The sequence below is a fragment of the Chroicocephalus ridibundus genome, chromosome 2 (genome assembly GCF_963924245.1).
Source record: "Chroicocephalus ridibundus chromosome 2, bChrRid1.1, whole genome shotgun sequence".
Taxonomy (NCBI): Eukaryota; Metazoa; Chordata; class Aves; order Charadriiformes; family Laridae; genus Chroicocephalus; species Chroicocephalus ridibundus.
This window is the reverse complement of record NC_086285.1, coordinates 133476675-133620853: the sequence shown is the minus strand read 5'-3', so window position 1 is coordinate 133620853 and position 144179 is coordinate 133476675. Positions and strand designations below refer to the sequence as shown.

The 144179-nt window shown below is 39.7% G+C and overlaps 1 protein-coding gene across 2 annotated transcripts; it reads left to right on the top strand.

The window, feature by feature from the left end:
- The first annotated feature begins 45814 nt into the window (after positions 1–45814).
- On the top strand, positions 45815–138028 carry EYA1 (EYA transcriptional coactivator and phosphatase 1). Of its 2 annotated transcripts, none has more exons than XM_063327044.1 (19): positions 45815–46100; positions 51727–51776; positions 53253–53380; positions 55228–55290; positions 66380–66460; positions 68371–68440; positions 68820–68965; positions 73165–73302; positions 79534–79616; positions 80039–80225; positions 91929–92071; positions 93238–93321; positions 99306–99395; positions 124312–124370; positions 124568–124728; positions 124932–125046; positions 125334–125455; positions 127450–127550; positions 135853–138028. In XM_063327044.1, the coding sequence occupies exons 3-19, from the start codon at positions 53257–53259 to the stop codon at positions 135931–135933; spliced, it is 1848 nt and encodes a 615-aa protein (XP_063183114.1). In that variant the 5' UTR covers positions 45815–46100; positions 51727–51776; positions 53253–53256; the 3' UTR covers positions 135934–138028. The 2 variants fall into 2 exon arrangements, with proteins under 2 accessions (XP_063183114.1, XP_063183113.1); XM_063327043.1 differs by having other exon boundaries at positions 46032–46100; positions 73180–73302.
- The last annotated feature ends 6151 nt before the right edge of the window (positions 138029–144179 follow it).

Here is a 144179-nt window from a genome sequence, read left to right as displayed (position 1 = left end):
GCTGAGAGATTGTGAGAGTGACTTTTATAAGTCAGAGAGCGTTGGCAGAAACAAGTGGTGCTGACAAACCCGATGTATTTTGTACTTTAACATTTGTTTTCTGTGAGTCATTTGTAGGTGTAAAAGTAACCTTTGAGTGAATTAAGTGCTAAGAAGTGTTACACAGGACCTGTGTAAGTCTGCCAACAAAAATAAACATGGGTGCAATGAAGTGTGTGACGGTGGTGTCAGCAGAGCTGTAGAGGCTCTTGGAAGAACCCTAAACAAGTACCATTGGGATCCCAAACGGGCTGCCCATGGGGAGTGTAGGTGCTGGGCTTCGGAGCCGGGGCTCATCTTCATTCAGCACAGCCTTTCAGCTTGATGTTCATAAAGGCGTTTTAAAACTTTGTTATTTTTAACAGTCCTGAATCCGTGAAAACTGAAGGACTAGCTTAACTGGCTGTAACATCCGATGTGTTCAATCCAAAATCTTTGTGTTAGCCCAGTGTGCCCGAACTGTCACTAGAGGTTTCACGATTGCTCTGCTGACACTTTTTAAAGATCTAAGGCTTCAGTGAGGAAGAAATTAATTTTCTTTGCTTTGAGATGTCCTTGTACAATTGGGTGTAATGTTTACGTGTCAAGGAGGGTTTTGTCATTAAGACACTGACCTGACATTGGGATATACGAATCGTCTCCGTGGCTGTCCTGCAAACTGCTTGCATGACTGTAGTGATGCCATGTAGTCACTCTCTGCCTCTTCTTTGTCTGCAAAATGGGATAGTAATGCTTTCCCTCTCATCATATTGGTCTAATTAATTTGAGCTAGTTGTAGTAAACTTGTGTTATGTATAGAAGTTGTAGTAAGCACTGTGTCTTGCAGTCCTGAGTATTAGATTCGTGTTTCCTTTTGAAAGTCGAGTGAGAGGGTGCCAGACATGAAAGATGAATGTACTCCAGGCTTTTGCTTTCAGTAATGAAAATGATGAAGCTCAAAATATTATTCCTATGAAAATCTCTGTGTGGATGCTTATAGCAATTATATTCCAGTGGACAAATCTGAAACACACAGGGAGTGACTGTATGGTTTTGCAGTGATAAAGATCTGAAGTCAAGATTTGAACGCTGTATAATCTGTCCCTGTGGGGGGATTGGGAGTTACGTGTGCACAGCTAAAGCCATGAATTTGATCCATAATTTTCTCCTACAATCTACAAATGCAGTAATTTCTCTTCAAGCATATTCTTGTGTATGGTTTCTTCCTTTTTGTGAGGGCACACACATATTGTCATAAGGCTGTTATACCATCTCTGAAAAATTGTATGCTTTTGAACTATTTAAATTCTAGAGCAATTATTTTCTATAGCAGACTTTGACATTTTAAAATACTGAGCACAAATTTAAATGGCACACTGCAATGCTTTCACATTTCTTTGTTCTCATCTGGTCAGAATATAGTGTGGGAATATTTTGTGATAACCCAACATTGTAGAATATGTTCAGTAGTTTTTTAGTCTATTGAGTAGTTTAAGTAATTAATGCGAAGTTGTACTGAAGGAAATGCCAGGATAAATAAAGCAAATTTTAAGCTTGTTCTTTATCTCTTTCCAAAATAGGACAAAGTTAGTAGACTTACTTTTAGACATCTGCTGTTGCTACTGTGCACAAATGATACTACAAGAACAGAGGGCTACGTGATGCAATTTTAATAGTAGCAGGAATTTATTATCTTGTAACTTGATGGGCTTTTAAACAATGCAAATTTTAGAACAAATATTTTTAAATGAAAAATAAAAAGGTAGTTGCCACATCTATCTCTCCTATTTATTTTATATTTAGCTGTGGTTCCTCTATTAATCTTTGTTTCAAACATTAAATGCCTTCCTCATGGCAGCTGTCTATTCACTCGTACCATGACTACTGGCATGTTAAGTTCAAAGTGGAATGTCATGGAGAATGCAGATAATATATTTAGTTCCTGTCACCAGACAGCACAAGGCACCAGTGCGTCTCGTTCTCAGAGGGGGAAGCCAGCTACTTTCACTTCAGTGTTCCCCTTCAGTTAATATAATTTGGGTTTTTTTTTTTAGAGGGAGCGTTAATCAGGTCTATCATCAGAGTGATTTTTACTGTAATCTTCAGTGTTGTGAGTATCTGAAAGAAATGTTTTAAATAAAATAATTTTAAAAGCAGTGTCAGAGGGAATATGTAGAAGAATATATGCTTGTTTTTCAATGCTTTGATATGTGCATTCCAAAAACATAAGCTGTAGCTGGAGCGGATGCAGGATAACTCTGGGTCTGAATGATCAGAAGCAAGCCATTTTAAAACAAATTATAGAAGCCTATAGAAGAGAAAACTTTCCCAAGAACATGGTGAAAGGCTTAATCCATATTTCTAGAAAATTGCAGCTGTCAGGCTTTCTTTTATTACCCTAGCAAAATGCTGTGTCAGGTGTTACGAAGAAGTTTGGCCACGCATTTAGAAAATTAATAGCTTCCTTACATCAGACGTGTTAAATAGAAACATGTCTGGTTGTGTAGCCAGTTGTCATATTTTGATGTTCCTATTGGAAGTTATTTCTTTTACTGTATAATTTATGTTCAGTAATTAAGCTATGAAGAAAGAGACATTTTGTTGGAACAGTGATCTTCATGCACATAAAAACATTTATAGGATGAGACCAATGTTTGCTATGCCAGTCTTGCAGTATAAAATGATGTCAGGTGCTCCTGAGAGCAGTTGCCATTCAGTCATAGCAAATTCCACTGTGAAACAAAAAAGAATGGCAAATTTGCCAAAAAGAAACAAACTGGTATTGACAAATTATTTTTTATCCTTGATAAATTGTCAGTTTGTCAAAAGAAGAAAGTGACAGTAGACGTATCTTACACTGTTGCTCTGAGTTTCAGTAATGGGCTTTCCAGCTTTCCAGTGCTTTCATCTGACCATAGATTACTACTTGCATTAACAGCTTAAACCTCAGGTTTTATGGGGTTGGTTTCTTCATTCTATGTTATGATTAGCGTACTGAGAACTGGTGCTGTACTACTCTTATGCTGAGTTTTTTTCCTCTTGTGTGTAATTTCCCATGTTGAACCTGGTGTTTGTTGTCTCTCATCCTGTCACTGCACACCTCCAAGAAGAATCAGGTGTCATCTTCTCCTTATCTTCCTACTAGGTAGTTGTAAGGAGCAATAGATTTCCTATTAGTCTTCTTTCCTTCTGGCTGATCAAACACAGTTCCCTCCGCCTCTCTTCTCGTATGGCATGTGCCCTCTAATCTTCTTCATATCCTTCTGTTGGGCTTATTGCAGTACAGCAACGTCTCTGTTATACTGGGAAATCCAAAACTAGATACAGTACTCCAGAAGCAGTCTCTCAAGTGCCAAATAGAGGGGAAAAGTAACTTTCTCTGGTCTGCTGCTTGCACTTTTGCTAATATGGTTCCATATGCTTTGGCCTTCTTCACTTCTGCTAGCTCATGTTCAAATGCTCCACCAGATACCCCCCTGCTTTTCTGTAAATCTGCTTTCTGCTCAGTCAGCCCACAGCCTGCACTGTTGCATGGAACTATTCTGTCTAGGCATGGGTCTTGGCATGTCCCTTCGTTGAACTCCATGAGTTTCCTGTAGGCCCATATCTCCAGCCTGTCAAGGCCCTTCTGATGAACAGCAGCCCTGCCCTACCAGTTTGGGAGGGCAGTGTTGCAAACTTTCAAACTTTGCAATCTGCAAACTTGTTGATAGTACACACCTTCCAGTTCCCTGCTTGTTAGTAAAGATACTAAACAGTACTGGCCTTATAATCAGTGCCTGAGAGATGACACTGGCAACTAGCTGCCAGCTGGCCTTTGTATGGGTGATCACGAACCTTTGAGCCCAAAGGTTCAGCCAATTTTCCACCCTCCTTGTCTTCTACTTACTTGTCTGAATGGGTAATATGGGACATTTGTGTACTCTTGTCCACAGAGCCAGTCATTTCATCATGAAGGCAACCAGGTCAGTTAAGCACAGGTTGCCCTTGCTAAATCCGTGCTTGCTGTTCTCAGTTATATTCTTGTCCGTCATGTGCCTGGAAATGGCTTCTGAGAGGATTTCTTCCATAATCTTCCTGCAGACTGAGATTAGGCTGATTGGCCTGTATTTTCCCGCAATCTCCTTGATCTTCTTGAAGATGGTGCAACATTTTACCTTTTCTAGTCTTCAGGAACCTTCTCTGATCATTATGACCTCTCAAAGATGGTCAGTGGTGCTGCTTTCCTAACTCTATCGCTGCACACTCAGGCCATGTGTCTATGGTTCCTCGTGAGTAGCCTGTGCCTGCCTTCACTCTCAATGTACTTAATTTTTGTGTTTGAGCTCAATCAAGAGCGTTTTGTTCAGCCATACTGGCCTTCTGCCCTTCCTGCTCAGATTCCTACACTTTGGAAAGGACAATGCTTTGAGGAGGTTGTTGTTGAGGGTCAGTCAGCTTTCCTGATTTTCCCTCTACCCCTATGGGATCCCACCAAGCAGGTCCCATCTGCTCTTCTGAATTATAAGTTTTGGATAGATGAGAGGGTGGGTCTCAGTCATAGTGTGTAGGATGAGAGTGTTCCTGGTAATGTGGGGGTGGCTTCTCCCTGAGGGATAGGTCAGAAGAGAAGGGAGAGGATGTAGGTCTGGTCTTCAAGTGGGCAGCATTGTGAGGGAATGTGGAGAGGAAGAAACAGAGGTACGCCACTTCCATTGAGGACTACTATTGGTGATAACAGAGCTGCTGATGATACTAGCTAATGGTGTTAGCAAGATAAATTTTAGAGATGTGATTTAGACAATCCAAACATGGAGAAGATGGTTGCTACGAAGAGCAAATGGCATTTGTAATGTTTTGGAAAAGTCCTTTAGCACTGGAATCCCCAGGCTTATAGATCAAATCTAAAAAAAGTAATAATGAAAGATTGGCCAAAAATGTACCCCCCCATCCCCCTTCTCTCTTTTCTTCAGAGTAACTTATTTTGTAATACACTGCAAATACACAAGTGTATAGAGTCGTTACTAAACTTCATATAACCAAGAGGTAATTGCGTATTATATAACAGTAACTTACGTTATCACTGTTAATTTCCTTACAGAATGATGGCATACTAGATCCCAACACCAATTAATATTTCTTATGTATCAGTACTCCATTGATGTTACAAAGCCCCTTAAAAAAAAAAAGAACAAACTACAGAAGAGCGTGTAGATACTGTTATGCTTGTTCTATCAATGTTTCTGCAATAATACGCATGGGATTTGTCCTCACTTAGAATGTGATGCTAAATCCAAATACATGGGCCCGTTTTCCATAGAGGCAAGGTAGGATGGAAAGCTCTGCGTCTTCCGAAGAAACAGGACCTCACATCAGCTTTAATTTACTGCTTGAGTTGGGAGACATTCTAAGCCTTAGAAAGTAATTGATTTGTTTCTGTCAGTTTTTCATGGAAATCAGTTTGTTTATATGAGTGCAGACTGGCCAGGAAAACATCGCACAGGAGACTTGATGACAAGAAAAGAAGAAACAGTGGAGTCTGTGTTTTAGTTACTGCTCTTGAATTATTAAATCAGAAGAAACAAGAAAAAAGTATTTACAAGCACTATTTATGTTTTGACTATAATATTAGGCATTATGAAAAATTCTCCATATTCAGCTTTTACACACTCCCTAATTTGCTGGTTTACCCCACGCATCAGCCTTGATTCTGGCAGCGCTTCTGAATGTGCAGCTCTCTAAGCAGCTCTTCCTTCAGTCGCCCAAGGTCCTTGCATCGCTAGCTGAGGAATGAAAAGGCAGTCTACAAGTAATACTTGTAATAAGCAATCAAACCTTCTCAGTGTTAGGATAAATGCGGGTTTATTGGAACCTGTAAGATTTTATTAGAGAATAAAGTAATTGGGGTGCTGTTTGAGGTGGCAAAACAAATGGGAGAGAGCAGCCTGCGCCGATGGGCCAGAGAGGGCTGGGGCGTCCCTGAGAAGTTGGAATCAGAGCAGTGAGACACAGATCATCTCAACAGTCGTAGTAGCAGCGTTGCGGCTTTGCTGTGTTTCTCATCTCGCCCGTAACTATGCGGTGCCCGTTGCTAACTCTGCCAAGGCTGCGCTGCATTCGAAGCAGGAGGACGCTCCCTACGGCAGCCTTGTCCCTGCACCGCTAATGGGTTTGGGGCACGCTCTTTTCTCTCAAGATGAGGACAATTTTTCAAGGCCATTTTTATCCGTAAGCTTCAAAGGAAATAGCTTTAAATGAGCGGGCATTTGCCTAGCAATAGGCAATATTTAAAGCTGGCTGAATGCCCATTTAAATAAAAAAGAAATCAAATAGTAAAACATGAGTGCAGACTGTGGATGTAAAGCGTGCCTGGTTAGGTTGAAAGAGGAAATTGATTTAAGTGTGCTTTTTTTTCTCTTCCCCCTTACAGAAGCATGCGAAGTAATTATTATATTTTGAATGACTATTGTTTCTGTGTAATGCTTATGGCATAAACACAGCCCTTGACTTCTGAGAGCCTGATATAATTTTATCAATTCCTGGGGGAAGTTCTTGCTTTTGAATGACCAGCAATTTTATGTCAGTTTATCTAATTGATAATGTTGGTGCCTGTGCAGCGTACAAAACAGAAAACCGCTTTTGTGGCAACTTTTAAAAGCTGAAGCTAAGCTACAAAATTTGATAACCACAAAAACTATTTAATGCAGCAAAACTCCAGGGCCCAAATATTTTCCCATTATGTAATGCACAAGCCAAATTCAATAGCCGCAACATTAAAACAATGCTTTTCCCTACTTCCTGGGATGCTTACAGTTCTCTGCCTTTTATTTTGAAGATTTTTATAAGTACTCCCTTTGTTGTCCTTGTCTGAAGAGAAGGACAATAGTCACTAAATGAGTAAATTTACTGATAAATTGACAAGAAGCAGTAACTCTTCAGTAACTGTCAGTGGACTTATGTATGCACACATTGCGAGATAAACTATGATGAGGAATACAGGATTGAGTTTATGACTGAGACATGAAGAGGTTGAATGTTGGAGAGATTGGGTTATATAGATACAGATTTTAGAATGTTAGCATTTCCTCTGCCTTTTCCACCTTAGCCAGAGTTTGTTATTGAATGCTAAAGGCCACACAGTTAATTTTGAAATTGCTAAGGAGACTTCAAGAACAATTACCAAAACCAAGTTTAACTTCTGTAGTCCCTTCCAACTTGCAGTCAGGTTTCCGGCAAGTAAACTGCTGCCCTGCTGACCTTAAGCCTGGGGATATCCTTAACACAAAATGCTATTTGTACTAAATTATGAAATCTTAGTTTTATAATGTAGCTTGGGTTATCTAGGGACTAAACTGGGACCATCACGGATACTTCCCTTGAGGTCCCGTATTTGTTGAACCTAGATGTCAAGTATCAAAATAACCTTTTTCCTTATTTTCTAAAATGTACGGAAAACCGCAACAACAATAACAAAACCACCACCACCAGTAACAGCAACAACGACAACAATGATAATAAAACAACAACAAAAATAATAATATTAAAAAAGGCCTGAAGTTTCATCTTGTCTTGATCCTTTAGGGGTAAGAATGAGACTTCCTCAGTGGTTTCTGGAATAGTCACGGTAGGTGAAACTCCATCAAGCAAAGACCTTAATAAAGGTTTTAAAAGACTACTTAAGATACAAAAGGGTGTTACTGAGGGTATTTTAATTAAATATCTTTATGCCCAAACCATTTTTTCATCCCTTACAGCTGTGAGTGTCTTATTAATGAGATTTATTCAAGTATTCAAAAAGGGGAAAGTGAAGCACGTGAGTGTATATTAGTGCAGTTGTTTTCAGCTGTGATGGAAACAGTTCAGCAGTATCTGTGATGAAACGGTTAATTTTAAAACTTTTCATGCCAGTGGTATGTCTTTTTCTGTAACACACCTGAGTAAAACTTACATATTGTGTGAATACATATATTATTATGTTACATGAATAAATATGTAAGTATGCTATATATGTGTTAAGTGAACTGGGAAGACGTGTAGAAAGCTTCTCAGTACTACTGTAAGTGTAACTATCATCAGTTGTGAATGGATCTCAAGTCTACACGCATGAAAAATGATCTATTAAAGTTAATTTTGTTCTAAATGCTAATTGAACTTTTGAGATATTAATACCGAGTCCCTTGCTTTCATTCCTTCTGTATTATCATTTAATCTCTGCAGAAGCAAAGTATTGCAATCACAAAACATCTCAGAGTCTTGATTTAGTAAATCGTGTCTCCCAGAAGGGGACTAGTAAGAGGGAATTTTATACTTAACTTTTCTAGGTATCTGATTAAAAGAAAATTATTGAGAAAACTCTGCTAGTGCCAAGATTCATTTTTATGGTAACTGACATTTCTGAACCCTGGCCAAGGTGATGATTAGGCCGGTCGTTTGTCACGCTGTTTGATTTTCCATTGTTGGTTGATTTTTGATTGTGAGCTTTCAAGTTTACAGGGAAGATCTTCAATATGAACCAAGTGTAAGTGGAACATTTCGGTGTTACTATAATTGGTCCTACCAACAAACAGTGCTTTTGCAGATCTTCTGTTTCTATATTTATGAACGGTTATTAGTTTGTCGTAATACAAACAACATGTAAATAGTTCATTGTTGTGTCTAGGGGCCTAATCACAGACTATGTATTCCTAGGTGAATGATGAAATACGTAATTATTTTTAATGATTGGACCTAACGCAAAGATTGTGAGAGAAACTATGACCATGTTGAAGTCAGTGAGAGGATTACCAGTGATTTCAGAGAGACTAGCCTCCCAATTTTTTTGCAAGTGTCATTTTTTCTTACTTGAGATAATTCCATGTCCCAAATTCCTCCCTTTTTATAATGCCAGTTTCTACCAGTTGATAATTAGTCTAGTGGATTAGTCTATTAGTCTATCATGCATTTCAAAGCTATTATCTTGAATTATATCAGATTAAAAGTAAACCTTTGGTGAAATTTACGAAGCTCAGTTTTCAGTAGCTGTCTCCTGTGTGGATTTTCTATTATCTAAAATCTGACTGAGGTTATGAGGCAGCCTTTCCCTTTATGAGGAAGAGCTAATCAGGATCTCTCTTCTAGTTAGGCTTCTCTGTCCCTTAGCGCTGTAGAAGCTGCCCTCTGTCTGCCGGGTTCAAATGTTACCAAGCAAAGACTGAGAGACACGTGGCCTGCACGACAGTAAAATACTTCGTGGTTTTTTCTGTTTATGTGAAATTGGATTTCTGGTTTTTGTGGAATTAAAAAAAAAGGCAAAATGAAAAAAAGAAAAAGAAGGAATTTTTAAACATATCTTCACCTTTCTCTAATGTAAACATAAAATATAAATAATAGGTATGTCATTGTGCAAGGTAAACCCTTAAGCATCATCCTGTGTTGAAAATATGCTTTCTAGTAAATGAAATCAGATGCCAAATAGCATTCCACAGGATCTTTTTAAAAGTTAGATCATATGTTAAAATAAAATTTCAGATCTTATGCACAGTCTGGTTATAAAATTGGCAACTTGGATAGCACATCTTGGGAAAGTAAATGGAAGTTATTGAAGATTCTGGAAGATGTGAGACAGGGAGCGTGGAGAAGCTGCTGTGTCCTGCATGGTTTAGTAGGAGCTCATGTAGTTCTCATATGGGTACCACACCATCCCCTGGAAGTGAATTACCTATGTAATAGTTAGCATTAATAGTGGATGAAATATTTGATGTTTACTGGCTGAAAAGTGACTAGGAGGAGGGTTACTCACAATTAAGGAAAAAAAAAAAAAAGAACAGTTCCTTGGCAACACAAAACCGGTACAGAACCATAAAACTTTTGATATGTCTTTTAATATTTATTTCCCTTTTTGTTATACTAAACAGTGCTAATAGACCAACAGACTTTTAAAATTCATCTGCAACAATCTGTAACTCTCAGATAATTAAAACTGATCACATCTTATCCAGATATTTGTGGGCCCAGTTCTCATTTGCCAGGTGCCGTGTTTCATCACGTAAATCCCTGAAAAGGCGTATGCAATAGGATTGATTTTATTTGATAGGATTTGATATTCCTTTATAAACACTCTGTACGTATGTAAATGACAATGCAAAGTGCAGGGGACTTAGATGAATGTGCCTGGAAGATAGATAACTATCCTATTTCAAATGAACCAGAGGGGACAGGCTGACTGTCTTGAGGACCAGAAAAAGTTTCTGTGTCTAGTCAAGACATAGAAATTTAGAGGGATCAGTGACCTAATTAAAGAACATGAATTCTTCTAGTGTTGACGCCTAAAGTTCAAATGTTCTTTTTATACAGGAAACTCGCCTGCCTGGCTGCTACACAAATATTAAAACAACTCTGTGTGAGACAATTTTTTTCAGCATCTGGTCTGCAGCACCATGAGACAGTAGCTAAATCTTTGCTATGCAAGACCTTCTTGTCAATCTTGAGCCTAAACATAGTAGCCAGTGTAATAGGATGTTTATTAGGGGAAACAAATAATTCACGTCTTGAGATAAGCTCCTAACAGAGACCACATTCCTCTTGCAAGTTACTGTAAAATGACGACTGTGTTTTCTTCCTAACTATATTCCTTTCAGGAAGAGACTCGGCATGCCTGCTAAAGTCATTTGTAGCCTCGTCCTCCATATAAATGAATGTCAAGGTTGAATAAGATAACTAATGAGTTGGACGACTTCATACTTGAACACCAGAAGAGAGGTAGCTCCAAGTTTCCTTCCTTTAATCCTTGGTGGGTCGCTCTTATTCTCATAACTTTTTCTCCCGACAAACTTCTTACTGTGTGTTTCTGGAAAAAAATACCTTATCTAGGGCTTATCCGAATCACATTTACTTCGTTACCACATTCACCTTGGGACAAAAGCCCTTAATGCAAGACAGGGGTGAAATATGAAAACAATGGTTTCCAACTGTTCTAAATCTTTACATTTTTATAACTAAATATTTTAGTGTCAGAAATGTAACTAATAAATTGAAAGCTTTCAAAATCACAACCAGGAGGTATGCTGTACCCTATAGCCCATGTTTTAAAAAGGAAATGACTGAATAAATTAAAACATGGGAAGACAATCTGAGTTACATAATAGCTATATGTATTAAATCATTCAGGAGAAGTTGCAGCTGAACTAACACTCTGTAAAAATGAACTCTCTGTGGTAGACTCTTCACTCACTGAACTTATTTAAAATGTAACGGAGAGGAGTGAATGGTTGTACAAAATGGAAAATTGCTGCCATGGAAGAGATATGTTCAGATTTATTCCTTCCAGAGGAGATGATGATGATTCAGTTACATACAAGGGAGAAGCAATTAACTGTATCTTTCAGTTTAAATCTGATGCTTATTTGAAATTATGTTTAACCCCAAACCAATTCTGTTCCTCTTATCTAAATGCTCATCTATAAAAGGAAGAAAGCATGATCTATTCATAGAGAAGACATCGTGGATATAGTTAGAAATTGTTTACAGTCTGCATAAACACCAGGTCTAAATGCTTTCCCCATGAATGCTCATGTAAGCACCCCATTGACCATTTTTTTCTCAAAATGTTCAATGATGTTTTCAAGTACATGACATAACTACAGCCCAGCTAAAATTTAAGTCTTAATAGCCTAATATATAGCCCCTTGCAGGGGGCCCCTTACAGACCAACCAGCCTTATGAATTCAGATCTTACTGTTTTATCTAAATTAGGAGCCAATGAGCTGGAACACATAATTTAATTTTATGATGCACTGAAAGTATTTCAGTAAGTAGTCATATCAGACCGCTACAACACTCAGTCTCAGAAGGGTCCATATAATAAATTTTAAAGAACAAAAATTATCTGTTATCAGGAAATATGGAAACATTTCTCATTTGTCGGAAGGGTACCTTTATTGGTTTTTAAATAACTGAGTTTGAAAAATACTTTGCCATGTATAGGACAAAAATACTGCAGTTAGCACGTGGAGAATGAGCCCTTTTCCTATCTTCTGTTCCTTTTTCAAGAAGATTACTTGCCAGAGCTGCCTTCTAACGATCTTCCTATTTTAGCTGCTATGAAAACATTAACTTTTACTTTGTCAGAGAAGGAAGCATAAACATATAGCCAATCCCCTATATTCATATGCTAAAAGCATTAGTATTTCATTGTTGCACCTAGAATTTACCAGTTCAAGGGATTATCCACTCCTGCATCCTGGAAAAAAAATTAATTCCCTCATGAAGATGCACACAACCGGTAATTGTGTAATGTATAAAACTTTTGCTGCAAAAATTATTTTAACAAAATTTACTTATTTAGGAGAAATGCACAGAAAACAGCAATATTAATTGGAAGGGCTCCATTGTATTTCCTGGCATGCTTTCTAATCAGTGGTTTAAATAAAATCAGAGATACTGTGCTGAGATTTCAGGGAAGAACTTTACTGTGTGAGAGCAGTTGCTCCATCTTTTCTCAGCGGTACGCCACAGCAGCTGGGGCAATTCCAGTGAGGGAAGACAGCACAAATTCAGTGTGTCCTGTACTTCCTGATGCCTTTGAGGAAGCAGCCGAGTTGAATCCCTTGTAGTTAGGCTGGTGAGGACTTGGAAGGAGGGACACTGTGAATATTTAAGTTCATTTCATTCAACAGGGCTGCAAATTTTAAACCAGAGGTGGAAAAACCTCTCCACTGCAGGAGCCCCATCCTAAAATCCCGGTGGATAAAGAGCTGCGTGGGGTCCATTGCATACTTAGGAGACTCAAGGATAGAAGGAGTGGGATTTCCCAATAAGAAGTGACAGAAGAGTCCCTCTGCTCCACAGGGCTGACCTGTGCTGCTTCTCAGTCCCAAAGCAGCTGACGGATGTCATCTTCAGCAAGCTGAACCTTGCTGGCAATACAGATTAGCTGGCAGAATGACTGAAAACTTGCTGCTGGCCAGCTTTGCTGTAGGGAAATCCCTTTGAACATCCACTTCTGTCTAGCACCACATTTTGGCCAGCCTTATTTGATTGCTTTAAGAATCTGAATCAGCTTAAGCATTAACCTCAGGAGTAAATGGTCTCATTATAATCAGTGCAGCTACCAACAGGCTAAACTTATGGTTCATGATTTAGGACCCTCCAATAATAGAATGAATAGAGTGGATTCTAGTGGTTCCATATGTCCACTCATTTTTCATTTATTGAAAGGTACTGCACCAGCCACAGTTCAGACCAAGCTGCTTTACAATGTGTTATAATGTATTGGAGGTGGGAATATATACAGTGTGTAGTGAGGTTAGACACAAGCCATGATCATTTGAAAAGATACAATCCCTGTAATGGTGAAGTGAAAACATTTATTTCGATTGAAACTTCTGTGTGTTCCATTCAAGGATCACAGCTTATATCTTTTGCTATTTTTCTGGGAGTTTATTCTATTAAAAACAGTGCTTGAAGCCAGGAGATACTATTTTTAGGGGAATAGAAGAGCATTTTTCAGAGACACTTATCAGGAGTGGGACTACTCTATTTTGTAGAAATCCAAGGAGGATAAAGTACATTTTTGGCGGATAGAGTAGTCTAAGTGGTCATACTAAAAATGAGAGGACATAACAACTCCTATTCTTGCTATCAATAGTTGCTTTACCATTTATCTATAAAGGACATTTCTTATGTGTATTTGAGGCCCATTTGAGACTAACTTTTGTTCATCTATAAATAAGAATAAAGTCAGCCTTTTAAAACTTCTAATGACCATAAATGAGGGAGAACTTACTTCACAGGGGGTAATTCACTGCCCTCTTTGTGAGAGACTTTTAGGAATTGGTGGGGATTTATCACACCTCTTCTCAATTTTCTTGTTTCTAGATCCACCAAGCTCAGTTCTTTAAGTCATTCCTGGTAACTCTTGTTTCCTCAAGTTGATTGTCTCTGTGACTCCTTGCAAGGTCACCTACTGCTTCACATTTGGATTGGGGTGTGTTACCTAAAAGAAGTGGAGCCTGTGTTGGCGTAGAGGTGGGTGGGAGGATTACTTTGCTCGTCTTGCATTTGACATCGCAGTTTATCTGTTACAATAGGATGAACACTTTTTTTTTTCTCACACAGATTGCTTAGACTTGATTTGTGATCCGCTCCAAAGCCATTTCTCCAGAGCTGCTACTTATCCAGTAGCTGCTTTCTCATATCTATGCAGCTGCCTGTTTAGATGTTGCAGTTGTTTTACATATTGAGTATAATTTTAGTTCAGGCTAATTAAAAGAAACTAAAAATACAGGCTCAATTTTCTGACCTGACAGTGAAGGGAATTCTAGAAACTTTCAGTGAGACTCTTTCATTCCAACTTTTGCTTTTATTTCACCAATTTTTATATTTTATCCTAGCCGTTCTTGAAATAAATGTTCAGTACACGTCAAATTAGAGCTATACCACAGTTAGAGTGAAATCACTCGCTCTGCATTTTAAATGGTTAAAACTCTTATGTATTTATTTATTGTCAGGGTCCTGAAACTATAAAATTATTTGTCCCCTTTTCTTGAATTTTTAGTGGAAGTCTTGGAAAGACATTTGGTTTTACTGGTAACTTCTGTAAATTCGTTATTGATTTTTTTGTCAGATGCTGAGACATAAACTGTTGGCTTTGCTTACGTCCTGTAGCACTGCTTTCCCAGACCATATTCTTACAGACATGCATTTGCATGTAACTAATGTGGTTAAAGTTGAGGAGACGACTTGCAGGGTGTACATTTAAACATGTGGTTACATCTTTTGAGGACCGAGTCTTTACTTTGAGTTCTTCAGGCAAGCAACTCTGCTTTCCTCCCTGGAGACTGTCTCATGCATTATAATAACAACAAATAATATGAAGAATGGGTATATTTTCTTATTCCAGCATACTACTTACTAATACACAAAGAAAACCGGGTTCTTCCAAATTTTCAAGTGCCTGCAGATTTCTTTAGCAAATACTTTTGTTGTCTGTTGACCTTTTCTTCATTAGTATGAATTTCCCTTCGAGGCAGGCATTTTTCAATCAGCAGTAATTTGCATATAATTTATCAAGAGAAAAGAAAAGCAAAATAATTTTATTTAAAGATTTCCCTTTGTTTTAAGTGTCATTAGCAGTTCTGACTAATCAGATTTTTACAATCTCATCAGGCGCTTTTAGAAAATCTCTATGAACTCATCTAGAGGATGCATTTATTCCTAAGTGTCCTGTATTGCATTACAGCACAGTAACGAGTCACCGACTGCTACAGATGTTTATGTGAAATGCAATTAACACTCTGCCAATTTAGTTTTTATAGGGACACAATCAATTTTTATTCATTTTAAAGCTAGAATGCTTTCTTTTATTGTGTGCTGCCTCTCTGCTGATTATATAGCTAAACAAATTATTCTTCTGTTTGTAGTAAATGGGAGTGTTTAGGCAGACAGTGCCGTGGCATGCTACATGGATCACATATAAGACAGGAATTAAACACTGGGATTATGTAGAATTTGTAGGAACTGAAAGATAATTTTAAAATATACTAAAGTTTGATTTATTGAAAAAATCACATAGAAATGTGAATGATGGTATTTAGACACGTTTGTTTAATCACAGGCTTGGTCCTGTGATGTGCTTAGTGTCCACAGCGGCCGTGGCTTTCATTATTAGGAGAACAGAAAACTCAGCTTGTTCAGCATCTCCTTTAATAATGACATTTTCTTGGGTACTTGACTTAGTTAAAGTAATTGCAGTGAACAGCACTAGATTATTATACGCTAATCTTTGCTGCATAAAGAGACCCTAAGTACCTTCAACAAACATAGGGATATTGGTGTAGGTAAGGGCTGTCAAAGACTTGAGAAGAATGGAGATTTCTGGACGGTCCTTGCTGGGTAACATTTTTTGGATATTAAGGGTGATGTTAATTCAACAAAACAGTAAGAAGGCAGAAGGAAGACTGGAGGTGGCATGAATGTGAACTATTAGGAAAGATTTTGCTTATAATGAACCACCTTCTGCACGTAGCAAAACTGTTGATAAAGTTGGCTTGCACTCATGCAGAAGCTATTTTTTTCTAGGAATTGGTTCCACCTTAACCAAATACCTGTCATCCTGACCTCAGTGATTACATGCTGCAGAATCTGTAAATAGGACTCATTATTCTTTCTTCCTCTAGAAACATGCCCATATCATTTCCTATCCCTTCCTTATGCATTTGTTTGTTTGCTTTTCTTCCTTGACTGTTGGGTTATGTTTATCCACTTCAGTAAAAGCTTATTAGAGGCTTGCTCCATGCCTGTCCTTGGTGTATATAACTGTATCATGGGACTGGCCAGGGAAACACTTGAATGTGACTGCATATATGTCATCTGCTGGCATCTTCTGTTTGGGAAGGCTCTGGTTGACCCCCAGACTGTTCCCCTGGGTACCCCCTGTGTTTCATCCTCCAGCAAGCAGTCTCAGCACTGTCCTTCTGCCAATACTGGTGTTTCTTTCTTGGTGGCTCCTCCTGGTCACTTTTCTTTCTCATGGCCAGTTCGAGCATTCATTCCTGGGATGTTCCCACCTCATGTTCTTTCCATCCTCCAGCCCCAGGCCCTGCACTGTCCCTTATGTCCCTGCATCCCCAGCTCCTGCCTCACCAGTCCTAGTTTACTTCTTCCTCCTTCTGCTGACCTCTGCCTATTCTTCATGCTTTTCTCAGCCCCAGAGCTCATTTTCTCTCTCGTCTGCTCTTCTTTCCCTGCATTTCAATCAACTCCTTTCTCTGTCCTTCCTGGACACAATGCAGAGAATGAAGGGAACGAAAAGATCATTAAAAAAAAAGATAAAAACCCATTTCTGCCCTTATTTTATGAGACAGCCCACTTGGAGTTCCCCAAAGTATGCCAAGTGTGGGCAAATTGGTCCATAGGACTGACCTGCTAAAATGTAATATGTTATCAAGTCTCTACCATAAGCTGCAGTTTTCCAAGTTTAATATTTTTATCAAATTCACAGGGAAGTTAATAATTGCTGTCTTGAAATAAATTTCATGTTCCTGATGCATAGTCCATCTTAAAAAAAAATTAATTCATTATTTTGAATGTGGGCAGAATTGTTTTCTTTCTTATTCTTAGGAACAGCTGAAAAATTTTGATCGACATTTCGTGTCAATCAGCTTGATAAGGGGAAGCTGTACATTTGCTGGGGAGTTTGTTCCCCTGGTTGTTAAAGCATGTGTACATTTAAGTTTTCTAGGCCTCCGCCGGCCAAGCTGGAGGGTAAGTTGAAAAGCCATTTCTTCTGCAACTGCCTTGCTACCCTCTTGCCGTCAGGCTGCAAGGCTTCTAAGTGTGTTTATAGTCCCGGTCACTCGGAGAATGCTTAGGTTACACCTACTGACTATCAGAACCACCTCTGTATAACCTGTGCAACTATTAAAATGCTTTTCATTTCACAGAACGCAGTAAGAATGTGCATCCTGGGTGTGTTTACAGCCCACATTTACATCCTCTGAATTTTTTTCTGCGCATTTCAGAGAGGTTTTGGTCCAGCTCCAGGTGTGTGAGTGCTTAAAGGCAGTCTTGTCTTTATACTTGCCTGTCAAGTGTTGTGAATGCTTTTTGTTTTCTTATCTGTACCAACGTTAATTTACTTAGCATGCAGTTACAGCACACTGCTGAGTTTTCCTGACCTCAAGCACTGAGACACAAACGTAAGTGCAGAAGTAGCTTCCTTAAATTTAAACTGTGAATATAAATAATGCGCACACTTTGTTTAATGAAATCGTTATTACTTTTCCAAAAATGTAGTTGTAAGCTACTAAAACAGTTAATATTTGTTTTTTTAAAAAAAACTTCAGTTTTCTTTAAAATGCATCTAGTAGCTTTATAGAGCACTACAACACAAATCTAAAGAAAATGTTTACAGACTATAATGAATGCTGGAAATGGAAATGTGAGGATGACCATGTATTCAGAGAAAACCTATAAAGGTTTTGTTTTCTTTTTCAGATGTTTTTTACCTGGTCTAGCCTGCTGTAGCAAGTAACAAAGTATTAGCACCTTTGGTGCTAATACTAATAACTCACAAGCTAATGCTGGGTTTTCCGAGGCCTCCCTGCAGACAGTATGAAGGCTTCTTGTTTCACTTCTTAAAATTTATTAGTATTCAAGTTCAGTGAAGCCTAGATGAATAATTGCAGAAAATAAACACCCCTAGGAAGTATGAACAAGGTGAACTATAGAAGCTGCTCTTACACCGAAATCAGATGAGATCCACATTTCGTTCTCTTTCATGTTTCTTTTGCTGTTTTTCAAAGGAAATGGTACAATGACAATGGCCATTTTTAGTAACACACTGTAATTGCGACAGTGTTAGGAGACAAACCATTGTGAAGCAGGGAAAAAAAAAGGCTGAAAATGACCAGCAAGGACACTTTAATGAACACTTGAATGCACCTCAAATGAAAACCAGATGTTCTTTGTTAACTTCAGCAGTAAGCCTTCTGTTCCGATTGAGGAAACTGTACCTTCATCAAGGTCAGAGAACAAGGAGAGCTCTTTCCAACAACGCGTATTTTTTGTATGTTTAATAGATAATACTGCAGACATACGTTTCTGTACCTTTCTGAACCTTTACGGCGTATTTAACATCACCAATATAAATAACAACCCATGGCGCCGTAATTTTATGTTTTGAACAGTACAGTTCTTTATTTAAGAAAGCTCTGTAACACAATTTGCTTAGCAAATGGAAAATATTTCTGCGAAATAACTGCCGAAAAACTACAAAAAAGAACTATTTCCTTACCATTTCACTGCACCAGAAGGAATACTGCAAATAAAGTGATGCTGTAAATACAGTTTGATTTTCAGCATAGTTTTGATTTAATAGATCGTAAATACCATTTTTTTAGCTATCCGTTTTCCAAGTTCTATTGGGGCTCCCTAGGTTTGGCAAATCAACTGCTGACAGGAAACTAAAAATTCCTGGGAGAATTAGTCACAGTATTTATGTGCATATGTGTATCTATATCAGTACGTACCTAGACATTCAGAGATATATAGCATTGTATATAAACCCTAGACCCTTAAAAACATATTGGCTTGTAGAACACCTACAGCAGCTAAGCCAGGTATTAGATGCTCCAGTTACCCCTGTAGACCCGCAGTCCTGCTGCAAGTACAACTTCATGGATGGACACTGCTGGAGCGTAACAGCAGTAAATCGTCTCTTCAGGCTTTAAGGAAAGGGTTTACTCAGAGATGTTTAGAACTGGTTCTGGAAACCTATAGCATTTTGCTTTAGCACTGATTTCTCCAGGTCATCAGATTGTTCTGCAGCCCATGGTGTGTGGCCAACTGGATCCTTGGTGTGGATTCAGTCAGAATCCCAGCACTGCCTGGAAAGGATACTGGTAATTTTCCTGTACCATCAGTCCCCTTTCCTGTTAGGAGAAGGGGAAATGAGGCAGACACACGTCACGGTGGAGCTCAGCTGCTCTGTGCTTTATCATTGGACTGTGTTAGTGGAAGTACAGGTGGGCTCCTGGTTGTTTTAGCTGGAGGTGAGGAATGGGGAGGAATAGCCAGCTTCTGGTACCTGCCCCTCTCCGTTATGCCTGAACATAGTTTTAGAACTATGTATATTGCATTATTTCATGAATCACTAATGTAATATGTATCATTCCAATCTACTACATCAAAGCCTACTGAATGGAAATGTGATGTATCTTGCCAAGATCTACTTGGAGACAATTTAATTTATGGCTTATTGACTAAAATTTGTGACTGTTTTCTTCTGAGCTTTTAATATATGCTGCATAAGGGTTTATCACGGCACTTGCTCTATAATAACTGATATAGGAGATCTGAAAGGCTAGCGTGCAGTGGCTAGTGCTAAGCAATATACTACAGCTACGAGTTCTTCTTTCTTTGTGCATTAATTCTTCTGTAATTAATATTTAATTATTTAGCCATATCTGTTTAGGTAGTTAACAACTCAGGAAAATTCAGTTTGGAAAGCATCCCAGGAGGTCCCTAGTCCAACTTCCTGCTCAAAACTGGATCACCTGTAAGGTCAGACACGGTTGCTCAGAGCTTTATCTAGTCCAGTCTTGAAAAACCTCCCAAGTTTTTCACCTCAGGGTGAAAAAGGTTTCCCTATTATTCACTCTGAAACTTACGGCCATTGTCCCTCATGCCCCCAGCATGCATCACTGTAAAGAGCCTGGCTCTTCTCTTCTTGATAACCTCCTTGCAGGTACTGGAAGGCTGCTACTCCGTTCCCCTTCAGCCTGCTAAACTCGGTAGAGTTTGCCTGATTTAATCCACTGGCCAAACCACATGTTATTTTGAGGAATAAAAGCCAGGGTTTAACCTTTAAAAAACTCCCAGCAGATCACTGTTAGCATATGCTTAGGTCCTTCAGACTTTTTGCCCTCTTTTTTTTTAGTGACATGCCTCTCTGTCCTATCCGAGTGTTGGTCTGATATCAGCAAGCGGTTGTGAGTGTTGTGCCTGGAGGTTCAGTGTGGGGAGCACTAAAATGTTGCGGGGGGATGTTTAGGTTGTGGATACTCAGTGTTCCGTCTGGGCTGCAAAAGGGTTTTGGTTTCAAGTGCCTCTTCACATAATAGGAGTAATCTGTTATTTAAGTTAGTCACGCAAGGTTCCTCCAAAGGTCAGTGGATCTCTCCTCTCCCGCGTTGCTTCCACTTAATCTGTTCAGGAGGACGTACCCTCTTTGCATCCTTCTTGCTTTCTGCCCTTTTGTGGGGATTTTAAACTCTAAAATGAAAGTCAGATCCACAAAGCTACTGGAAACACCAGTTCATCTTCAGAGAACTGTTTAGCTCTTCACCAGATACCATTTACCTAAGTATTTCATAAAACTCTTAGGGCATCTGTTCATTTTCTTCAATTGTTACCTGGTTTGCTCTACATTTCTTTAGCACATTTAATTTTCAACACGAGACGTCTGAAAAGGTTCATGCTATGGGAAGTGGTTCATCTGTTTTTATGAATAATTTCTTTTTTACAAATGAATGAATCTCAACTTCCTGAGAATATGTTTCAAAGTTGCCATTAGCTGTCTTCATTACTTTGCATTCAAAATTGTTTTGTTCCTGTGGCTGGATTGAGACTGGACTGGAGGGAGTAGGTGGGGACATTCCCATAAGTCCTCAAAGGGAATTCAAGGGCGTGTCTTATATTTGTTTCAAAGTAAAATGCCAAAATTGACCAAAAATCCTCTTTTTTACATTTTCTGTTTGAAAGAAGAGATTTTACATATGCCTAGAGATAAAAGTGAAAATCTGTTAGTTACCAGCCGGTAGTTCAAAGATACAAAACTAACTTGTACAGCTGTATTAACAAGTGTGCGTACAGCAGTTACAACACAGCAGAAATTACTGCATGTAAGATGTTGGAAAGACCAGATTCATAGATATTTTTGGAGCCTTGCTCATCTGTCACAACTTTGTGTTTGGCTCCAGGGTTTCTGTCCTTATAGGGGAGCTGCGGACTTGTAGCTGGGTTGCGTGAAGCTGAAGCTTTCATAAAGCCGTAGTGAAGTATATCCAATAGATCACTTTGAGCACAAACTGTTGGCAGGAAACACGATAAATTCCTTGAGATTCTCTGATAGTTTTGTACTGGTATGTGGAGACTTTTTTCCCCACAATATGTAGTATTTCTAGATTCAATTTACTTTGGCTAGAGGAAGAGATGGAAAGGTTTTCACAGAATCACAGGGTGGTAGGGGTTGGAAGGGACCCCTAGAGATCATCTAGTCCAACCCCCCTGCCAGAGCAGGGTCACCCAGAGCGGGTTGCACAGGAACGCGTCCAGGTGGGTTTTGAATGTCTCCAGAGTTGGAGACTCCACCACCTCTCTGGGCAGACTGTTCCAGTGCTCTGCCACCCTTTTCTTTTTGATTTCTGCATTTATGGTAAAGTGTGTCAGTTTAGCATTTTGTTCTCATCCTCAGAAGACTCGTAGAAGATTTAGTGCCATGTGAGACTGTGGACAGACGTATTAGATAGATGGATAGAAAAGCATGAGAAGGGAAGGGAGCAGATCACCAAATCCTTTTGAATATCAGAAATTGTGGTCATTTAGATTTGGTGATAGCTACTGATGAACAGTATCTTCATATAGATAGATGGACAGTTTGCTCTTTGAGCTGATTTGCTGACTTCTGTTTGATAGCATCCCTGCAGTGCCGTGGGAAGGCTTTAGTTAGTGACAAGTACCCAGTCCACGTTCTACAGATTTTGACTGGTTCTATCAGAGCATCCCTCCCGTGCTGCAAGCAGGAAAAATATTAGTGTTTTGGTTTCTTTCTATTTTAAGTAGACTTTTTTCTCCAATGTAACTGAAGTAACTGAAGTTTTGTTGTTCATTATGCCAACTAGTATGTCTCATGGAGAACTGAGGTCATGGAAATCGTCTGGGGAAGGGCTTCACGGCAGGAGGAAGGAGTCCAGAAATGGCAGTAAAACTGTGGTTTTTCATTTGGTTATTGAGGCCTATTAAATTTATGTTTAAGTGAGCAAACTTATGAGATATCAATTGGTACACAGAGAAAAAATAATTTTGGGTCATTCCTCTGTTTCAGACTTTAGCAATTAAAAGTGTAAATTCATGTGCTATTGCTTGTTGATTTTTATAAAAGTCAGGCTGTGATTTGTGGAAATAGTAAAATATACACTTATTTGGGAAGTCATTCTCAGGTTTAATGTATTTATTTTGAATAGGTCTTGCAAAGTTTATCCGAATGTCATCATAAAATAGATTCACTCCTGCTTTAAGTGATAGTACCACAAAGTTATGTTTACAGAGGTAGATTTCAAAAGAAATATCAGATAAACCAAATAAGTCCCAAATGCGCAATAACTTAGGTACAAATGCAGTTTTAAAATTGAGTTTTGGGATACATTTAACAGGGCAAATATGACATGTATTTCTTCTGTTTCTTCCTAGTTCCTGTGCGTTGAGATTCAGTAACACATACGTGCGAAAAGCAGAACTTCATGAAAGCATTAACTTGTGTATTCATTAGTGCCAGATACCAGCTCTTTACTGGAAGATGTTGATGTCTAGAATCTCTAGTTAGAAAAAAACCCATGATTTGCAAGCTGAAGTTACAATATTTCCATACTGTACTGAGGTGATTTTACAGTTTTAGAATACATGGAGCCACCATTCAGCCACGCAGCAGTGTTAAATTTTGCATACGCTGGAGTATTGGATGAAAAATCTGACTGCCAGTTTGGAGTTTAAGGTGGCTGACGGGAATTTTCATAAAGAAAAGAGACCGTGAAAAAGGGAATCATACTGCTTAGATATACTTTCAACTCCCACCAAAATATCTGCATGTTATTTTCTCATTTGAATCTTTTTTCCCTTTTATGACTTATTGGAATTTTGTCTTATGGTCTGGGAAAGCGTTGTAACAGGGAGTAGAAATCACAGATTATAATTTAAATCTGTGGTATGATTGCTATTGCAACGTTGGATATAGCTGTCTGCTGAGGTTTTGGTGTTAGAATACTAGTTCCTGGGGCGCGGGGGGGGGGGAATGGAGTTTGTAACTTAATAGGAAAAATAAATAGAAGGTCCCACTCTTAAACAAACAAAATACCTCTGCCCCTAACCCCTTAAAGTTTGGACACCATTCAAAGTAATTTAGAATTAAAGTTGTGTTCCAACAAGCCGTAGTGGAAATGCAACCTGAAAAGGGAAGAAATAAGTGTCTTTTATATTTGTCCTGTATTTTATATAAGGCAGGGAAAGTCTTCATTTTATAATGCCTCATGTATATTTTAGCTGGGTTTACTGGAGGTCTCCTTAGAGAAGCAGAGTAGTGGATGGAGAACTTCATTAGTTCTTGAAGGACAGAACAGATTATTGAATAATCAGCAGAGATTTTACCTCCCAGCTGTTTGAATTAAATAAGCTGTAATAAAATGTACACAAATCCTCCCAGAGATTTAAGTAGATGACTGTGCCTGAGGAAGTTGAGTTATAGAAAAGAACATCTTAATTTCAGTCCACTGTCTCTGAAACTCATTTCATAGGCATTGATAATATTCAACTCTCATAGAAATTAGGCCACTGAATTCTGGGCACCCAAGTGAGAATGTATAGCCCCTTGTATTTTCCCAAGACAAGTATATTTTTGTTTGTTTGTTTGTTTGTTTGTTTGTTTGTTTGTCTGTAGAGAAATAGATGGAAGAAGTTATCTTATAAATAAGAAAAAATATTTTGTGATAATTTTTCTTAGAATCCTTTTGCTAATCCCCACCAGAATTAAAAAAATCCAATTATTCATTTAGTGAAATCCAAAACATTAATCAGTCAGGCTATTAATCTGTAAGAAATTAAATATAATAGTGGAGAAGGGAAGAGGCAGTACATCTCTATAATGAGCCATGAGCAATTCATTTGTTAGTTAAACACCTACATTTTGTACAAAGTTGAGGAACTGTTTGTGTTTACAGCGCCCAAGGAGGTGCTAAACCAAATAACAGGAGAGCAGCAAGAAAGCCAAATGGCGTTGTAGTTGTTCAGCTTAAAAAGGGGTTGGTTAAAAAAGTGCGTAATAATACGGGACAGTGCTGAAACATAATTTTGTATGAGGTAACCAGTGAGTGTGGAGGTGTAAATCCCTCAGAGAACTTATGTGAGACACAATGAGGCTTCTGCAGTCTTCATGTCGTCACTAAGGTGAACAAAAACCAGACAGATATCGTATATTTGGATTTTCAAAAAAGCTTTAGATTCTCACAAGAAATAATTCAAGAAACAAGTTACTGCTACACTTCCGTGTGGAGTGAGAAGTGGCTGGGACAGTAAAGAACAAATAGAAGTAAGAGATTGATATTCATCATGCAAAACCTTCAGCATCTAAACTACAAGTTCTGCAAGTACTTTGTAAATAAACACACTTATTAATCACGTAAAAATAGGATGGGGGGAGAGGTGGCAAATTTAAGACAAGATAATTTAGGCGAAGAAGATTAAGAAAGACTGAAGAGCTCCTGTGGGGCCTGATATAACTGGCAAATATGCAAACTGTTTGGAAGAACTGTGTGAGCTGCTGTAGCCAGAGGTGCTAGAGAGATTTGAGCAGCCTTTTGTGTAGCTCATTGGCACTTCTGCTCAGGGCACTGCACCAATCAAAAATTTAAATGTTTTCATTGATACTAGAAAATGTTTTCTTTGTACAAGTAGTAAGCCTGTGTTGCCCATAGGAGAAAAATTGCTTTTAAAGTTCAGAAAGATTTAAAAGGATATTAACAGGGATAATAGGATAGCAAGACCAATCATAAAAAGATTTATTTTTTTTAATGTTACGTAATTCTTACGCTTCAGAAGGCAAAACCATGGGCAATTCTATCCCTCTGTTGTTGTTCTAGAAGGGCGATCAGCATCTCTGTGATAAACGTGTCTGGTACCATCAGATGGGTGAGACCCTCTGGAAGGGACAAACCCCAAGGCTGCGGCCGTACAGCACTCATTGTGTGCAGAGTTCACCAGTAAAGAGAAAAGTTTCTAAATGAGAAAATGCTAAATGAAAAACATGTACAGGTCATTAGAAAGCAGATGTTCAGCTTGCAAACCCCTGCCACTTAGCTTTTGGGTCTTGCACCTTTACCACGTGCAAGAGGACACTTTTGTCTTATCTGAAAAGATATAACCTTCACTATTCATATTAATTCATAACTGATCACCTGCAAATGAGCTAGCTACTTAGACTTGTATGGTTTTAGTATCCTAGCCTAGCTAAGTGCTTCTGGAGACTTAAAGCTCAAAACTCAGCCCACTCAAAAAGCTTGTTAATGGGTCCCACATGACACAGCTATCAATTTTTTAGTATCAGATATACATGCTGTATCCATTATAACTTTCACTTAGGGGCAGGCTTGCCCTAACTGTACCGGAGCTTGTACGGCTTTGCTCTTATTTTTGGTCTGAAAGAAGGAAAAAAAAAGACCAATGTTAGATGAGAGCGAAACCGTGTATTGCAGACGACAATGCTCACCGTGCGTCTGGCAGAGAGAGGCCTGATGCATTGCAAAGGGTTGCAAGATTCTCTCTCTGTTTTTAACATTTCCCAGGTTGTTTAAATGTGCATTGTAAGCAATGATAAAATGACAAGTTATCATTGATCTGTCCTTTCCTCCATCTCGGAGGGATTCATTAAATAATGCATGCACCCATGTGAATTACCCTTCTTCACTATACTATCCCCAGACCATTAGCCAAATATAGCAACAGCAGCATCTTTCAACCCCTAGAAACCCTTTGGCTTTCATTTAATTAAATTATCCCATTATGAAAACTCTTATAATGAGATTAAATTTAATTATTTATTAGACACTTATTTGCACTAGGGAACCTATCAATTATGCATGGTTGTGCTAAACATTTTTCAATCCATCACCTTTTCTTTTCATGGAAGGTGCAATTTATTAAGTGCATCTGAAGTACTGTAACAGAAGAGCTCTAGCAGAAATGTGCATGCCATCCTAGTTCAATTAATTGCAAATGTAACAGGAAAACAGAAATATGAAAATTTACTCTCTCTCCTTTTGAAAAACAGCACGTTGACAGAATTGCACATTTTGCAATTGTTTGGTGCATCTCCTTTTCACATCCTACCTAGTGAAGTTCATGAACAGTCATTGTAATTCATGTTTTTTGATTGTATTTTGTGTGTTAATGGTTCCTAATTGCACAAAAATTCAGATGTAATGCCTAATTAGAATGCTTCAAAGAAATACTTGTAGCGTGCTGTGGTTTGTAACTTTTTACATACAAGAATTTCTTATGAATTTACAGAAGATAATGATATTCTCTTAATATAAATTAGTTGATCATAAAGATAAAAATTTTAGGCAAATTGTTAATGCGTATAGCCATAAAACATCATCAGTCACATACCTTCTTGAGAAGAATTTGGATATAAGGGCAAAAACATATAAGCTACCAATAACTGTTGCAAGCAGGATGACATTTTCTGATGAATGTTAAGAAGATATAAACGTCAATACAGCTCTGAGCTTTTCTTTTATAAGACCTTGTCAATATGTAATTAATTATTCAACTGGAGTTCTGTGTGGCTCAGGGCAGCATTTCAAAGAGCTTTCTTTTATAAATTGCAAGGTCATCATAAGATTGCTTTTACTGTTTTCCTTTCCTTTTTTTTTTCACATTTAGAAATAGCACGCGTGTAAAAGCTCATAGACACCTGCGGGGTGGCATACGCAGTGCAGTGATAAAGTGAGGAGCAATAGGCTTTTTAGTAGCAGTAGGCTTTAGCAGATGCTTTTAATACATTACAAAATTCTGCCTTGCTTTAAAAGTGCTCGTGTTTCATTTTCAGATGTGAATGGGGGTCAGACAGAAAGATTTATGTCCTTTTTTTCCTCACTTATGCATGTAAGAGGATGTTTGCTTCATTAACTTTGAAATTCACTGGCCAAATAGACTGCATATTTTAGAGGATTTAAGTAAATGTGCCCCAAAGTTCACACAAATTACTATAGAGCATTTCAATCCTCAACTTGAAGGAAAGAGACATGATGCATCTGTTAATAAAAACAAAGGAGAACTGCTTGTATTTGGCAAAGCAGTCGTGTCTTGCACTTACGACTTTATCAACATCACTGGTTGTTATTATTTGGTACTTTCTTCCTGAAAGTGAGGACTGTTAATTAAATCTCAGTGTACGCTGGTGGGCTTGGTAGGATGGTTTCATTCCTGTGGGGAAGATTACATTTATTAGGACAGCTCTTCAGATGATATTCAGAACTGAAGTTTACTTTTTGGTGTGATGCTTTTTGCCAGCTAAGAATCTACCTCTTATTTTCCAGAATAGCCACTCATCTTCCACTTGGATAGATGTGCTCATATGTGAGCCCCATATGTAAGATCCCACACAAGTATGTTTCTTCTACTGAAGTACCAAGATCATATATGAAGCCAGTGGTGGTACCATAGCTAGTAATTTCGCTCTCTGACACGTCGTCTGCAGAGTCAAGCCCCTGAGTGAGTGAAGCTGAAAAACAGTATCCAGCCCAAAACCTTTGCAACATTGCAGTGCAATGAGGTTACCATCTGCAAACTCTTGAATGGCGAAAGGGTGAGCTACATTTGACATCGTCTCAGCCTAAAAGCAGGATTTTAATATATTTTTCAGTAAGTTACAGCAAAAACTTCATTTTAACTTTGGCAAAGATGTGACGATCGCTGTATTCAGCGATTTTTCATTCGGAAAGCTCGGTGCTGCAGTCAGCGGTGGAACAGCCCATCTTAGTCTGTGTTGGGGGCTGGTAAGTTGGCAACGGTTATTCTCATTTTTCGCATTGTATAATCAGCTGGCAGCTTTGAACTCTACTTTGAAATCTCCTTTAAGGATCATATAGGCTACACACTGCAATATGTTAGCAAATAATTTCAAATGCGTACTTGAGACATGAAAATGAGATTAGCATGAAAATGAACACGAAAAAGCATGCCTGAGACATGACATCTGTCAGCCACCTGCTTAAATTGTAGCTATCCTGTCAGGCCAGATGCATTGGTAGGTGTACTCAATTTTTACACCTATATTCCATGAAGGTTTCAGTGTTTGCAAATTGGCTGTTGTTGCAAGTCTCCATATATTCCTCTCTTCCTTTTACATGTGATAATATCTTTTTTTGTTTCAAGTGGTAGCAGAAAGGTGAGCCTTCTAAGAGCTTCAGATGCTGAAACATTAAAGAAACTGTACATCCAGTGATATTGTGGAACAGGTGTTTTGGATATAGATTTTTAATTCTTTGGATACAAATTTTGATAGTTTCACCTGAGCAAAGACATGATCTGAGAGGAAAAGTAGAATGGCAGTGATGATTTCATCATCGGTACCAAAAACTTGTAGGTAGGCTTTTAATTTACAGCTTGCTAACAGCTTATTAACTTTCATTAACATCCTTTTGCTTTTGTATTTAATAAAGACAACAATTAATAGAATACTGTATAGGTATCAATATGTTAAAAAACTAATAATTTCATCTGTGTACCTTTTTGAGCTTTATTTTTAACACTGATGGTGAAAATACACGATGTGGTGCAATCTAGCGTGTTATAATTTTGGTCTCATGTCTTCATTAACAAAGAACAGCATGAACTTAGCATGGTTTTGAATTAATGTCATTTAAAAATGTTTTAAAAGAAAGATATCAAGTTTAATAATAATATTACTTAGAGGCATGGAGTTTCCACCTTTGTTGCTTGTTTATGGTTTTCCCCTTCCATAACTGTTTAACTAGAAACAGGTTTCTGCGAAGGAGTTAAGATAGAGGTAAAAATAATGTTGTACAAGGGAAATTATGTTAAAAAGGAAAAAATTGTTAAAAATTGAGGGAAACGTGGGTTTTCAGAAAATTGCAGAATGCAGTAAAAGTTTTAGGACACGTTACATGCAAAGACCTTTCAGCTTTTGTTGTGTTCTTACAGCTTTTAAATATTTTGAGACAAGTGAAACTTTGTTTAATTTGGGTGAAGACTTCTGTTTTGAGATTTGCTTGTTTCAGGAAAAAATCCTTTTCAACAGAACATTGATAATTTTCCCAATACAGATAACCATAGCTGGAAATCCTCAAGGCATCAGGCCGTTAAGCCAGGGAGAAAGACTCTTGCTTCCCCTATCCCTGATGCAATGCTTTTCTCCCATCATCTTAGGTCTTCAGATTGCCAACACTCTTCCCATTTTCCTTGAAACAAGCTGACAGCCTAAGGCTTTCCAGCAGGCTGTGTAACAAAGCCCTTTCAAGACCCACTTGATGTAAAATCAGGCTCATCATGAGCTCATAGATGGTGTCCATTCTTGTGGCTTTTACTTCTTTTCTAGTGGTCTCATCCCTCACCACATTCCTCTGCTGCCTTTGATTTTATTTTCTGGTATTCATCAAAGTAGTCTGAACGAATGGGGTGAAAAAGTAAGATCCTCTTCACTGATATCACTCTTACTCATGGCCTGCTGCTACGTTGTGAGGAAGACAAAATCAATCTGGCCCAAGTGTGAGACAGGACAGTCCAGCTGTGTACAGCATCAGGTCTGAGATGAAAAAAAAAACATGTTCAAGTGATCCATAATATGGAAGAAGTGACTTCTTGATCGCAGCCGTAGCTGGGCCCTGGGAGAAGGCACTGCACAACCAAATTGGGGAAGGATTTTGTGTCTGTAGTATTGTTTTCCTTCCTTCAGCAGCTCTATAGGATGAACCCGATTTCTTGAGCTTTCCTTGTATAGGTAGGGACTGAAAGGATTTCCTGTGACAACTGACAGATCTTACCCTCTGGGGAACTGCCTTTCTACGTAAAATGAAGTTGCTCTGTCAGCAAAATGAAAAAGTTCATGAAAATAACTGAACAGAACTGTAAATGGAGATCAGGCAGTTTCTTGTTATAACCTGGTTTCCCAAAGAAAAAAGGCTTTTGCAACCACATTCTTTGTACATGTCTGTCTACCAGTATGTCTCCTAATAACAAGTTTTCAATTTGTTGGGAAACCTCAGTCCAGTCTGACAGAGAGCTAGCAGCCTCAAAAATATCACACTCCTTCAAGTTTTATGAAAACAGGCCGACGGGTTGTGGAGAACGTGTGTAGACATATTCATCTGATGAAAGGCTAAAGACAAATGTGTCTTTCGGTAGACATCTGTGAATCTGCAGGATGGGGCTGCCCTGTACTGATGATGGAAAGGTTGGAGGCGTGCGGGTCTTCAGTACAGGCTAGCTGCCTTTTGGCCCTGGGAGTGCTGTTGGTGGGCACAGCGCATTGTGCGTCCCTCTCCCTTGACTGGGTTTTTGGTAAGAGGTGCGTGGTTGGTTTCTGTCAACCTTAAGCCACACAGCCACAGTGTTCCCAAGCCCAAAGACGGCATTTTTAAGCAAATTTCATCCCAGAAGCCTTTCCTCTTAGGAGCTACACCAATCTCATCAGCAAACTGCCCCTTCTTCCCTGTCTCTTGTTTCCCTTCACATTAAGCCATCCCTGTCTCTTGGTTCCTTTCACTTCACAGGATCGTAGAATTGCCTAGGTTGGAAGGGACCTTTCAGATCATCTAGTCCAACTATCAGCCTAACTCTGACAAAAACCATCACTACCTGTCTTTTAAAAACCTTCAGGGACGGTGCCTCAACCACTTCCCTGGGCAGCCTGTTCCAATGCTTGATAACCCTTTCAGTGTAAAAATTCTTCCTAATATCCAATCTAAACCTCCGCTGGTGCAACTTGAGGCTGTTTCCTCTTGTCCTATTGCTTGTTACTTGGGAGAAGAGACTGACCCCCACCTCGCTACACCCTCCTTTCAGGTAGTTGTAAGAGAGCGATAAGGTCTCCCCTCAGCCTCCTTTTCTCCAGGCTGAACAACCCCAGCTCCCTCAGCTGCTCCTCATGAGACTTGTTCTCCAGATTGCTCACCAGCTTTTTTGCCCTTCTCTGGACCCACTCTAGCATCTCAATGTCTTTCCTGTAGTGAGTGGCCCCAAACTGGGCATAGTACTTGAGGTGGGGCCTCACCAGTGCCGAATACAGGAGGGGGGAGAAGCCACCACTTAAGCCACCCCATGATCTTCTCTATAAGTTTCCCAACAGGCAACTTTCAAACCCATTGCAGCTGCTTCACCACTGGACTTCAGCCTGTTTTAAGGTGCTGCTTTGAGCCAGCTGTGCTGTTGCTGCCTGCCCGTGTTCACTGCCCCTGCCTCCATGGCTGCTGAACCTCTTGAGGTTATCTGTGTGGGGAAAAAAAAGTTCCTCCCTTCCCCTGCCCTCGGTTTCCAGGAGATGTCAAAAAGCTGGTTAGAAGCAGCAACTGTGAAAAGTGAAGCCTATGAGCTATAAAACAGAGGGAATCTCTGGCAAGACACCGTAAGTAACTCTAAGCCTGTAATTCTCTCTACTCACAGCCTTGCTCTAAAATACCCTGGCTGACCTTCCTGGCACATTGTGGGGAAAGTTCAAATATAGTCAAATGACAAAAATCTTTCATTTATAACTGGCTGTCATTAGCTTCTGGGGGAAGAATGTCAAAGCACAGTTTCTGGGACCGTTTGAATGGTTACCAGGTTGATTATGTCTTTCTCTGGTTTTAGTGGTTCTTTTGATCCTACTTTTTTGGTAATTGTACTTTTAATTATGTCAGAGGTTCCCAGGATATTAATTTTCTGTGTACCTAAATAGGCATTTCAGCAAAGGAATTAATGGAAACGTCTTTAGAGCTGAGGATTAGGAGCAGCATGAGGAATTTAGTAACTCTGATTAGGCTGGGGACTTTTTCCTTTGGGTATAAAATGCCACCGGAGCATCCTGAAGTAGCTGTATGAAAAGACTGCATGTCCCTTGTGTATTTATAGACTGTAGAGTGGGAGATGCAGACAGTGCACACTCGGAATTAGACAGTTATTTTAGATGGTGGAAAGCAGGAGGGAAATTTTCAAATTAGAATGTGAGAACGTAACCACGTGACTCATTAAAATTAATAGAAACTGCATAGTTTAGTCTCTGTGCACCACTTTGAAAATTTCCCTAGGTGCTTCTGTATGAATATTTATGCAATCAGAAATAAAATGCAGACAATGAAGCAAAAGCCAGTGTAAATACAAAGTGATCACATAATTTACATGTTTTTAATTACTGACATAAACTCCACTTTTGTCCAGTAATAAAAAATGTGTATGAATGAAGAAAGTAGTTAAATACAAAAGAAAATGGTTTCAGCAATTACTTAAAAAGGAAATACTTTTCTGATTTAGTTTCTGAAGAGTTCACTAAACCTGCTTGCACTTTTAACGAAGATATTTAAAAATTATAGTCCAGTATACGTTAAAAATAAATAAAAAAACCCAAATGATTGCACCGCTCAAGAGGAGAGGTTTATGTCAATAGGATCACTAGATATCAAACCACCTTCTGGTGCTGTACCGAGAGTCTTAATTTGATCTCAACGTTGGGTTAAACTAGTTCTCTGTGTTGTGAAGACTGTAGGATGATACAAGAAAGGTGCAGGAGGTAAAAAGAAAGGGATATGCGTTGCTTAAGAACCCACCTATCTACAGTGTCCTCTGACCAGTTACTACTGGCTTACTAAAAGACACAGGGTGCTTATCTTTAAGTAATTTGTGAATGGTGTTAATTCTATTATCCACCGATGTTTTATTCAACAGGAAAAATCCAAAGCAAGGTTTGTGCTTCCTGACCGTCAGTTCAGGGAAAGACTGAAAGATGAAGCGGTTGTGTCTGAACAAAAATTATCATATGGTGTCTGCACCCCATCCAAAACTCAAGACCCCCAGAACTGATTTCAGTTGTAAGTAGTATTGCCCCACCTTTGCTTTCCCAAGACGGATGCGGCAGGTCAGGGAATGGCAATGCCTGCAAAATGAGAATAATTCTGAATCAATACGACCTTTAAAAAACCTGTCAGGAAAAGTAGATATTCTGCACCTTTCTCTGTGCTTCCCCGTCTGCCAAGTGGTTTCTACATTTTGAAATCTTGTCAAACCGAGCGGCGATCTTCCGCCAAAGAATTCCATCACCAATTAGTCTGTCATAGGCTTTGTCAGTTTATCTTAACTTCCCTGCCCTATGGACTAAATACTGGATACGAAACAAAGATCAAGAGAAATGTTATGCTTTCTCTCTGTATATCACTGCCCAAACATCCTCCTCCCCTGAAGTTGTGAAGCAGTGAAATTCCTCGCCAGGACCCCAAACTGAAAAAGGAAACAGTCACATCTCCAGTAGGACTGAGACGTTCACACCCTTCCTAGCGAGACCCAGCATAGGAACGGTTAAAGGGGTGAGGAGAAATATATAACAAAGTGATCAGTATCAGAGTGAGTGATCCCTCGTGTGTCACAAGCCAAATATAAGCACCCTCTCTATCCTAAGGAAAATCTAAAGGAATAGATTCCCCTGGGAAATACGTGTGGTTCTTCCCCAAGAGAAGGGGAGTTTCACTAGCTTGTGTAAAGAAGGACAAATTGCGTAAATGGGTTAACCAAAGGGTAAATTGAGAGAGGGCTGGAAAATCGTGCTAGGTGAATGCGGGCATCCTCAGCTGTTGACGGTGGCTCGTGAACAGCTGGATAGCACGAAAAAGCGCCAGCCAGCTCGTGTTGCCACGGGACCGCCCCGCTGCCAATATAATGCAGAATATCTGTGATTCGTACTTCAGTGGCTCAGATCAGGAGAGCTGATAGATTGAACACCAGCGATCTGACAAATGCGTCCACTCCCTTCTCTCATCTTCAAAGTCAAGAGAAGGGAAATAAGCTTCCGACACGCAATAAGGCAGTCGCCCCTGCGTGGGAGAGCTGACTCCTCGGAAAGTGTTTATAACGTGGTTAGGGGCGAGACACCGGCGTGTTGGACAATGCGTTGACTTCTCTGATAAACACTTTCTGAAAAGTAATTTCCGGAGCTAACAAGGAATTATGTAAATGGAGAAATAATCAGTTAAAGTGATCAGGACTGAAGAAATGAAGCACTCTTTCAGTGTGCAGTTATGAAAAGATGATTTGGATGCATTTAGCAGATTTCAGCTAATGAAGTCAGAGCTGTGATTGCAGGCAGGTGAGGAAAGCGAACAAATTTTAAATGGTAAATCAGTATCTATGTTTTCTAGACTTGCAGGAAGTCAGGGTTTCGTTTGTTTCAGCCCAAATGTTTGGAAAAAATATTTATGGGGAATTTTTAAAACTCTCATTTTAGTAATAGCTCTTTTTTGGGGCGAGAGAGTTCCCTATAAGAAAAAAAAATAGTTTTATTTTCACCGTCAAGCCAAGCTACTCTGCCGTGCTGCAAGAGATGCAGTGTCTGGCCCTAACAAATTGCATTTGCTTGAGGGTGTGGGAGTTGTGATATTTTCTGAATCCTGGCAGCCTCAGGCAGCAGAGAACAGTAGCCTAAGCGCAGTGCTCAATTCTGTAAGGGGAGAAATGGCGCTCAGTGTGCTCAGTAGCACAATTTAAGCACCAGTTCCAATCTGACATCCTTACTTCATTTTTCTTAGATCATGTCCAATACAGCTATTTAGGTTGTGGTTTAAGTTAGGTTGAAAGCTAAGGCCAATTCATGGAGTTGGGAACAGTTTGAGGGTATTTGGTTTTTTTCTGGGAAGTAATTAAAAACACTCCTTTTATATTGCTGATCCAATTCGTAATTATCCAGTATAATTACTCATAATATGAATACCTTGTCATAAATTTTATTTTTCATTGTAACTGTTAGCCAACAGTCATTAATAAGATGCTAACCTTTACTTGGTATGCCATCTGTGACTGGAATACCAGCGTTCAGGTATTATAAATCAGTTTTAAAGGTTCAACATCAGTTGGAACATTTCGAAGCATACCTGTTTCTGTAAAGCTTTCATAAAAGGATGTTTCAAAATACGTTATTTTTTTAATTCTATTTTGTGAATCCATTTGCACATTTCAGAAAGCAAGCAGAGTAAGGAGTAAATTTTTTGGGATATTCAAATCATGGAGCTAATCCAAGTTCCATTCAAGTGAACAAAATTTATTGGGTTTATGTCTTCTTTCAGTAGAATCCACCCTGGAGAGATGTTAATTTGGACATTGTTCCATTTGGTATTAGGCAGAGAAGGATGCTGTGAATTAATAGTTCTTCTAGGATGGGAGGAAAGAAACACATTTTCATATGCTAAAGGAGCTATTAAATGAATTAGTCACTCCCTTGAGCAAATGACACCTATGTGCTTATGGCACCTTGATATGTGGAAATCATATAAAGTCTGGATGTCACCATTTTGATGATTTATTAGGTTATCATGTTTCCACTGTTGTCTGCACATGTACTTGCATGTTTGTTGACTGTTAAATGACATCGCTGCTTTCTAACTGCTAATAGTTTCCATTACTATTAGCTCTCATCTATTTGAGAATTTATTGGCATTATATGTGGATCTTTCTAGCAAGAGAAAAGCCATATATGTGCTTAAACAGAGCTGAAGTTGGGAATATGGCGTGAATTTTTGAGCTGTGCAGTGCAGTTTTATTAAAACAAAGAAACTTATGTCTTGCAAAGTTACAAGCAAGCTTAGGTGAGTGTAAAGATTTAGCAAATCAGTGTCTCAAACCAATCTCTTAAATCACTGTGATTTATTCCTTTTTTATTCAGAGTCATGAATTTCTAAACCAAATGTAAACAGCAGTTTTCAGACCTCTTATTCAGGGTCTCTAAAGTCCACTTCTCTTACTAAATTAATAGGAAGCATTTTTTACTGTGTATTAACTTTCAACTATTTATTCATTGCCATTCACTTCAAGTCATTTTATATACCCATGCAAATTTTGAGAAACTGGTGTCTTGGTGGACTTCTGTGCATCCAAGCATGAAAAGATAACTAGACCTGGATCCTGCAGCCTGGGCTGTGAGGGTAGACTCCCCAACACCGGTACACCGCCCTTTTGAGGTCAGAAGGACTGTTAATGGCTACAGTAACAGGTTGCCCAGAGAAGCTGTGGATGCCCCATCCCTGGAAGTGTTCAAGGCCAGGCCGGATGAGGCTTTGAGCAGCCTGGTCTAGCGGGAGGTGTCCCTGCCCATGGCAGGGGGGTGGGAACTAGATGGTCTTTAAGGTCCCTTCCAACCCGAACCATTCTATGATTCTATGAAAAAATATTTGACCTACCAGTTGTTACTTTATGATGCATACTGCATAACTATTTACTATTACTTACTTACTGACCAGAAACACAAGAGCCAAATGCTGGAATTCATCTACTAATAGAGAATAATTGGTATAAAGCTCCTCCTGTGCTTGGTATACCACATATGGCTGAGGCCAATTCCATAAAAAGAAACTTAACATTAATTTGATCCTGTTTTAATTCAAGCTTTAGAGATGCATACACAATATTTACTAGCATTTTGGAGTTGAAAATATTAATAGTGTTTTCTTATTAAAAAAAAAAAGAAAAAGATTAGAACTAAAAACAATGAGGATTTTATGAGGGGGCAGACAGGAGGGAAGAGAAATGTATTGTAGGGGTATTGTTGCTGGTTTGTGGCAGCTTTTTTGGGTCTCACAGAGGAACAAGAGCCTTACGGTGCCTGAGCTGTACCCAGCTGAGGGGCAGCCGCTCTCCATCCCTTGGATGTCCCCCTTTCCAACTGTAGGCACCACATAGTTCCTGAGACTCTTTCTGAATTCACAACCGTTTCTAGATACGGATTAAGGTTCAGAAGGGGGAGTCTTTATTCTGGACACTTGGTTTCCTTTGCAGTGAGGGGTGGGGAAGCGATTCACCAGTGGCTGTGGGGGCCAGGGTTGCTTTCCCGTATGGCCACAGCCCATTGGGGCTTGGTGGAGCAGGCGGCATCACCGCCGGTGTCCTCAGCCAGGGCAATGGAGCCCTTGTTTGTGTCCCAGGCAGCATAAGGCATCACTTGAAGCATCAGTCTCCAGCGGTATAATTTTGACTCTTATTTCAATAAGCAGTCCTCTGCGGTGGAGTACATTGGTGGAGTACGTTTCAAGCTACTGCATTTTTAGGCTACTAAATCTACTATATTTTCCTAGGTGTCTCTAATTTTGGATTTGATACTTTCCAGAAGAGCTATTAAAAATCAGTCTAAGTACACAAAGGTACCCTGCTTATGAATATAAGGAAAGTGGCACCAGATGCACCGAAGATAAATAAGCATTTTTGAGTTGCGCTCAACACGTTTCTTACACTGATAGCTGCCAGGTTACAATTTTTTTAAAAATCAAATTATTAGAGTTAAAAACTGCTTGTCTCTGCTCATCCGCCTGCAATTTGAGTTCTTCATACGGTTGTGTTCTGTTGTGTGTATCTCTGTGTCCTCTTCTCCTGCGATGTTATTGCATTCTTTGGGTATCACAGGGTGAAACGCGTTCTGCCTCTGCTCGGTGTGCGGTACCCGGGCTGTGTCTTTCAGCGTATAAACTGGCATCCAGTGCAAGGTGTGTTTCCCTTCGTCTGTGCCTAGTTTGGCAGCGTTATTTAATGGAGGTTGTTGTGTATAGAGATTCCCGTGTTATAAAAGGCGAGGCATTTTCAGACACATTTTCAGAACTTCATCAGGTGAATCACTTGTCTGGATATGAATCCCTCAGTCTTTTGCATATGCAAATGTGGTACAAGACAGAGGGGCAAGCTATATGATTTATTTTTTTAGATGCTGAAATTAAATTTTTGCTTCTTCTTAATTCTTGTGAAACCCTCTTGAAATCCTTATTTTAACCTATTTCCCTCTAAATTAATGACAGGTTTGCAGGGACAAAAGTACTGACTGCCCTGAGTGAATTTTTTTTCCCCTTGAGCCTCGGTTTGAAAGGGATCTGTCATCTGATGTTCGTGGGCTGAAAATATAGGTGTAATTATGAATAATTAGTTTAGGAATTACATCTTTCTTTGGAAAGGTAGATTGTCAAGCAGTAAATACATGTAGAAAATCTGTATAATGCACTTAATTAAAAAAAAAAAATCCTTATTAGTAGCCTGGAAGTATCCAAGCAGTAAAAAGAATTTAAGCTTTGTTTACATTTTGGCTGCAAGAGGTGCCTCTCTTTAAGTATTTAGATAAACAAACCAAAGCTGCTGTTTTCATTAGCATGTAACACAGAGCCCAGTTTCCTTACCTCGGAGAACATTAAACTAAAATTCGGTGGCAGGAGGCAATTCGATCTCTTGCAAATATGAGTCCTGATAAACCTTACAGTACGGAAAAAAAAACCCAACAAACCTTCAAATTTTGTACCTATTGACATTGCTTAATAAAACGTCTCAAGTGCTGGTGCTTCTGGGTGTGTTTCCAATAGCAATGTGATTGCAAGGCTCTGTGGATAAAGTTACCGATCCTTTGAATTCTGACCTTCAGTCTAAAACAGCTTTAGAGGTTACTCTTTTTCCGATTTGTGAGATTGCAGAGAAAAAGTTAATGCTGCTGGAAGGAAGCGGGGGAGGGAGCCGGGCTTGGAGATGAGAACTGGGACTTTGAAGCCATCTGAGAAGTTTTCCTCTGGCCTTGATTTGTAACAACAAATATTGGCAGTCTGACTCTGAGTAATTATACGAAGTTTCAAAATAGAGCATGCGGCAATTGAAATTTCTGTGAATACAATTACTATTGAGACCCAATTGATTTTAAGGGAAATTATACTGTTGGCTTCAGCAAAGTCTGGATTCCTGGGGGAGCCGTAGCCATCAAAACCTGGGAGCTGCCTTAAGCCCATCGTCTGTGTCCATGGGGAGGGGAAACCTCAAAACTGAGTCCCCCCCATAGGCACATGGACTGGAAGTGTTTGTCTCTCTCTACTGAAGACGAGGGTTGGGGTAGTCATCTTAAACTAAATGCTTGATTTTAGATGGTTACAGTTAGGTGAGAATCTAACCGCTGCTGAACAAATGAGGGTAACAGCATAATTACTGTAAGGTTCAAAAGAATTTATTGTGGTAAATTTCTTAAAAACAGTTTACAGGAAAAGCAATTGATGCGAGTGTAAAATAAATTGCCCTTGTAACGATTATTGTAACTTAGACTTCCACTTTTTCCTTTTCATTACAAGGGCCAAAATGTGGAATATTTTTGAACTTCACTTTTAGAAGACACTTCACCCTTCCTGATCGTCGTAAGAAAAATATGTGTGACTGAATGTTTCAAGGTTAAGGACGTACATATTTACTGTACTCAACTAACGCAAGGTTTGTGATTTGAATGTGTGTTTATGAATCGCTTACATTAGTCATAAATGCAGGCTTGTCTTAATAATTTGTTAAAGTGAGCTTGGATTGCTGATCTTTCCATTTTCTTCATAATTCTAAATGCTTTAATTAACAATTATTTTCTCTATATCTTTTTATTATTATTATTTGCTTCTCCAGTCTTATATGTCAGCAGCTGAAAAATTATGCAATAATTGACACAAATAACTAAAATACAGTAATGATCCACTGCTCCATCTACTGTTGAACAGTGACATGAATAACGCTTCAGGAAAAAAATACGGAACGCATTTGGGAAATAATAACAAAATGGAATTTGCAACAAATAAACCTATTGTTTCTGTGGTTAGCGAACAAACATATTTTTCTTGCAGAATTAAGAATTCTGAGTACCACTTTAATTCAGAGCTGAAAAACAAAGAGGAACTTTCCATCTCCCTTTTCACCTTACAGGAGGTGCTGACAAAACTGGTTTTGTTCATGTTAATGGAAAATGGTTGGAGAAAAGACAGTCTAGCATTACTGACCTGACTCATGCTATACACTGCGCTGTATTTGTATCGCTGGCAAAAGTTTAAGTTATTTCTGTGAAAAAAAAAAATAAATTGCAATGGTTTTGTATATTCTGACTTTTTTCTAGTAGCGCTAAGTGAAAGATGAGGAAGGCTTAAATAGTTGTGGGAGGACGAACTACGGGAAAATGGCATGTGTGTGAAATGATGTGTTTTTATAGCCTTTACAGAACAACGGGACTTGATTATTTTGTCAGCTCCCTGGTAGTCTCTCATATGTACCGCGTTCTTCGTGCAACTTCGTCTCTTCTGAGGAGCCGCTGAGTGTAGCTTTTATCGCCCGCTGGAGTGCTAGCACGCTGCTCCTCATCATCCCCACTGCATTTGGTTTGACTCGTTCATTTGTGTAAGCAAATTATTATTCACACATCACAGTGAAGGATGATTATTTTCAATTTTTTTAGGCAGTTATGTTTCCATGCTGAGCCAGAGTAAAAGCTCGAATGTAAATTAGAAAAATTAGCTCTTTCTCAAGGATGCTCACAGATTGCAATCTACTCCTTTCATTTCACTCCCTGTCTTGCAAACAGCTAATTCTCCAAATAACTCTGAACAAAGACAATTACATTGCCTTCAGTGGGGCAACTTTTATAAAGAGTTGCTAACATGTTTAGGTATCTTTTGAGATGAAGTTTTTGTGAAAAAAAAAAAAAAAAAAAAAGTGACATTCTCACTGATTCGTAGGTACCATAGACAGTATTAAAAATCTCCCTGTAAAACTGTTGAACTTCACTGGAAAATGGAAAGTAATTTTCAGTAGGTCAATTTAATAGGTAAAACACTGCTTAAATAAAAGCTGTTGTAGTTAGAAAAGCAACAACATTGCTATTAAATCAGGAGTAGATCTCAGAAATCTGCCCTCAGAGTGTCACAGATCTTTAGGGGAAAGCGACGCCGCCACTTTTGGGTAGAGCATCTACTTCCGGTGATCTGGAGACCAAAACTTAGCAGTATTTTTGTGTGGTGATCATAAGTACAATTACCTTCATGAGATTACTAGAAGAGAAAAGCTATGTAGGAAGTTTTCAACTGGGTGTTACAAAGTACCAAAAGAGAGATGACAGTATCAGGTATATTTAAAGCTTACCTTCATGTAGGAAACCTTCCCTTCCCCCTGCCAACGTACTTACTTATTTTGCAGTTGGAGTACTGAGCATATTTATAGTTTTCACTGTTTGTGTCTATAAATATATATATGCCACATTTATTTTTCCCCTGTTACATAATGCTTTTGAGATGCAACAAATGTATTGAAAAAACATGCATACCTTGATTTTGGAAAGGGAAAAATTGAGAAACACTAGGTATTTGCTATCAAACTGGAGTTTGACCACTTCTTCTGTGGAAAATCTCTGCATTCGTTTACATCATAATTGTCAGGAACTATTTCAGAATCCTATAAAGCCGCGAATTCATTCAAAACCTAAAGCAGAATCTACTTCAGATTGATAAAGTCTACTGTTTCCTATTTTAAATTATACAAAATGATCCTTTACTTCATACTGAAGTTGCTGACTTACAATAAGCACAATTGCATGCAAACTAGCAAAGGTGTCACGGGGGCCAGCAGTTCATGCACACTTTGACTAAGGACGATGGTTAGCAGCGCACACCTTTTTTTTTTATAGTACAGTGTATATTTTTTTATAGTACGTAGACCTTAATTCATTATTAATTTTATCCAGTGCATCTCAAAAGCATGTAATAAAATTGTCCTTCTCAATCACTTTGATAGTTTTTGGACAGAACAGTTAGAATGGTTGATTTCTGACACTTTTTTTTTTTTCTTTGTTTGTAGCTACCAAAGTCTTCCTACTTTTGCTCACATGAGTAGCAGGAGACAATAAGGGCTCCTGTCAAATGCTGCAAACTTCTGCTCCAGCCAGGGACGTCTCTAGGCAACAGCTGCTATGTGTAAGATAAAACTTGTATGGAGACACAGGAGGGAAACTGCCTGCTTCAAGGGGCTCTGGCGTGTCCTTGCAGTTGTTAATGGGAAGAGCCACGCGGCGGCTTTGGGGACCGATGGGATGCATCTTTTGCCTTAGCGAAGCACGGTCTTCCTGGGCATATTGTGTATGTTAAATATTTCAGTAGCATCCCCTACTTAGAGACAAACATGCAGACATCCCGCTGTTCCGTATCCATCTTATTTCTAATTTTTCTTAATTATCAGCACACCTGCGATTGTGGCGTCTAAGCGCCCAGTAAATCCAGTATTCAGGATGGGCCAGCTTCACTTGTGCTAAAGCAAGTGTGTGGCATTGCATATGGAGTTAAAACCTCATTGCGTGAGTAATGGTTGTAAAAATATACCCAATAGCTTGTTGTGCATTTGATGTTATGTAACAGGCCTGATCCTTTACTTCTTATGACTCTTGAGGTGCCGGCTGCTTCAGCAGGAATGCAGAATCAGGGCAAATTCAGGCGTGATGTAAACATATACAAATCCCACTGAAATCTCTGTTCCAGACCCAGTGCAATTGTGGTTTAGAATTGATGTCGGGTGCCAGTGATCAACAACCCAGCCTGCACTGATTCGGTACGCAGTTAGTTGGGAGAACAACACGAAAAAGCCAAGTAAACGAACCTCTTTCAAATAGGTTTCAAATAGGTGCAATGCTCAGCTGGCATAATTAGATTAGCTATTGAAATAAAAAAAAAAACCTGCACTCGCTGAAAGCGAATGAGGATCTGGTCCATGGTATCAGCTGTAGGATAAGTTCATAGGTTAGACCATACCGTGGGGTAATGATATGCACTAATCTGAAGTCCAATCTTCAGACATCAGATAAAGAACTTTAAGGCACTGTTTAATGGCTGTATAAACACAGAGGACCCCACTTTATCTTATATCCCCCATCTAGATCATTTATGTGGCTTCGGTTCCCATACTGCCTACATGCCATACTACAGAAGAGATTAAAAATTCAAAGCTGATTCTTTTCTTGCAATGCATCGTCAGCACCCTTTTTCTGATCATCTTAGCCTCTGTGTAATTTATCCCGTGTTTATCATCACATCATCAAGCTCTGTATGTGTGTGGGGGGGATCTGCCTTAGTTTAATTAAATACAGAGACTGGGCACACTCCTGAAGTTATTACTTAGACAAAACTCCCTTTAGGGACTACAAACTCTAACCAACAGTAAACCTGCTTCGGTAAGCTTTACATTCAAAACAGTAAAATTTATTCATATATTTCACACAGAATCACAGAATGGTAGGGTTTGTGCTATTTGAGTTTTTTTCAAATATGGAATGAAGTAGATTTATGCAAAAATTCACACGCATCACTGGTAGTTGCAGTCATATTTTTTTTAAATCATTTTTTCATTTCCATAGCATTGTTTAAGTATCACTATTTTTGAGAGAGGCTTTTGAGTTACATTTTCCAGTCTCAGATGGTACCTCACAACAACAATATGGCGTTTTTGAGAGGTTTTTCCACAGAAAAAAATGAGCTTCTCTTCCTAAAAGTATGTGCCTGATCTTTTTCATCTAATAGATGAAGTTCCTAGAGACAGTGAAGCAAGACATGCGTTTTTAACTCTATATAGGCTTCAGTGGGGTTTTTTAAAAATGATCTTATTAACACTGGTAAAGACTTCAGTGGTAAGCATTTTCCAGAGGATCGTGGCTGTTCCGAAAAGCACATAGTTCGGAACGATGGCATAGCCTTGTATTTCCTGGTTTTGGTGAGTTTTACCTGACAAAACTGCATGTCTCCATAATAAGTAATTTGTAGTTCTTTCACAGTTTAATATAGACCATCATAAATAGTTGTCTTGGCACGAGATGCGGTTTGTGAATATAAAGAAGTGAAGGGATTGTGTTTGTGCTGGCGACGCAGACGGGCCCAATCGAAAGCTGCTTATTTTGACCTGGGTTCCCATATATGGTGTGTGACCGTCCCGACATCCCTTTTCTCCGCTAAACAAAATGAAATCCTAGGTGCCTTTCCAGCCTCGAGGTTGACTTGTAGCTTTGCAAACTGATCTGCTTTCCCGAAGTATTCCCAATGTACTTGCTACAAAATAATGTCTCGCTTACTGGGATGTAGTAGCCAGAAGACATTTCTCCTCTAGAAGTATTGCTTTCATTCACAGATTAGTTAATTGAAGGTAAGGATTTCTTAGCAGTGAATAACCGCAGATTTTTGTAAAGAAAAAAAAAAAGTTCTATTGGAATCTATTTATACAGTATAAAGTTGTTGGGTTTTTTTTTTTATTTAGTACTGTAGACCTGGCATAGTATTAAGACTTCTTTTTTTGGTACTGCAAATCATGATGCTGTTTTCCTCATCATATTTGGATTACGTGTACTGAAAAAGTGTAGAAAAATAAGTGTTACATGAATTGAAATATACTGCCTACAAAGTGGAAATGATCTGGAGAACCCTGGTCAAATTTAGTTATTGAGTACGTTACAATGTTTTTTAACATAATGTATACATTTTTAAAAGAGTTTTTTTGAATTACGAGCAACCGAAAGTGCTGTAATAGAAATGTATCATAAACCCATTTCAGTTTAATGGCTTACTAATTAAATTATTTAATTACTTATTGATTGGTAAAAGCTAAGCTTTAAAGAGTTACTGTTACTTAATGCACAAATTTAACTCTTTGCAGCCGTCTCTTTCTGCTTCGGAAATATTTGTAAGGTCTACGGAAAAGGCCTTTACACGGTTTTAAATTTTAAAAATTTAGTAGGTCGAGTAGCAGTAATTTAAAATACAAATCTGATTATATTTACGGTTGTTTTTAAAAGTACAGGTTTTTCACGTATCTGCATGGTTGGAAGCATTTAAAAAGTTCCAGGTACTTTATTTAATAAATACCTTTAAATTGGAGAAGGCTGGCTTAAATAGTTTTAGCAGACCCTTTCTTTACAAGGTTGCAAGAATCTCAGATATTTGAGAACAAATCTGTTACATATCCAATCAAAACGGCATGTCCGGACGTGCATGCTGGTTGTATGCTTAAGAGCCTCTGTGAGTATCCTTATTTAGCTTCTCTCATTGATATAACGTTGGTTTAATTCCAGTTATTCTATTAGCACGGCTTTTGTTTAAACCCGGCTCGCTAAGCGGGGGACGCGTCTCCGCAACAATTAAAACTTTTTTAATGAGGAAGGGACCCGAGGGGATTCGCGACTTGATCCGAAGGTGCAAAAAGGGGGCTCTGGGCGCGGAGGAGGGGAAGCGGGGGGGGGGAAGCAGACCGCCTGCCAGGGGCGCGCAGCCCCCGCGCAACTCCGGCGCCGGTTCAGCGCATCCCCCGCGCAGCCGGGCGGAGGGCGGCAGGGCAGCCCCGGCTGCGTTCCGCCCCCCCCCCCCCCCCCCCCCCCCGCCTCCTTTTTCAGACCGCGCAAGCCTCATTTAAAAGCCGTCGTTGCTTTTAAACCAATAAGGTTGGGATGAGAGAATAGCTGCGGTTTGCGTTACAAAAACAAAAACAAAACCCAAAGGAGGAGAAGGGAAAAAAAAAAAAAAAAGCGGGGGGAAAAGGGAAAAAAAAAAAAAAGGGAGGAAAAGGGGAGAGAGGAGGAGAGAGGGCGCGGAGCGGCAGCGTGCCCCCAGGCAGCGCCTGGGCAGACCCACACGGCTGAGCAAACAGGCGGCGGGGCTGGAGGCTTTGTCTGCCCGCTGCGGCCCCGCTCCGCGCCCCTCCGCACCGCACCGCACCGCACCGCGCCGCGCCGCACCGCGCCGCGCCATGGGAGGCGCCGCCGCCGCGCTCTGAGCCCGCGGGCGCGGAGGCTGCGCGCCGCGGAGACGGCGCGCCCCGGCAGCGTGAGTAGCGGGGCGGACCGCTGACAGCGGCGGGGCAGCGGGAGAAGCGAAACGGGGAGGAAAAAGGCAGGAAAAGAAAGGGGGGGGGGGGGGGGAAAGGGGGGAAAGAAAAAAAAAAGGGGGGGGGGGGATTGCCATAGCGCGGTTGCGGAGCAGCGCGGAGTTCCGCAGCGGCGGGGACGGAAGGTGCGCGGAGTTTTCTGCCGTCCCGGGGAAAGCTCAGCGCGTAATTAGAAATGGGTAGGGGCAGCAGTTAATTTTGGCCGGGTTTCAGGCTGGGGTTTGCAGGCTTCCCGCAAAGCAGATGTGAGGCGGTTCTGTTTATTGTGATCGGCCAGGTTGGTTTTGTTTTGGTTTGTTTTTGTTTTTTGTTTTTTTTTTTTTTTTTTTGCGGGGGGGGGCGGGATTCTCCTGTTGGATTTCCTAGAGCGCTTAATGGTTCGGCAGACAGGAATAACGTGATGGTGAGATGTTAAATGGAGGGGGGGGTGTGTATGTGTTAAAAAATAGGCATTTTGTATAGAAACCCGTAGACCTTTCCGAAAGAGACATGAGAGCGTGAGAAAAATAATAAAAAAAAATGGGAAGGAAGAATGCCTGACAGAGATTTTGACAGCGCTTTCTGAAGCAGGAAATCCTTTTGCTTAATGTGTTTAAGTTTTCCGAACACCAAGGAAAACACACAGATCCCCACAGGAGAACTTTTCAAGATGACAGAATAAACATCTACACAACTGAAATATTTGATGTTTATTGACATTTTCGGTGGCTTATTTAGAACGATGATCTTAGAACGAGGAAGTTAAAGACCTTTTGAAGTCTCATTAAATTTACATCTTGCTTTTGAGCCACCGAGACCCACAAAACATCCCCAAGTATGTATTTCTGTCGGTGTTTTTGACAAACACCAAGGAGAGGAAGGACTGCCCTTTGCAGTGAAAAGTTTATTCTGGAAAAGTAAAGGTGTTAGCGCATTTAAAAGTGTTTCTTAGAAGGCGGTTGGGTTTTGGTGTTGTGTTTTTTTTTGGTAAGTAAACATTTAAAAATGAGGCATGCAGAAGAGATAAAAGCTTTCAGAAAAAAGAGGATGGTATATTTCATGCCATTTGTTTAAATTTTAAAATGATCACAGAGAGAAATTCACGATAAAAAGTGGAAATGCTGCGTTGTGCATCACTGGAAGTTTTTAACGTTAGATACCACGCATAAAGGATCTTTTATTTTCCATCCCATACTGAGATGGGTTCGCAAAGCATCTGCCGGGATGCAGACTGCTGGTTTGGTGTGTAAAATAAATTAATAATGTGTGTATACGTGTCTGTAAGTATATACGTGTGCATACACATCCTATACTTTTATGCGTGTGAACACATATGCACACAGCGCTTTACGTGTTGCTCACGAACCGGTGACAGGCAGCCTTTATCCGAGCACCTCACTGCTGTCGGAGTTTTCCCAAGGCCTGGTCGGGTGTGGAAATGAGCAGCCATCCCCTCTCAGCACTTCTGCGCAGTGACAGGCGGCTTGAGTCACGCTTCGCCTTTGGAGAGAGGAGGGGGGGAAAAAAAAAAAAAAAAAAAAGAAAATGAGTAATCATTTTGTTTGAATTGCAATAAGTATGAAATATTTCTCGGGAGCCAAAAAAATCTTGGAAAAGCAGAAAGACATTCTTAAATGGCTGGTCATAATGGGAGCATTGTCACATTGTAGTACTTCTCTCTTAAAGGGAAGAAAGTGTTGGGGTTTCAAAATGTTTCATTCATAAGCGTATTGAAAAGAGCACGCAGGACGGCACTTTTAGAAGAATTTAAACTAGTGATTAAAAATGAAATAACTGTAATTACCTGCTTCTGGTTTGATAAGTGCAGTTTGTCTTTGATGTGAGTATCTAGTGAAAATGGTCTACCTCCTCACTTAGAGCCCAGCCATATGATTGTTGGAGGAGCGAAAGTATTACCAAGTTTTATGTGTTGCCAGCGAGGTGCCTTTTTGTAGCCAATTTGCATTTTAGTTTTATAACATTTTGGCTGTTGAAGCCCTTACGCCTGTAGATAACTGATTGCACAGTGCTTTAAAGGAGGCAAAGAGTGCTGTTGGGGGGAAAGTCCTCTTCTCTCCATCCCTCCACCCCCTGCTAAAAATGACAGATTTTTTTTTTTTTTTTCCTACAGAGGAACACTGATTTGAAAATTGCCATTGTCTTTGAAATTTGCTTCTTTAAACTAGAATTGTTTTAAGAAAAAGCGCATGTGCTGGCTATAGTTTTCTGGGTTAACTTCTTATTTTCACATAGAAAATTTATTTTCAGCTGGAAAAATGTTTCGAATTATAGCCATTTAAAAAAAAATTGCTCCTAGCAAGCAAAAATACTGTGGAAAACCTGTAATTTAGACAAGTACCTACGTTTTATTTTCTCTGTGCTGCTGAAATTTAGAATCCCTTCCCATTTACAGTTTACTTTTCACAGAACATTATTAACTTTTTGGCTTCATACATGATCTTCTGTCAGATGCTTTTGATTTGTAATTTAGCAAAGTATAATAAACAGTGCAAAAGTCATGAATTTTCCTCCGCATCCTGAGCTCTGTGGTAGGGAAAATGTGATAAAATGTGTACCTTAAGTCTTGTTTGATGATCTCTCAAAGCAAGTTTGCCTTCTGGAAATAATTTCTGGGGTTGAAGAGCATGGTATTAACAGATTTAATGTGGCTATTCAATGGATTGGTGGAGCACTATGTGAGGTTTAACAAAATGAGAGAGACAAATTGAACATCAACAAAACCTACATCTGTGAAGAATTATAAATTTAATTAGAAAAAAGGCAAACTTAAAAGACCTCATTAACTAATCAGAATTTGATGTTACTGATTTAAGATTCTTAAATGGATGAATTTTAAGTAGCTTTGCTATCATTGTCATTTTTTTTTCTCACCATGTACTGTATAGTGCCCAGATCTGCAATCCATATTAAGGGGAAAGATGTGAACATTACTTACAACAATCAAATTATACACAGTAATGTTTTTGAGGTACAGAGGAGAATATCTATGTCATTTATCATACAAGGCATTTTTAGTTTAAGCGGAGCGCAGAGTACGAAGGGTGAGTGACAGCTCCTTTTTTCTCTTTTTGATTTTTTTTTTTTTTAATGTGCCCTTTTGGCTGGCCGGGTAAGGCCATTGCATTTCTTTTTTTCCCCACTTTTTGTTTGATATGTGAGTTATGTTGCAGAACTTCAATTATCCAGAAATGTGTTGGCAAAATGGGAGAATGTATGAGAGCAAGCACACGCCACCCAGAAATGTTTTTATTCTATGAACCGGTCGTCATAAGTGTGGTTCCTTACTACGTTGTAATTTTGTACTACACATAAAAAACTGAAAGCATGTGAAGTGTAGCATTTTGTAAACTGTAACTAATTTCACTCACATCTGTGTCTAATTGTTGTCTGCATTCGCATTCTTGAGAGTAGATTTATTTTTCCTGGACCACTCTGTGGATTCAGCTGACCAGCCTAAGTGAGGATTAGTTGTTTTAAAGTTATTTTGATTAAAGAGTCATTTTTAAATATGGTAACGTGCAACACATGGTTTAAATAATCCTTGAGACACAAAGGAATATATCTAAAGTATGTCTAATGAAAATTAAGATTGTGGATATGAACTTTCACAAATCATAGAGTGTTAGAGGACATATAGGGTATATATTTAATTCACTTTGAATGAGCTGGATTATTTTTTTTTGGCCCTCTCCCATGAAGCCTTAAATGAAATCTCTCTCGCTATACACACACGTGCACGTATATGTATATATTTGTAAGTGTACGGAAGTTATTATTTTTTTATTTTGGGCAAATAAAATAGTGAGGATTAATTGTATTTTAGAGTTCAGTGAAGTATGAATAATACTGTAGGGCACTTCGGAAAATACCAGTTAGTTAAAGCATCTATTTGAAAAAGGAAGTTTTTCCTATTATAAAAGATATGTTTTTAAGGATCCTGTGCAAGAGGGAGCGAAGATAGCTCTGTAAGCAAACTTAGTTCTCACCTATAATTTTTTCCAGGTGTTTAGAAGTAGCAGCAGAAACATATCCTAAGGCACTCTGCTGCAGTTTCTGGGGTAAAGAACTGAAAAAAAAAATCTTTAAAACAAAATGAGCACTTCTGAATGTATCTGCTCATGCAGTTTAATTTGGCATGCGACGATGTATTGAAAAGCACGTTATGCCTTACTTCAAATACCCGGTTATAAAAAGATTGATGTTTTACAGCGTGCATTATTGCATGCTTCTTGACATCATTTGTAATGTTCTGCATTGCCTGGCTGCCCCTAGCAGTTGTTTACTCTTGCTAGTAGTAATTCTGTCTGTGATTAAAAATAACAAAAAAAAACCCCAAACCCTGCAGACACATAAGTAGGATTTGCTTGGATGATTTTTATGGCACTTAAAATGCCTCATCTCTCTTGTCTTTGCTGTGTGATCATTTAAGAGATGTCAGTTCAGGTTGAATGGAAATGCACGTGAAGGATTCTCAGTGCAGACGTTAAGAGGATATATACCTTACCAGGAGAAGCTTTTGTGTGCCTTTAAGCTAACAGTGTCTAGCGGCGTATCTTCACCTGAGGTTTTATCACCTGCTGACAATCATTGCTGGCTACAGAGATCTGTTAGCAAAGCAACGGTGTTTTTCTAATAGGGTATGAAAATCTATTGCTCACCTGAGTTATAAAAGGAGTTGTTTTATTTAACTGGAAAATTATTGCTGGGCTTCCCAGTGGAACCAGATTCCTGTTTTTGATGAGTGACCTCAGAGGTAAATGCTACAGCTTCCTCCTATTTATTTAGCCAGAAGTGTTCTTTTAAGCCATTTTATCAGAAATCTCATTAGCGACTGGATTTTTTACGAGTAAGACCTTGTGCAATAACGTGCGGGGTTTTTATTTTAATTCACCCCGGTTGGAGATGGGCTTGTGTAATACTGTTGGTCACAGATTGAAGATCTTTACCATAGGTTGTGTCCCCCCATCCGTCCCCCCGCCAAAAAAAAAAAAAAAAAATAACCTCAGCCTCTCCGTCTTGCTTTGCCTTTGGGGTGAGCTGGCTTGTGGGTTCCCCACTGCCCAGGCGCGGAGGAAGGATGGTGAAGAGCGGAGGTTGAGGAGAGCCAAGGCGACGAGGGCAAGAAGCTGTCAAGAGTTAAGGGGCTGGGAGGGAGAGATAACCCGGCCGGTGATAAGGAGAGGGGAGAGGGCTGCAGGATGCTCGATGGGGGGCTTGGGGCTGGAGCGGCTCCCACTGCCCGTGCCGGGGTTACCTTCTCCGTGCGGTGCCGTGCCGTGGGAGGAGTGAGCCCCTCTGCAGCTGTCACGGGCCCCTGATGAATCACTATCCCGTCACTTGGCCGCCGTCCCCCGGCGCAGGGAGGAGGGAGAGAGACCTGCCGGGGAAACAACAGTTGAGCCTTCAATTTAAAGACAATATGCCTTTCACGGGCACCGCGCCCTCCTCCTCTCCTTTTGGGTTTAAAGGACAGAATTGTCATCCGCGGTGATATACTTTCTTTAAATTAAGGCCTCGTAGTAAAGCAGAGTAATAGAGGCTTCTGTTTGTTTCCCTGGTTTACAGGTGCAGAAGCCCCAAACCAGTTCAGATGTTGCTGTTTCCTCAAGCTGCAGGTAAGGATTTTGTTGAAAATTGCTATTTTTCTGCAAACCTTTTCTTCTTTTCTTTTCTTGGTTTTTTTTTTTTTTTGTTTTGTTTTGTTTTTTTTTTACTTCAGGTGATAAGCAAATATTTGTTCCTGTTTTCTGCATTAAGCAGATGAGTAAGTGCTGGAGCGTTGCTTTTACGTGCGTGCAACTGAGTCTGTAAACCACGAGCACGTACACTTTTTCGCTATAGCGTTCAATTTTATATTAGATGCTGGCTTTTCAAACTCAGTGCGATATCATCTTTCTTACGTGTAGATTGGTTTAGGTTTGAAATCTAAAATGAAGGATTTGTGTTTAGAACCTGTGCTAAAATCTCAGTTAAAACGTGAAAACTTCATAGTTGAGATGACGCGTAGCGCTTAAGGATATTTATACCATTACTGTGGGAGGAATCTTTTTTATAATTTTAATAGTCTTTAAAAGAGCCTAAGCATTTCTTTTAAGCAGAAAGATTACTGGTTCGGATGCCTTGGAGGCGCAGTAACCTCTGAAATTTCTACTGGGAGCAATTACTTAGACTGAGTACATCAAATAACATCATCAACGTTTTTAGGTATAAAGAAACAGAAGCATAGGGCTCTTCAATCATAAGCTTCCCCAGCGTAAACCAAGGGGTGTATCACGGTGGCGGTGGCTGTGGGCCTTTTTGTATAAGGCTATTAAAAACGCAAATAGGAAATATTTATTTGCTTGCGTGCTGTATGAATGCTTAATTTTTCCTTTGAATCGGAATTGCTCTCCTCTTATTTTGGCGAAGCGACAGCTGCGGAGACAGAGCAGAGCGCTAAGGCACACTAACGCCTGTATGGATTCACTGTATGGTGGTCAGATCCCTTTTCAATTGGGCACGCTTTATGTAATCCGCAAAGCAAACAAGTGAGCAGACATAATAATGTTTTAATGCTGCATTTGTTTCAACGGAAACAGAGGAACAATTAAGTAGTTTGCCAGAGTAAACACATACATCAGGAATATCTCATTCCCTGTCAGTAGATGATAGGTTTCCACAATTGCTTCAAGTGTTTTATTTGGTTTGGAGGCCCCTTTATATTGCCACTGAGTGGTAAATCTTGAAAAAGCAGAGTGTTAATTTGTTGTTAAGAGAATATATGTCTGCGTGTATCGGTGATTCCGTCTTTTTACTTATCTAAAAATACTATGTGACAGCGATGTTTAAAGTGCAGTACTCCGTATCTAAATTTTATTCTGTTAGAAGCTCCAAAAATAATTACGGTAGCTGGTCAGTTGTGTGGGGGGCTACAAAATGAGTTTAGCACTAGAAAATATCAAGTTTGCAGAAGCTGTTAATTTTTTACTGTTTTCGGGAGGTTGATTAATAGCGGGCGGTGTCTCGGTGATAGACACAGGTGTATAACATAGGTAATTCCTCTGTAATCCATGGTGAATATGTCACTAAAACTAGTTGCATCTTGTTTTCAGGTCTATGGAAATGCAGGATCTAGCCAGCCCACACAGCCGACTAAGTGGTAGTAGTGAATCCCCCAGTGGTCCAAAACTTGATAACTCCCATATAAATAATAATTCCATGACACCCAATGGCACAGAAGGTGAGCCGCCATTTTTTTCAGTCTTTCATAGTTTGTTTTTTTCTCCTTGTTGCATTGGTGTTCTTGCAGTCAGTAAGCCGTACAGAGAAAATGTTTTACTATTTTAGGTGTTACGTGTTTTTGTAATATGGTGTATAGAGCCGATGGTCAATGTTTATCAGTAGTCACTATTATCGAGTTTCAGCAATAGCTTTCATGCCAGGTTTATGTTCCTTTCGTGAAGTTTGACTGGACTGGGCAGGTAGTATACGCAGGGCTTAAAAAAAAAAATATTAAAAAACCCCCGAAAGGGTAGGTTAGCGATGAGAAAAAAAGGAGGTTTTTACAATTGTCGTACTACAAACTGCAGTCTTTCAGTCTTTTCCACTATTTTGGTATTTCTTATGTTCTCACTTTTTGCAAGCTCCTAAGGCTATGAAAGTTTCGTCAAGTAGGCTAATAAAACTAAGTGTCGAAATTTCCTCGGGCTAGCTTGCTGCTCTGATGGAGTGGCCAAAATTCAAACAGGTGTAGTAATTCAATGGGGTAAACTGATACCTATTTTTCAAGAAGCAGTCAGGCAGTTGATAAGTTATGTTTGTTCTCAGTAGAGTACTAACAGCAGAACAACCTAACGGCTTTGCCGGTAATATAATACATATACGATACATATAATAATACATATAATGAAACACAGAACGGTTTATATAATAAGCAGCGAAAGATACTCGTTCCTGCAACGTTTTTACGGCAACAGTAGGAAAGATCATACATGACATTTGGCTAGCTGTGTGAACAGATATTTTAATGCATTACGAGAAAAGAGAGTCACGCAGCTTCAAATATTACTTTTCCATATAAACGTATAGCTAAACAACTGTTGTAGCAAAGGTATGCCTTTTTTTTCTGAAGAATTGGGTCATACTAGTGCTGTCAGACTGTTTAGGATTATGGACGTGCGTTGCATTCTTCCAGGAAAGGCACATGTCAATCAAACAGATGTCGTCCCCCCGCAATTCCCCAAACATTTCTGTTATTCATTCTAATTGGAGTCCTCTGTAGTGGGGAGGGTTTATGGGTTATCAGATTAACAGGCGTTTGTGCCAGAGTTGTGTATAATTTACTTTTTGCTATTGCTGTATAAGTATTGCTGCAATCAAATATTAAGCCACATGCTAAAGAAAAAAAGCAGCTTTTAAAAGAATAAATAAAGTGCTTAATGTGTTAATGTAGTTTAAGCAGAAAAATATTTCACGTCCACAGATGAGTCTTCTTCCTTTTTAATACACAAGTATATTATTGTATTTTTATAACATATTGTCAGGTATTATGTTATTTTATAACATACGTCAGGTACCAGTTTTGGTACAGGATAAAATTGCTCGACCCTTTCAAATTAAAATTCCTTTTGCCCGCGAAAGCCTTTGCTGTAAACTTCACCAGCTTTTGTAACTTCTATGGAACTGGAAGGTTCTTTAGTAGCATAAAAATAGGGAATGTTCCTTGAAAGACACTCACCATCTGGCTCGACGTTTTGTTCTCAGTAGTTGTGTGCAGGCACACACGCTGGAAAATTGGGTGCTTAATATCACTTTGTCAGGAAATTAGCTGTATATGGTATCTACTCATGGACTGACCTCAGGTAGCAAATAATTTTGGAAATAATATCCCCGTTTCTCAGTAGGTATCAGAGTTTATCGAAGATAGTAGATTAAACCATGATAATTTATTTATTTGACATTAGAATTAAAAAGCTCAGGCTTATTAGTTCTGGGGGAATTCTACCCAGAAAGCTCTAACTTGCGATACACGTTTACCTTCTGAGCCGGAGCCCAACGCTTTGCTTTTCTCTGCAATTTTCCCCTCAGGTGACATGACCCTCCTCAGCACTGCAGACTGGTTGCTAAGCCCTAGCGCACAGACCCCCGCAGGTTTGGGTGGCTGCAGTGGGTGCAGCAGGCGTGGGCGCTCAAGCATGCGTTTTTTCAGATCTTGTCCATGAAAGCGTCCCGAGAAATAGCTTGTGCTTGGCGATTCTGGTCTAAAAAACCTCCTAAATTGAAAATCCCTGTCTCTGATTGCTCTTAAGTGGCAAATAAGGAAAAGTCTGAGACAGAAAAATAATTGGATAATTTATTTCTGAATTAGATGTGTGCCAAGAGACAAAATTGGTGAGCGAAGCAGATGCCTAAGTATATGAAGGTGGAATTTTTGCTCTTCATCTGTTTTATCTTGAAAAAATGGTTATTTTAGGTTCCTTGAGCTTCTAAACCGGCTTAAGGAAGAACGGAGTGAATGAAGCAAGGGTTTCTTAATTTTTTTTTCATGAAAAGGTGAAGTAAAATTATTTGTTCTGAGATTCTTGAAGCAGAATCCTGCTGAGACACAAGTGGCAGACTGTAAGGATGCAGTCGTAAGGGCTTGCCAAACACCTTTCTTGAAGTGCTGCAGTGTGGTTTGCTTTGCTTGTTGCACGCGGAGTGGCGATGTGGGTTGCAGAAGCTTCACATGTTAAATATAATATGTGAAACCGACGTCTAATCTACTATGCGCTCATTCTCACTAACATGAAAGAGCCCTTCTTTTCTGGCGTAAGGGACCTTCATGTGAACGAGAAACAGGGCCTCCAGGTATTTGCATGTTATAAATATCTTGTAAAGATATGTTAAATTTGATTTGACTATGGGTGTGGTTTAGGCAAGTTTCCATACCCTGAAGTTCAGGATATGTTCGCTAGATGAGGGGGAGGGGGAAAAAAAAAAAAAAAAAAAAAAAAAAAAAGAAGAAGAAAAAACCCCCCAACCCTGTCCCAAAGTGAAATGGCCCTGTTTCAAACAAATGTTTATTAATTCCTCTAAGGCACATTTTCAGACTTGTCTCTTATTGATGTTGTTCTACAAGAGGATGTGGTTGGAAGATAGCTCACAGTTATCAGCTAATATTTTTAGCTTCACACTTAGTGGTAAATTTTCAAAGCACTGAATGGAGATTTAGTTGGGTGATTGAGTCTGAGTTTAATCTCTGTGTGCAGCTTTCATATAATAACTCTTTGTGTGTTTAATTTCACTTTAGTAGAGCAAAATTACTGTAGTGCAGAACTAACCAGGTAGTGCTGGCCAAGGACCGCAGCCAAAGAAATTCAGGGAGTTTTGGGTGACTGGTTTTTATTTCCTTCTATCTAAACATTTTTAAACAACTCTGATTTACTACTTTTTGTCTCAGATAGCAATTCCTCGATGGGATCCTTTTAGAGCATAGTGATTTCTGTAGAACAAACGCTATTCTTTTAAGTTTGTTGCAGATCATGAGACGGTCTTCATAGCTCTGGATGTATGTATGGTGAGGGGAAAGTAGGACTTACTTAACATCTTGATTTAAAAAAACCATAGCTAATAAGAAGTATTTACTTTGCTGGTGCTTGGGTTTTTAATTCCTCTTGTCTGGGACAGGCAGCATGGTCTTCAAACCAGTGATGGGGAAGTAACAAGGAAATTATAGACCCTGACCAGTCAGAGATTTCCCAGGATCAAATGCAGAGGAGTAAGACTAAAATACCTGTCTAAAGACACTCAGAAAAATCAGTTCTGGCATGCCAGGATGGAGCTGATGGTATAAATACTGCAGTATCTGAGTTTTCTGTGATCTCTCTAAGAGTTTTTCTGCAAAATACCCTCTGTTGTAGGGAAGAGCACACACTGGACACCATTAAAAGTTTGGCCCTGTATAAATTGCCTTTAACAGAAAATCTGTTAAAAAAAAAAAAAAAAAAGAGAATCGAAGTAGGGACCAAAATGTTCATAGTCGTGCCTTATCTCTACTCTTCCTTGGTCAGCAAATTGCTGTGGTGGGTTGATACTGAAGGAGTTAAAGAAACAATAACAACAGAAGCTAATAAAATTGCCATTCGTTAAGTTTTATCAGACAGCTAGTGGCTATTCCAACAGCAGTGCCCACTTTGGTGGATATACTTTAGAGGGGAAAGGCTGCCAGTAATCAATAAATTTGAAAGCAGTAGCAAAGCTGTTTTCCATAGCAGATAACTGCATCCAGTTTCTGCCTGCAGTGATCTTTACTTTTACCTAAAGAATGTAAATCAGTTCTGATGGATTACACAGAAGCCTGTGGCCCATCATGATGATGTTTTATGCAACTGGAATGGAAAAGAATAGATGAAGACTGGGAGAAGGAGCCATGGTTTTCCAAGCAATTACACTTCATTCACGTTAGGAGCATGGGGCTGTTTCTGCCCTCATTTTTGAGTGTTCAGAAGGAAGAAGAGAAGGCATTTTCATATCAAGTGGGAAGGGAAAACGGATAACAAATTGAAGATCAGATTTTCAAAGATACATAGGAAGGGAGGCTTCAAAGGGAGTTGGACATCAAAATTCTTTTGGGAAAAAAAAAAAAGGCTCTTGCTCTTTAAGTACCTGCTGCAACATGAGAATGAGATCCCACACAAAGGCAGTCAAAGCTCCCCACTACGTGACTATATAATGGGTAGCCATTAGAAAGGTTGTTTTAACTCCGGTGAAGGTAAATCCATCTTCAGGGTTTCAAAAGGCATGGCTGTGGAGTATGTTTGCTGTCAAGTTGCAATATTATAGAATGGAGAAAGAAATGTTTTCCAGTGTTTTCTGAAGTAATGGTGGAGTAAGATGTTGAAATCCATAGCGAAGGTATGAGCTGGTCATTGTTATGGCACATGATGTAGATTTCTGTAAGTAAATTATATGTTAAGTATTTGTTGTAATTCTAACAACACTTTGTAGCACTCAAAATAGTATTTCAGTATTGCAGTCAAGCCTGCACATCGCCAGTGAATGATTTTTAATATTGTATGTTATTCATATTTTTTTATAGTTATTCATAATTTTGTGTACTTTGAGGTGCAAAGTTGTGGTAGCTGATAGCAAGCGGACAAAATGATCCTCCTTCGGGAGACGTCTGTGTTCTGGTACCTTTCAATTGCTCATTGCTGGAGTTTCTGCCAATTATGTATGCTGAAGTTTCTAGACTTGTGTTTGTGAGGAAGAGCTTGATGGTATGAAACTTGTAATTGATATAGGGATACCTCCATATTTAGACATCCAGAAATCATAGTGCACTAAAGGTAAATCTAATATTTGCATTTTAGTAGGGTGTTAGTATCAAGAACTATTGATGCTAACTTCTTTACTCATCCCAGAAGAGTGCAAAAGGACAGTTGTGTGGCCAGAGGCAAAGACTGCAGTGGTGCCAGGCCCCAGACTGGCACAAGCAACCTGGGGGTCCATAGGGGCTCGTAACAATCTTCAACCTGCTGCCACTTCTGGGGTATGAAAATGATACACAGATCACCACCCATTTATGTGAAGGCAAGGGGCTGACTTGGACTGTCTTTTCTTCCCTGCTCTTTACCTTTTTCTTCTTGCTGTATTACATTGTCTTCCTTCCAAACTCTTTGTCTTATCTGTGCTTTTATTCTCCTGTTTCCCCACGAGTCCTTCCGTCTGTTCCGAGCACACGTAGCATAATGCTCTATTATTCCTCTTTTATAGGTTTTTGGCCAGTGAAGTAACTTGTCTACTTCTCTGTTGGCTCAGTCCAGCAGCTCCTGTTGCAAGGTCTTGAGGAGGAGACTGGCTAATAAATATTTATATATTTATTGTCTTTTCTGTATGTATGTGCAAGCTTTGTGAAAACTTCACCAATTCATTTTCCCCCATAAAATTTTCCTGAAAGAAAGGACCTCATTTAAGCAAAAAGTTAATAGCAATACTGGTTCCCACAGACATTTGAGGGAAAGAAAAGACTCCAAATGACAAATGACTTAAAAAAAAAAAAAAAAAAAAAAGAATGGAACATCTTGGAAGCCCCATTATTTTAATATTATTTATTTTTGCAAGCTTCTCTTAAATGTGTTCACAGCACATGCTGTTTCAGACTGTGGATGGAGCGTGGTGATGTGAGAGCACCCTCTGAGTGTGTCTGAGGGTCCCAGAGCCCTGCTGGCACGGTGGCTTTGCACAGGCTGCGGGATGTCAAGAATCGTGGAATCATAGAATCATAGAATGTGTTGGGTTGGAAGGGACCCTTAGAGATCATCTAGTCCAACCCCCCTGCAGTAAGCAGGGACATCTTTAACTAGATCAGGTTGCTCAGAGCCTCATCAAGCCTGGCCTTGAATGTCTCGAGGGATGGGGTGTCCACCACCTCTCTGGGCAACCTGTTCCACCTGTGAAGATATTCACTCCATCACCGAAAACTGTAACTGCAACACGTTGCACTAGGTGCGGTGTCTCTCCAGTGGGACCAGCCTGTTACCACGATCTTCATGTGTGCAATCGCATGATTGCCCAGCATAAAATAGAAATATCACCCGCCTGTCCAGTAACACAGATGAGAAGGAAATACAGCCCTGCTGTTGGTGTGCACCAGCAGAAACTCCAGGGAACAGGAGTAGAGCATCTCAGTCTAAGCTCACACCTTAATAGGCAGTAGGGTGATATTTGAAGAGCCTTAGCGACTTCAGAGACTTGTGACTTGATGATTTAGCACTTGCATTTGCATCTTGTAATCTTCTGAGGGGTTTTGCTTGTCACAGGTAGATGAAAAAGCATGAAACTGGGTGACACCTCAGGGTTAGCTGTGTTATCTGACCCCTGGTTGGTGAGGGAAGTACCTGTTCCACCTAGTTTGATAAGACAGGATGGGGAGTTTGCTGCTGCTGGGTGGAGAGGAATGCAAGCTGGCACTGTCCCTCTTTGTCCATGTGAATTTAGCTTTAAGTCTGGCGGTCCTGGACTTCAGACCCTGGCCAAAAGTGGTATTATTTCCCATTTATGAAAGGTCCCACCTGCTTTGTCATTCTGCCTCTGTCTTCATGTCTCAGTCTTGCGTCTTGTACACCCAAATGGCAGAGTGGGCTTGACTTATCCACGATACTCTCTGTTCACTTGAAGCCCTCCGTCTTCCCAGAAGGCAGCTGAAGACAACCTTCTTTGCTATCAATGGCTGGGGCTCTGACATTGTGTAGCTGTTCTCTCTGGCTTTGGTTAAAGAGTATGGATATTTTAGATGGACTATGTGCAAACTGCTAAACGCGTGCAGGGGAGTTGCCATGGTCAGATTCCCAATTGAGGATTTATGAAGGCAAAAAATAAAAAAGGAAATAGGTAATAAGGCCTCTTAAAGGATTGTCTCTGGATATATGCTGCCTCTGGACAGGAAAGATACAATCATTTGGTTTAAATTGACAAGTGAATGTGAAGGGGTAAGAACATTAGTTTGACTCAGATATTCGTGTCTCCTAACTGCAGTGAATAAGACTATTTTAACCCATGACTGTACTTCTTAGATCAATATCCAGGTTAAATCTTGATTAGCAGCTACAAATACTATCAAAACTTGACTCCATCCAGATGGTTTTGAATTTTTCTGATTTTGCACTGTAGCGATGATGCCATTTCTTTGTAAATTTAAGGTTTTTACTGCTAGATGAGCAGCTACAATGAAGTTAAAGCTCTTTCAGTTGTAATGCAAAATGTAAGAGGAAGATGAGGGTCTTGGGGGAGCCGTGTGTGCAGGGAAGGCTGGGTGCTATCTGCAGCCCAAATACTGCAGAAGTTTTGAAGCCTTCCCTCATCAGAGGAGGGGAGAGCCGGAAACAGTCTGGGCTTGAACTAGAATGTGCTGCTTTGAGCAGGGACTTTCTTTGAAAACTAAACATAAATTTAGTCTGGAAATTACCTTGTAGTAATTACCTTCTGGTAATTTCCAGACAATGAGATTCAGGAAGAGTCCTCTGCTTTGAGAAGCAGAAGCAAGTAAGTTTATCAGGCGTCATGGTCAGGAGCTGATGAATTGATAGTCTGTGATAAAAGGAATAATGTCCTGGATAGGAATTAGTATAATTGAGTAATCTGTTTATAAGTAACCTGTAGCCTTTAGTAACCTTTTATAATCGCAGGATTCTTCAATAAAAACAGAGGAGAGTTTCAATAAAATAATGGAAAATCATATAATCATAGAATGTGTTGGGTTGGAAGGGACCTTTAAAAGTCATCTAGACCAAGCCCTCTGCAATGAGCAGGAACATCTTCAAAATATCATCAACTCTGAGATTCAAGGTAGAATTTTTGTCCTGTTGTTAGTGACAATTACCTTTGAGCTTCCAGGTGAGCTTTGGGCTTCTAGTGGGTACAGAAAGAGTATAGTATCAAGCAAAACAGTGTATGAATGGTAATGGAAACACAAAATATTTAATCATAAAATTATAGAATTGTCTAGGTTGGAAGGGACCTTTTAGATCATTGATTCCAACCATCAACGTAACACTGCCAAAACCAGCACTAAACCAGATATCTAGCCGGTGTTTAACTGCTAACATTATTTGAAGATTTCACCAAGAGACAAACCAAAGCAGGGCTAGAGATCGTATTTATAGGTATGTCTATAAACAAACTAACAGCCTCGCTTATTTTGTTGAGACTCTTTGTACCCCGTGAACACTGAGAGCTGTCAGCCAGGAATGATTTCGTTTCGCCCCCTTATTTATATAATACAAAGAATATAACATTATAGTATTAATTTAGTCTTAAAACAGCAAAATTAAAACCAATTTAATAAGTCAAGCATATTTGGCTTAATGCATATGGCATAGCTGTTAAAAAAGACTAGTTCAGTAAAGCAAGCCTTATATGTATTTTAGATAATCAAAGTAATTTTAAAAATATATTTAAAAACCTTACTTCTTGCATGACTGAAGGTGCGATCTTTATGATGTATTCATATGACTTCTGTGTCAGGAATGGCCAAATGTTAGGTCTCTAAATCCATATTTAAAACTGCCAGCATCTCATTCCTCAGAGCGCTCTTTTTTCTGCTCTATACACCAGTGACTGCATGACAAGCTGTGAGCTCAGAAAGTTGTTACTTGGCAAATGAACCTCATAAACTTGTGGGTTCTGCTCTGAAGTTCTCTTTCTCAGTGGAGTTCAGAAATGGCCACGTAAGTAACTTTTAACCACCTTTTGTAATATGGCTGACAAAAGAGGGCCCCTGCAATCTCTGAGTGTCTTAAGAAGAGATATCTTCACAATTGATATAATGTTGGATCTGCAGTTATGCTATCTCAGAATTTTTGTGCTTTTCTCAGAGTTAGCATGTGTGTTATTGTCTACTACTCCTATTTTTTCTGTTATTCTATTGTGTTGTTTTCTTAAATGGTTTATTTTTAAATCTTGTTTTTAGAGTCTCATAAATGACTAGAAAAGAAAAATAAGGAGGGAAAATATCTCTCTCGACATAGCTTCTTAAGCTCCTTGGTAGATAAACCAAATCTGTACCAGTAATTCTAAATAACGGTTGAATTTTTGCAGCAGATTAGGGATACGTTAGATTTCTTACTTCTTATTGATAATCTGTTTTGTTACCTGAGTGGTTTTGCCGGCACTAAAACTTAGCATTTTTCTAAATCAGGGTTTGTCTCTATAATGCAAGTCTGATAAATCTGCACCTCTGTTCTGATAGAGGAGCAGGAGAAATGGGAACTCTCCTGTTTCACTTTCTGCGGTCTCTGCCGTGGCTGAGTGTGTTGCTGGCAGTTACCATCAAGCTAGTGGCGCGTTCTGCGTAGCTATGGCAGTATTCCCACTGATTGGCCAGTGTCATCCTGTGAAAGCTTAGGACACGTTGCAGAAATGTTAATTGTCATGGAAAATGTGGAGAGCTGAAATCCAGAGCGTGCTTAAGGAGCACGTGGCAGGGCCAGATCTGTGCCCATCCAAAGCTTTGCTTCCTTGGACGGCTCAGAACGTCTCTCATGATAGACACGGATTACTGACGTGCTGCTGTGATGGACTGGCAGGCTTGTAACCTTAAGAAATCCCTTTGCAGCTCTCTTTCCCCGTGATTCTGGGAGGAAATATGCTCCATTGCAGGTCAGTTTTTGTCTTGGGCAAACGAGAGACCTTCCTTTGCAATGAGAATCCAGTGGTGAATATTTCCAACTGGCAAAAAGGCTCAGACGGAAGGAAATACGCGGTCATTTTCTGGCATTTTGATTAAAATGCTTGGGGAATAGAGGGCTTTTCAGTTCCTATCCATCTTTATTAAATTCCCAACTAGCTGCGGCACAAAGTCTGTTAAGGTCATGGTTGTTTCTAAAGACGGCATAATAGGGCTTATTTATTATCACCCTACTAATGGGTATCCAGATCAGGAATAATGTGAACCGCTTTCTTATCGCATTTTTTTCATATATCGAGGAAATACAACAGCTGAGAGAGGAGATTTACGGAACAGTTGTTATGAAAAATCTGTGAGCACTTCAGTCAGCAACTAAAATTCATTTCCATGAAGAAAGTACTGCAGTGGATTTCATATGGGTTTTCCTGTATCTTCAAAAGTCATATGTTTAGTAAATAACAATCAGTTACAAACACAGTTGTACTGAACTATTGCTCATGAGTTATAGAGGCAGAAACTCCATTTTGATGAGGTTTTTCCCAAAATGGTATCTTTAACAAGGATCTGACATCCAGATAAGTGTCAGAGGCGTGTGAAGTAGGCTTTTAAACCAATCGCAAGAGAGGCATTTACATCCACTTAGAAAGAAATTACCCTAGAAATCTTTATCTAGAAGAAATAGGTCTCTATATTGTGTGAGGTGGCTCAGTGTACTCCTCAGACTGCTCATTTGCAGTGATCCAAATGATAATTTATTTTAGAAGGAATATAGAAGAATTGTTTCTCCAGTGGAAAAGAGGGGAAGAGTTTGGAGAAAGCATATTCTGAAATCTTCCACCCTTTACCCCAAGTTGCGTTGATCTGCCTCATCTTCCTCTCCTTTCCTTCCCCAGCTATAGAGTAAAGTATCTTTCATTGTTATTTCCAAAAGTATAATTGCATTATGGAAATTAGGTCCAGAGGACTTGCAAATTTTTGGGAAAGCTGGAGTATTCTATGGGGGGAAGTATTAGTCTGACTGTAATACGTAGCTGTGATAAACTTCTAAGAAAAAGTAGAAGATAATGTAGATGCTATAATTCTTGGTATCTAGATTGACAAACCATTTAGAACTTGCTCTAAAAATCTGGTAGTTTCTGGAAAACTACTTGGGATAGACACTTGGCACACTTTGCAACAAATATTTTGTTGCATCTGTGTGTTAGACTTTTAGTATTTAGTTATGAAATGGATGTTGGATATGTTATATGCTGTGTTTTTAAGAAATACATTTGTATCAGAGTTGTAGTTCAGATCATGAGTGCACTCTTGAAGTGGACCTCTTGGCCACCTTTTCTTACCACACGTTAATTCACCTTGTGGAGTCTCTTGGACTTCACTTATTTCCAAAAAGATGCACTGCAGGAGTGCAGCTAACATTCTCCAGCTGCTGGTGGGTGCTTGGGACAAAACTAAAACCTAGCATGAAGTAACCCCCCAATACCTAAACTGTGGATACTGGACCCTCTGTGACAACTGTTTCACTCCGTGAAACTTTTCTTACTGCACTGCTTGCTAATGCAGACAGAGCAGAGTTTTGTGTGGAGCAGGTATTGATCTCCAGAGTTAGCATGTGCAGACAAAACATCCTGCATGAGAATCAAAAGAAAATAGTGGGCGATTAGTAAAATCTTGAGAGATTGCATGTAAATCCCTTGGATGAGGTCAGGTGAAGGAAATAGCGAGGCATGCAGAAATAAGAATTTGGATTGGCAAGGAAAGGAAAGGTCCTTTGTCAAAAGGGGAAAGCGCCTCTCCCTCACCCTTGGCAAACCTGGCACCAGAAGGGTTTCTGCTAGTGATGGTTGCAATTCCTGAACGTGTATGTATAGACAAACATACATGCACACACGCACGTCTACGTCAAGATGACACTAAGGCTTTACACGTCAAATAGGATATGGTTTACCTTGGTTTTCTTGGATTCGCTTTCTGCAGTGTTACTGAACTGCCTCCCTGAAAGGTCAGGTATGCACCAGCGCTGGTGCGTGGGAAGCGGTGACGGTGTGTGTCCACTAGAGCGAAAGCGGTGGGATGTTGTTGATAGTAAGATCAGCTCCATTGCTTTCTGAAGCGTCATCCTCAGTGGCTTTTGGTGTGCTGTAACTCCAAAAGCTAGGCATGTAGAGTGGATTTGAGAGATTGCCGTGCTGATCTGATAACTCCTTGGGAGTAGGTATTGTGCACCCATGCCAGGTCAGCCCCATCCTTGCTCCATGGATCGGAATACTGTTGTTACTGAGATTGTGCTGGAGTAACAGAAAGGGAAATTTGTTTATTTATTTGGGGCTTTATTAAAAGTCATTAATTACTACTTAATTATGAAGCAGCATGAGCCAGGAGAGAATCTCTCTTACTGTCATTCTTTTTTACTCTTTGACAGCTGTGTTGGGTTGTGGGTGCAGAGGGAATAAAATGGAAAAGCATTCTTTGAAGTATCTGGTGAGGATTGGGTCCCCTTTGTTTATTCAGGGTTGCTGAGTATAAAGTTGGTTTTCATTTTGAGAGGAGAAATCCACCATGAGGAAAGTGTTTCACTTCATCACAAATTCTCAAATTTTTGCTCTGAAAAGTTATTTGGATGGAAAAAAATAAGTGAACAGCCCTCAGAGAAACTAATTTGAAAATTATTTCCTTTTTTGTCTTGTTCAAATTGCTGTCTTTCAGGCCTTTAAATGTCTGTGTGACCTGATCTAAATGTGGGCCCTTATTGTTGGGTCTGCAGGATTAAGAGGAATCAGGACAGGTGCAGAGAGTTGCATGGGGACTTTTGGTTTGTTACAGTGGCTCTTATTCCTTGGGGACAGAAATAACCCTCTCGATCATTTTATATGTATGTGTAAATCATAGCTGCCAGTACTTTGCATTGTTTGTATACACAAATACATAACATGCAAAATATCGATAGCCATGATTTAAAACATTTTCGGCAGATTTCTGTTGTATTGAATTTGTGGCTGTAGTGAGTGTGTGTGCATGCGTGTGCAAGAATATTAGGTGCATATAGAATATATTTTATTTATATTTCTATAGTTAAAACAGAACCAATGAGCAGCAGTGAGATTGCTACTACTACTACCACAGACGGGTCTTTAGACAATTTCTCAGGATCAGGTAAGGAATAAACAAAGGTTTTAAGCTCAGCATTTCTTCATTTACTATTTTCTTTTCCCATGTGGTCTAAACCTGGGCACAGCTGTTAAAAAGTCTTGTGCGCTTTGCAGCTTATGCCTATTTCTGTTCATCGTACTCAGACAGTGTGAGTCAATAGGAGTTTTCCCCGAGTAAGGAGCATTACAGCATCAGCCTTATTGATGTCCATCGGTGTCTTTGGTGGGAGCCTCACTAGGGAGTATTCTGGCCCAGAGTAATTACTCTTTTGTTTTCTGTGAGTAAACATACCTGCCTCTGTGATTAGCGTTGTCATTGAGGGGTAGGTCTTCCTCACTTATTGCAATTTATTATTATCATCAAGGTATTCATTCTTTTGTCGGGCTTTTTTTTTTTTTTTTCTTCCTGGAAGCCAAACACATCTTAGCTGCTGAACACGCGGGAGACAAACACTGTGAGAAAATCCTGAGATGTTTGCACAGTTTTGCATACCTGTGGATTAACTGTGGTAGTCCTAGCACACTGTTTTTATGGTGCAAATCAAATTAAAAAAAGGATCTAATACTACGTCATGGGATTATATTTCCAGAGTAGCAAAATTTGACATCTCACAACCAGTCAGGCTCCAAGTAGCCGACTCTTTTTCTGGTCTTGTCACAGCCTCCATTTTCTGCGCGTGCTGTTGAGTATGAAACTATCAAACTTGAAAGGCGAAAAAAGGTTGCTAGAGTATTTTAAATCTCTGAAAGAAGAAAAGGTAGCATGTTTAGTAGTAGCTATGTACATCTGTGGCGATCTGACTAAAGGTCGGACCGTAACGTTTGAGATATCTGCAGCCTCCCGGGCCACAGAAAAAACTATCAGGTGTGGAAGGCACGGAAAGAGATTCCCTGCTTCCCTCTGTGCTTCGCGAGCACTCCCAGAGTGTAAAGATGATGGATTTTCCCTGTAGTTGGCCAGGAAAGGGGTAGCTGGCAAAGGGTAATTATCCGTGCCTTGTTTATTTCCAAGTACTTAGCAATAGTGCCTGTTGTTTCTCCGGCTGTCCGATTTTACAGTAGTCTCATAACCTGCCGCTGACCCCTTCCTGGCAAAGGCTTCAAAACCCACCTTTTGGGACCTCGAGGAGAAATGGCACCCAAACGGTAACCAGAGAGGGAAGGGCTCCCAAAAATAACGCCCAGAGCAGAGCGCGCTGGCACACCTGCCACGCTCCCGGCAGCACCCACAAATACCGAAAGAAATGAGGATGGGTTGGCATGTCGGCAGCGGGAGCAGAGCCGGGAAGCAGCCGGCTCTTTAGCCTCCTGGGCTTAAGAGTTTCTCTGTGGTCATGACATCTTTATGCAATACTGAGTGATTTGAAAGTATTTTAGAAAGCAGATAAGATGGGGGAAAGAGAGAAGGAAGTGTAATCTGGTAATACATCGTCTGCATTATGGAATTATTTAAAAAAAAAAAAAAAAGAGGCACGTGCTCTGAAGCTGGCCATATGTTTTCAATCGAGGCACGCATAAAGCTCCTTCATAAAATGTAGGTCTTAAAAATTCTAAAAGTTAATAAAATGTTGCACTTGAGATATCAATAATCCTTTGAAAATATGAAGGGAAATGTTTCCATTAGGAAATAGGTTGTTTGCATTGAAAATGTTGTCTGTGTGCGAGCAAAGAGTAAACTATTGCTCAGGAGTTGTACAAAGGGGCAATTTAGTATTTGAAATTCGTAATCAAGATTTTAATGTTAAGCATTCTTGTATAGTTCCTGATAAAATATTATTTTCTATCTAAGGTATCAATGATATTTGAATTTAATTAAAATCTTGTTAATACTCTGAAATTCTATTAGGAAAAATAATATTTATCTTTGGTGTGTGTATTTACACTTCTGTGTGCTTTCTTTTCTCCTTGGTGCAGCAATTGGAAGCAGTGGTTTCAGCCCAAGACAAACACACCAGTTCTCCCCACCACAGATTTACCCTTCCAAGTATGATATCTTTTAAAAATAATAATAGTAGTAGTAATAATAATAACTGAAATAGGCAGATTTTAACCTCATTTAAAATAATAATTGGGTCCATCTGTTAAGTCATAATTTAAACCGCAGCAGCTTCTAGGGAAAAAAAATATTTTTTTTAAATGCTAAGAATGTATTTGAAAAATATTTGGAAAGTTCTTATTTTACTTATTCTTTTATTATGGATTTCTTATTGTTGTTTTGTCTTTGTCTTACAGTTTCCGTTGTCTAGCACAGCCTATGATTATGTGTTAATGAAGTAGCAGGATTATAATAAGGCTAAAAATAAGTACATGCATGTCTGTCTAATGCAGCGTCTCTCCTATTTTCTGTCATTTGTAATCAATAGCAGACCATACCCACATATTCTTCCTACCCCCTCTTCACAAACGATGGCTGCGTATGGGCAGACACAGTTTACAACGGGGATGCAACAAGCTACAGCTTATGCCACCTACCCCCAGCCCGGCCAGCCCTATGGAATCCCTTCGTATGGTAAGAAACCACATCCGTGTTATTTTATTCCAGAGGTAAATATTTTTTAGAAGAAGATTGCGTGACCCTCGGCTCAGTGCTTAGTGGGGCGGCTGTGCTCCCGAGCATTCCTAGTGGAAGACTGGTAATTTCCCCATTGGAGTGATGCTTAATTTATGTGTTAAAGAGCTAAGAAGCTACTCAAGAGGATGACTTTCTTTTGGGATCAAGGAGAGAGATTCATTAGGTTTTTATTAGCAATGAAGTGGGAAAAGAGATCTAGGGACTTCCATTACACAGGCAGAGCTCCTGGTGAGTTGCCGAGGAGCTTTGCTCTCCAGCAATGCAGTAGGGTTCATCAGTACATACAGGTCTAAATTTCAGCTGTTCCAGATTACTGGAACCCAAGTGAATCAGTGAAGCTGTGCTGATTTTCAGCAGGTGAAAACCTGATTAAAAAAAAAAAACAACCAAAAAAATCTCACTTTTAATGTTTTAAAACTCCCTGGAGGTGAAAACTGAGGTAAATTGCCACTAAAGCTCTGTCTGCCTGATGAAGGAGATAGTACTAAGTAGCAAATATTTCCAAAAAAATTTAATTTAAAAACAAGCTGCTGTGGGTGAGACCATTTTGCTGCCAGACTGTCTGCTGGCATACCACATAGAAGCTCGGCAGCAAGGATGCAATTTTAGAAAATAGGTCTTATATTCCTCTGTGGCAATATATTGAAAATACACAATCTGCATGCTTTTAGCAGTATATTTTGTAAAGATACATTCAGGTAATGTAAATTTTATAACAAAAGGGCATAACTCGCAGTACAAGCTGTGCCCCTTAAAATCATTACAACTTTTAAGTGCAAAACTGGTGAATCTTTCATCCTGAAATCTGCCAAGTTGAAATCCACTGGGTCTCAAGCGTATCCTACAGCAGATTACTCTGGGCAACAGGTACAAGAAATAGATTAATATTTCCCTTTACTTTAAGAAAATGTGTTTCATTAATATATCATCAATAATTATGATCCAAGGAGGCATTCTTCCTGTGGCTACAGCCTTGATTACTTACCACCAAAAATATGGTGAATTGGATGTTTCTGTTTCAGTTCCATTCCACATATTTAAAACTCACGCACACAAAATACGTGAAGGATATTTAAGGATATTTCCAAGGCTATGGAGATGGGGATTCTTCCCACCCCCAAGCCCCCCAAGCTCGTCTTGCCGATGAGCGCTTGTCTGCTGTTTCCAGCTGGATCGGGTGGTGTGATAACAGATGACCCCTTTCCCCACCACGCTCTTCTGGACCCGTTTATCCTGTGGCCACCTCATGTTCATACTTGGCTGGCTGCGGTGGCTTGGGCAGCCCAAACAGTGACTTTTTTTGGTTTTTGCTTTGTTCCTCTGGATGAAATCCTGACCTCACTGAAGTCAGCTATAAAACTCCCCCTGACTTCAGCAAGGCCTTGATTTCCCTACTTGAGTTTAGCTGTCTCATAGTCATCCGAGCTATAATTGAGAGCTGCTTTACTTGGCAGCTGCTCGTGGGGGGGTTAACATGCCTGCCTGCTCTTTTGTTTTGTTTCTTTTTTTTTTTTCCCAGTCCATCCACCGTGCCTAGGACTTTGGATAATTTTGCCTAACATTTTACATTGCAGAGCTGCTTTTGGCCGCTGAACCCCCTGGTTCCTGAGCCATGTGGATTTTAACGCATTTTGTTCTTTTCAGACAGTCCCTCGTGGCTGGGGCAAAGGTGGTCCTCAGGGAAGTATTTCATAGCAGTAATATTTAAAAGCAAATAACCATTAAAAAGTTTTGGGACCTAACACCATATATATTTTTGCATACTTAAAGCACATCATATAGTCCATGTTCCCAAAATAAACTATATGGGGAACGCTGGGATGCTTATTTGCAACCCGCAAAAACTGAAGCCTTGCGTAGAGCCAAAATTCTCCTCTTGGGTCTGCAGCTTAGACCCCACGTACCATCTGCCTTTCCTTTTTCTCGTCGAGGCAGAGAGCTTCCAGCAGGTATAAAGAGAGGAGACTTAGGACATGCGTGGAAGGAAGAACTCTGAGTTGGAGTGGGGGGCATCACCCTTTTTGTTTCTTCACTCTGGGGCTTAGTGGGGGGAAAAGTAATCGTGAATTCACATATCAGTGTTCCCTCACGTTTTCTCCCTAGGGCAGTTTGGGAAGGTGCTGTCTCGAATACACCTCCAGCTTCTTCATTTTTCCACTCCCCCCCTCTGCCACCGTGGTGCAGGGGAGCGGGCAGGAAGGGGGGTGGAGGGGAATGCCACTGACAGCTGCCTCCCAGGGGCTCCTGGCTCTGGTTCATCTGCAAAGCCCCTGAGGAGGCTGGAGAATTTCCTGCAGCTCCCTCCTCCTGCCCGCTCCCGTACCAGCGTCTCGCAAAGGCTTTGCTTAGCAACTTCTTTTCTTTCCAGATATTGGCAGTCCCCTTATATTTTCTCACTCTCCCTTCCTGCTTTCTTGCATACGTTAGTCTTGGGAGAAGGAGAAGGGACCATCAAGGTCTGATGAGTGAAGGCCTTCTAGATGAGAGCAGGTGGGAAGAATAAGTCCTAGGAGATGAAAGGCTCTTCATAGCATGGAGGTTTGCAAAAGGGCACGTCAGTGCCAAGTTGTCTTCACTCAAGTGGCATCCTCCTGCCTCTGCCTTTGGTCGACTCCTCCTGCTTCCTCGGAGATGGAGAGTTAAATTAGGCCGTTAGAGCTGGACTAGAAATTTAATGCTTGATTTAGTTAAACATTCTCTAAGCAATATTTAATCAGCATTTCAGAAGTCCTTAAAGAGACAACAAATAGAGATTGTCGATACCGAAACATCCATGGCAGGGGTTTCCCCTTGGAAACGAGGTGTCAGATTCAGCATTGGGATGGTTTAATTGTAACATGAAACAGAAGATGCAAGTAAGCACTGGGGAAAAACAAGCAAACAGGGTTAGTCTGGCAGTTAGCAGGTCTGGCAGAAGGAATTAAGGGTAATTAATGACAGCAGTTGAAAAATAATGATTTAAGAGGCAGAAGAAAATATGCTGCCATTTGTATATAGGGAGATATCAAAGTTTTGCAACCATAGTAACTTCTCAGCCCTCTCCTACCTTCAACCTTTGTTGAATATTGTTTTTTTAAAAAAAAATCCAACCAGGAAATGGACTTAGATTAACAGTAATTTTCAAAGGAATGTTACTAATTCACACTTAGTTAATTCAGTTCAAATAACGGTGGTTTCTGAACAATGAGGTATCACTGAATGCCACAGTGAAACCTAAGAGTATTGTATTACTTTTCCATTGCTTTGGCTATAATTATTTTTAAATGGTAGTTCATGTTGGGACAACCTTATAATTAAAACTAAGAGACAGAGGCTGAATTGTGTGCGTTTCCTCAGTGTTTCCCTTGCTGATATTTAGTTGCTTGTTGCCTTACAAATTGGGGGAAGTATCACTGATTTTGGGATGCAAGTCATTCATTTATTTGGACTTTGGATTCATTTATTACTAAATTTGGAAATGAGAGGGTAATGTAATGTGTAATGGATTTCCCTGTCAGTGCAGATTAATGACTCTCTGTTGCGTTCTTCCCAGTTTGGGAGATTGCTTCAGGAATAGTTCCTGTCTACTAGGTGTTTATTTGTTAAAAGACTAAATGCCTCCTATAGTGTTTGATTAGCTTTGAAAATCATCATTACACTTAATGCTGCTAGTTCTCTCTTTAACTCCTTAGAAAGCCATTGCACTCAGAGACACGTAATTTTCATGTAGGAATATTACACAATGCAAATCTCAGCTATGTCATTAATGGGTGGATGGTAGGAGAGCTTGGCTATGCTATGCTTCATTAAAATCAAATAAAGTTGCTAATCTACCTCTGTGAAATGCCATGAATATATGGAAAAGTTATCCTCTGGCAGGAAAGGAAAAAAGGAATAATGCAACTTCCTGTTCGTGTATAAATTTCTTTTGCAGTTATTGGGAACACAGTTTTGAATTTAACCTCTCCCTGGTGAGCTTCAGTGTTATGTGTGCTTTTAGACTGCCCTTACCCCACTCATTGGTGCATGCTCTCGGTATTCGCTCTCTCACGCTTGCAATAAGAGGTATATGTGAAAAGTGCTGTTAATTAAGTGATTTTATTTCCCGTCCCTGTTTGAATATGAACAAATAGATTTGCTGTCACTAACTGATTTAGGTGCATTGTGGGCAGGCATCAAGACAGAAGGTGGATTGGCACAGTCACAGTCACCTGGACAGACAGGATTTCTAAGCTACGGTGCCAGCTTTAGCACACCTCAACCTGGACAGGCTCCCTATAGCTACCAGATGCAAGGTCTGTATAAACAGATATTACCATTAATTAGATATAGTAGATGCTATGGGGTTTTTTCCTTCCCCTTATTTCTTTACATTCCTAACATAAAAATGAATGTTTGCTCAAGCGCTTAACCTCGGACGTTATTGCAGTTGGAGCTGAAATGCTGATTGCCTTTGCTGAGCGCAGCGACGGGTCGGCTCTCAGCAGTTTGGAAGATCCCTCGCTTAGTGACTTCATTAATTTTTAAATAGCGAGGTGCTGTAGTGTTATTACAGTAAAAAACGTGTCTCCAAATAGCAAGAGTTTAACAAATAGTGAATGTGACAAAGCGAGTCCTGGAAAACATGTCCGGATTATGAATTTAGGAAGTGCCAGATATAATTTGACACCTGAGTGTGTTTGGGGAGGGAGAAGAAGATAAAAATACCTACTGCAGCTGTGGAGGTAGCTAAGTAATGATTGAAGTCTGTTTCTTTGAAGTCTATTTAAAAGCTGTAAGTCTTTGTATGTGTGGGCTATTATTATCAATTATATTTTGTAGCCTTACTTGCCTGTTTAGTTTACTTAATATCTTTCCACCTTGTTCTCCCAATTCCTTTTTCCCCTCTTGTCTCGGGAAGTCGCTGGGTGTGCCTGATTCTGGATTTTAACCACTTTAAGGGTTATTTTCAAAAATCTTTGTTTATGACAAATAGCTAATTTTGGATGTCTGCTGCAGGAGCTTTCACCCCTGAATTTGACAGTTGAAATCAAGTGTGCTGCACATTTTAGAATTGTTGCAATAAGTGATCACTCACAGAATTGGACCACATGTTTTAAAAGTTTAGCACCTCTCTTTATTATTATCATGCTCCATTTAAACTCTGCGCCAGCGTGTAAACGCTCCATGAAATGTCTGGAGGCAGAAGTGCTTTCAGAGACCAAGTGAATGAGGTTTTGCTTTTGTTCCACAGCTTTAAGGGGATATTGATCCGGTCCTTCGCCCAGGCACAAGAGAGATGGTTGTTGTTGGGGTTTTTTTAATCCTCTTTTGAACTGTGTGTTGAGTAGCTCCGTAGGGCAGAAGTGACCATCTGACATCTGAAGTATTGCTTACTTGTAGTGTGCTCTGACAAGTAAGAGGAAGATAGCATGAGAGTAGTATGCAGACTTTCATCTACGTGCTGAATTGTGGTGATCTTTTACTCATCGGGGCAAAAATAACTATAACTAGGTTATTGGTTTTGCTTTCTGCAGATAGCCACACTAAAAAAACCAAACACGCATACGCCCCTCTGAAAAAAACCCTACCCCTACCTCTCTGTAGGAGAGAGCTCACAACGCTTGCCAGCAGCAGCTACGGGGAACTCCTGGATCAACATTCCAGCTCTTGAGGAACTGATAATTCATGGTCGCTAGGAAATAGAGTTATTGAAAAATCATGTCTGTGTTGCCTATAATTTCTATTGCAGTAGTGCCTTTGTGCCACAGTCATGTATCAGGATTCCTGTTGTGCTGATACAGCCAAATGAAAACATAGTCCCCATCGAAATTGGAGGGTAAAATAAAACACACAGGCTTATTATGGCTTAATATAATGATAAAGCTGATGCAGTTTAGCCATAATAAACAGTTGTCACCCCATATTGGTTATCTAACAGCTCTGAAGGTGGGGGTTTTTGTAAGATACGGAGCAGAGGGATGTCAATAAAAAGGGATTTTAGGGAGGACAATGAAGTAGTTTTGCAGATGTCTATGGGAAACTCATTCAATGGAGGGAGGAAAGGGGGAGCAGCACGGGATGATGTGAGAGAGCGCTTGTTGGAAAATTTTAAGAATAAGCAGTGAATTCCGGCATTAGTAGAGCAAAGCTAGGACTCAGTCAATGGACTACATAGAGGTCTGTCATAAAGGGCATTGCTTTGTTTTCTGCGATATGCAAAATGTGTGTAAGATCAGAATTGTCAAGGTCATGAAAGGGTGGCGGTTGTCAAGAGATGGAACAGTAAGATCTTGGAAAGCATTTCAGCTGTACGCATCGAAAAGCAAGGATCTAAAAATATTCTGTGAAAGAAATGTGTTAAAGATGACCCAGTTGCGAAGCTCTCCTGAGAGGAGGGTCAGAGGCATTGATTTCACGACAGCATTGTCTGCGGGGCTGAGGGAGGAGGGGGTCTGAGCCTGGGTTTGCCTCTGGGCTGGGCTGCCCGCCCCTGGAAGGCAGCAGATCGCTGACAGTCTGGCTTGGGTGGAAGAGCCACAGGTCAGAGTGGGAGAGCCTGGGGGTGCCCGTGGTGTGTGTGGCATTTCTGTTGTGCTCATGAACAGCACGGTGTGTGGATGAGGGAAGGACTGGTCTCCTACAGAAGCCTTACGGGCCATAGGAGTGGAAATGAGGAGAATATTTTAAATTAAAATGTTGGTGGAGTTGTTAGAAGCTAAGTAGAAAAGAACCACATTGCTGAACAGGTCTTTCTTGCAGTTAAATGTTGACAGTATATATCTATACTATACATGAGAATATACGTCCTATTAATGTTTCCATTAGGCCAGCTTTTGAATTTGAAAAAACTTTGAGTTGACTTAATTCTTCCTTTTGATTGAACAGATGTTAAAAATAAACAGGGACATTTGTTTCCCTTTCCTCGTGTAATTTTGGAAGGAGAACCTATTCATAGTTTCAGCTATTATTTAAGGACAAAATTGATTCTCTTGACAGAAGACGGGGGTAGTGCTGCTGCTGTTCAGTTGTTTGTGCAGAAACCTCCAGAGAGGGAAATGAGTTTATTCTCCCTTTCCCCTCTAGCAGTATATGGGCAGGCTGCAGCCCCAGCCCTGTCATAGCCTGCAATAGCTGTTCTTCATCTCCTGCGCGCGGCTGCTGAGCTGCTAAATGGAGATAATGGATCCCACAACCTACTTCGCAACCCAGCGTTACACGACGGCGTGTTCGGGGCCCCGCTGGCATTCTTGCCTGCAGTAGAGGGGATTTCCTAGCTGCCTTGCAGTTGCTCCCTGACTGGGGTTACCTCGCGCTCAAAAGCTTTGGAGTTATTCTGGTTCCTCTCCCCGGGGCGAATGTCTCCCTGCGACGTAAAGGCGCTGCCTCGCCGTGCGTGTGCAGCCAATTAAACCCAGTGCTTTTCCTGACCCTGCTAAAATTACAGCGTGATTAGTCACCGAACAATAGCGGAGGGAGAGACTGCCAACTTTTGAAAATGATGAGGAAAATCGCTGCCTGTGGCTCCTTGCTAAGGTTATTCTGGTAATTGGATTTTTGTTTGTTACAAATTTATCATCCCTATAATGGGGTGTGAGGAGGGGAGAGGGTGGGAAGAGGACCTAGGCGGTTCCGCCACCCTGTCTCCCCACTGTCCCCCACCCTTACTTCAGTGAGGATGTTCCTCAAGCTCTTTTTTCATGTAAGTTGCTTCATAGATGGAAGGGTACTAGACCTGTGATGAGCACCAGCGTTGTTTTAGTTACCAAGACTGCGATGTTTGAGAATATACTAACCAATTGGTTTGGGAATTCATCCATAAAAAAGTAAACGTTAAGGTATTCGGTTATTATTATACAGTATAAAAATATTGTTCTGGATGGCTAAGCAGTTACTAGGACAACAAGGGGGACTTCGCCAAGGATTTTTAAACAGTGTAAGCAAACGGAAGAAACCTTGAGTTTAAATAGCCCATCTGGCCGTGTTCGGCTTTCCCAGGAGAGCTGCACTAAACTTCTGCCACATACATTGTACCCTGATGATGGACATAGCCCATGGCAAGGAGGCTGCGCCAGGAAAGCAAATGGACCTCTGTGGCAAATACACCGGGGAGGATGGCATCCCAGGAGCCCGCATCCCGCTCCCAGCAGGGACCAGCCGTCTTCCAACACTGACTGGGATTCCCAGCTTTAATGTGGGTCCGTGCTCTTTGCAAAATAGACCTTTGACCTGCAAATTACAGCTTTTATCACATTTTAAAGCTACATAGCCTGCCAACCTGGGGCAGTAAATCTCGCACGTTTCGTGGAGATTCTTATTTTTGTGTTTGTTTGGCGAAGGCGGGAACAGCAGCCCTACGCGGCGCTGCGGCCGATTATTTAAAAAACAAATGGCAAAATTGGAGTATTTTAAAAACAACTTTAGGCCAGTAGTTCTGGGTGGCCCACAGAGCCGTTTCTGAGAAACCTGCTTCATGTTTGTTACGGTCTAGGAGACCCCCACCCCTCCTCCATAGGAGCCAGCGCTGACCATGAGATGAAAGAGAGATCTGCCTGTTAGTATGTGTGTGTCTTTGTCTGAGAGGGAGAGATGCTGGCTGCCATGTAATTACTTTTCTCATTTGCTCTTGCAAAGTATTTGCCAAACTTTCTGTGGGAAGATAATGTATTCATCAAAAAAAGTTTTGTATGTTTTTTTTTTTCTTTTCTTCTTATAACTATGAGAGGCCTTTTATATCTTTTCGGAGTGGTTCAAACCGTGCAACTGTAAAACTTGAGTTTGAATGCATTACTGCATCACTCAGAAGTAGCTACAGAAATAGAAAGAGACACAGTGACTTACATTCTTCCAGCCAAGGCACTCTTAGAAATAAAATAGCATTTCAAAGTTTTGCAATTTAAAATATTTTTCAGCTGTATTTTGGCTCTGGGGTTTGTTATAATAAAAAATAACATCTGTTTTCCAATTTTAAATTAAATTTAAAACAACATGTTTTTCTCATTAGTACTGTTTATCTGTACTATTTGCTAAACTTGGATGTCAACTCTTCTGCTGAAGTAATCTGAGTTTAGTTCACAGGATTAGTAGCATCTATCAACAACCACAGAGCTTTTGCACTAATAGCAAATACAAGAGAAATGTTTACAGTCATTATCACACATTAAGTTTAAGCGTCATCTTTTACTCCCACTGCTGTTGGACATACTTCACATCTACTTTGAGGCTTAATCTGTGTGCGTTTTTAGTAACTTTTGCAATCAAAGCAGTTAAATGTTTTTCCTTCTGACTTCTGATAGCTAGGATACCTATTGGGTGGGTGGGTTTTTTGTTTAAAAAAGTAAATAGGTCACAAATGCCCTGTAGGGGTTGTACTAAGCATGCAGCCCTGCCTGCATTCCTGGCTGTTTGGAGTTGGAAGAAATGTCACTTTTCCCAAGGAGTAACCACTGCATAGGATTTGGTTGTTAATTGGGTCGTGTCGGGCCCATCAGAGGGTCGGCGCATCTGTACGCCTGGCTCCCTGTGGATTTCCATCCCTCCTTGGCTCACCTGCAAGCTTTTGCTCACAAGGTCTGGTTATATCTTTTCACTAAGGCAGGTTTCGGCAGCGAAGGGGGCCGTAAACAACCTGCACACTTTAATGCGAGCTCCTGGCTGGCTGGTGCTCTCCCGCTGGAGGAGTTCAATAGGTTGCCTCATTACAGACTTTCTGGTGGCTTATGTAGCTTCACCCTGTGCATCCATCTGTCTCAGCTGGTGGCTGTGTCACTCCCGGGTTATAACCAGTGAGGGCAAAACAGCTGAAAGGGGGTTGCTGCCCTTTTAGTGGAACAGCTTCTCAGGTTAGATATTAAACGAGAGCCCCATCTGTCTATTTTTGGTGGGGAGGAGGGAGGTGACGGCGGTAATTCAGTCTCTGGGCTAAATTCAATCTTGGGTCTCCCTTCTCAGAGAGCTACTTTTTTCCCTTGTGTCATGCCTGGTAGACTCTATCAAAAAAGAAAAAAGTTTGTGTCCCAAGGCTGTATGTGATCGATTAGCAAATCCTAATGGCTTCGCGGTGGGGCTGAGCTGTTTGGAGCAGGGAGTTAGGGCTTTTGCTGTTCCTGCGAGGGGCTGAGGCTCAGGGAGGGGAGAGAACCCATTCTGGAAATGGAGAAATGGAGCCAGTGGGTTTCAGTGAGGGGAGATGATATCTCTTAGGACAAGGCTCACATTTATTGTTCAACAAAAACTGAAACCCTCCTTGCTTCCACAACGCTGGGGATTATTCAGAGGGGTGGGATAGCCTAATATTCAGTCAGACCTGAGGTGGCTCCAAATTCCTGTCTACATTTCTTTTTATTACAATAATGAAACACAGGGTGTAGGAACGATGAATTATCACTTTCCATATATTAACATGTTACAGAGCTGATGACAACCAAATCGGTCAACATATGGGAAATATTACAAATATGCCGTATCCTTATGATATAATCGCATGATGGAAGTTATTTTCCAATACTATGTTTTAGTAATTCACATAATTTTTCATTTCATTTCAGGCAGCAGTTTTACAACATCATCAGGAATATATGCAGGAAATAATTCACTCACAAATTCTACTGGATTTAATAGTTCACAGCAGGTAAATTTGTAAATATGAGTTGAGGAAACTTTGGCAAACTTAGAATTCTTATCCACTGAAAAAAATGTAGCGCTTAAATAGCTTTTTGAAAGAAATTAGCATCCTTTCAAGTTAAACTAATGTTTATAAATGTTTTTGTTCAATTTGTCATCTTTCAATGGTAGAACTAATTGTCAGGGGTTGATGTTCTTATTCACACATCTTCAGCAGTGTGTCTAATAAACTATTTGTATGAGAAGACATACTAAATTATGTGTAATTTAGATTTCATTTTACTGCCTCACAGTTTTAGGTCCGACAGCATCCAGTCCAGGAAGCATACGTGCTGAAAGCCTGACATGTGTTTGTAGTTATGTTTTGGAATATATACTAAAAAGCAGCAAAACTTTGATGGACTATTCAGTTGCTTTTTTGTCTTGCAGGAATACCCCTCTTATCCCAGTTTTGGCCAGGGCCAATATGCACAGTATTATAATAGCTCACCCTATCCTTCACATTACATGACAAACAGCAACACCAGCCCAACGACACCCTCCACAAATGCAACATACCAGCTTCAAGAACCACCATCTGGCATCACCAGTCAAGCGGTTACAGATCCTGCAGCAGGTAATTACATGGATTTTATGGTCCCTATGAGGCACGTTTTTGTAAGTTGAAAGGGGGTTGAATTGAATGAGGGGGTTTTTTTTGGTGTAGTCATTGATATTTTTTTTTTTTATTATTTCTTAATCCCGAGCCTGTGGCACGTCTTGCACAGATTCTAGCAGAAAATAGGCTAAAGAAAAACCAGGATCAGTACAAGTTTTAAACCTTGTGTGAAATACAAATTGTTTGTATTTATTTGTAAAATGCTTGTGTTAAAAATGGCAGGATATGGGAAAGTCTTTACGCTAAACCAGAACCTGATGCTTTTAAAGCTCTGTCTTCATTAAGATAAACTCCTTTGATTTTTCTTAAGTAAGACTGAAATCAAGAGGCCTTCAGACCATAGCCCAACTGTTCACTTGAAAGAGAGCTTTCCACTTTCAGAGGACATAATAATGCTTGTAATGGGGAGTTGAAATTGCACAAGTGTTTCCATTTTAATAAAAGATTTTCGGTGGCTTTTCCTTTTCCCCAGTCATTTTACCTTTCTTGCTGGAATTTGGCAGTCCTTTACTAGTTGAGATATTTTTTGAACATTTATGCCAAACTGCTGCAGCTGTTTTTGGAAATGAGGGGTGAAAAATACTTTTCCCATTATTAAAAAAAAAAAAAACAACCTAATACATTTTTTAACAGTTTAAGCATGTCATTAGTTAGTAGATGGCAGAAGTTTGAAATCTGTCAGAGAGAAAGTCCAAGGTTGCAGATGTGTTTCTCAGTAATGCGGTAAGAAGCAGCTATGATTTGGCAATGTTTTCAGGAGGTTTTGTTTCGGAGTTTTGTTGGGAGAGGGTGTTTTCTTCATTTTCTTGAAGTACTTGATGGGACTGATCTTGCATGTGCAATGTGAGCTTTAATATGATGTGCTAGGACTCTGTTGCTTTTCTGCATGAGTGTGGACCTGTAAAAAATGTATGCAGTGTTGTCTCTTTTGATACATTTGCTGAAAGTGAAAGGCAAGAAAACACAGCTGGTGTGTGTGTTTGTATACATGAGATCACATGTGTGTGCAATGTATTTGAGAAAGGGTTCGTTCTAAATACATGAATGCATATTGGAGTCTGTGGCTTTTAGAACATATGGATGTGTATTGGAGTCTGCATAATTACTCTTTTTGCTTTGTTTTTAATTTTTTGGTTTTGTTTTCTTGTGGGTTTGTTTGCTTTTCTTTTTAGGTTGTAAGCAGTAAGTTCCTCTTACCCCCAAAAACAAAGGTGATCAAGTTTTAGCTTTTATCAAGATACTAAAATTGAATCATTGTATCATCTGTGTCTTGATCTTTTGCAAAATCTTTGCATATATTTTTTTAAAGTAGTTGATAATTTAAAGTAGTTGATACTTCCCAAAAGCAACGGTAAACACGTATACAGACAGAAGAGGTATATTTTTCCCAAGCTCAAGCTTAGTGGCTTAAAGGCTGACTTCCTATTTAAATAGTTTTCTGTGTTCTATAAGCCTGGACAGAACTTTTCTATCAGTTCCTTTTTGAGAAATCTTTATTTTCTCCCTCAAATCTTCCACACTCTTATTAAGAAAGTCTTCTCTAAAAATTTGAAAGAATTTGATGGGCTTTCTCATGGATGGATCGTCCACGTAAGTCCTCTTCTAGTTCATGCTTTCCTGTAATGAAAGCTGTACCTCCATGGGCGCCCTACCACTGCTTACTGAGACATAGCCATTCCTTGGACATGTGCACACCTCCTCTGCCATTGCTGGGACTGCTGCCTCTTTCCCTGGGGTATTTATGTTACTGATTTAACATTTCTGAGAAAGTTCCTTCAAATGGTTTGCAAACAGCAACTCTTAATGTAGCTATGGGTTATCTTGGGCTGCCTGCACCGGCAGGGACGCTTTTAGGAAAGTACCTGCAGTGGGCCGCTCGCTATTAGGAGAAGGTAATGGAAGCCATCTTTCTGTTCCCCTTCACCAACATGGTTGCAGTTGGCAGAAAGTATAGGGCTAGACCCAGATTTCTCCATTTATCTTTATGCGTTTGTCTTTATGCATTTAAGTTAGGATCAAGCCCATTTAGGCTCCGTCTGTACTGAGTGGAGAGAGATGAGTACCTCTATTTAGAGTTCAGTTTAATTACAAGTCTTCATCCTCTTAAGCCTCTCCACTGGTATGAGAACAGTTTAAGGTGGCTGACATACCAGTGTCGGGTTCCTAGGTTAGAATTAGGTGAGAACCTGTTGCTGCCTCACAAACCTTCAACCCTGGTAGAAGGGGGGTGAGGACCAGCCAGTGAATCCAGTGCTGTGCCTGCCCTTTCCCCTTAGACAGTGTAAATTTTTTCACTTTCTTCTCACTGAAGCTTATTGCAAAGCCCCAGCTGAGCTCATACACAGTATGCTCAGAAGACAAAGCAAGGCTGGGGTCAAAGAAAAGCAGAAGGGAATTCTGGTGGGGTGTGGACAAGTGGAAGGCATAGTAGAGAGAAGGAAATTTACAGTTGGTTCAAAAACATCGAACAAACGAGCAAACTAACCAAATTTTAATTACAATTAGTCAAATTTCTGTAGGATGTTTTGCCGCATCTGGTCAAGTTAGACTGCTGATTCTCTGCCACAGCTGGAACTCTGCATTATGAGGGGTGGTGAGGAGCAGTGCAGAGCCATCACATTAGGCTACTGTACCCCTTTCGTAGGATGGGCTCCAGCTGCTGAATTGCAGCTGTTCTTACTGGATGCTGATATCCCTAGACATCTTCTATATTTAAAAAGCCCACGTAATCTCTGCGGTTCTCAACCGTGCCAGGACAAGCACAGAACAGCCTTCAGACTTTACAGAGGCACCAGAATAATTTGACAGACATAGGTGGTTCCTATGAATTTGGGCCAGTAAGTGAAACAGAAGAGCCTGGTAAGAAACATGTGAAAAGAGAGCAAGTAATTATGTGCTCTTGTGACATTTTTAGTAGAGTTTTGCAGACTCAGAAAGCTCAGATAATTTCACTTAAAGTATGTTTAATTCCTTGTCCAAATATAAAATAATCCTTTTATGGTTTCCCACAGTTCCTAGTTAAATATGCAAGTTTTTGCCATGCAATCCAGGACGTCCAGGGATTCTTGCAGAAGAACCTGAGATTTTCCACGCTCAGTGTTTCTTCTTTCTCTTTTCTTTGTGGATCTGAAAAAATTCTTGTACCTCAGTTATGACAAAACATTTTTATTGCACAGAGGTTGATAGTCCCTGTCTCCATAAATCAGACATACAAATTAATGTTATTTTCTTGTGAACATAAGGCTGTACTTTTGGTAGTGACATAATCAGAAAATTATTAAACAAAACAATCTAACAATCTCAGTATGGCATTTCAAATTTTTAATGTGTGCCTTACTTCAGATTTCATTGGAAATTTTGTTTCAGTTCAAAAGTAAGAATTTTCAAAGTTGGGGTTTTTTTCCACTTGTAGAATTCTAACTTTTGCTTTACATAAGAAAGTGTTTTTCATCAGAATAGCAATAGAATATTAGGTTCCTTCTGGGATGAGCTTTCAGTCCATGCATGAGTAGATTATCCCAGGTATGAACAGCGAGTTCCTGATTTCTGTCTGAGCTGTAGCATGTAAGAGAAGCAATAGTAATTAAAATGATAAAAAATAATAAAAGTAGACTCGTGGGCAAAAATTCACTCTCCCTTCCAATGCTGAAATTCATTGAAGTAGGTTCAGAGTGAACAAAAGGAAGTATTTCTTTATGTTGCGTATAGGTAAGCCGTGCAGCTCCTTGCTGCAGGATGTTGTGGGTGCAAAAGCTTTATGCCAGTTCAAGTATCACTTAGACAAACTCAAAGATTGGATTTAGGCAGACACCACCGTGAATTCAAGAAATTCTTGACACAAAAAAACCACTGGAGACAGTGGATGAATTAGCACTGTGTGCATGTCTGACCTTTATACGCTCTCTCACCTAATCACCTGCAGTTGGCCAGTGTTGAAATTTATCCTGAACAGATGGAGTTTTTTTCTCCAATCAACGCTCTGCCCCGATGTTCTAAAATAATTAGAGGGACATTCATAATATGTATTTCTAAGAATGAATGTAGAAAATGACTACTTTTTCTAAAACTTTAATAATTTTCTCTTGCAATATTTCAACTCCATCATCATAGCTGGTAACAAAAAATTCTTTGTATGTGCAAACTTTTGTTTAGCAGTTCAGTCAACAAAGTTGAATTTATCCTTCTATTTTGTATTATGCTGTATTTATAATTTATTGAACAGTGTTTCTCACAAGAGAGACTAGCATTGTTCTTGAGATTTGATCTCTCTCAGTTTTCTTGGTTTCTGCAATAAGTATGTTTGAAATATTACTGGAAGGTTGTTTTTTTTTCGTATTACTCACATACTTCACAATGCAGATTAAATGCAGCCCACAGTGCAGCCCACAAGGGCTGTGCTCGCCAACAAAAATTGTTCTCAGCCATGGGTCACCGTTTTGCTCTTAAAGACTAAACTTTTTCCTTGAACGCTGTATCACATTTAGGATTGCAAAAGGGAAAGCTACCTTTACTGTTTCTCCTTATCATATTTCATAACAGTAAATTAGAAGCAGGAAAGGGAAACGGAGCAAACAGACTACATAGGCAACTTTTTACTTATACCTGTACGGAAGCAAATACTGCTGTATTCACAGTACAGTACTGGTGTTCTATTGTTTGCTCTTTTTCGTAAATATACATGAAGAATAAATCTAGGGTGTATTTTTATGTAGGAAGGAAACTCAATGAAAATTCTGTAAAAACAGAAATGAGATTGGATGCAATAATGAATGTCAAAGTACAACACTGGATTTGCTTTTCTGATAATGGTTGTTCTCCTGTTTTGACGTTAGCAATGTACAACTTTTAACTCTTCTGCATTGTGTCCGACAATATGGAGTCTGACTCACTGTCACAAGATATGTTGAAGCTAAGAACTTGATGCACTTTTCAGTAGACTTTTTTTAATACATAAATAGGATGGTCATCATTGGTTTTAGTAGCAGTAAATATAATAATAATTTCAAATTGTTTGAAAGCATAAATAATGAGCAAGGAAGAAATGCCTACACTGGAGAGAGGTACTACCTGCCTATTGTGGGATTGCATCACCTTTTTTACTTCAACATTGACAATTTGAGAAAAAAAAACTGGACCATTGCAGTGCTTGTTAGTATAGTTGTTGGCATACATAGTTAATGTATGTTAACAATATATATGTTATATATAAGATATACAGTTAATATGATTTTTTGTCATTATTTTGAATATGCAATTCCAAATCAAAAAGTCACCCAAGCCTTGAAATAAACAGGCATTTTTGTCAATATTTTTAACAGACTCTTGAGGGTTTTTGCCAAGTTTATAATGGTATGTTTGTCATCCTCAAAAGACAAACATTAGATTTGATTTTCAGGTCAAGATTTTGACATTTTGTCAAAGCATCACTAAGGACATCCTTCTATGATCATGTCAGCAGGCATTATTGTATTTGTTGCAATACTTATTTAATACTTTTACTTACTTACTACTAATGTCATAGTCATATTTTTTATAGAGAAGTAAAAAAAAAAAACCAAAACCCTCAAATATCTATGTGATCCTGCTGCATTGTTTAATCCTCGTCCAGTTTTAGGTAAGCAGTACAGGAAGAAGTTTGTAGAGTACTCATGCAATTTTGTGTTTAGCTTTATTTATGCAAAAGTAAGCTTTATTTATGCAAAAGTAAGAAAATCATAGCATAAGACCGACATATTCAAACTACCTGTATCTTACATTTTTATTTTGGTATACAGGAGTTGAAATAACACTGGCCTGAGGATTTAAGGCCTTTATTCAAAATTAAGTGAAAGGTTTGAGGGGAAACCAATTATCTGGGCACAATCTAAATGGAAAATGTTTGTACATACCTACTTGCAGAGACATTTGCCTATACTAGCTTTCCTAGACCCATCTTGTCCATGTGATTTACATTGTGACATGAGATATGAATACTTTGATAATGTGCGTTTACTCTTTTTTGCATACCCTTTCAACGTAGTAGGGAAAAAGTCTGATGAAATTTGCAATGTCTTTGTCAACTGCAAGAGCTGTACCCACACACTTGCCAGTCGGATTTACCTAGACTTGATTTTGGGATTTCTGGAATAGATAGTTTTCCCCAGATTTGTCATTTGATACTACTGCTGTATAGTACATTGAAATTAATAGCAAGAAAATACAGCAATTACTTAGGGGGGATTTCCACAACAAGCAGAAAGGAATTACAGAATTTGGTGTTGCAAATGGTATCTCTGTGGCTTTATTGTCTGTTCGTAAGTAATGAAAGTATTCTTATTCGTGAGATGGTGGAAAGTTGTCCTGTGTGACAAAACCATCACAACTGCCCACGATGATATATAACAGGGAGGTATATGCTTATGAAATATTCTGTCAAGTTGCAATAATATGGTGCTTTGAAGCCTAGGGGAAGGTCTGCTGCAATATGTATGGTTCATGTATTTTAGGTAAACCAGAATGGTAAACATATTTTGTTCCTCACAGTTATGTGTAGTTGTTGTCTGGCTTGGTGTCACCATCCACTACAAGGGTTACTGCTAGGGGTCAGGAGCAGGAGGTACCAGTCACATCTGGAAGAGGAGGCATACATTTATAGAATCTGGGTTAAAATGTTTTTCTGACTGACTAAAGAGGTCAAGATTGGGTCTGTTACACTTGGTCAAGGTTTGGAAGAGATGAACTCTGAGTGTGTGAAGCAGAAACAAGCTGTAACATTTAGTGTCTGCCTGGGGCAGAGTGCAGAGAGGCGCCGTTGCGGGGAGATCTAAAATTATGTGTCTGTTAATGGATGCAGAAGAATAACTGTTGCTACATTAATATAATTTTGTGAAGGCATATACAACACACTGAAATGGCTGTAGTGGTCCAGACCGATGGATCAACCGGCCCCATACCCCACCTGCCGCAGCTGCCATCAGCAGATGCCCCAGGAGCAGCGGGGACAGGCTGAGCTTGTGTAAGACTTGCCCTGAGCGCTTTTCCACCTTCCAGATATTTTCATCTCAGGAGATTTCCAAAACTGCTGTTGTTTTTATGATTAGGGTGTGCCTACATTAGCATTTTAATTTGGGGCGGGAGTCTGGTTTGATGCAGAGCTTTGGCTCAGCAGAGCGGTCCTAGAGCACTCAGCTGGAGTCCTTCCAGACAAAACTAACCTGGAAGGTGTCCTCCAGGACAGCTCCTAAGTCCTCCAGCCCTTACTGAGGATGCTCAGGAGACTAGATCGGGCTGGACCTACACTGAAATGACCTCCCAGAAGCAGGCAGTGAAGCCTAGGGTCTTTGCCACCACATGTTTGGTCCCACAGACCCGACCTGCTAATGCAGCGTGGCTGTAGCACCCCTGAGTGCTTCTGTTCCAGGGATGCCTTCAGGCTCCTTGAAACCTTGTAATCTTTTGGGGGCCTAGCATTTTTTGGCAAAATGTCCCACAGATGGCTTTTATCTGAACTCCTCCTTCTTGTATTTAGCCTGGCTGCTGCCAGCTTCCTTTGGTGATCTTGCTTTAGTATTGGGACAGGCAGTGGAGAGCTGATCCTCACCCCCTTTTCCCCTCATGATTTCGTGGAGGGCTGGGTTTTCTCCTGCACTTCCTGTGTTGGTGATGCTCAAGAACAGGACAAAATTAAATTCAGTGATTTAGAAACATAATGTCTAATATTAAAACATATCTGGTACTGTGAAGTCAGCTGAGGTTGAACAAATTAACCTCCTCCTATCAATGAATGTAGAATAATGGGTATAACGATAATGTGTTATATAGCTTGACTTCAGTGAGGCTTTTGCTGCCCTGACAGTTAAATCTTTTCATTTAACAATCTTATGAGCAAACTAGGCTTAAAGCAGTCTATCAGAAACTGCAGCAGAATTATATAAAGTTGTTTAGGAAACCATGTCCAGAGATAAGTCAGTGAGAGCTCGCTGCTAAAATAGAAGGATGGCTACAGCAGCATTCCTCAGTGTCTGCCTTGGGCCTAGCACCAGACCACATTTTCATTAATCATTTAGATGACGGAACAGAATGTGTTTGCCTATTAAATATGTAGATGACACCATGCTGAGAGGGGCTGCGAGTTCTTTGGAGACAGGATGAGAACTCAAAAAATGGAGATGTGATCTGAATAGGAGCAGGTGTGAGGTATACATTTAGGCAGGAATGATGAACTGCACAAATGTGGGATGGGGAATGTTGGCAGCTCCTTCCAGGCTCTACCTTTCCCTGTGGACCGCTCTCAGTACTCCAGATATTGGTGGCACACCGAGTACCCTCAGCCGCTGTTGTTTTTCTTGCTCCAGAATTTGTCAGGGCTTGGGCTTGTCAAGGCTCAGGTCTCAGCTGGATACTGGATTCTTTAACTGGGTTTCCTTATGAGGACCTGAGAGCAACCATTGGACAGTGAGCTGGTAACTCGGCCCTGCACATGGAGGCTGCCCTGTCGAACAGCCTTAATCCATAGTGTACATGCTATCGTTTGCCTTTACATACATGGAATAAGTTTCTTGCATGCGATGTCACGTTTGCCCCCATTGGTTACTGCCATCTGTCACACTGTTCATAACAGACTGGTCTCCTAAGTAGGCTCAGAAACTCCAGGTATTAGCACTGTTGTGTATTCAGTTCATGTGCAATATTTGGCCAGGTCTTTGAGAAACGACCAGTTAGGTGTCACTTCCTCCTCGGAAGATGATCTAGGGATCCTGAAACTAAAACATTTATTGAAAATATTGCAGAAAATGCAAATTTTCTCCTGCCAAGTGGTGTCCAGGGGAGGGTAGACTGTGGGACGTGGGAAGGAAAGCTTTGCTCGACTTTATTTTGAATTACTGTATCCAGTTTGGAGATACTATGTAGACTGATAATCAGAACCCAGAAAGGAGGATTGTCAGGGAAGGGTTGGCCTAACAACAAAGGGGATCTAAGAACAGTCTTCAAACGCATGCAAATATAATGAAGGGAATAATTTTTTCCTCTGCTTTCATAGATTGAACTTACATTGCTGTAATGAATGCTGAAGTTGTATGTTCTGTTTCCAATGGCATGGCTGTTAAAGCAGCAGAGTAGATTTCCTGGAGAGATCCATAAGAGCAAGGCAGACAGATCTCTTGGGAATGATGCAGGTACAGTGGTTCCAAGAAGGGTGGGCTAAGTTGTGTCTAGCCAACCTTGGGGTCCTGAGGTAGGGTTGAGAGTCTTTCTGTCCGGGGAAGGTCTGGCCCATCCAGACAGACGACTTGCATCTGTGAAGGAGAGATGGAAATGAGCCTCCACCCAGACTTGCAGCCCTGCCCTTGAAATTTTGCATGCAGTTTACTTAAATCAAGGTCTTTGCAAAAATGGAAAGCTGGATGGCTCTTACAAACAGACTGTCTTCCCTGCCCTCACCATGCTCTGCTACTTGGTTTTATTTGTCATGAAGTTTTCTTTGTACTTTTCCTATGCTATCTGTTCCCTATTTTATTTAGTGTTACTATTAGTACCCCAAGTTTAATACTTAAAATTTTGAGGCAGATGACATCCGTGAGAAGAATTTAAAAACTGGGATCTAAAGCCAAACTCCTAAAAATATTTTCAGAGTCCAAGACCAACCTTAATTTAAATCAGTCAATAGGAAATGCAATTTTTCATTACATCTGAATGATAGAGCACATATTTAGAACATCATTGGCCAATACACCTGTTGAAGAAATTCTGGTCCATTTATTTTACCGGGTTATAATTTATTTCAAGGCCTTTGTTCATTGTTTTCTTTCTTTTATTTTTCTTTTCTATTTTAATAATAAAAATAATCTATAGCAGATGAACTCATTTAAGTTTAAAAGGTTGGGAAAATTTGTACTATCTGAGTTATGATTTCTTATTTATGTTTAAGTACAGGAGATGAAAGAGCAGTCAGCATTCAAAGTTTAAATAGTTTAACTAAATATTCTGAAGTGTACATTGTCATAGGAAAATATATATATTATTGAAATGTAGAAGATCTTCAACATTTAAACCTCTGTCTTTAGGTATGTAGACTGACATGGCTGGATGATTTTTGTTGTTTGGCATATACACAGAATCGCTCTTTTAGGTGCAGTTCGAGTCTCTTTTGAAGATTCTTTGTTTTACCTTGAGTTACCTCTTAACTTGTTATTCTGCTTTGTTTAATGTAGCCTGAGATACTTAGGTAAAAGTATAATGTGAAATATATAACATATACTAATTTCCATTAAGTGTAGATTTGAAGGCTGTACATGAGAATTTCAAGACCTTTTCCTTTCATTCAGCACAAGCAACTGTTATTATTTTGAGTAATTGTGAATCTGTGGTGTTACACAGATGTCCAGTCTCCTCCTTAATGTAACCTTTGACCTCAACAGGATGTTTTTTTAGGAGAAGAAAATCACTTGTGTGAGAAGGATACCTGTCTGTTCAAATGGGAATGCCATGATCTAGGCTGATTAAAAAGAAAATGAATATTGATACAAATATCCACATCTGCTGAACTCTAAAGAGTAGCTAATGTTAACTGAGAAGTGAAATTGATAAATATATAGAATGCTGAAAATTCCAGCTGCCTTCACAAAAATAGGGTTTTTTAGGAATAATTATAACTGTCAAAATAAAAGTCTTTTCTCCATCAACTTAGACTGTGAAGTCTTGAAAAGAGATTTAAAAATGTGTTGTTGCATTTCTGATGAGTATGGTACTTCTAGTTAAATGAGTTAGGAACAATAACGTATGCTGCGTGTCTGCTTCCTTAATGTTCAAGCACTTCACTGTTACTGAGTCTATGGATGTTAAGAATAGCAAAACATCTTCATCTAGCGTGTTTTCAGGAAAACTTTGTTGCTCTTACATACATCAATCATCATTCTTTTTTCCCTGTTCAACAACAGTAAATATTTTGTTAAATAAATGTCGCTGAAGCATAATAATTAGCATACAGTGCTGTTTATAAAGAATTGTATGCTGTCTTGAAGTTACTTGTTGGAAAAGTTCAATGTTGAGTAGGCCTTTGAAGAATACTATAAATTTCATCTTCATAGATGATGCATACTTAACACTTATTTATTGAACTCGCTCTGGGAAAATAAAGACTCTATTTTATGCCATGTTTAGAAAGAATGATATTCATATGGCTCAAACATAGCAATCCAAAAGTAAAGTGTCTGCAACCAAGCAATTTGGAAAAGTTTTCAATTTCACTATGTTATTTTTTTCACACCTGGGTGTATTTTTCTTACCAGTCACCATAACGGTTATCTTAAAGCATGTTTGAAAATTTAGAATTGAATTAATGTTCTTTAAAGAAAAGCTGGTATCCCTTAAAATTGATCATTTAGAGTTTGATCTTGTCTATGAAGTTATATGATCTTTTCTACGATTTGAAGGAATTAAGGTTTTTTTACTTATTCCTTTTTTATTCGTTTACTGAAATAATTTCTCTGTGTTTTTTCATATAACTTGAACTTGATTGAATTAATTTATGAATTAGTATTGCCACTTATCACTGTAGATTTAATTATTTTAGTTATGACTCTTTAGTGAACATCCTGGTTTTGTTGTCACATGTAACAAGCAATTAAATTGAACACTTTGAAGTTTAAGCTGAAAGGTAAAAATCTCATTTCTTTACTACAGCAGAATACAGTACGATCCACAGTCCATCAACACCCATTAAAGATTCAGATTCAGATAGATTACGTCGTAGTTCAGATGGGAAGTCACGTGGACGTGGCAGAAGAAACAATAATCCTTCACCACCACCTGACTCTGATCTAGAGGTACATTATACTAGGTGTCCTTGACCTGTTACAGACTTTATTTTTATCATTACTTTGCACAGAGAAGTATAATTTACACATCAAAAGTAAAGTGGCATTGGAGCTCCCTTTCTTTTTTTTTTTGACAGTATTTTCATAGAAGGTAGAATTTTTCTTCTAAAGAATCTTTTCATGAAGAGCACCTAGTTTCTCTGAAAAATACTGGGGGCTTCTTTCTCCTTTTGATTAAAAAAAAAAACAAACTAAAAAAAAAACCCAACAAACTTTTCCCAAAGAAAGGGTTGCTTTTGGACGAGAGATGCTTCTAGCACAATAGTGGGTTTTGTTCTCTCGTGCTACATTCACATTCCTCCCAGTGGCCCGTGCTTTATGTTGAGAACACATCTCCAATGACACACCACAGCTAAGAGTGTCCACACTGCATTACTTTTCCTTTCCAAAAGCTTAGCCCATTTGTCATCATGGGAAATACAATCTCACCAGGATTTAAAATACTTGTATTTGAACACTTTATTTTTCATTAAAATATCATTTTGCGTGTGGCCAGAGGACAAATTTAAAACACATATTTTCCATTGGCTGTAAGTGAAAGAATTATTTACTGATGCCATAAATTCTTACACATGCTGCATCGAAGTTCATAATTTTCATTCTTCAGGTGCCTAAAATCCGTTAAAAATGAACATAGATTAAGGGGATTTAAGTGTTTAGCAGCCATTTGCTTCATTTTGTTTTTAGAGGTAATTTTCAAGAGCAGTTATATGAACTTTGTTTTGTAAGACTTGCAGAAATACAGAATTCAAACCCCAAAGACTTAATTTTCAGAGGCTTCTCTTCATTTATTTCAGTTTCTACCTCACATCTGGCTTTAAAATAATACATTGTACAATGTCATTTTCTGTGTGTATTTGACAATAACTATAATCCTATTCTAATGGAATAATTTGATATAATAGCAATTGTAGTAAAAAGCTAACAGATCGTATTACCCTATTCTGGAAAAAACTTGTTAGTTCTGAAAATAAATGGCAAGGAAACTATGGTTTTAATATATAACCATTTCAATACAATTTTCTCATTTGTGCGCGTACCGATTCAAATTTTAACTTTCCATTTCAAGTATCAGCTTCACAGAGGAACACATTGATTTGATTCTCTTTTTACAGAGAGTATTCATTTGGGATTTGGATGAGACAATCATCATTTTCCATTCCTTGCTTACAGGGTCCTATGCTAACAGATATGGAAGGGTAAGTGTCAAGAAACTGATGGAAATTTTCAGTAATATTTGCTGGTTTATGGTTGTTATACAAGGAAGACCAGAACATTAGTTGTTTTTCTAGAGGCAAACCGGTACTGATGTTTCAAGACATAAAAAATCAAGGAGTAAAGCTGTTTCACATGTTCATTCTTTGTACTGACTTGTTGGGAGTAATACTTCGACCACTTGAGGTTTGGTTTGTAGGTATAGAGTGTCTGGAACCTGTTGGTATCATCAAAATCTGCAAAGGTTTAGCTCCCCTCAGAGAGTGAAGAACTTCCAGGAGTGATTGCTAAAATAACATTTTAGTTCTGAGCGACTGGCAGTGGACTGGGCTCAGTATTGAGAAGGCTACTTTTGGAAGAATACTTTTGGACACAGACAGATTAGTCTAAAATTTTTTCCCTTTTTTCATCTACATATTGACTGATGTTTTTGAAAGTCTGCTTATGAGTCAAATCTCTCTATTACGCACAGTCTATAAATCATAACTGGACTGATGAATATATCTACAGACTGCGGGTTTCCTCCGTAATTCTCAGAAGAGGAACGTGGTCTTAGGTGAATAAGAACAGTTTATGAATGGAATGCCCTTGTGAGATCAAACTCTGTTTTTCCAGGATTGTATTCGAAAGCTAACGTCTCAGCTTGTGCTAAAATCTGTTATGCCGTTTCATGTTCACCTCATGTGAGGTATAACTAGAATGTGATCTTTTTGGTAACCTTAAAAAATTCTACATATAAAGAAGAACCAGATAGTTTTGTCTGGCTTCATGTAATCACTCTGTCTTCTTGTAAAGCTTATATTTGTCACTAAAAGGTTTTACCCTACACCCAGATGACTGAAGGACCATGCCTGATGCCAGGATTCAGTCCATGCCTGAGTCAGATTCTGAATTCCTCCTAATAAATTTTTGCATTATAAAAATCTAAAGCAGTACTGCTTTGCAAGCTTTCTTGCTTATTCAGGTGCGGTGTATTTTCAGAAGTGTTTGCTGTAATAGCAGCTTACCTGTTTGAGGAATAGAATTCTTTTTTTCATTATGTGTCAAAAAGCAAGTTAATTCAGCAGCCTTGGTTTCCTGGGTGTTACTAGATTATATTTCGGTAGTAAAAAGACACTAGTACTTAAATGTTTCAACAATTATTGTATGGATATGTACAGACAACAGCTTTATAGAGTATTAAACATTTACCAAAAGTTTCTCAGGCCAAACCCAGCTTTTCCATGGCACCCCAAAATCACCAAATCTATGGCAGTTCAGTTCAGAATGAGGAGAACAAATCCCGGTGCTCATAAAAAAACCTCAGTGCCAACAGAATGTCACCAGTTGCTTTTAGGCAGCAGAGTAGTGCTGGAAAAGCCTAATTAGTCGCTGCCGTAGCAGTACTTGTGCGAGCATATTTTTTCCATTTGTTACTAGTTCCCTGTAGTGGTTTCATTAATTGGGGCCTGAACATAAACACCTTTCTTGCTGGATGCTTGAGGCTGAGGAAAGTGGCTAGTGTTCAGCTGCAAAGAGATATAAATACGTCTGCTGCAAGGAGGTGGGTGACTCCTGGCTGCGGCTCCATCCCTGTTGGCACTGTTTACTTGAGACGTACCTTTCGCCCGGCTGGCTCTGCTTGCATGGCATGTGGCAGAATACTTCTGCGTTGCTAAACAGCAACCGACTCTTGATGTTAAGAGGGATGATGGCGTTAGTGTTTACGCTGTCAATAGATATTAGATCTTTTTGGTGAGGGGTAGCAATGTGTGTGTCCTTGGCTCTCAGATGCAGTCATGAAAGTCTGTCACATGTTTGTTTTCTTGAAGTTTCATTCATATCACAATTTCTCCTGGCTTATTCACAGCTTCAGACAACAGCTGGCAATTTCCGTAGACATTAGAGGAACATAGTGTCAACTGTTCAATACAAACATGCTAAAACATGTACCTGTCATATGAGAATTGTAGGGTTTATTTACAGCAATGGGAGGTGCACATTTTTTAAAAGTGTTTCCTAATGATTTCTGGCCTTTAAAATCAGAAATACAGATCATAAGTCAAGATTAAAAAAAAATAAATTGTTGAGGGGAATTCTTGTTCTTTTCACCTGTACTCTGCTTTTTGAGTGACTTAACATCATGTTGTCATATGTTCCTCCACTGTGGTGAGGGCTAGAAACGCCCTTTTAAAAATTAAATCTAAGCTGCTCACATAATCGTTAAAACAGAAAAGCTAGATCTTCAAACAAACAAAAATATCCTAATTAAATAATAGGGGATTTGGCAACTTGGCATTCAGCTCTCTTCATAATGCCTGAGTGAGTTTCATGGTGAGTGACTATGAATGATGCGCAGCCCTGCTGCTGAAGGGATTGATTTTCTGTTCCTTATTCTGGACCTCGTTCCTCATAACTTCTTGCTTGTACCACCCTGTTCTGTATATTCTTACTTTCTCATCTGTTTTTATCACCTGCTCTCCTTTCGCTGCTATTGTGCTCTCCTTTCTCCCCGCTTCTGTCCTTCAGCTTTGTTGGAACAAAATAATACCTTCGTTTTTCAGTTTGCACAGTCATGGTATAAATGGCTACATTTTTATTTGAGGGTGATTTGAATTTTGTGAATTTCATGGAAATGTATGAAACTAGTACAGGAATATGATTTTTCCTTCCAGAAGAGAAGAAAAAGAAACAAACCAAAACATTTCCATTTGCTTTTGGATATTTTTTTTTTAATATGTACAGAGTTCTATTGATCAAATTTAAAGTTATCAGTTACTTTAATTAACGCTAGGGCTTCTAACACCTCAAAACTTACGTTTTGAGCCAGATGGCAACTTATTAAGTTTTGGAATTTGGAAAAAGTTGGAGCCCTTCTTTAGTATCTTGGAGCAGGTGGAAATACGTCTCAGAATTGGCACTAGAATACTGCAGTCTTTACGTACATTTCCATTCTCCGTGAAAGCATTTATATTCAGAGGCTTTAAAGGAATTTTCCTTTAAATTATAAGCTATTTTAATGTGGTTTAATATATTTTAGAGATGGAGAAAAACAAAGCCTGGTTTCACTTAACCCTTCATTTGTGACCTGTAGGCTTAAGTGGAAAATAAGCCTTGTACTCAAAGTGAACTTTCCTGTTTTTCAGCTTCTTGTTTCTCCACAAAACAAAGAAATCAAGTGGGTAGAATTTAGAAATGACAGACAGACAATGTTTTGGCTCCAATACCAGTATTCAAAACAAGAGGCCTGCTTAAGCAGTTTGACATTGGTATTTCTTTTCTTTAGCTGAACTGTACCTCCCTCAGAGATTTGTACCTGATTTTGACCATACCTGAAAAGACGCTCCACCTGAACCTGCAAATCCCAATCAGCAAGAACAGATGGTTAGCTTTCCTCCTCATTGTGTGACACCTCACAATAATTAGTTAGCAATTAGTGGCTTAAAATTGCAAAAGACGGTTCAGTGTGGGATTATTTTTTTTAAAACCTTATTCTAGCCTTGTCCCTTTTTTAAAGTTTTCAGCCCCCACTGTAATGTCTGACATTAGAGTTTAATCTACTGCAGTGCCTTAAACCAAGGCTCTTGTGCTTTTTACTACAGCAGTTGCAAGATTGCGACTACGCAGATATTTAAAACCCTAATGCAGATAAGGCTTTTGCTTCTGTTAATATGTGGGTATCCAGAGCTGCAGCTTAACACGGTTTTTATGCTAAGCGGAACTTTCTATAGAAACAGATTGTGTTTAATCAAGGAATTAAGGTTTCTTTGAAAAGCAACCTGTTTTGTTTCTTCTCTTAGCTTTTATGGTATTTAATCTGACATTTTCAGTAGGTGCCAATGATTGTCTTATTTGCTTTTCTCCTAATTAAATTAACCTAATAAATGGCATTATTTTAATATTACTTTAGAGAAATCCCCATTCTGTTTTGTCTGCCATTTGAAAATACCTTGGAGTGAAATAGTTCACAGAAAGATTTACAAAAAGCCATTTTTTCAGACTCAGAAGTGTGATAAAAAGTTTAATAAAAATGTTTCATTTAAGTCCTGCGTGCATTGAAACTTAAAATATATATTCGCAGCCATATGGGTTCATAACCAACATCATCGTTCTGTCTGAGGATTTATTCTGTTTTTAAAAATGGTGCTCCTGTTTATGGATGGAAGCTCAGAACGGGGTTAGTTCTCCACTGTTACATTAGCAGTTGATAATCAAGATGTAGCCAGTGATCTTCATTTGCATCTTAGATCCTTAGTCCATCCAACTCCTTTTAATAACTGGAGCAGAGGCTTCTGCGGGGTGGCTTCTGTTAGTGCTCAGGCACAACAGAAATCCTTGTCTGGTTTAAAAAACAAACAGGCTGATGAGCAATGAAGGATGGTGGGGTGGTGACTGGGCACAAAGATAAGCAGGAATGTCAGAGGGAAAAATAGCCTCAGGCCTAGCTAGAGAGAAAATATCACCTGCTTTCCACCTCACACGCCTACAAAAGTAAAATAAAGATGCAGGTCTACAAATAGAGCAATATTCAAACAGAGAGACAGAATACTTTTGTTCATATTTTAAAGTTTTTCCATTTGAATTAAGAAGCCAAATACTCTTTTTATTGTCAGTGCCAGTTTAAATATAAGGCTTATTTTTAAGGGCAAAGTTCATCAAAATAGCATGATGCAATTTTTCTTTGCCATTTATAAAGGCTATTTTTTTTGATGCTAGAAAACTTTACTCTTAATGTATGTCAGTTCAAGAATAGATGTTTTGTCTGTTCTATGTAGCTTTTTTCCTAAATGCTTTTTTCCAAAATTCTTTTTCTGGTTAGTTTTACTTGGGTTTTGGCGTTTCTGGAAGGCAAATGAGCTGCCAAATCACCATTCTTTTCCAACTCTGCTACTGACACATTTTGCTTTTTAACCAGTAGTTATAGAAAAATGTTTGAAAGTTCAGAGATCATGTTGAAACACCTATTAATTTGATTGAGAGGTGGAAAAAGAAACTAGGGACTGCATCTCTTGTTTTTTAACTGAGTTGTCATCGGGTTTAGAATATTAACTTACTTTAAGTAAAATATGGGATGTCACTTCTGCAGTTCTATTTAAAATATATTTCCTAACAAACTAACATTGTTAATAGAGGATTTCATGAGATAAGGTAACAAGTTCTTTCAAACTCATGCTTCTGTGCGCTTGGATATACTTGGCATTATAAATGAGAAACTCTATATCAAATGTATGTATTAGACTTTCTTGTCCATTTTTCAGATTCAAAATATATAAAACACAAAAAAAATCAAAACAAGACAAACATCTGTAATGCATTTGGTAACCACAATGCTGAACATGCTTTTTGAGTTTATTAGCTCAGTAAGGAATAAGTTGTTATGGTAATTTCTGTAGAGAAGTTAAAGTGTGTTATGTATTAATAACAAACAATAGATTTGTTCACTCTGCATGGGTGGGCCAAACTGAAAGCGTAATTAAAGCATGGTTGTGTGGAGAATCAAGGGGTGGTTTTAAATATAATTGCCATTTACAAATAAAACATTAACGGTGATTTGCTTTAAAGTCACGAGGTATTCACAGGACTGAATTCTATTTACTTGTGACCAGTGAGAGTTTATTTTGAGTGACAATAGCCTTATCGTGCCCCAGGTTGATCGTAAAACTTGTAAACAGCTGTAAAATCTAGAGGAGTTTTAGGTGAAATGGATTTACCCTTTCTGCACGGAGGGAAGGGAGCCCATGCCAGGGATGCACAAGGCTCATCACAGAGGTCTCACTGTAAAATCACGGTAACAGTCAAGTTAAAGTCGTATTTTTGAGTGTTACTGGTAAGTGTTGTAATACAGGATTAGAGAGTTGCCGAAGAACAAGTGGATGTTGCATTGAGTACCTCAAATAATCTCTTTTGAAGAGCAGTTTCTCCAGTTTGTAGTCTGGTATGTACGTTAGGCATGGCATTGATGGTGTACTCGCTTAATGTCTTCTTTAAGGATCCACCCACCTCTGTGTCTCTTGGACTCCGAATGGAAGAGATGATTTTCAATTTGGCGGACACGCATCTATTCTTTAACGATTTAGAAGTAAGTGTTCATTCTTTGAAAACACATAGAGGTGATTTAATATTTGTCTCTTTTACATTTTATTAAACTATTATTGACTCTTATTTTTGGTTTCACAGTTTTAATATGGAAACGGTTAGAAAATATCTGTGTAATTTAGCCATTAGGATATATAATATCTATACTAAATGTCTGCACTGGCATTCAAAGGTTTCAATAGTTTAAATGGTAGGGTTTTGTCCTCACAGGTCTTAGTATTTATGGCCACAGTAGACAAGTTTTAGAAGTGTATACACCAAGAGCGTCTGTAAACGTTAGAATTCAATAGTCTGCACAGGCTATTAAATATTAAACTTCAGCTTCTATAAACAGTTCATGGCTGGGGACAGATTTCTCACTTACATCCCACTGCGGGCAAGTATTACCTTAAACCCGAGGGAAATCATTAATTTTGTACACGCTGTCCGTCTCAGTGGCCTGCTACTGTGGGTCCTCTGCCTTCCCCAGTGGTGGGGACCATTTGTTACGCGCGAGGGTTTCTCTGCCTCTCCCCTGCAGCGTGCGGCGAGGAGCTGGTGTCGGCATGCCAAGGGCTTTTTCAGCCTACGTAGGCTATGGTTTGGCGGCGCTTGTGAGATCGTTCTAAAACTATCTGAACTGCTGAAAGAGACTGTCACCATAATGCCTGGCTGTTTCGTCTGAAAAGGGAAAAAAGCAATTTCTGATCATATTTTAATAACATGAAAACATGAAAACAGTCAGATTTCTTTCCCATCATAATGAAGACAGCTGTTTATTTAAAATCCAACTGTTAAGCAAGCTTGTGGTGGGGCTGCCAACACACATTAATCATCAAGTTGTTGTTTTGCTAGATTTTAGAATAGTGTGGTATTCCAGACAGGCAAAAGAATCTAAAAGATTCAAATGCAACTTTTGCTGATCAAAGTTAATTGGCAGCAATTGGCCTTTAAATATTTCCTGATGTTTCCCTTTTCAAAATCAAGCAAAATACACCTTATTTAATAGATGAGCCAAAATCATTTGAAAAATGCCAGTGTGTGATAGACCTCAAATGTGGTTTGTCCAACATCTGTCCTGTATTTTGATTTCTTTTCATCTAAAAAGAAACCACTCACAGATGATTTGGCATCTTAGAATGTAATGAAATTATTTAAAATGTGCTTTATTTTTCCTTCCATTCCTTAGTGGAGTATTTATTTTTTATACTTACAATAAAAAAGATGATTTCTTTAAATTTTAAAGTAGTGCTTTCTTTCATTAAGGTACCTGTATGCAAAGATATGATTGTTTTGGGTATAAGAAACACCATTAGCGAGTTGCATGTATAGGACTGATTTTTCAGATTTGTAGAAAAGTATAACAATGTTAGTCATTTTCCAAATCTGTTTCTGATTTCTGGTTATATTTCATTTTATCCATAGCAGAAAGAGAAAGTACTACTGTATCTTACCAGCATATTCAATAAAGTTCAGCGTGTTTTCATTTGCTGTGCATAGCCAGATACTTGGTAGGCTTGTGGTAGGCTTCATACATGATTGTCAACGTCACTGACTTTAATGGAAGTTAATCAATCAACTGCATCTTACAGATAGTAGATTATCTTCTGCTAATTGGCCTGTTACAGCCTTCACAGTATAGCATAGCAATTTATTCACTGAAGAACTTTGAAGCTGTGTATGAAAAAAGTACTGATCCAGGTGGTTCACGGAAGCAGAGGAGCTCACTGGATGAGCTTGGTTCTATGCGTTTCCCCCATAACAAGCCACTTTATCTTGCGTCTCCAAACTCGAGTGTAATAGTCTATGTCTATCCCTAATCTGTCTTCTTCATACACAGAGGCACTTAGGAGTGAGCAGTTGTGTTCATGTCCTGGTACATGGATCATAGAATCATAGAATGGCTTGAGCTGGAAGGGACCTTAAATATCATCTAGTTCCAACCCCCCTGCCATGGGCAGGGACACCTCCCACTAGACCAGGTTTCTCAAAGCCCCATCCAGCCTGGCCTTGAACACCTCCAGGGAGGGGGAGTCCGCAACTCCTCTGGGCAGCCTTTTCCAGTGTCTCACCACCCTCAGAGTAGAAATATCTAATCTAACTCTACCCTCTTTCAGTTTAAAACCGTTACACCTCGTCCCATCACTACAGTCCCTGGTAAGGAGTCCCTCCCCATCTTTCCTGTAGGTCTCCATTAAGTACTGGAAGGCTGCAATAAGGTCTCCCCAGAGCCTTCTCTTCTCCAGACTGAACCACCCCAATTATCTCAGCCTGGCTTCATAGAAGAAGCGTGTCAGTCTTCTGATCATCTTTGTCATCCTCCTCTGGACTCGCTCCAACAGGTCCGTGTTGCCACATGAGCTCTAAGCCCTTATTTCTGAGGAGCATGAGCTCCAATCTGAAAGAACTCATGGCCTGTCCAAGGGAGAGAAGAGCATGTTCAGCAGTGCAGGGGAGTGGGTTTGTGCTTGTGCATTGCCACAGAGAAGTCTTCAGAGAAGTACACAGGGAGAGGGCATAAGAGAGGCTGTACTTTGTGGGAAGCAGCACGTAAGGACTAGACCTGGCCACAGCCACAGACTTTCAGTTCACCAGAAATTTTGTGTTTTTTGAATCATGTTGCAGAAATGTGGTGTTTTTGAAGGAATGTGTCCTCCTGAAGCCACAATTTGTCGTTCTTGTGAGCATCATCATTATTAGCAGGGCCTGCCTGGTTCCCAAGGCCTGTGACCTCGGGGCAGATTCTTCGCATCCATCTCAGAAACTCAAAGTCCTTGCATGGTGGTTTGGAAGTTCAGGCTGCCCTACAGCTTGACAGACTTCCATGAAAACTGCGGACAATTTGGCTTGGCTGTGCCTCAGGCTCGAAGCATCTGTTCTTGCTGATGAAGAACTGAGTCTGAAAGATCTAGTGGTGACCCTGCTCAGGCCTAAATCTTTCCAATTCACGTGCATAAGCATCTGGGCTGTTAGGAATTGAGAAGTTTGTAGGCAACATTGCCAACGAGCCGCAGAGCTTGAGCATCCTTGCCCAGAAATAGTAGGAAGACAGGCTGCATTTGGTAGAGGTCTAACCCGCAGTGTAGACATATATTTGGGTCTAGGCATAATTAAAAGCGGGAATCTGAAAGTTGATGCTCTCCGGCTCACCCAGGCTCAGAGGGAACCCTTCCTGGCATATAGAGAGGCTGGGTTTACGGGCAGGCAATCATCTGTCATAACTTTGGCCTATGATGCATATTTTTCCAGACACCACAAGTTAATGTTTTCTAATAAAAATCTTCTTTTCATCTGATGCGTTCCAGAAATCTCTAATCAGAACCGAGTTTGTTATCCGAGTTAGGGGGAAAGAAGTATTTTGTCTTCTTATAAACTGCTAAAGAAAGATTTAACATTTTGAACGCAAAGGGCAGAGTTGCAGCAGTGACCTCTGAAGCTTGATTTGTGTATGGTCCAACTGGCTTTTCAAAGCTCAGCCTAAAGATTTATTTAATATTATTAGGTTGAATTCTAAACTTCAGCAGTCTTTTTTTAGTCTGCATAAAGTAATCAATGCCAATGCCTATCAGTTGCAAACTAGTTTACCTATCCTAATTTAGTAAGGGATACTGCCAGGTAAATGAATCATCTGATTTCCTATATGTTGCTCTTTATGTAATAATGATAATAGTATTTGTAATTGGCATTTTTCAAACTCAGTGAAAAAAATCAGTCAAATCTCACTGTCTAGCTCTGAGGTCGGTATTCTGTTTATGAATGAGTGAGCTGCACGTAGATTTACAATTCGTTACTGCACCCTCGGTTTGTACTAGTTCTTAGTTTATTGCTTTGAGAAAAAGTAAAAGAAATGGCTTGTTTCCTTCACCTTCCACACACTTATTTGGAGTAATTAAGTCCAAATCGATACAATAGCAAATAATTTCAGATCTTGAAGGAATATTTCTTAAACAATATGTTAAAGGGGTATGACAAGTTTTGTAACATACTGAAAGGGAAATATTAATGTTTACTAATGTATAATTTGATCTAAGTGCCATCATAAACAATGTTTTCTTGCATTAATAGGAATTTCATAACGAAATTATAGAAGCATACTAGACCAAACAGTAGAATATACTGCAGTTTTCTCAAAATTTAGATTCCAAAATCTGCATTTGAACTTCAAATTAGGAAGTTCAGGTCCTCAGTATTGACAATTTTCATTTAAATATCTCATACTGCATTCTATCGTAGAATTTTAATTGCATGCAGGAGGGAATAACTACATTGATGTAGTGCTCTCAAGAGAACCAGAGTTATCTCATCAGAAGAGAATGTATGATTTTACATGCTGATTATGTTGTGATAGGGATAATAAGGTATAATATTTTAATGGTATATATGGAGCAATTACATGTATTAGGTATTTCAGGATGTATGCTCCAGTGCTTTAGGGAAATTAACAACTTGATGATAGGACTGAAACGTGACATCTACCTATCTGCATCTTAAAAGATTGTATACATTTACATGTTTATACTGACCTTCTTAAGAGATTAGTTTATTCATTTCTTTGGTGTATCGGGTGCATATTATAACTAGATATGTTAAAGGAATAATTGCTGGTAGTGAATGATTATGAACATTTTATTCTAAAAAGTTAGTTCGGTGCTTTGCAAACTCTATTGTAAAATGGTACTTTCTCATTAGATCTGTTTCTGATATTTACTGAAGCTGAAAATGTCACTTATGAAGCCCTTTTTTTAAAAAAAAAATCTTACCTAATGCTTTTTCGTTAACAAGATACTTTTTTTTTCTTGGTCTGTGTTGAATTCTATTGAAGTAATTAAATTCAAATTATATTGTAGGTTTATTTCATGTATTATTTTTTTCTTTTAGACTTTTCATTTATGTTTGTTTATTTCAGGTTTTTGGTGTAGGCTTTTATGGGAGGGTTCAAAATAAGGTTATATGTATTATGATACTATAAAAAAAATTAATTTTGACACCTCCAGGAAATGCAGTAATGCATAAGGGCACAGTAACAATGATTAGCATTCATTTTTGTTCCGTCAGTGAAGGATATATAGTGCACACTCATGGCTTCACAATTCGCTTGTATTTGTGGAGTCTCTATATGCAAAGTGGCAATATGTGTATTAGAGTAATTTATAATGAGTGGCAGTATGGCATGAGTTTTTCAGCTATGTTATTGATGTATTTCTCTTAACGAGAAAGATGAGGGAATGCTATCAGGTATTACTGTAAAGCAGTAACTTTGGTTCTTTGGGAAAAAAAAAGAAAAATAGTTACTTATGTTCTAACAATTAGGAATGCTGACCTTGATTAATTTCTCCTGAGATTCTTACTTGAAATCCACCTGGTTGTGTATTAATGTGTTCCTGATGGAAATTCAGAGCCTAGTCTCTTCTGTGTGTCAAAAAGAGCTGCATTAAGTGCTTTAGGATTACAAGTATGGCATTACTTCGGACTAATGAACCTTTAAGGCATCGCATTAGCACATTGCTATGCACGGAGCCCTCTGGAAAGCTGCCTGCCTTAGAGTTGCGTGCGATTTCCGTAAGATGCAGCTGTGTCCGTAAGCAGGGCTGGCTGGAGCAGCAGCCCGGCTGCTTCCATCCCACCCCCGGCTACCAGCCAGCACCTTCGCTCCTCTGTCCTGCCCGGCTGCCGGACGGTCCTCCCACGCCGAGCAGCGGCACAGGAGCAGCCGTCTGCATTGCTTTAACTCTCCTGCCTCTTCACTCCCTTAAATAAGGTTAGATTAATACTGAAATGTTTTACAAATTCTGCACTTTACACATACGGTAACATAGCCAGCTCTCGTGAAGCACTGAGATAACTGACTTACATAGACGCACCTTTTCACAGTTTAAAGCAAAGAATAAACAGCATTTACATCCTTGGACTCTCATGCTCTGTGTTTGCCCTGTAAACCTCCTCCCTCCACCCATACGGCAATAAATCCTTCCAGGGCTCCTACAAGTCTGTAACTGCTAGCTTGGATTTACTCAGACCTAGAAGTTGATAGGGAGAAATTAACTGCCAGGTATTTTTTATGAAAACTGCTTTTTGTGGCTTGTTTCCTGCGTAATTTACTACGTGGATGTGCCTGCTCTCCTTGTTTGTAGCTCCCCCTCATCAGACTATCAGTATTTATCAACACTGCTTCTCCCTCGTATTCTTTTGCAAGCTGAAGGCTGTGTGGACGGCAGCTTCTACTACTTGAAATGTGACTGGGATGCCTGACACAACAGTATTCCCTAAAGAAATGTAGAGGGTCTCTGAGGCCCACGTTGCAATGCAGACTCTCGCAGCCATAAAGCAGATGGTGATACCTTCTGTACTAACACCGGGCACTAAAGGGATTGCTCCAAGAAGAGGTGCTCCAGGGAGACTGGAGATTGTAGTGAGAGATCAGGACTGAGAAAAGGAACAACAAAACCCCAGCACGGCAACCGTGAAGCCTGATCACAAAGCAAAGCTTCAATGTTAGTCCCTCTTTGGCCTTTGCCTTCAGTTCTTACAGGTGAAACTAGGCTGCCTCCCTGCTGCTGGAGGCAAATGCACCATATAAATCACTTCTAGGCCTCAAGGAGACCTTTTCTTCATGACAGGAACATATTCTTCTTTTCATCAGCCTGAGAATTTTCTCCTTTGTAGGTCTCAGTAACACCGCAGGAGACTAAGTGACTTTCCTCCCAGGTCCTTCAGTGACCGTGCACGCAGCTATGTCCCCAGCGTACCACGCAGTGCCCTGTAGGAATGCCTTTGAAGCAATACAGCCATATGTTCTGTTTCTTTAATCTGAAAGAGAAAAGGGAAACTACTTCCCCTCAGACCTTGATACTTTAATACGCCACAGACTTAGGCTGGTAACTTTTAGCACAGTAGCACTCTGATGCATGATTTGGGATCGTGGGCATTATGATAATACACATTATTGAATAATAACGTTCAGCAGACTTGTTGTGTGCAGGTTATTGCACATCTCAAAGACCCATGACCACTGTAGGGTAAAATGCTCCTCTTTCTGAAAGCATTTTAGCACATCTGGTCCTAGAGTCAAGTAATCTAACAAGTGAACTGCTTGGATGCAAGCCAGCCCTTAAGTGCCGGCTTGGAGCAAGCTCCAGAGCAAGCTGGGAGAGCAGGTTGGCCACTGTTAGCAGTGTGGAAGTCCATCATTTATTCTCTCACACCTTGTGGAAATGTTGTAAGGCCAGCTTTGGGCAGGCATGACAGGTATGGTGTTGCTTAGATTTAAACTTATCTGAGTTGTGTGGAGGTCCAGTCAGTGATGGGAGCGAGGGGAGCTGCAGAGGCATAGCCAGGCAGACCAAGGAAGTGGAGGAGGACTGTGGAAACACGATAACCACAGAGAAAAGCTTGCTCAACTTCTCCGCATAGAAAAATTCAGATCAAGATAATTTTGTGTCTTAAGCCATGCTCCAAGTTCAGAACATTTACAGGGTAAGCTGGCATTATATAATAATTGGTTGTTTGGTGCACATATTTTTACATATATATTTCTGTAGAATGAAGTGACACGAGGTCCATTTTTGTGGTTGCCACTACTTTGTAATTCCTTATCCATCTGCCATAGGCTTCTCATCTGCAGATAAGGATGATGATGAGGATGAGGATGGTATCTACAGATACAAGGATGATAATTCTGTCATAAAGTACTCAAGAGGGAAAAGAGACAGCCAAGTCTGGTGACTGTAGTAGTTGTTATTGCGTACAGTTGTAGTTGTCTTTCTAACAGTGCTTCAGCTTGGTCTCTTTAATGTCTTAGTCCTCAGGAACATCCTGACACAAATGCTCTCTCTTCTGACACAATTAGAAAATGTGTGTATTCAAACAACTTAAAAAAAAAAAAAGGACAAAACCCCATTGCAAATAGTCATCCAAGAAAACTTTCCAGTTTTCCATTGTATATGCTAATTTGTTTTCTACTGTTTTTTATTTTGGATGATTTTTGTAAGTTGTAATTGTTCCAGTTTGGATTATTCATACATTTCAAGTAAAGTCTGTTTTTTAAGAGCATGGGGGAAAAAAAATGAAAAAAAAACACTTAGAGCAGAAGGCCATTGGTCTTCACTAATCATTGCAGTGTTTCAGGTGTTTGTACTTGTGAGCTAGTAACCAGTGCGAACTCCATGTAATCTCCTGTTTGGTACTGGGGCTTCTTCTTGGGATACCTAGATTTTGCTGTAGTACAAATGAGCTAAAGAGTAGGTAGGCATGCTTTGTGAAGAAATACATTGACACACTAATCACCCCAACCAATACGACTGAACACTTCCAGGGATGAGGCATGCACAACTTCTCTGGACAACCTGTTCCAGTGCCTCACCACCCTCATTGTAAACACTTCCTTCCTAGTATCTAATCAAAATCTACCCTATTTCAGTTTAAAACTGTTACCTCTTACCCCTTGTCCTATTGCTACAAGCCTTGGTAAAAATTCCTTCTTATATGGACCCTTTATATATTGAAAAGCCACAATAAGGTTTCCCCAGAGCCTTCTCTTTTTCAGGCAGAACAACCCCAGATGTCTCAGCCTGTCTTCATAGGACAGGTGCTCCAGCCCCCTGATCATTTTTGTGGCCCTCCTCTGTACTTGCTCCAAGAGATCCATGTTTTTCTTGCGCTGGGGACCCCACAGCTGGACACAGTACTCCAGGTGGGGTCTCACCAGAGCAGAATAGAGGGGGAGAATCACCTTCTTCAACCTGCTGGCCAAGCTTCTTTTGATGCAGCCCAAGATACGGTTGGCTTTCTGTGCTACAAGTGCACATTGCTGGCTCACGTCCAATTTTTTATCCATCGGTATCCCCAAGTTCTTCTCTATAGGGTTGCTTTCAACCAATTCACCACCCAGCCTGTACTGTTACAGGTCATTGTCCCAACCCAGGTGCGGGACCTTGCAGTTGGCTTTATTGAACTTCATGAGGTTTACATTGGCCCACTTCTCAAGCCTGTCAAGGTCACTCTGGATGGCGTTCCATTTGTCAGTGCTAGTGAAAAAAGGTTTGCGGTAGACAGCAACTTTTAGCAGTATTAAACCCATCTCCAAGATGGTACCACAGAGTAATTTCTATCAGATAACAAGACATGTTTTGTCTACGTATTCTCCCAAATTGCACATTCAAAGGTATTCCTTCCAGTGGCAGAATAAAAGTTCTTGTCCCCTTCCCAGGAAATAAAACACCAAATGCAGAAATGCTTTTCACGGTAACAATTGTAGCTGCCCATTACAGCTGGGTTCTGCAGGGCCTGAAATATCAGATTTAAAGTTCAGCCGGTACAGGAGATAGTGTATTGTAGGGCAGTGGTAAGGTACCTGAAAGTCATTGTAATATCTGCACCAAAGTAGTATATAGACAAGGTCTGTTACTGGAATCACAGATCTACCCCACGTAGGGCAGCTTTAGTTGCAACAGAAGCCTTAGTGTTGTGCTGCAGCGGGAGGCTCTGAAGGGTAACATAAAAATTGCTATATAATGAATGACATGAGACAGCGCTTTGAAAATTTCTTATAACCGATAATGAAATAGTATAGTTGTTCTAAAAACCTGTATAAGGCTTGATGGAAATGAAGAGATGCAAAACTCACTGTAAGAAATTTAAGAGACTGAGAAGTTTGCAGTATGTTTTCATGCTTTTACTGTCAATCCATTAGCAGATTTCAAAACGCTGGCTTACGTTATATTGTTGACAAATATAAACACCTGCCCTTAATGAACTTTTACATTTGAGGGGTTGCAAAGTGCCTGATACGTGCCACAGAGCTCTTCTGCCAATGCAGATTGTGCCCTAAGCACAGATGTGATACACTGCTTCATGGTTCGTCATCTTAGATCCAAAACTAGGTAATGATGCGATTCATCCTGAAGGCCTCTTAGTGCCAGAGTTGTCATCTCAGATTTGAATAGGCTTTTTTTACTATTTAAATTATCCCAGAAGTCTGAAGTAATAGGACCGTGATGCCAAATGAGTAAGTAGTTGATACTAACGGTAAAAGCAGTTAGTGTTGCTATTAATTAATGTATTGCTTTCCATTTATTCTTGCATAGAAAGGCTTCTATTTGGCTTTTAATATTTCACAGAACCAATGTGAACAAAACGTTTTTTACATTTTCTTTAAATATTATGAATACTACTGAACAAAAGTCTATCTAGTACTACAGATGTCAACATTGTAGTTATGACTCATTCATAACACATTCATAAGTTTCCTAAGTAATCCATTATTCGTTTATAACCTAGAAATCTAAAAAGTTACACAAATTCAAGTAGCATTCCTGAGCAGCAGATTTTGTGTTTTGGTCTCTGATGAAGCTGACAGATGTGTAAAATCTCATACAGCCAGTCAAGTCCCTGGTGCAGCTGCAAGTGTTGAAGAGTGCAAGTTATTCCAGCTAAGATCAACATTAATTTACACTCAAATATCTTTCCCAGCCCACCCTTTCTGTTCACGTAATGCAGTTATTTTGTGCTGATTCCATCACTTTGAGGCAAACCATTCTTTTTCCTCCCTGGACTCCTCCAGTGCAAAACCGAGAAGATAAACTAAAGAAAACATAATAGTCACCTTTAAAAAAAATTCTCTTTTTTTTGATTGGGGTACCATCTTAAACTGCAAACGTCAGATTTGCATTATGCAGGTTGGTGTTTTAAGTGGATCAGTCTCTGAAAATGATGTACCTTTTATTTTAGGAAAGCTAGGCGAAACAAAGCGTCATCTGTGCTTGCCATTTTGCAGGATGAGAGCACATTAGCCAGTCCTCACATAAGTACAAAGATTTGAAACCACAGTGTAAGCATCTTAGCAGTACGCATGGTAGGTAGTTTCTACCAATCTCTTCAGCCTAGGTTTAATTTTATCACAAATTTTCAACATTATCAATGCAGTTGTCTGGTATCTTGACAGCCATCATGCAGTTTGTGCTGGCGTGGTTATGTGTGACTGCTACGATTGTAGTTTAAATTTGTTGAGAAAATACGCACGCGCATTTATTTTAAACAGATCTATGCTGGGGTTTTTTGTAGGAATCATTTTAAAATGTTGCTACAGGGAGAAAAATTAAGAAGTGTCTTTCATTCATTTTGTTTTAAAAGCACGAAAGGAGTGCTTGAAGTTGGTTCCCAAAATGTTTGAGTTTCACGGTCTCGGGAGATTTCTACTGTTTCAGTGTGGTTACAATAAGGCCTCTATCTGAATTTCATCCTGTTCAATGGTCTAATGAAACTTTAAAGAAAGGGGGAGGGGATTATTCCCTTTACTCATCGCAGTATCGCTTTTATTTTTCCGTGTTTTAAAGTAAAATTTGACTGCTGTCAGTTGCATTTTTAAAATTTGTCTTGTCTTGTGGTCAAGAATCTGAGTGATTCTGCAGTGGACTAAAGCGATCTTAGCGAGTGCTGTTAAAGCATGAGGATTTAATGAGGATTTTAAAAAAATGTAAATGAAAAGCTTGACAAAAGAAACAACGAGGTGTTGAAGGAATGGAGTATTTGTTGTTGTTTTTTTTTTTTCCAAGATCCTTGTCCAGTCAGAACAGGGCAGTCCAGGCACTTTCTGAACTTACCTACAGTACTAGAAATACTGGGAGACGATAGTTCTTACATGTTCCCTGACGGCAGAGTACGGGCAGCTGACATGAGTACTGAGCTCAGCTGCAATATTATTGCCACACGAACGATCAGCTACATGTGAGCAAATGTTCCTTTCTGAACTGTAGAAAATCACTTCAATCAGTTGAAAGGTCTCCGCTTTTTCTTCTGCATGTTTGTATAACTCGCATTGCGAATGCAAAATACGGATACACAGGGGAATAACGCCTTCCCTGACCTTGGTAGGCAAGGGGGAGAGCCAATTGTAGCAGCAGCTATAACTCAAGTAAGAGGTTTTCTAAGAATTTTCTCTGTCTGCAAAGTTTAAAAATACAATTCAAATATTTCAATTCATTTATTGGAACAAAATGTGTGTATTTTTCTTAAAGGTGTGTTTATAAGTCCAAAGCTCCCATTAAAGCCTTGGTCAAATGAATAATGCATAAATAAAGCCGTAATTCCTACAAATAAGGGTTGATGAACAGAACAAAAAAGACAGTGAAAACATACACTGACTTTTTTTATTCCATCACTTTAATAAATTCGGACAGAAATTTGAATACCACCAACCTCTGACTCCCAAACTGTCAAGAGGACTGACTAACAAAACTAATGTCTCTTTCCTGAACCTAATCTCCACTAGTGTGGCATTTAACAAAGCAAACGTAATGACTAAAAGAAGCATCTTCCAAAAAAATCATAAAGCAAACTGGGGTTTTTTTTCTAATTGTTCCATTAATTATAAATTCTTATATCTTTCCTTACCATAGGAAGGTAGGAAAAAAAGAGAGGAAGAAATTTTCATTTGACTGTAAATTTTTAGTTTATAATCAAAATCAAACTTAAGAATCTATGCTAATATATTATTTCACATACTGGGAAAGAGTCTGTAATTTTAAATACAACATTGCATATTAAGAAAAAAACCCCGGATACTACTTGATTGATTTCAATTCAGTCTTTTTTTTTATTTTCTTTTTAGTTAAAAGAAGTACTGTGAAAAAAATAATTTAAAAAATTTGCCAACAACAAAAATGCTTTTACTAAAGCATTAAATCAGCAGTGCAGTAATACAGCTTTTATGTATAAACTTCATATGGTCATGCAAAGGGTTAAGCTATGTGATTTCAGGATAAAAGGTTTCCTGAGTTGACTATTATTCCTATGGTCTGCCAACAACTTTGCAATAAATGGAATGATTTTTATGGGAATGTGGTTATTCACAGCAAGACTACAGTTGGTGTCAGTATGAAAAATTCTTCTTTAGTAGATTCTCTCAGCAGGGATAACAGATCTGAAAGAAAGGCAAAAAGTAGTTACAGAGAACTCTGGCTGGTGTTGGTGACAAATTATGTTTACAAAATGATGGGGTAACCCATGAAAAAGAAGAAATCAGAACAACAGTAAATCAGAGTCTTACTCCTCTGAGGACTGCTGTTCCAAAACAAGTTACTTGTGATTGTGTGTATCGTTTAATAGCTCCCATTTCTCATGTCCATAAAGCAAGTGAGACTTCTAGGCTTTCAGTTGCAGGGGTGCGAAATAATGCTTCAGAAATGAGTAAAATTACTTCAAAGTTATACCATTGTCCTTGAGATAACATAAAATATTGGTAGGTATGAATTAAAATAATTCATGAGAAAGGAGGAAAAATTTCTCCTTTTGATTCTTTTGACCCTTTTTTCTCCTTTGATTAGATTATAATATTATTTTATAATTATTAATTATAATTATAATGTTTATAATCTTTATTATTTCTTAGTATCACTTGTCTATTTTTTACTTTCTGTTTTTTGGAAATAATTTTAGTAGAAGGAAAAAGTGATGGAGAACGCATTAATACATTAATGAACTTCGTTGGTGTTAACAGTTACTGCATTAGGCTCGGCTTGTGATAAGCTTTCAGAATGCTTAAAAGATTAGACCATTGATTAAGTCTGCATCACTGCCGTTAGAGATGGCATTATCTTCCATTTGAGATGAGGAGTAAAGTTACACAGAATTTAATGACCGTACAACAACTTTATGGGTTTTAATTGTTCGATTATTCATAAAGAAAGTTGTTGGAGGATGGAGGGGTTTGTTGCTATTTTGGTTGGGATTTTTTTTTTAAAGCAATAGGTGCAGCTCTTTAAGAGGTAAACACAGCAGCTTTGAGTGCTTCCTGCTCTTTGTTTCCCTCATGCACAATTACCCCAGTTCTATTTAAAAGATTTCATTTGTGAACTTGTCTCAGAGCATTGCAAGACCTCGGTGTGGCATTAAGCATAGATTTCCTTTGTTGTGCTGGGATCACCAGTGATGTACGAGCAAGGAAGAAAATCAACCTAAATGTGTCACCATCAGGAAAAAAATAATAATTATCCAGCACAGAGCACCAGTGCTGTTGATAGGTGGAGGTTAACCTCTCTTGAGGTAAAGGGGTGGGTTTACTGTCCCAGAGGTAAATATTAACTCCAATGATGCCAAAGAAAACAAATTTCTTAAGAACACTGCATTTCACATTGTCTCAAACCAGAAAAATAGCATGTGCATTGTCTCATACTCTAAGAAATATTTTTTCGCTGGAGATATTTAAAAACCAATCTATGAAAGAAACATTTTCTCTTTGTAAATAATTTTCAAAAGAGTGTGGTACTTAAGGATGCAGCTGAAAGCAGAATCAGCTCTTGGTGATGGTTGAATGCAATCATTCATGTTGGTCATGTGAATATTTATTGCTGGTAATACAAAAATTGAGAATGTTCAGTTTTTCATAAAGTGATGGGTTAACCTTAATTTAGCAATGAACATGAACAAGTTCATGTTCAGACCACTACGTCTGGTTCTACTGCTGTGAGAAATAGCTGTTTCTTTGAGGCATCTATCTGATTTGGGCAGAGTTAGTCTGATTTAAATGGCTGTGATTGGAGGATGGATCCTGGAAAGTCTTGGCGAACCTTTGGCCCTTACTTCCTAATTGGTTAGCTGGATGTTGAATAAGAAACAACTGTAGTCACTTATTACAAAAACAGGTAGAAAGAACTGTAGAACATCCTGTAAATAGATTTCTGGGCCATCAAATTCAAGAAAATAAGCAATTACAGGAAAGGCTGTTGAATAAGCCTTATTCCTGGTGAGATACAAGGGATGGTTGCAGGGAGAGGAAAACTTCAGACAGAGTTGGCTGAATTATTCCCTCCCACCCCCAAATACTGTAAGGATGGCAGCTGAACTAATCCCTGGTCACCCAAAGTAGAGTCATCCAGGGCCCTACAGAGGAACATCTATTCAAAAATGCCTTTTCTCATTTGGCTGAAATAAGCGTACACCTCCTCCTGATGTTTGTAATGTCTGTAACGGGGACCTCATGACCAGGCTCTGGCTTGGTATGCTTTATGAGGAGCCCATGATTCAACTTCTGATAGTTCACCTTCGGAAAGCCGAATCTGATTATGCAAATGCTTCCAAAAGAGGTTTTGGGTTTTTTATTCCAAAAGAGGTATGGTTTTTTTTTACAGCACTACATTTATTTGTAGGTGTAAACCTAATTTTTAAGGTACTTTAAGTCCTATGAAGAGTAGGAGAGTTCACTTTCTAATGAACCCATCAATGAACAACTGTGGACTCCCTTCCAGCAGGCATCGCAGCAGTTCTTAGCACATTCAGACTGAGACACAAAGCCCATCTATTTGCATTTAGTTTTCCATAGTAGCAATCCAGGAACAGCTCAGTTTCGCTGCAGGAAGGAAAGAAAGAAAGGAAAGGAAATGCAAATCATGCTAAGGAATTTTCCCTGATATGTATGAGGGAATGACTGGAAGTAGTTTCTTGTCTATGTGATACTACAACGATGGGTGACTTGCAGAAAGCTCATGAGGTTCCACTTCATGAATGTGGGACTAAATTACACCGCACATGTAACTGTAGGTAAATGAACAGAAATGCAAAACAAAGTCTTTATTCATAGGCAGAACTGTGGCTTTGCTGGTGTGTGCGAAACCCAGCTAAAAGCTTCGATCCATCCAAAATGCACGATGCCTGGCTGTCGTGGAACGTTCTGCTGGGGTTTGTGAGTGTTAGAGCTACGAAGAATAACAAATAGCTCCTTAGCTTACTTGAGAAGATCATTCCTATAGGCTTATGCAACTTATTAACCACTTAACTTCTTTCATTTGGCCAGCAATGAGTACTTCCATACTAGGTGCCACTGAAAATAGACCCTATACGGTCTTCACACACGTACAGCTCAGCGGAAATACACAGGAGCCTACCAAGCTTGTAGCATCACTTTATCACTTTATTTACCTTCCTGTTGCATCGCCTTTTCTCTAAACTGTAAGGTGGCAGAAAAACTCTTGCCTATCCAGCTGGGTCTCCTAGAGCTCTGGCGAAGCAGATAGATAGTTGTCCTCTGCTCCAGCTGGGCAAGGCAGCGGTGCCCCAGCTCACTCCCTACTTCTGCCACTGAGCAGCAGCCCGGAGGTCAACATCTGCCCCACAGCACTGTGGGTGGGGGGAAGAAAAAGAGGGAGAAGAATGCCAAGTGTTGCGCAGAGGTCTTCGGGCTGCCCATAGGAGCCAAAGTTTTAGCTGTCTGTACTGGCAAGGTTAGCAGAGAGAATTTTAATCCCAGTCTTTGTCCCATTAGCAGATAATTACAAGGATGGGAGACTCACCAGCCCAAAGCATTGTAGCGTTCATTCAAACACATGTATTTAGGAGATGATCAACAGCACCAAGGCACAGAAAGTTTAAATGAGTTGGTTGCGCAGGACCAAAAGAGAGACCTCACATCTTTTTGTGAAAATTTCCATGTGAACCACAACATCACTCTCATTTCCTGAGATATGAGACATTCTTTTCAGGCTTTTATGGAGAAATCATTCTTTTCATAAGTTTAATTTTGAAATTGTTTAAAATTCAAATATATTTGAACAACCTTTAGTATATAGTTTCAATAAAATGCCTATGTTCCTAAAAGTGTACTTTCAAGTTAATACATTTGGGAATTATTAATGACATGTTGACTAAGTTCATGGCTTTTGCTACTTCTTTAAACACATTCATATTTTATTTTCACTGGCTTTCATTAGTCATAGAATTTTTTTCTTTTTATAAAGGTACATATCCGCAGATAACATGAATCATGTCGTAAAGAAGGTATTTACAACGTGAAGTGCTGAACTTTTAAAATAAAGTGAATTTGACATTTTGAACTTAACACTGTCCTTTCCACGAGTGACACAGACTCTTTAAAAAGACAAACTTGGGTTGCTTTTATCCGTTTCTATCTATGGGTAAAATTCTTTCTCTGACACCCTCCTCTTCCCTTCTCTTTTCCTGCGAAACATACAGAAATAGAATAACAAATTATTTTGTCAGTGTTGTAGCAGGAGTTGCTTGATAGAGGGACACTCCAAAACACTTCCCCGAGTAAGATCATACATTACAGAAATAGAATAGTTTTATGTTTTATCTTGTCTGAACAACTGGAATGTAATGAGGTGTATTCGGAACGATAGGGAGTAGCTCTGAACTGGAACATGAACAACAAATCTACACCCTAAAGTGGGGTTTGAAGGACTGCACTTATTGCCGTTGTGCTGACCCTGTGCTAGAGGTACGACTTTACATTTTGGTCTTCCTTTTCAATAAATAAATTGCAATGTATTGAGTAATATATATCAAGACACTATCAGTTCTTGAAATATCTGCTTCATGACACTTATGAGGTAAAGAGAACTAGCAAATTAGAGTTTTCTTTTGCTGTGGGAATGTAACTGTCGAGTTACAGTTGCTATATAGATAGTTCTCATGGTCATGTTTTATTTTAAATTGGATTCTTCCAGTTACAAGGTGCAGCTGAAATGAAAATGTAAACCTTGATTTTAGTGTGGCTACTTCAGTAAACACAAGTTGCAGAATGAGATCTATATTTATTTTGGAACATACGCTGTTTACTTTAGGAATATCGTGTTTAATCCAAATGCACTTGTTCCTGTGAGCAAGCAAACCAGGATTTTAATCACTTTTTCTATTAGAAAAGAATGACATCCATTGTGTGTTCTAAAAGGGTTACGTGTTCAGTGCAGGAGAGCACTCCTAAGTCATCGGCTCTGAAAAGGAGTTTGTTAAATAATTTTAGTTCTTAGTCCTGAGTGTGCTTATAATAGCTAATAGTTTATATAGCTAATAGCCTTAAATTTAATTTTTTTGTTTTGATGTGCTATTTTAACAGTAAAAGGTGGGGTTTGGGTTTTTGTTGTGATTTTTTTTTTTTTACACTATAAGCTTCTCTTTATAGTCTTAAAGTTTAAAATGGGAGTGTTTTGAAAGCCTTCACAGCCTGATTTAATTCCTTGACTGTTCATCCACAAATTGTCAGACAGAATGAAGTGGATTTCAAGAACTCTCTTTGTTCTTCATATCCTGTGCCTGACCCACAGGTAATCTGCACCTTTTTTCTTCAGCGCCGAATAATTGTGGTGGGAAAGAAGAGAAAATGTTAGGGTCACAAAGTGCAGGCTAGACAGAGATGACAGGTCCTGCCAATTGAGTGCCAGTATTGAGAACCTGCGAACCGTAGTCTCTGCTTTTTCACATGGACTTGCGCTGTATGTTAACAGGCGCTCCGCGATGATGGGTTGGGAAGTTCAGCACTTCAGCCTTTATTGCCTCGGCTTGAAAGGAAGCGCAGAGGTGTTTTGTATATTTAGCAAGTACAGTAGAGGAGCATTTGGCACAGGCCATACACACACACATGGGATATAGGCGTGTTGTTCTATGTTACGTCAATTTTCTAACCCATACGCATATTAGAGATTTTGCAATCCTTCTAGTCAAGTGAAAACCAGATTTACTTGTCAAGTTTAATGACTACTGTTAAATAATGTTGTGATCCTTGCATGTTATTTTTCTAAAATTTGAATAGAGACTAGTTGGCACAGTCTGCTTTTTATTTTTCAGGAAGATAACCACAGCTATAAGTAAAGAGGTGTAGAAACCAACCGATTTATAAAGAAAAATGGTCATTCGCAGACTAGCTCTGGAATATGCTTGGAAAAACATTCTTTGACAATCTGCAAACCTGTACTTCCCAAAGACGCATGTTGTGGTGGCTTGTAGAAGTGATGAGTATTTGTGGAGCGGATAATAATCTGAAAGGGTATATATCTTAAAGGGTATATATCTTATTTCTGGAAAAGACATAAACAGATACTGCTGTTGTAAAAAGCTGCATAAAAACACAGCAGTGTACACTAGAGGATTTTTTTTTTTTAATTAGGATTTTTTTCAGATACATCCCATTTATAAAGGATTGCAGCTTTAACTTGTTTTGCCAGATCTGTTCTCACATGTACATGACCGAATTTCTCTACTGTTCAGTAGGGAAAATGAAGCAGTGGATATAATTGCGTAATGACAGATATGAGAGGAACAGAGAATCCCAGCAATCATTTCCTGTGAGTTGGCCAGCTTCCAGGCTGTCTCAATGGGCACGCTGATGTAAAGGCAAAATGAAAATAGCTTGTTCTGAAGGGTGGTTGTTGATTTCCCAGCCCCCACCCCACTCATTTGACTTTGCAGACTAAGGTATTGAAACAATTAGTTGACAGCATGGTGTTAGTTTTCTCATGGTAAATTAAGAAGATTAACCAAACGTGGAAATGCATTTTAGTTATAATCAGCAGATTTGGGACTGTAATACTTTAGCATCTTCTGAGGCTATGTTCATAATATTTTTCACGTTATTCCTTTTCATAATGTGCAAACTTGTCCAGAGTTATCTTACACTCAGTGTTTGTTCAAAGACAGCAGAATTATTGGATTTATTTTTGTTAGTTTTGTAATGCAGAAATGTCAATGATCAGTGTGCGAGTCGTTACGTCACTCCACTTGGCATGTAGTATTGGCACAGTTAAGAGGAACTCTTGTAACAGCCTTAATCTCTTTTATTATTATTATTATTATTAATAATTTTCCTACAGTAAAGTGAGTAGAGAGGCATATTTTACATAATTATGGCAGAAGTGCACAACTTGACGGGTGGTAGCAAAGGAGCAGAGTAACATAAATATTTGCAGAACATTTCTGCCATAACTTAATGCTTTGCATATGAATCTTTCTAAAGATCCTAAGTTAGTTTAAAGGAAGGATTCCAGAAGACTGCATAGGTCCAGGCATTTTAAGAGCTGTGAATGATGACTGTGGAGCATCTCTGGGAGTTTTTGGCTCGTCATACAAAAACAGAAAAGAGAAGGCGGAAAAGTTAGCAGGAAGGAGTTAGCAAATGCTTTGGGAATGGAGGAGGGAGAAGACACAAGCTTTCCATGTACAAGTCTTAGGCTAGACTCATCTAGTCATTCATTTTCAATTGTTGTTTTTCTTTGGCTTGCTGCATTTCACTGGAGACATATTTTCACTTAGCAAATGATTGCAGCAGTTTTACAGAGCTCCAGCAAGCACGTATCTGCTGCTGCTTCAAGCCCCAAAGCAGAGCTGATGGAAGGGAACGCAGAAACAAGCCTCAGTTAACTCCGTGCAATGTCTGTTGGTTTAATTGAGCCGCTGCAGGAGATTTGTTTCAAGCTAAGCCACCAGTTGTGGCACTGGAAGGTCTGAGGGGCGCAAGCACGTGGACCCGTGCAAGCCAGCTGTGCGAGAGAACAGCAAAGGACCACATGGACAGTAACTTCTTAAACTACTATAGGTAGATTTGCTGAGTTACGTACCGACACACTCATTTTCCCTTAGGCTAATTGGTAAGTCCAGAGACAACCCCCAATATCATCATTAGTATTGTATCTTTGAGCATGCTTTGAGCATGTTACTAATGTTTTATATCAATTATCTAGCATCCTCCCTCATCCAAACTTGCACTGGTGTGTAGGTGTGTAGGAAATGTCTCCTTTCTCTCCCTTGCCAACAGCTTTTGCTGGGGTGTCCCTCCTGCAGGTTTTTAAATCCTCCTGCATTTCACAGCTTGCTGTCTTCCGTGCTGCCTCTCCTGAACTGAAAAGACTTACGCTCTCCCTTTGCAGAAGATGAATTTTCTCTCTGCCCCGAATTCTTTCTTAAAATTTAATTCTCCATGAAGCCCTTTGAACAAACCTCCCCAGCTTCCAGATGGCACTTAACTGAGGTAGCTCCGAAGGTGCTGCTTTGGGCAGCTGCCAGGAGGACCAGTTCCGCTTCCACCTCCCAGCCCCACTCTCCTGATGTTTCCCACAGCGGCCATCAAGCTAGTGTGCTGATCCCACAGAAAACCAACCACAAAGAACCAGCTGCTCTGGGTTCCTTCTTCAACTTGCCCTATGATTGCTGGTTACTGCTGCAAGGGATCTGCAGCAGAGATCTGAATCAGAGCAGCGTCGCTTCCCTAGGCTAAATTACCCTTTGCAAATACCTGTCCTATCCCATGTCTGACCCTCAGACACAGAACATGCATGTGGCACCATGAATAAGATCTTTTAAAGATTCTGTATGTAATACCTAATTTTTTAATGCGAATGGCAAGGGTTTCATTAAAATCAGTGCAGTTTAGAAGACCTATGTGAGAACAGGGTTTAGATGCCTAAGATGCTTTGCCCTCTGAAAGTATTATCCCTGAAGTATACCAAGTGCATTTTGCTTTTCCAGGGATTGATCCCAAAGTGCAGAGCTGCATCTCAGCCTGTCTGACTGAAATCCAAACCTTCAGTGCAAACATGTCATCACTTGTAGTCCCTCATGAAGATTTCAAACTGGATACACTGAAGTTGCAAGGTCAACACCTTTAGGAGCAAAACACAGCTTGCTGCATAATCTTTATACATAAGCCACAGGATATTTTGCTCCTTACTTGCCAATTCAGCCTATTTTAAAAGAGAATCCAACAATTTTAATGTTCTGTTTTGGAGCGGAATGCTAAGCTGGTTCTATCGTAATAAAATACATCTGCATAAATAACATGTATTTATAGTGTTTCTACAGGGACTTTCAATATTAATTTCAGATATCACTTTGCCAGAGAAATTAGGAGCAGAATAGTAGTACTGTACTTCCTATGGAAATTTTACAAAAGTGTCAAATATATCTGTAAAAGTTTGAAATAGTAAGCTTGCAAACAAATCAGTATTTTTTTTTTTTTTTCTGAATAGCTGCATAGCTGTAAGTTGGCTCCCATCACAGAAGCTTTTTTGGGAAGTACTTGAAGATTTTATGAGTCTTTGTATTGATATTAAAATATTTTATATAATATTTTAAAATGTATCTTTGCAAAAATGTACTAGTTGGAGGTGCATACTTTAGTTGTTGCTCAGTGGCAAACGTCATTTTAGCATATCCCTGATTATGGTGCGTATGGAGTCAACTGCTATTTTAAAATGTTGAATATGTGGGTGCTTGCTTATAACTAATCAGGCACAGCGTCTCAGGTAGGTTTTCCTCATGAACAAAATGCTCCACACAAAGCAAGCAGGTGAAAACAGATGCAAGGTGTTCTGAAGGACGGTTGGACCAGATCAGTTAAGGGTGGGCAGGTAATTGACTTCTTTGAAGAGATATTCCATAGTAACTTTACTGCTAAAAGAGCAATTGCTAAATGAGTGTTTTTCCTCCCCGTGTTCAGGGGTTGAAAAATGCACCCATCACTCATTATCCCCAAGTCCGAGTCAGCTAGACAGGATGAAAAAATACCTGGCACTCAAAGCTCGCATTTAGCCTCAAAGCTGTGTCCTGCCACTCAGCAGGAACAAAACAGTCGTGCACTGTTTGTGACCTTCCTTTGGTTGTAACGTGGCGTCAATCACATCGGTCTTTAATCCTTTCCAAATTATAACATGTATCTCTTCTACTTCAATTCTGCTTCATTCCCTTCCTGACTTTACTTTTTTCTTCTTTTATTACTGACAAAAGAGAATACTATCTCTTTCCTTGCTATTCAGTATTTCACCTGGAATTTGTGATGTTTGTAACCCTTTCTTCACTTTCCTTCATTTCTTGACACCATTTCTATACCTTCACCCCACCAATTTTTAGCGTCTAATTTCTTTTCTGGGTTTTTCTCTCCAAAATTCCTCTTTCTTTCAATACCATGATTTCTGTTTCTAATGTAACATTTAAATTCTTCACTTTTTACCTACCAAGCAGAAGGTTAGACAAATGGGGATAATGTCTGTGATGTCCCAGAGCTTCTGATTGTCCCAAGACCTTGCAGCGTAAATTAAAATTCCAAGTCCTCTGGTCGTCTTGAACTGTGGAATCTAAGATGTAGTGGTGTCATCTTTCCTGCCTCTATCTTTTCCCTGAGAGAACTGAATTTGGAAGTCTGTTGAGTTATTCCTTCTTTCAGCTGCTCCTGTGAGAAGCTGATCTTCTACTCCTTCCTTTAGTTTTGCGGTTACTAAAAAAAATTGTTTCTTTTTCCTAGTTTTCTATTTTGAATCCTCTTCTCCAGTAACTTGTTCTAGTTGTCATTCATAGTATCTGAGCTGGGGGAGGAGGCTATTGACTTGATAATTTTCACTGCTGCTTTGACAACCCAAGCTTAAGTTTTCTATCCATGGAGACTTTGAGAAGTCACTGAGCAGTGGAAGAACAACTACAGCGGCAAACTCACAGGTTCAGAGGGCGTCCCTTCATTAGCTTACACTTCATATTTGAATTGTTAACTTTGTAGGCATTTGAATGGACAGTTCCTTTCAGTTTTAAACAAAAAAACCTTAATTTCTGTGAATTTGATAACTTGCTGAAGAAGCTTCTGGCCTTTTTTTTTTTTAGCCAAGTTGATTTTCAAAGCCTGGCAACATATGTTCACACTTGTAGTTTCAGCTGTGTCCTAATGCATTTGTCTGCCTGAGGAGGAAATTCACTGTATGGTGGTTAAATACGAGCAAATGTAGTATTGTCTTTCCTGTGCTGGTTGTCACTCTTACCTCTCTCTCTAGCACAAGCTACCTGTGCGTAAAAATACAAAATAGTATGTATTACAGTAAGAATAAGTTTATGTTGTGCAAGTACAAAACCCTTGTACAACCACACCTTGTTCTTCAAAGCGCTTGAAAAGTTTCTGAGGCATTTTTCATAGACCTGTGTGTTTAAAAGTCTAGAATCCACAGCCATCATGTGAGGCCAAATAGACTTCTTCAGCTTTTTTCTTATCTGAGGTTGTTGACCTCAGGAGAGGAGGAGAAGGTTACAGGGTCAAAGTCTTTTCCTCCTTGGAGCTTGCTGCTTGCTGGGAGAGGGCTGGCTGGAAAATAGATGTTTTAGAAAAAGGGTTGAGGGTCATGATTTTAATTCTGTTAGGGAACAGCTGGTTTGAGTTTCTTTCCACTTCTATCTTCCCTCCCTTCCTCACAAATCCATGGAGAGAGAAAAATTTGTTCAGAGGAAAGCAGTAACACAAAAATAAAGGATTGCAGTATTTTCATGTTTTAAATAGATCATGTGTGTTATAGAACTTCACATTAAGAGAGAGAAGAGGAAATTATTAAAATAATTGAAATCCATTATTGTTTCAAGCATTGAATTGAGATTGATCTGGAGTGCCAGAGGTTTATTTGTTTTCCTGCCAAAAGTTAAATTGTTAATAGTAACGTTCTAATGTTTTTCTGGTGGATAAACAATATGCATTATGATTTTTAATTTAGTGATGGACAAAGCTAATTATGAATGTGCCATGTTAGTTTGCATACAAGTCGCTGAAGAAAGATGGTTTGATTTGGCTATTTCTGTTCAGATTTTCTTCATCTTTGCATGCTGCTTTCATGCAGTAAGACCAAAGAGAGAGAAGGAAACTCACAACTCTCAAATGAATGGCAAACTAGGAACAGATTTTTCGTCTGCGCTCCTCTGAAACACTGGCCTCAGGCTGTGTTGGTGTGTGGCTCAACAGCAATCAGAGGTCATAATTTCATTGGCGGTTAGCATCAGGTTTAATTTTTCTAATATGTTACATTTACCAAAATGTCTGGTTTCAGTTACACTTATGCACTGACTGAATCAGCTTTGAGCAGCATGATGTTTTAAGGTACCTGAAAGGCTACAAGAACGTTTATGGAACACATATGCTAATTGTTTTTAACCACTTTCCTTTCTAAACACAAAAATGTGTTTTTGGAAAGCCGTTTAACAGTAGTAGCTAATGGTGGTGTGCATTTATTCTAAGAAATGAGCACAAGGAATAGGTAAAATAGTTGTTTTAACAAGACTGCCATCTACTGATTTCCACAATTAAAAATATCCCTGATGAGCAGATTGTTCGTAGCCTTTTATAGCTTTATTTTCGAGATTTGCAAGATCAAGAAAATTATAAAGTCTTTCTGTTGCCTTAGGAATGCGACCAGGTTCACATTGACGACGTGTCTTCCGACGACAACGGTCAAGATTTAAGGTACAGGAGAACTGAACGAGATAAAACGTTGCTTTGCAAGCTCCTTCCTGGGAAAGCGATGAACTGCTGTAACGCTTACAGTAGCCCACTGTCTTTTTAGCTCTCTTAGCCTTTGCAACCCAGCAAAGCAAGTAGCTGGTGGCTGAATGTGGCCCGTTGCGTTTCGTTAACCTGGGGGTCTGTTTTTCTCTGACCAGCACCTATAACTTCGGAACAGACGGCTTTCCCGCAGCCGCCACCAGTGCGAATTTGTGCCTCGCGACAGGGGTGCGCGGAGGAGTGGACTGGATGCGAAAATTGGCTTTCCGCTACAGACGAGTAAAAGAAATATATAATACCTACAAAAATAATGTCGGAGGCAAGTGACTCTGAAGTATATAACAAAAATAGATGAGAAGCAGTAAAAGGGAAGAACTTTTGGTTTATGATCCTTTTTTTAACATGGTAGTGTTTAGTGAGCTGTTTAGTTTGCAGCGTGTGGAAAATGAGCTAATGAAAGCAAAGGAAAATGACAGAATGTTGCTTAATTTCGGTGCAGACATGTCCTTATCTACTACACAGGTCTTCTTGGTCCAGCAAAAAGAGAGGCTTGGTTACAACTCAGAGCAGAAATCGAAGCTTTGACGGATTCTTGGTTAACACTTGCACTGAAAGCACTCACCCTTATTCATTCGAGGTGAGTACGAAGAGTACAAGGCAGTTAGGACACTTGAGGATGTCTGCTGATGGTCTAGAAGATGCTGCCCGGTCTGGTGGGCAAAATGCCAAACCTGGAGGACCCTTTTATTCCTTGTTCTGGTCTGACCATGCCACTCTACCTTGCTCTCCTTTAAGGTGGAAAAAAACCCCTTTTCTTAGCAAGTGGCAATAATAATGGTGAGGGGGGTTGATGGGAGGGGTAAGGTTTTCCTTGTTCTGTTTCGTTTTGTTAAAAAAAGGATGTTTGCATTTTCTCTTCCATAGGACAAACTGTGTGAACATTCTTGTAACAACTACTCAGCTAATTCCAGCTCTGGCAAAAGTCTTGTTGTATGGACTAGGGGTTGTATTTCCCATAGAGAATATTTACAGTGCAACTAAAATAGGTGAGCTATTTTTATAATATTGTGATACATTTGAAGCTGTAATTCTAAACAAAAAGCTACTGTAGTCTATATTTATTTCTTACATGCATTCACTGTAGCAAATATAGAGATTAGTAATACCTGATCTCATGAAACACTTTTCATGCTAAAGCATTCTAAAAGCGCTTTTCAAACGTTTGTCATGATCCAGCACAGAAAGCTTCATATAGCTCTATTAACGCTGAAGCAGCCTCTGTTAGGAGGAAATATAATTGCATTTTTGTCCTCATTTCTCAAAACTGTGAGGCTATGTAGCAGTTGAGGAGACTTTTTAGTAGACTGTAAGTAGAGAACGCTGAAGTCTCCCCAGATGAGCAGAAGAAATTCTGTAAAGGTAAGCCCCGGCTCCATTTCATTCATGGGCTCTGCAGCAAATTTTGGTAAACAATTTACCAGAAGCAAGAATGTTTTGCTGCAGAATGTGATTATTTAAGTTCATTCATACTGACTGTAATAAGCTTCAGCCAGGCAAGTGTTTATTTCTGTTTTCTGGTTCAATATAGAAGATATATTCTGAGTATGTAGAAGTACATAGGACCAGATGGCAATGGTGCTTGTAGTTTTTAATGTGATTATGACATATCTGTTCTATCTCAGATTCCCTCAAAATTGTGGGCTACATGAAAAAAATTTTCATGTGTTCTTAAATATCTGTAATACAGGAAGCTCAAATGGCCGAGAAAAAATGGTGGGTTATTTTTGTTTGGTTTTGTGTTTTTAAAAAGGCTTAGTTCAGAGCTTGATGCAGAAATTTGAAAGCATTACCATAAAAGATTTAAAACTGTTTCCTGGATAGAAATGTTATGGTACCATCTGTCAAAACTACAAAGTAAATTAAAACTTTGAATTATAATGCTTTAAATACACAATTTAATTAAAGCATGTTTTAATACTCACTTATGACTTCACATACACAGGACAGCAGGGTAGTTTTGCAAAACTGCATTCAGTCACTGACTGTCACAGGAAATCATGCGATTTTTGTAATATGACCCAATTAATAATTTTCAAGCACCATTGCAACCTAGTAAGTGTTGGAGGTTTCTTATACCTGATGCTACTGTTAAAGGTTGTCATTGAGTATTTTGGCTTCTCTGCTGGCTAGAAACCTTTTTTTAATTACCAGCCTATTTGTTCTTACCCTGGTATTGTACTGTAGCTGAAATAACTATTTTGAAAAACACAATTTTTCTCATCGGTTGCTGTAGACACACAGATAAGCTTGTACCTTGACCGGACTGAAGTGATCTTTCAGAATGGGTACATTTGAGAAAACTCAACTGTAAACTTTTACTTTCTTTCTGGCTTCCCAGTACCAGTACCTGAAGCTTCCCAGTATCGGTACCTACGTATAGTACTGGAGCACTGGGATCATTTCCCTAGGTCTGTGCCGTGAAGTAAGGAGCCACATTAATGGATCCCAGTGCAGGATCAAGGACCTTGCCCATGTATTGGATTACAGGCATTTAAATCTAAATCTTTTGGGTGACCTTCTAAATCAGGATACTACTGTTTTAGAAGGTGTGATTAATCTTGTCACAGGTTGTGGAGAAAAAGCTAGAATTTCAACTCAGATTCAATCAATTTGCTCAGTTTGGGATACTGGCCGTGAACAGCCAGTAGCGAATTCTCCTGGTAGGGAAATTCCCCCCACATCCTGTCTCAGATTAGGGAAGGAGACAAGAAAGGTGATATTGCGGACCTCTAGTCCACTATGTCTGCCATGGCGTGTGTACTTAAGAATCTCATGGAGCAGATTTTGAGGTTGCCTGTCAGCTGCTGTGGCAGGAGTAAAGCTGCAGTTGGCCTTGATATGCCATCCTGCGGGAGATGCTCTTCTCTCCCAGTACCTCTAATTGTTTGTTATGCTCGGGGGGAGATCTGGGCTAAAAAGTGATTTATTTGATGTCATCCCATCACCACCTGTCCTGAATAGTCTGATCTTTTTCTTTCAGGAAAGGAAAGTTGTTTTGAGCGAATAATTCAAAGATTTGGAAGAAAAGTAGTGTATGTTGTTATAGGGGACGGTGTCGAAGAAGAACAAGGCGCAAAAAAGGTAATAGCTCTTCTTTAGTGCGGGTTGATTTCAAGAGTCTGAAAGCAAAATTGTCTTTTCTTCGACATGGGACAGCATGCGTTGACATTTGGGTTTTGTATCTTTGCTTTATGAAATATGTTTTGACCATGTCTAGTAAAAAGCTGCATAAAACTGTAGATAATAACATGCCCTACTGTTCTCCAAAAGACACATTAAGCTAGCTCTGTATGTTTGATGTCTTTCAAAAAGGAGCCAGAAAATGGACCCCGGCTTTTGTGCCAAGAACTAATAGTTCTGTTTTCATTGGCATCCCAAAATACCACATAGGATGTTATGAATATAAGCAAAAAATGGCAATTCTTGCTGATCAAAGGCAGTGTGCTATTTGACTATATGAAACACGTATGTGTCACACCTTGAAAAGGTATGTGGGACTGGAGTAGGTATACAGAAATTTCAGTTTTCTTGTGCGTCCGTTATTTGGAATCTGCATTCAGGTGACTGTGCTCAGGACTTGTGGCTTGTCCTGCATTCATAACCTCAGTTAACAGAGCAGAGGATACTATTTGACTATGTCTTTATTATTTTTCGCTTTCCTCTGGGAAGGAGGGAAAAATTCACTTTTTTTTTTTTTTGTCCCACTGTGGAGCACGCTCCATAAAAAGCAGTACTTCCCACTGAAAAATAATAGGCAGTATTCCTAGCCTTGCTATTTTACCCGAGTACCACAGATACAGACCCTTCGCTTGGAGGAATGAGGCATAATATTGGCTATTTGAACAATTGGAGCAGGAATAGGAAAACGGGCATTTCTGTTCTTGCTGCCTTTTACAGGTAAATTGCTTTTACACAGCTGCTTTTTTACCACAAAACTCTCTGTGGTACTTCTATATCTGTTTCCACTGTAGCTTTTTAAATTGGAGAAGTGAAACTAATTAACCCGCACGGCGTTTTAACAGCCATTGGCTGGTTTTGCTTCATGAAATCCGGGTTTTGTGCCCCCGCAGCATTGCGGGTAGGTTCCCGGCTCGTCCCGGCACTTTGCAGAGTCTCAGTTTCATATATCCCTTTGGCGGACTGACGGGAACGGTTTGCTCCTTTCTCCTTCAGAAATGCCTTTCATCTTTGCGGAGAAATGTTTTCCCGCTGTAAATGATTACATTTTAAAAGCTGCATTTAAGATCAGGGGGCAAAAAAAAAAATCTTCTTTTTGTTCCTTTTCTGTTGCTCGGTGAAATAGCATTGTATATGATAATGGCAGGAGTAGTCCTTTCGGTAACATTATCTAATTCAATGCTTTTTTCAACAGGAAACATGATTCAGAAAAGCATAAGAAAAAGCCTTTCCAGTTGCTAAGAGGAGTAGCAGTACAGAAAGTTCCTTTGTGCCATTACTTCTGCGTATTCTTTCTCGGTGGAAGGAATTTTCAGATTCAAAGCATGTTAGATGCTCTGGATTAAATTATCTGCTGCAGCAATGCCAGAGAAGTCAATAAGTAGACCAGCAGCCCTGCCTTTCTGCAGAAACTATTAATCTGATTAAGGAAAATGCTTCTGTGATTCTTGTCCTGCTTCTCACTCCACCGAAAAAGAAGTCACCATTTCACACTGTGAAAGCAGGATTTTGCCTCTTAACTTTTGGCCCTCACATCCTGCAAGAGCAAGAACCACACGGTGCCTTGCGGTACGAGGAGCTGCTCCCAACTCAGATGATGCCTTTTTGGTTATCTGCCCCTCAGGTCGGTTTTATGGTTGTTAGGAGGAGCGAGCGTGGGAATGCAGCCTAGTGTATACTGTGCTTCAGTTGAAAGATGTTTGCTCTAAGGAATAAATGGTGTCGCTGTATTAGAAAAGAGTAAAAGCCTAGACCTTCTCTGGAGAATGTGCAGACAAAACAGGAGATTTACCCCCACAAAAACACCCGAAGCTCATCAGTCCAAAGCGGCGTAACTGTCCCATATGTATCCCATTGCCGGGCTTATCCCCTTCACCTTGTTAGCTGGTTCCCTCCTGCCTTCCTTCCCATCACCACACCAAGTTTTGTGATATTCTCAGGGCAGGGACAGCTTTTGTGTTACCCCTCTGCGCAGCACTTTGCTGAAGCGGTTTGGCCTATGGGGAAGCCCTTAGTATCTGTACATTTCTTTACACTACTTAGAGCATAAGCAGTACACCCTTCTTTAAATAGCACTTCACTGGCTACGTGTAAACTGTAACGAGTATTTTTAAGTGAGCATATAAATTCAAACCTATTTATTTTGAGAGTTTTTTTATTCTGTGTTCATTTGGTGACAAAAGCTGAACTTCCAGCTTAGGAGGTAAGAAAGTTAAGGTTTGTTATTCAAAATGATTTACCAAAAGTTTATCATTTGCTTAATCGTCAAACAAGATTTTCATTTATGCCATTCATGAAAAGCCTGAGTCAATACAGCGATAGCGAAAATAAAGGCCAGGTTTAAAATCTTTTTATTGTTGTCATTATTGTAAAAATTCAATAATAGAAACTTTTTAATACCATTTAAAAGATCATTGCTCTTTTGAGAAACATTTTTAGGATAGACTTTTTTTTCATAAAACGCCTCTTTCCATTGATGAAAATAAATACAATACACCGAGGAAACCACAGGCTCTTACATTTCACGTAGCACGGGACAAGCCATGGTATCAACACCTTTGTGTCGCTGTCGCTTCCAGCAAAACATTTTATAAGAAAATGAAAATTCTTGGGAGGTTTGCGTTGCAGACTGAGAAATAACCCTACCCTTCTGCATGAGTTCAGCGCGCAGCCAGGGTGGCTGCAATGCCAGGGTTCACGCGGAGGTTGCTACCTTCGGATCAGCTTCCCCGGGAAAAGAGGGAGAGGAGGGGAGAGGGAGAAGGGTGTGAGAGCCGAGGGGTGCTGGGGGCGGCTGCCCAAGCCTCCGCCTCCGAGCGCTACTGCGGTGACACAGCTATTCGCAGAATAAGTTGCTGGGGTTTCCTGCCAGAGACTCCATTGTCTTGGCATTTTGTTTTGCTTCGCTTTGTTTTTTTCGTGTTTTGGGCTGTTTTTTCGCTTTGTTTAGTTGTGTTGTGTTTTGTTTTATTTGAGCTCGTCTTTTGCCTTTGCCTTTGGAGACACAGTCGGGAAATGCTCGTAAATGCAGAAATAAATAATACAGAAATACAGAAAAAAACCCCCAACCAACTCCTGAGTTTTTCTACTTAGGAGAATCCTCCAAAGGATTTCTGATTTGCGAGAGGAGACAAAGGAGGAGGCTCTCAGCACCGAGGAGCTGGATTTTACATCAGGTGATTCGGCAGAGCCCGGGCAAATCGGCTGCTCCCTTTGTCTCCAAAATGGTCACGCTGCCTCGGAGGGAAATTTGGAGGAAAAGTCATAAATCTTTGTGGAGCAATAAATAGAATATAAATGGGTATCCAATATGCCACTGCTTTTAAGCTCACAGTCACACTGTGCTGGTCAGGTTTGGGGTAGGAAGTAAAGACGACCGCTTAGCAAACCTGGCAGGAACACAACAAAAATACTGTGAAAGATGACAGAAACCGATGAGTTTTCTATTCAAATCCGTCACAACCCTCAGGAGTAAGGGTTTTGTATAAATACGTATTCATTTAAGGGAAGGAGGGTAGTCTGCACTTTTCGGTGTTGTCTTCAAAAAATAGCTTTGTTTTGCACGTGTATTAGTAGAAACACTTTATTTTGTTAAATAAAATAGTTGATGTTTTGTTCTTTCAGTAAATACATGCTGAAAAGTAATATTGCTTCTATTGCAGAAATAAAACACCTTAATATTTTAGGCTATTTAATAATGTTGTGATTATTATTAGATTTACTAAATTAATTTTTTTACTTTTCATGCTTTTTACACCAAAACCAAATTCAGACTTTTGCCACTGTATTTCATTTCAAAATGCCATCAAAATTAAATCATTAAAAAGCTGATAAATGTATTTATTACCAAGTATCATCTACAAAACACTTTATGTTTTTTAAAAGACAAAAGCTGCGTATTTACGCAGAAGATACCGAAATAGTAAACAAAATCATTGTTTTACTGCCAGTATAGATGCATGTTCCTGCAATATACAGTAAGAAAAGCTTTCTTATAGTTTCATTAGATACTAATGCATCCAGTTACACCGCCTATTTATTAGTGGGTAGCATTTGTCGTCCATTCTCCCACAGCAGCAAACGAGATATTAGCATTTTTCTGTGTGCTCAGAATAGAAGACACGTGTTGTACATGACATGTGTGCAAAGTGTTGGCAGGGATGACTTTCTAAAGGCAATATTTAGTGAATATATATACAAAGAAACTCTTGTCCGGTCATTCGGGAAGAATAAAATGTACTTGTGTCTCATGGGTGTGTTGCCACTTTTGAAAGGGCTGAATAGCTGTGGCTAAATGGGGCATGTTAATACAGGAATAATGTATAAGGGTTTGTGTGATAATTTTGTTACTTGAAATGTTTTAGTTTTGTACAATCATTTGTTATTTTAGATAGGGTGAAAATTACTCTATATGCCCCCTGAACACACATGCGTATATATGGACACATATGTGTGCGAGACAGTATCTACACACACAAACATGTACATATAGATATATATAGCTCTGTATGGGGTTTGTTTCCCCTCCTCTTAGCCATGAAGGCTGTGCTGTAGGGTCAGACTGATAGAGATCTGAATTTGGCCTTGCGAAGAGCGCCGGTGCAGATTCCAGGCCCGTGCAGCCGCCGCGTTCCTGGCGTGCTTTATTTCTTGGGAGTGCGCTGCTGGTCTTTTGACCTATATGCAGGAGAACTGAAAATAATTATAATCCTGAGGTTTACACAACCTCTTTGTTTTCGTGGGACTCTCCAGAATCATTCCACACCTCACTCCTGCAACTGCATGGAGTAAAAGGAGGTATACTCCTTTCACAGACGGACATAAATAAAGCAGAGGACACTTAAGCGAGTTTCAAATAGAAAGATATAGCCAAAATAATGACCACTTAAAGTTTTGGTTTAAAATCTGACCATAAACAGCTGAGGGTAATCCAAAACTTGATATTGCATGTGGGCATCTAGCAAGAATTGCTGTGATTTGATTTAGCAGAAGCTAAAGCTTCTGTTAAATCAATCAGTGTCTTTAACTGCCCAAGCTGCATGGTGTGTGTACACTCTGTGATGCTGAGGCTGTTACTAGGGAAGCAGTATAATGCTGGAGCTGCATGAAGTGGGAGCTGGAGGCCAAGAATTTATTACTACAATTCTCCCTATTCATTAGTTTGCTGTATGACCTTGGAGGCCGTCCATGTCATTGACTCTTGGCTTCTGCAAGAGACACTACGCAAAGGCAGGTGTCCACCAAACTCTTCACCGCGCCGCATCTTAGGTATGCTGCGTACACCTCCCTGCTCCGGTGGCTAAGGCAGAGCTGGTGCCAAGCTGACTAAAGAGAATCATGGAGTTCTGGCTGGCTGGCAGGGGGAGCACGTAGGTCCTACCTGGCATGGGGCTTGTGAGAGAAGAGGGAAACTGTAGCCGCGCAAGAAATGGAGGCAGCACTGCTGAGCATCACCGGCCAAGTGCAGTCATCTGGCAACACTGCACGGACCTGCTGCAAGCACAAACCTGTGCCCGTTTGTCCTTGATGTCATACCCCTATCAGATGTTGTAAATTCTTCCAGCAAGATCTCGCAGCCTAAATGAGAGATAGGTGCACAGAAGCTTTTGGAGTGTCTGCAGAACAGCATGATTAGGAATTTTTATGTCGTTTTGCTCTTGCTGGTTCGTTTCCTGGAGATGGTGCAAGAAATCAATCTTTAGGAAAGATTTGAGTTGGAAAGCTGCAGTGTCTAACCTTACAGATCGCAGAGGATAGACTATCTGTATGATGTAACTGAAAACACCGGGACGTGGCGTTGTAACTGAGTAAACTAGTTGCATCTAGTTTCTGTTGCTGGTGGAGAGTAGAGACAATGCAATGGAAGTCTAGATTGAAAATGAAGAAATAGTATGTGTCACAGTCAGTTTTAACGCGTCCTTCTTAGGGAAAGGTTTAATCTGTAAAAGCGTTTTGGCAATATCATAAGTGTTTTTCCCAACAACATCTCAATTGTGTCTGAATTATTTTGTTTGTTGGTTTTGTTCTCTCCATAAGCAGCTATGGCTCATGCATTTATCTTCAAGCTGAGATTTAGGCAACTGTTTCTCAAGGCTTTGTAACAATCTAGAGTAAAGCGAAGCAGAACAGAAAATATTCCAGTGGTGCTTCCTTGTGGATGATTTTATTTCCTTCCAGAAGAAATTTCTTTGCTCTAAAATCTAGGCATACTCTGAATGTAGGCATCTGTTGATGCATCCATATTACATTTTAATTCAGATTGGTAGTGTCATATCTAAGCAGACCTTCCAGTCATCACCCCTCACTCTGCTTTGATTAACATCCTGGGCTGGTTTTAGGGGAAGAGAAACCCAAACCCAAACAGATTTCTTTTGGATAGAACTAAAGAACAATATATTTTCCAGGTGCTCACCAAATGCTCTGCAGCTACTAATGGGCATTTTTTCCATGATGGCAGAGTAGAGCTATTCTGAGGTGAAAACCCTGGAGCACGGGCACTGGGTGCTCAGCGCCGCATCCTTCGCTCTGCAGCCCCTCTTACTGTGCAACTCTGCCTGCTGACACCTGTCCTTCACGGGGGGGCCATTTTCCAGATTCCTGACAGTGCTCCCTTGCTGATCTTGTACAGCTCTTTAGTCTTGCTTATTAGTATTAATTAACTCAGTATTATCTTCTCTGACTCTCACAAGAGCAACAGTAGATTGTTCCTTAACAGTTGCCATTTGATTTCAGAACAACTTGCCGCTAGTTACATGGTTATGTTTCTTTTAAAAATCTCCCCTTTATTCTATAAATTCAACCCAATTCATCAGCACATCATTATCTGGATTGAAGCAACATTCTTCTAAAAATAATAATTATTATTACACTGACAGACAGCTGTTTACCTGAGCTTCTAAAGAGAAATTTATGATAGGCTCTGTGCCAGGATGTTTGACTTCTGAGGCAGGTATAAGGTAAAATTGCAGGGCCTACAGTAAACATGCAACTGGAAACGGAGTTTCACATTGTTTTGAAAATTGTTCTCTATCTTAAAATTTGAGAAGACCTGAATGGAAAAAAAAAGGAGGTCAGTGTAGAAGTGATTATCAGAAGAGATGGAGTTTTGCCACTGATTTCAGTAGAATTAGGAGTTTACTTGGGAAGTGCTGAAGGAGGATGAAGAAAGCATCTTTGAGAAGTTGTAGATAAAATGTTCGGGGAACTCCAAAGCTATTGTGATAATAAATTGCTTGTCATTTGCCTCCTAAAGATGCCAGGACGTAAGCTGACCTGATGAAAAGGTGAACACGATCATGTTAGCCTTCAGAACATTGTTGAATTTAAACTATTTTCCCACAGGATTTATAGAATATTTTCCTGTTGAAAGCTGATGGTTATCTTTTTTTTTTTTTATTTATGCAAAAGTTCTTGCTGACACTGTAATCCCTGGTTTAGAGTATAAAGATAGTTCTTAATCAGATTTTTACCCTTCATGGATGAGGTAATGTGTGCTTTTTCCTGGTATTTGTGTTTTTTGGTTTATTCGGGTTCTTTGCAAACGTACTTGGGCTCCAGACAGATTTTATTACAGCTAATAGGAAAAAAATATGTATTTATTTTAAAATTGTCCCGTATGGAAAAGATGTTTTAAGATCAGCGCTAAGAATGAGCGACGTTATACAAACCACTGGGATAAATTTCCTTTCAAAGTGATGTGAGCAACACATGAGCTATTCTGAATCACCATGGCTATGTTCTTAACTCACCTGCCAGGGATAGTTCCACAAGGAACAAACATGTTTTGTTGGTAATACTTTTACTTCCTATATTTTTTTGGTTTTGATCAAGTTCCGTTCCCTTCCTCAAACTACCCACGTGCTTCATGTATAGGTTATTTTTCTTAATTATTTTCTAGAAATAATATTTACTTCTGCAACGTGCTGAAATCTGTTTTTCTTATAAAGAGATGAGAAACCCCTCCCTTTCCTTAGCATCTCCTGACCTGCTTGCTGTTGTTCGTGTTAGTAGATAGACTTGCCATTATTGATAATCTGTGACGAGGGGGTGGGTCAGAGAAACCAGAGATAAACATGAATGGCTCGAGGCTTTAAGAGCTCTTTTTCTCTCCTGAGCTGTGTTCCCTTATCCTTGCGAAAGACAATGGGTGGGTCTAAATACCAGAATGCTTGGGGTTATTTTTACATGTTGTCTGTGCTGTTCACAGCATGCTATGCCATTTTGGAGGATCTCGAGCCACTCTGACCTTATGGCCCTTCACCATGCCTTGGAACTGGAGTACTTGTAGCAGCTCAGCAGCACTTTGAAACCCCAGAGCCTCCTTCTGCCCGTGGACGGGATGCCTGTGTCTTGTGTCAGCATTGGACTACAGAACTTTGTGATTTCAACATGTTGACGTACAGCTGCAATTGGTCTTAACCCTTGCCCTTTCAGTAAACGGAGGAGCATGTCTTTTTCTTCAGAACAGCTGTTGACTCTGGTACTGCGAGTCCAACAAAAATAAGCCATGCAAATGTTTGAACAACTCATCTTTGCCGTATTTGCTACCAAAAAGAAATAGAGAAGGAAAAAGAAATTAAAAAAAAAAAGGAAATAAAAGGTTCATACCTGTGAAGAAAAAAAAGGACCTGCAAATGCTTTGTAGTTTTTAGACTCTTCAATGTGACACACACCGTTTCTTCAACACAGCAAACTTGATTGCACAATGAAGACTGAGATTTTTCAAAACACCAGTGGAGTAATTTTCTTGTAAAGAAGGTTTACTTTTTGGTTTCTCATACCCAGGGTACTCTGTACATCTTTACTTATTTATGAACAGACTATATTTTGACATCATATAACTGAGAATATGTATAATAGGATTAAAGGCTATTATAAGCCTTTGCCTTATGGTACAGCAACGACTTTTGATTTTAGCACATTACAGAGTAGTTTAAAATATGTCTAATTTAAACTAATAGGTACATCACTGAGACAATCATGTACAGGAAGAATTTTTTGTGTAAATTTGTAATAATGAATGATTCTTTTACATATTGTTAAGGTAAATGCTATTGAAAGATAGTAATGCCTTGTTGGTGAAGAATGAGGCCACGTGTGCACAGGCTGTTGTGCAGTGCCTTATCAATGCGTTGGATATAAATATGTAGATAATGGATTTTTTTAGATAAATTTGTCAAGACCAAAAGCATGGATGTCAAGTGTCAATAAGAATTGGGTTTTGTTCTTCTCAGCTGTTTCTCTACCTTTTTCTTCTCTCGCCTAGTCTCATTATGAAAAGATTGGTTTCTTTCCCCCCATGAAGGAAATATAGATAAAACACAACTGAAGAGGAGTTCTTTGCAATCTTCTGTTTCCTCCTTTAAAGTTAACATATTGACCCTTTTTTAAAGTATTGAAAAATAAATTCATAGATTAATTCCCTAAAGAAATAGAGCGAGAACACAAATATATTTTAAGATGGCTTAAACTGGAATCTTCGTACCGAATAGTTTTTATCTCATCCAAAAATGAAGGAAACTATCATCATTGTTATTTTTAGAAATTAGAAATGGGAATATTTTGGAGAAATTGAACAAGAATAATCATATACATTTAAGTTTTTTAATCCTCTTCCACCAGGAGTCAGATTTTCCTAAGATATAACATCCATTGCCGGCAATGGAAATACTGAAATAGTTATCGCCAAGGAGTTAAAATTTGCTTTTGTCTATACCCATTTACAGGGCAAACCTAGACTGTGTCTGTCTGTGACTTGTGGCTTTTCTAATCCTGAAGGCCATGAGCTACTTGGTCAGGTAAACTGTTAGTCTGACTTCTGGCTTGAATTGTACCAATTCCCTTTACCCGATTTAAACCTCTTCATTAAAAAGAAGCCTCAGCTTTGTTGGTTCATTCTCCAGCTTTTCTTCTTGCTTTCTTTTGCTAAAAACACCAGCCTTGAAACAGCTACCTGCAGAGCTACAAAGCACCAATGTAGCTACACAACACCCTTCTCTATTGGAGGAATCATATTGCTGCTAGAATTCAATATTTGTGGATTGCTTTATTACCAACAGAGAGGTTTTTATCCTACCAAGACTTGCACATGTGCTTTACTTTACCAAGTATGAGTGCTGGAATTCATGCAGTACTCACATACGTACATAAAGCACGTTGTGGGTAGTTTTTAGAATTGAGACTATAATTAGCCTTTTTTTTCCTCAAGCAAAGTAGACAGTGATGGGGGGTTGGTTGTCTTTTTTTTTTTTTTATTTTTAGTCACTTGCAGACTAAAAAAAACAAACAGTTTATCTGGGCCTTATTGTACAAAAAGTGTGTTGTGTCCACAATTGTGTACAGAATTTTTCTTCATTAATTTTGTTTTAAATTAATAAAATTGATTTGTGAACGTATTAAACAGTTGTCTCGTATGCAAGTCTATGATATTTCTGCCCTTGAGGTCAGGAACGAGGAGACATCTCTCATCTCTTTGCTGTCACAAGGCAGAAGTTGTTCACCTGCTTGTGCCTAGCTGAGATGATAAATAGGATTAAAAAAAATATATTTGCATCTAGTTTACAACAGGCTCAGTTAGATGGGCAGCAGTTGTTTTGTTTATCAGCAGGAGCTAGAGAAGGTCAGTACAGCATAGGGACTTGGTGCATAATGTCCCGGAAATGTGACTCATAGAAGTAAATGCCTGAACGTTGGATGCCACAGTGCCTCTGACTGTCATGCGAAGCGATCCATGTGCTGAATGGATGAGTCCCATTTTCAGACATCCCTCTCAAGGCTACAGCATTTCTCCCGTCCTCTGAGGATCTAGAGGCCTGAATATCTCGGGGAATTCAGGACTGGTATTGATCTTTTGCAAGCCCAGTGTAAGGCTGCCCTTTAAATCTGGGGAAGTGTGTCCGTGCCCACCATTTTATAGCAGATGCTTTATTGTAGGCCCATGAAGTATCTTTCCGGAGTGTGGGTTTGATTCGCTTTTCTAAAGAGAGGAAAGGGCATGCTCAAACCCACATCTCGCCTTCCACAAGTTTATCCTAATTAACAACTTTAATCTGTCCAATAAACATCCGCCCCTCCTCCTGGTACTGCTCTACCACCCTGCACAATGGGATTAGTTGAGTTGGAGAGTGCATAAAAGAAGCCAGTGAACCAAAGAGTGAGTACAGCTGCACTGAAGGGAAAAGCTGGATCAGCCAGGAGGAGAAAATGTGTCAATCAACCATGTATGGTTGTTTTGCAGTGGCTGGTGAAGAGCCCTCTTTGCTCCTCCGCCCATGAGTGAGAGCCTTGAATGGAGGCTCATGGGCACTCGTGCTCACTTTCTGGTCCAGTGAGACCTGGGTGTTGTTGCTATGTTGTGGTACAGCTTCAAAAGGAGAGATGGACAGTGCCGCAAGCTAAGAAAGGCATGGCTTAGCCAAGTATGGTTTTGTGTTTGTGTCTTCTCAGGGAGAAAAGCACTTAAGTCAGCATAACTTATTTTCTAACTAATTGTCCAATTATAACAGTAGTGACCAAAAAGAGTGCATTGCACCCATTCCCTGCATGGCATAGAATTAACTGATGTCTGCTATGTTTTCTGAGCAACTTGATCCTACTGGCATCTGAGGTGCTGGAAGTGCCTGCCAAGTCAGGTCCTCAGGAGATTTAGGAGAAGAAATGTCTACTTTCCCACTCTGATGGCCCAGGGATTGAGCTGGGAACCAAGACTGGGCATATGTAAAGAGGTGAAACAACTAAATGCAAATAACTCCTGATTTTACAAACCGCAGTATCTGATAATTTTAGCTAAGGGTGATAGTTTCATTGTAGAGTCTGCCTAAGTCTCATTTTACGTAACTCAGATTCTTTCTGTATGTAACTTTTAGCATCTCTCTCAGTCCTGTGGGAGAGGAAAATAACCTGAATAAAAGGTTCTGGGCAACAAACTAAGCTGTAGTATAATCAGTCTCCATGTGCCAAACACTTTCCCTTTCTTGTATCTACCTCCCGCACTTTCACCTTTCATCCAGCAAATGTTTACTTGGGGGTTGCTGCAGTGTAGCTTGTCCTTTGGCAGTGCTTGTTGCAAGATCTCCAGTCTCACTACGTGTGAAGGATTCAGTTCCACTATGCCACCAGGTGCCAGAAATTGTCTTCCCTTGGGGAGTGGCTTACCCTCAGAAGGATCAAAGTGGAGTTTTCTCTGTTAAAGAAAAATTGAATAATTCTTCCAAACAGTAGAACTCTGGAACAAGCATAGTGGCTGTAATTCCATGAGGTTTTGCAATTTGCTTCTGCAAATGATAAACAAAGCCTCTGAGGTTTGCTGTTTCTTGTGATGACTAGGATAGAGGTCTTTTGGAGACTGAAATCCCCTTGCCAGCTGGCTGTGCTTTAAAAAGCCACCTCTAAAGCTATCTCTCCGCTCGGTGCACTGAATGCAGTGCTCAGATGTGCTCCTGCACTGCCCATGAAAATGCGTTGACTGTTCTATTGAACTCATTTTGGAGGTTTTGGTGTTTGGATGATCACAACGTTTTAAAGACATCCCCTTTCATCATTGCTTCTGGTCTCAGGTTAGTCTTAAACCAAGAATATGAAATTGCAAGTGTTTCTTACCTCCAAACATTTGCTTCCAGAACCCTGGCAGGCCTGTAGCTAAACATTGTCTGACATTAGCGATGGAGGCTCTGTAGCCTAAACATTCTACACTGTGAATCAGCTCCTTTGATACATGAACACACATACTCGGATTAAAAAATGTTGCCTCAGGTCCTCGTTTATTTTAAAATTTTGCATCTTAAAATGATTATACGTACAGTACTATTGCTGCTTTTGAGGCAAAAACAGCCAGATGCAATATATTATTCTGCTGTACTCCATTAGAGCATTGAGTTTACAGTGGCAAATCACAGTTACAGCTTTACAAACTTTTGCTTATTATGTGAAGTTGAAATTGAGCTTTTTGTTTATATTTCCATCACGTTCTTTTAAAGTTGACAACCTCACAAATGGAAGCAAAACCAAGATGAACAAAGGAACTGCTTCTCTGTATTTAGCACCACCGTGGAAGTTGGATGCTCAGTGTTAAATTATGTCTGTGTTTTCAGCGCAGCACCAGTGGCTGCAATAGGCACCTAAATCCCCTCTGAAGTCAATAGCTTTCTTTTTTGAGCCTCTCAGTGCTCAGAAAATTAATTCCTTTTTAAGGAATTTTGTATGAAGGCCCTACTTAAATCAAAATCTTGTAAGAAAGCAGGGATTCCTGTAGAGTGAAGGGCGTCATGTTATGCATCCAGCTCTGGGGCTCCCAGCATAAGAAGGACATGGACCTGTTGGAGTGAGTGCAGAGGAGGGCCATGAATCATAGAATCATAGAATCATAGGGTTGGAAGGGACCTCTGGAACTCATCGAGTCCAACCCCCCTGCCAGAGCAGGGTCACCTAGAGCAGGTTGCACAGGAAAGTGTCCAAGCGGGTTCTGAATATCTCCAGAGACGGAGACTCCACCACCTCTCTGGGCAGCCTGTTCCCGTGCTCTGCCACCCTCAAAGTAAAGAAGTTCCTCCACATGTTTAGGTGGAACTTCCTATGCTCAAGTTTGTGCCCATTACCTCTTGTCCTGTCGCTGGGCACCACTGAAAAGAGCCTGGCCCCATCCTCCTGACACCCACCCTTTAAGTATTTATAAGTGTTGATAAGATCCCCCCTCAGCCATCTTTTTTCCAGACTGAAGAGACCCAAATCCCTCAGCCTTTCTTCATAAGAGAGGTGTTCCAGTCCCCTAATCATCTTTGTAGCCCTTTGCTGCACCCTCTCCAGCAGTTCCCCGTCCTTCTTGAACCGGGGAGCCCAGAACTGGACACAGTACTCCAGGTGCGGCCTCACCAAGGCAGAGTAGAGGGGGAGGATGACCTCCCTCGATCTGCTGGCCACACTCTCCTTGATGCAGCCCAGGATGCCATTGGCCTTCTTGACCACAAGGGCACATCGCTGGCTCATGGTCATCCTGTTGTCCACCAGGACTCCCAGGTCTCTTTCCACAGAGCTGCTCTCCAGCAGGGCAGCCCCCAGCCTGTACTGGTCCATGGGGTTATTCCTCCCCAGGTGCAGCACCCTACGCTTGCCCTTATTGAATTTCATAAGGTTCCTCTCTGCCCAAATCTCCAGCCTGTCCAGGTCTCTCTGTATGGCAGCACAGCCTTCCGGTGTGTCAGCCACCCCCACAGCTTTGTGTCAACAGCAATCTTGCTGAGGGTGCACTCTGTCCCGTTATCCAGGTCATTGATGAATATATTGAAGAGGACTGGGCCCAGTACTGACCCCTGGGGAACACCACTCGTCACTGACCTCCAACTACACTCTGTGTCCCTAAACACGACCCTCTGAGCTCTGTCTTGCAACCAGTTATCTCTCCACCCCACTGTCCATTCATGTAACCCACTCTTCCTAAGCTTCCCTATGAGGATGCTGTGGGAGACCGTGTCGAACACTTTGCTGAAGTCAAGGTAGACCACATCCACCGCCCTCCCCTCATCTATCCATCCAGTCATGCCATCATAGAAGGCTGTCAGATTAGTCAGACATGATTTCCCCTTGGTGAATCCATGTTGAGTACTTCTGATAGCTTTCTTTTCCTCCACATGCCTTGAGATGGTGCCCAGAATGAGCTGTTCCATCATCTTTCCAGGGATGGAGGTGAGGCTGACCTGCCTGTAGTTCCCCAGCTCCTCCTTCTTGCCTTTTTTGAAGACTGGAGTGACATTGGCTTTCCTCCAGTCCTCAGGCACCTCGCCTGTCCTCCAGGACCTTCCAAAGATGATGGAGAGCGGCCCAGCAATGACTTTGACAGCTCCCTCAGCACTCTCGGGTGCATTCCATCGGGGCCCATGGACTTGTGAATATCTAATTGACGTAATTGATCCCTCACTCGATCCTCCTCATGAAGATGATCAGAGGGCTGGAGGACCGTTCCTATTAAGACAGGCTGAGAGAGCTGGGTTCGTTCAGACTAGAGCAAAGAAGGCTCCAGGGTGACCTTATAGCAGCCTGAAGCAGTACCTAAAAGGGGCCTACAGGAAAGATGGGGAGGGACTCTTTATCAGAGAGTGTAGTGATAGGACAAGGGGTAACGGGTTTAAACTGAAAGAGGGTAGAGTTAGATTAGATATTAGGAAGAAATTCTTTATCCTGTGGGTGGTGAGGCACTGGAACAGGTTGCCCAGAGAAGGTGTGGATGCCCCATCCCTGGAAGTGTTCAAGGCCACGTTGGATGGGCCTTTGAGCAACCTGGTCTAGTGGAAGGTGTCCCTGCCCATGGCAGGGGGGTTGGAACTAGATGATCTTTAAGGTCCCTTCCAACCCAAACCATTCTATGATTCTATGATGATGTAGGTAGCTCCTAAGATTGGAGTTTGCTTTTTGGAACATGTCAGTACTGCTTGAAATTTCCATTTCTTAGATGCTCATTGATAATAATGTTCAGCTGGCATAACCTTAGTTCTAATAATAAAATGCATCAAAGTCACTAGAGCTGTGTGTCGTGGTTTAGCCTCAGACGGCAACAAAGAACCACGTGCAGCTCACTCGGGCCTTCCCAATACAGGAAGAATCGGAAGAAAAGGCAAGACTCTTGGGTTGAGACAAAGGCAGTTTAACAGAACAGCAAAGGGAACAAGCAAACAACAACAATAACACAGATAGAGGCATATACAAACACAGTTAGGGAACCGCCGCTCCCCGACCGGACCCGGGACGCCCCAGCCCGGGACACCCCAACCCGGGACGCCCCAGCCCGCTCCGAGCGAGTGGCGACTTCCTGCCCCCTCCCCCGGCAGCTCAGGGTGGGCATGGCTCACATGGCATGGGATACCAGGAAAAATTAACCCTATCCCCGCCGGAACCAGGACACTGTGCAACTCTGAGGTAGTGCCAAGAAAGTAAAATAGTTATTATTATTTATGTCTTCCATGACTGGAAAGCATGCTCAGTGAGTGGTATTTTTGCCTCAAAATGCTCGCAATGCAAACCAATAAAATATTGTTAGAAATTCTCTTTGCCTTTTCCTTCAAATTTCTGCTTCTCTTGAATTATGCCCTGCAACATGAGTAGAGGATGGGTGTCAAGGGGCATATCTTTGTGTCATATGCCAGGGAAGGGGGACAGTCCTGCACCAGTCTTCCTCTGTTGATTGTCAATGGCAAGGCTGCACAGATGCTACTTCTGTCATTCTCCTTTTAGCCGGGGACTGGATCTCACAAAACCGTACAGCTCTCTTATGCCAGCAAAGAGTTAGAAGAAAAAGGGAAAAAGCAGGGGGAAACAGTCAGCCCCCAGGCTGAAAAAAGTGGGAGAGGTGTGAGGGTTGTAGGGCTCTAAAGAGGATCTGTAGGTAACGAGGGGGGGTCACTGAGTGAAGCACCCAGCATTCCCAGCAGCTGCCCAGTGCTCTGCCCAGGGATGTGATGGGACAAGGGACTGGTGAGAGACTGCGTCTCTCATCTACCCTATCCCACCAGCTTCATGGTGTGGATGGCCAACTTGCCCATGGCAAGG

Coding starts and splice junctions, on each gene's coding strand:
- EYA1 (XM_063327044.1), top strand. CDS start 53,257: ATGGAAATGCAGGATCTAGCCAGCCCACACAGCCGACTAAGTGGTAGT. Junction 66,461..68,370: donor AGACAATTTCTCAGGATCAG/GTAAGGAATAAA, acceptor TCCTTGGTGCAG/CAATTGGAAGCAGTGGTTTC. Junction 127,551..135,852: donor AAGAACAAGGCGCAAAAAAG/GTAATAGCTCTT, acceptor TGCTGTTCACAG/CATGCTATGCCATTTTGGAG.